At 36.2% G+C, this 123,435-nt stretch overlaps 5 protein-coding genes and 5 non-coding genes across 12 annotated transcripts; 5 read left to right on the top strand and 5 right to left on the bottom strand.

Moving 5' to 3' along the window:
• Positions 1-10,214: 10,214 nt before the first annotated feature.
• Positions 10,215-22,607, bottom strand: LOC115417476 (interferon regulatory factor 4-like). Of its 3 annotated transcripts, none has more exons than XM_030131416.1 (9): positions 22,544-22,607; positions 22,157-22,356; positions 21,073-21,259; positions 19,743-19,819; positions 18,527-18,662; positions 18,317-18,418; positions 16,878-17,255; positions 14,625-14,737; positions 10,215-11,018 (listed from the first exon to the last, which is right to left on the bottom strand). In XM_030131416.1, the coding sequence occupies exons 2-9, from the start codon at positions 22,352-22,354 to the stop codon at positions 10,860-10,862; spliced, it is 1,350 nt and encodes a 449-aa protein (XP_029987276.1). In that variant the 5' UTR covers positions 22,355-22,356; positions 22,544-22,607; the 3' UTR covers positions 10,215-10,859. The 3 variants fall into 3 exon arrangements, with proteins under 3 accessions (XP_029987276.1, XP_029987275.1, XP_029987274.1); XM_030131415.1 differs by having other exon boundaries at positions 22,157-22,382; positions 22,544-22,597; XM_030131414.1 differs by lacking the exon at positions 22,544-22,607 and having other exon boundaries at positions 22,157-22,513.
• Positions 22,608-26,261: 3,654 nt separating this feature from the next.
• LOC115418215 (dual specificity protein phosphatase 22-B-like) lies at positions 26,262-40,560 on the bottom strand. The gene is made up of 7 exons (XM_030132612.1): positions 40,129-40,560; positions 39,982-40,015; positions 37,311-37,393; positions 33,649-33,698; positions 28,954-29,028; positions 28,538-28,709; positions 26,262-27,024 (listed from the first exon to the last, which is right to left on the bottom strand). The coding sequence occupies exons 1-7, from the start codon at positions 40,147-40,149 to the stop codon at positions 26,878-26,880; spliced, it is 582 nt and encodes a 193-aa protein (XP_029988472.1). The 5' UTR covers positions 40,150-40,560; the 3' UTR covers positions 26,262-26,877.
• A 5,732-nt stretch (positions 40,561-46,292) lies between these two features.
• bphl (biphenyl hydrolase like) lies at positions 46,293-51,190 on the top strand. Its single transcript, XM_030132526.1, has 7 exons — positions 46,293-46,487; positions 48,088-48,191; positions 48,287-48,453; positions 49,663-49,816; positions 49,918-50,049; positions 50,140-50,263; positions 50,363-51,190. Exons 1-7 carry the CDS (start codon positions 46,417-46,419, stop codon positions 50,451-50,453), a joined length of 843 nt encoding a protein of 280 aa, XP_029988386.1. The 5' UTR covers positions 46,293-46,416; the 3' UTR covers positions 50,454-51,190.
• A 1,921-nt stretch (positions 51,191-53,111) lies between these two features.
• Positions 53,112-55,943, top strand: psmg4 (proteasome (prosome, macropain) assembly chaperone 4). The gene is made up of 3 exons (XM_030132484.1): positions 53,112-53,390; positions 54,708-54,783; positions 55,594-55,943. The coding sequence occupies exons 1-3, from the start codon at positions 53,214-53,216 to the stop codon at positions 55,713-55,715; spliced, it is 375 nt and encodes a 124-aa protein (XP_029988344.1). The 5' UTR covers positions 53,112-53,213; the 3' UTR covers positions 55,716-55,943.
• On the bottom strand, positions 55,825-100,103 carry slc22a23 (solute carrier family 22 member 23). Its single transcript, XM_030132483.1, has 10 exons — positions 99,678-100,103; positions 96,790-96,893; positions 94,377-94,531; positions 68,292-68,478; positions 65,972-66,099; positions 64,642-64,744; positions 64,215-64,441; positions 62,071-62,103; positions 60,754-60,877; positions 55,825-59,487 (listed from the first exon to the last, which is right to left on the bottom strand). The coding sequence occupies exons 1-10, from the start codon at positions 100,101-100,103 to the stop codon at positions 59,067-59,069; spliced, it is 1,908 nt and encodes a 635-aa protein (XP_029988343.1). The 3' UTR covers positions 55,825-59,066.
• A 7,716-nt stretch (positions 100,104-107,819) lies between these two features.
• trnah-gug (transfer RNA histidin (anticodon GUG)) lies at positions 107,820-107,891 on the top strand. The gene has a single exon. It is a non-coding gene; the product is annotated as a tRNA-His (tRNA).
• Positions 107,892-108,280: 389 nt separating this feature from the next.
• On the bottom strand, positions 108,281-108,352 carry trnah-gug (transfer RNA histidin (anticodon GUG)). The gene has a single exon. It is a non-coding gene; the product is annotated as a tRNA-His (tRNA).
• Positions 108,353-110,356: 2,004 nt separating this feature from the next.
• On the top strand, positions 110,357-110,428 carry trnah-gug (transfer RNA histidin (anticodon GUG)). Its single transcript has one exon. It is a non-coding gene; the product is annotated as a tRNA-His (tRNA).
• A 222-nt stretch (positions 110,429-110,650) lies between these two features.
• Positions 110,651-110,722, bottom strand: trnah-gug (transfer RNA histidin (anticodon GUG)). The gene has a single exon. It is a non-coding gene; the product is annotated as a tRNA-His (tRNA).
• A 374-nt stretch (positions 110,723-111,096) lies between these two features.
• On the top strand, positions 111,097-111,168 carry trnah-gug (transfer RNA histidin (anticodon GUG)). Its single transcript has one exon. It is a non-coding gene; the product is annotated as a tRNA-His (tRNA).
• Positions 111,169-123,435: the final 12,267 nt, after the last annotated feature.

Here is a 123,435-nt window from a genome sequence, read left to right on the forward strand (position 1 = left end):
ATAACTTGACCTTCATATATTTCAATTTAGAACATTTAAACTTACATCATCTTGATGCTGCATCTGCAAATATCTGTAACATTTGCACGTATCCTTTGCATATTGTTTATACAATATAAACAATATTTGTACTTTCAAATGTTTCACTACTGTGACAATATGTATTTTTGCCGAAATAATAGAATTTTTTATTTTATATTGTTGACTGCACACTACTTTTTGTACACAATACTCACTTTATTACCCTGCCGCCTGAAGGGGAGGCAAGGGGTGTTGTTTTTGGTTCAGTTTGTTTGTTTGTTTGTTTGTTTGTTAACACCCCAGCAGCAAAACTATTAATTGAAGTCATACCAGATTAGGTTTATAGATTACCAGTGGCCCAGAATAGATGTGGTTACATTTTGGGAAAAGTAGGTTAAAATTTTTTATGAATTTGTAAAATCTTTTTTTTTCTCCCATTTACTTATAATGGGCGATACTTCAAATGTTTATAAAAGCATACATTTTGATTCAATTTACTTCAAACTTGGCACATATATAGAGGCAATTGATATGCTGACATCAGTACACGCATAGACATGATGACGTCAGCTGGATCGATGCCAAAATACTTGTTTCATTTATCTTTCTCTGGTTAGAGTTTATTGCTTTATTTAGTCTAGTTTAGTTGTGAAGGGAAAATACGAAGTAAGAATTTCCTTTCTTAGTGTAACCACTAAATTGAAACTTCTTCAATATTGAGACTACTAACCATTAAATATGTGGGAAAAAAAATCTGCATGAAGATTTTAATGTCTAGTAATCTAGGTCACATCAAGAGGATGTTTTTCGTTTTTTTGCCTAAGGACCCTAAACCACAGCTCACTGTCTGAGCAAACAAGGGGAATTTTTTTTTTTTTTTTTTTTACAGCAAAGACCAAGTAGAATTTTTCAGAAAAAAGTTGCAGTGATCAGATAAATTTTGAAACACTTGAACACTGAACCTTTCCTATAAGGTTGTGTCAGGTCCATGCGTGGGTATCTGCAGACAGTTGGTCTGCGTACTAACAGCAGGTTTGGCGATTCATCTCTGAAGCTCCTGTCTTGCTGTCTGGGTTAACAGGAGGAAAGTGAGCGCAGGGCGTTTGCAGGGCGGGGACGGTGTGGGCCGTTATTCACAGCAGCAAACTCAACAGGCTTTAGTTGGATCCCAGAGGAAGACGACGACAACAGAAAGTGTGATTAAGGTTGTGGGTGCAGAGACTGACAGTGAGTGGTACGGTTGTGGTAGGTGTCGTCACAGAGGCTAGACTGAAACGCCCACTACTCACATGAGAAAGTCTTACAAGTACAAAAGAGTCATCTGAGGACAGCGTGGTCCTGTAGCAGGGATGGATCCTCAAAACTCATTGAGAACCAACAGAGGAGGAAGGACTCTGACCTTTGACTTGAGTAATTGTAGTAAGAAGAACTAGTCCTGCAGGCAAAACCTTAATGAGTAAAAGTCCAAAAGCATAAAATACAAACAATCAAAAGTAAAAGTGTAGAATGACTCTCAGTAAAATATACTGTATACTGGATGAAACCCTTAAAGCCCTAAACAACCACCAGTGACCAGAAGCATCTCCTGATCTCATATGTTTAATAACTTCCAAATCACTGAACTTCCCTGCAGTTGCTGATTGATCAGTTTCGTCATTTGTACTCACATATGAGGCTGATGCCCCGCGGAACTGGAATGAGCTAAACCTAGTTTACTCCTGAACGTATGAGCCTGAGTTTATGTGCGTAATGAGGCACCTGAAACACCGAGATGGACCATGTTATCTACACTGATGGACCTACAAAGGATCGTTTAATTGTATCCTTTAAAGTCGAGGTACTGTTTGTTTTGTTCTTTGTTGAAGTTGTTTAGTTTTGCTTTTATATATTGCTGTCATCTAGGTCACTGACTTTATATCTTTTCATATACAAAGGCATGTTACACTAGAAAAAAATCTAAATCTTACCAAGTGTATTTTTCTCATTTCTAGTCAAAATATCTCATCACACTTAAAACAAGACATAATCACCTAAAGAGTAACTTTTCAGTGAGATATAAGAACTTATTTTTAGACTATAGATCTTGCAAATCTTATTTCAAGTAATCTTACCAAGATAATTATCACTTGTTCCATTGGCAGATTTTTTTTTTTTTTTTTTTGCTAAATTCAATATTTTTTTGCTTAATTCAAACAAAAAAAAATCTGCCAAAGGAACAATTGACAATGATCTTGGAATAAGATTTTCAAAATCTATTGTCTAAAAATCAGTTCTTGTATCTCACTGAAAAGTTACTCTTTAGGTGATTATGTCTTTTTTTAAGTGTGATGAGATATTTTGACTAGAAATGAGAAAAATACACTTGATAAGATTTAGATTTTTTCCAGTGTGTATACATGTAACCCATGAATGACAAAAAACTCAATAAAAGAAGTTGTTAAAAAAGTACACTAAAAACTTCTGAATCACTAATTCCATTGATACATGTCAATGATTCTGGTAAAAAAAAAAAGCAGGTTTTCAGTTTTTCCATCATCATCAGATATGACCCATTTGGATGTTCAGAGGCTCAGTAGCAAACACAGAGACCAGATCATCTTCTGCAACATTGATTCACCAGTAAAATCTATGTAGTTTAATAACAGCGGTTGTAGATGCTTGTTTATATGTTCAGTTAATGACATATACCTATATAAAATATATCTATTTCACTGAAAAATGCACAATTTAGGGGATATTATTATAGTAAAAGGTAAATGTAGGGGAAAAAATAATTTGCAGGTCACCGCAAGAAATACTCTAGTTCTTTAAGGGTTAAAACGTTCACAAAACTTTCACAAAAACATAATATTTTAATTGGGTCATCAGAATATCCTCCATAAATGCTTCATTAAGATGTAATGCTATGTGTAATGCTATTACTGATGAGAACAAAGATGTGATTCATAACTAATGTCTCTTCACAATGGACGATTTATCTCTGAAAGAAAATGTAAAGGTGACACAGAAATGTTGGTAAAATGATCAAGAATGTCCATTTAACACACATTTCCTCCTTTTGTTAACAGGATTATGATAGCTTGACCCCTGTATTAATACTGCATGTTCATATTAGAGTTGTAGCTGGTGACGATGCAGTGTATTTTAATTTCTGCACATAGATAGGCATGAAGAAACCTTTAATAAGACATCATATTCCATCCATTTATCTGGAATAAAATATTTGTACCTCTTTTCGTGATATGATTATGACAATGCGATTTATTATTGATAGATCAAATGTTACTTGTACTCAGTATGTAATCATTGTACCAGGTCAAAGGTCATCACCCATGTGTATAAATAGGAATAAAAAGACAAATCTGTCTAAAAATAAAATTATTCCAACATTATGGAGTACAGTGTATTAGAGATAGAGACTGTATTGATCCCACAATGAGGAAATTCGATGATCTTATCTTATTGACTCTTTAAGTGCCAAAGTTGAAATATTGCAACAAGCTGCATAATTGAATGAAACAGACAGCTTTTTGAAATCCTAATATCAAAATTCATTCTTTCATTCTTTCATTCATTCATTCATTCACTCATTTTCCGAACCCCCTTTACCCTCACTAGGGTCACAGGGGTTGCTGGAGTCTATCCCAGCTACTGATGGGCGAAGGTGGGGTACACCCTGGACATGTCTCCAGTTCATGACAGGGCTGACATATACAGGGTGTCCCATAAGTCTCCATACATAGGAAAAATAAACGTTTCTTGACATAAACCATTTTTATTTATATAATATGCTCTATATAACTGCCATTTTGTCGGGAACACATTTCAATGCATGTCCTCCACTGCTGAAGAACTATAAAGAAGAAATATAAAGAAATACATGTTAGAACCATATATGTATGGAATGTATTATGTCTCCTATGTATGGAAACTTATGGGACACCCTGTAGAGACAAACAATCACTCTCACATTCACACCTATGGACAATTTAGCTGAATCAATTAACCTATCAGTGCATGTCTTTAGATGGGGGGAGGAAGCCGGAGTACCCAGAGAGAACCCACGCAGACACAGGGAGAACATGCAAACTCCACACAGAAAGGTCCCACCCCCCCAATGTCAAAACTGAATATTAAAAAAAAAATTCTGGTACCTAAAGGGTTAATAAGATTCATCTTCAGTGCTACCAGACTTACTTGATTTGAAAGCAGTGGAGTAAAATGTACATGATTTGACTGAAAGTAGAGTAAAGCAGCAGAACATGGGAAATACTTCAAATATGGCCCTACTCTCAGTGCAGTACTCGAGTAAATGTTGTCCGTGCTGCGTCTCGTCTCGCTCACCTCAGTCTTCTGCTGTTGTCTACCTCTACCTTCAGTTTCCCATGTAGGGGAAAGCCACACAGGGCAGGCAGGAGTTGTTTTGATTCTCTGCGTTCTAAACTTAGCTCTCTGTCCTCCCACAGATTCATTCACAAAATAAGTTCAAAGCCTGAAGCCTTATCCGCTCACTGTTTACAGTAACAGAGGTGAGCAGGGGAGTTTTTATTTTTATTCACCAATAACTCTGTTCCATTCTAGAGCTGACAAAACAGCTATACCTTTTTTTTCCTAAAAAAACAACAACATATAAATGAGTGGGTTATTTAAAGGAATGGAGAAATCGATTCATCAGACAGAAGATGATTTCATCTACTTTGATAGTGGAGTTTCAGTGTTTTTGTAGCAGGTGAACTGAACACAACAGACTTTACTGTGGAAAATGATGGCATTTAACAGAGTTTGCATTAGAATTACTATTGAGGTCATGTTTCAGCAAAACAACGTCTAAAGCTCCACTATTTATGGAAATGAACCACAGAAACATGATGCACATTACTGAAACTTTAATACACAAACAGTACCTTCTAGCATCACATATTTAGTGTTGTAGCATCAATTCATTGATAGATTTGACCCATTGATTGAGTTTAACCCTTTATAGTTCACTCATAGAAATACTGTGAAATTCAAAATGTCAACTTTAGTGTGTTATTGGAGGACATAACAAGAGTTTCTTACTTTGGGGAAATTTTTCAAAATTTTTTATTGTCATGTAGAAAATCAAGGTCAATGAAATTCCCATATTTGGTTCCTTACTCGTAAATGGAAAAAAAAAAAAATGCGGTGCCAGGACAACAAACCTCGCCCCTCACACATATTGTATCTTATTTTGGCTTCAATCCAACTGATGTCATCATGTCTATGTGTGTGCTGATGTCAACATATCAGTTGCCTCTATATATGTGCCAAGTTTGACGTAAACTGAAACAAAATTGATGTTTTTATAGACATATGAAATTTCTCCCATTATAAGTAAATGGAAGGGGGGGGGTCAAAAAGTCATAAAAAAATTAAACTTTATTTGGCCACTGACAATATATAAACCAAATCTGGTATGAATTCAATCAATAGTTTTGCTGCTAGAGTGTTAACAAAGAAACAAAACAAACCAGAAACAATAGCCCTTGCCTCCCCTTTGGAGGGCGGGGTAAAAATCCAAAAAGTAAATATAAAAAATACAAGAAAAACACATGTAAGGTGAAAGGAACATGTATTTTAGAACATTAGAACATCACTTTCAGAACATTAGACCAATGGTTCTCAGTCTTTTTCTGTGGGGCCCCTCTTTGGAGGATGAAAAATCTTCACCCACCCCCCCACCCCCACCCCCCCCAACCCCAACAGTATTGTAACAGAGGTGCAATTATAACTTTTATCAAAAGAAACATCACTACCATAACAGTACCTTGAATAATTTGTTGTGCAAATGAAAAATAACTTACATTTTTGCTTGAACAATACAAATAAACTAAACAAAACTGCTCCCTCACACAATATTTTTACAAATAAAAATAGGAAATGCGCAATTGTCTTACAACTATGACAATAAAGTTACTTTTTTCTAGAACAACAAACATATGTTGGTAACAAAGATGAACATTTTAATGATATCAGTGGCTGTAATGAGCCCGTTTACATTGCACATCTCAGAACATTAAAGTGCAAACTGTGCAAAAACAGAAGCATTGCACATTTTTCCTTTCCAGTCCAATTCTTGTCCATTCTCCAAACCTAAACTCTTTGTCTGGTCTAGTGACAGATCACCATGGCAGTAGATTGGTTTGTTGTACGTCCCTAAAATGAGTCCGGGGTGCTCCAACGCTAAAACATTAGTTCCACCGGCTACATATTCTGACCTGAAGAAAAAAAAAACACCTAGGAGTGATCCCATATGCCCCCTGGCAAGCCTTGCCCGACCCACCAGTTTGAGAAACACTTCATTAGACCAACATAAGTGCTGATCCAGACCCCTGTCCACATCCACATTCTCCCTTTGAACATCATTCCTTACATTAGTACCATTACTTCATGGTACCTAACAAAGCAGGTACACTCACTTTTCATGCAGACCCTGTAGACCACATTGGACCTGAGACTGTTGACTCACTGTCCTCACTGGAACTGTCGCTGTCACTGTCTTGCAATATATGCAGAAGTTACTAAAAATAGTCACTTGCCCAATAAAGGGTTAATAGCAATAAGCAAACTGAATGAAAAATACAGCTAAACCTTATGGCTGTTGTATTTCACGCTATAAAACCAGAATATTTTGTTGTAACCTTCATCCTACCGACATATTTAATATATAAACAAAACCAGTATCTTAGCTTTATTCATTGTTAATCCATATTAGCTGAAAATATTGAAAGTTATTGTGTAATCTGAGGCAAAAAATAAGAAAATAAGCAGAGCTACAGCTGGTTTGCATATCCTGTTAGCTACTTTACTTAAACGCTACTCTCAGCTTTTATCCCAAATACAATCCATATGAGGACTTTAAAGCATATTATTTAAATCTGGTGTCATTTTATTTTCAGTCATTTCAAGTAAACATTTGTGTTAAAAGTTAATGTGATAAACCAATTGTCGTCATTTTGACTCCAACTTAATTTTGGCCAAAACTCAGAGTTCATTAGGCACAAATGGATTAACTGAAACTGGAATTATAGAAGAAAACACCTTTGAGGACAAGTACCAGCAGGAGCTCAGTTAATCAAATATTAGCAAGTCAAAGCGTCTATAATTGTCAGATTTTCTGTTAATCTGCCGGTTTTTAGAACTGCAGATTTAGGGCAACACAAGTTATTTGATCATCACCCTGCTGTGTGGTAAATTATGACAGTGTTTTTAATCTTCCTGCATTTTATAGCTCAATGGCTTGCAGATTAATGACATTTATTGAATTGTGTATTAATTCAATTCAATTAATTCATGTGCATTTTATAACACTTTTCATCATTTGTGATAATAAACAATCTTAATGTAAAAACATAAACAAATAAATGAATTAAAAAAAATACATTCCCTCCATGTAAAATAAACTATTACATACTGTGGTGGTTAGACCCAAATACAGAAGTTACACTTTCAGCATCTTGAGCAGCTGCAGTTGAACAGGATGAAGCTTTATGATCACCTTTTATGGCATCCCTGTAGTAATCAATGCTACTAGAAATAAAAAAAGTGGAAGTGTGAATGTTTTTTACCAGGTTGGCTTTTGATATGAAGTCCACGAACCTGCTGCATCTGCACAATCAATATCTTCAACAGCTGACCTTCGTACTGCTTTTAATGTTTTTTTTAGTCTATGCAATATTTGGTAAATTTAATTCAGTGTAATTTCTCATAAAATGGAGACGTCCATGTGGTTAACTATTACATACTGTATCATGTTATTACATTGTTATAAGAGCAAATCCTGCCTCATGTAATAAGTATTGCAATATGGAAAAAAATAAAAATAAAATGATCAGGTTCAATTATCAAACTATTTAACCCACGACACAAACATCCACCAACAACCAAAACCATCTACTTATCTAAACTATTTAATACCTGTTGATTCACTAATCTTATCAATACATGTAAATAATTGGTGTAAAATGCAGTTTGTTGTCTTTTCATGGTCATCAGATATGACCTATTTGGATGTTCGGAGGCTCTGTAGTTACCGTGGAAACACTGTCATCCTCTACAACATTGATTCACCAGTAAAACCCATGGAGTTGGATCAATGACAGTGGATGGAGACACTTGGTTTATGTTAAGTTAATGAGAGATTGGACTGAAAAAGTCACTTTTTTCTTAGTTTTCTGTATTTTTGATATAATAATCCTCAACTTTACTCTGAGCTTTTATGAACATCTACATGATTAGTGAATTAAATGCTGCAAAGTACCTAATTATCATTGAAAAAAACATAAAATACAGAGTATAATATCACAATAAAAGGTGATAAACCACTTAAAGATGGTTAATTATAGAGAAAAGTTCATTTGGGAACTGCCACAAATGTCACACTAGGTCCTTGTGGGTTAAGCTGACAATCAATGACAATTCAAACACCTCCATCCAAACCAAAATAATAATAAAAAAACAACAAAAAAACAAAAAAAAAACTGACCACCGAGACTTGGGTGAACCACAATTTTTTTCAACTTTTTCCAACTTTAACTTATGAAACACTCTGGCACAAACAGAACCATGAACATTCACATACTTCCATGTCTGTACAAAGTAAAACACACAAATAAAAATGAGTCGACTCTTGAAAAATGATGTCGACTGTGCTTCCTGTTGTAATTGACTAAAAGCTTACTTGTGCTCATCTCTAAAAATTACCCACAATTTGTATTAATTCCATATTGCTTTCGAGACAGGTGTTACTATATAATGATGTGAATATTTGAGTTATTATATGAAGTTGTTTCTTTATGTGACATGTTATCACAAGCCCTGTACGTGATTCAAAGCTGCAATATTTGCATGACTTTTTACGAGCAACCCTATCAAAAGCGGCATCTTCCTAGTTCTTGTAAATTGTTTCATGGCTGTGACAAATGTATTTGTGGGTTATTGTGATTGTTTTCCAGGGAAGTGGAAACTGTCTAATCTGTGAGTAGAAGCCAGGAAGACTCTCTCCAGTGCAACGCGGAAAGCGTGGCCGACCTCTTCCTCTTTCTCCTCCCCTTTTGATGTCATCACATTGTTTATGATACAGTATTTGATTAACCAGCCTCATCCTGCATCGGAACCACACTTCCTGTGCAGACACATAGTACTGACGTTACTTGAAGAGCTCACACACACACACACACACACACACACACACACGTTTCTACCTTTTACACTTCAGCAATTTATTGTTTTTTTACAACAGAAATGTACATGTTGTCAGTGTACAAAATTAAAACTTTCTCAGATTTTGGAGTATGACACATGTAAAAAAAAAAAAAAAAGGATCAATGGCCCTGTAGCTCACAGGCATGTTCTATCAAGAATTAAGAACTTGAATTTGTGATGTTGTCAGGTTCTGCCGCTATGTTAGGGTCCTGTGGTCTTGATGCAGATCAATCTCCCAATAGAAGTGGGTGGTACTTTCACTGGAGGAGAACTCACTAATTTCATGAAAGTCCACATATGACTTCCTATCAGTGCTCAATAGTAACTATATTGATATCTGTAACCATTTCCATTTTCTTTTCCATCACTAACCATTTCCATTTTATATCAAAATATGGTCCATTATGAGTAAAGTCAAATTTTTAATACATAAAAAATTTGTCAAAAATTCAAAAAATTCCATCCATCCATCCATTATCTTCTGCTTTATCCAGGGCTGGGTCGCGGGGGTAACAGTCTAAGCAGGGATGCCCAGACTTCCCTCTCCCCAGACACCTTCTACAGCTCTTCCGGGGGGACCCCGGTCAAAAAATTAAATTTCTGAAAACTGTGAACAAGGTTTATAGACATTGTCCCAAGAAAGCTACATATAAAATTTGAAATGAATCCGACCAGTACTTTCAGAGAAGACTGTTGAAATCTAGACATTGGTAACCTTGAGTTTGACCTTTCAAGGTCACTCAAGGTCAAAGGTCACAGTACCAAATGAAAGTACATATATGACTTCCTATCAGTGCTCAATAGTAATTATATTGATATTTCTAACCATTTCCATTGTACAAGCCATCAAAATATGGCCCCTTAGAAGTAAAGACAAATTTTTAATAGTTCAAAAATTTGTCAAAAATTTAAAAATCCAAATTTCTCTAAACTGTGAACAAACTTTGTAGACATTGTTCAAAGGAAGCTACATATAAAATCTAAAACGAATCAGACTGGTAGTTTTGTCAGAGAAGATATTTGAAGAAATTGCTAATGAAGACAATGACGAAGACAGTGATGTCGACAATGACGAAGACAACGACGGACAGAGCGCCTTCACAGTGGCTCGTGGCTTATCGGCCGGTGAGCTAAAAACACTTCCTGTAGCTGATCTAAGTTACAAATGGGGTTCAAAAAGCTTATCTAGGACCAGATCCCTGAGTGAGTTTCTGTGACACACACACAGCCAGGCACAGACAATGGTTCATTCATAATTTACTAAATGCTGGTGATAGTGTCTCCTAGCACGAGAAATCTAAAATATGTACAAAAATACAGGAAGGAATTCTACTAAAGGCACAAAAACTATATTTTCAAGTACAATCACCTAAGCTGTCAGTTTTGTTCATGCATAATCAGAATGGAGAATATTCACAGTGCCCTGAAAATAAGGAAATAACACTGCAACTCTGGTCTGAGCCACACATCAGCACAGTAACAAACCCGGTAACAGTCATAGAGGTCCATAGGGATTCAATGTTCAACAGTGTCCACGTTCTGTCTCCTTGTTTCCCTTGTGAAGCGTCGTCACTTGAAGGCCCAGGCGTTTTATTAACATTCGCCTGCTGATTTCACTCCTGCAGGCTGCTGCTGTGGTGTGTGACAGCCCTCTGGTAGTCCTCAGGGGGGTTTATGTGGTCTGTGACCCCCGGGTGCTCGTAGCCACGGAAGTAATGGCCGCTGGTCTGTTGGGCGTAGTACAGGAGCTGCCGGGCGATCAGCGGCTCCACCTGCAACACCAGGAGGTTGGTGAAAAGCTGCAACATGGTTTCCTTCTGCAGATATGTTAGCAAGAACAAAAGGCCAAAATACAGAAAAGGAAAAAAGTTTTTGGAAACCCTATGCATTTGTGATGTATTGCATGAACGCTTTATAGGACAACTCAGAAATACTCTAAAGCTCAACATTTCAACCCTAGTGTGTTATTGGAGGACCAAGACTTTATTACTTTTTATGTAGAAAATTCAGGTTAATGAATGTGGCAAAAAACGAAGAAGTTTATATTATAAAAAATGCAAGAAAAATACAGGTAAGGTGAAAGGACCATATATTTTAGAACATTAGACCAACATAAGTGCTGATCCAGACCCCTGTCCACATCCACATTCTCCCTTTGAACATCATTCCTTACATTAGTACCATTCCTTCATGGTACCTAACAAAGCAGGTCCACTCACTGTTCATGCAGAGGTGGACCTTACAGACCCTGTAGACCACATTGGACCTGAAATTGTTGCCTCACTGTAACTGTTGCTGTCACTGTCTTGTAATATATGCAGAAATTACCAAAAGTAGTCACTTGTCCGATATAGGGTTCAGAATGGTATTATAGTATTGTATTGTTCCCTATTGCAAACCCACATGCTCCCTTCTGCACGTGCTCGGTTCCGTCGAGGTCAAAACTGGATGTTTCAATAACTTAATGACACACATCCAGGGCGTGTTTTTTTTTTCTTGTTAACAAAACACACACAAAAATATATTTAGCATTTGTTTGTGTCTGTTGCAGCCACACCTACTACACAAATATTTCAAAATAGTTGAGATTATGTAAAATTTTAAGGGTGTCCAAAAACACTTTTTACTCGAATGCATTTTGTACTCCTTTTATTAGAAACATTTCTAGTAAGGGATGGACCAATAACAAGCATTTGGAGTCATTACATATATTTGGATTAAAATTAATATTTCTGTGTCAATTTTTAGAATGACACAAAGCTACCACAAAACTCAAATGTTTAATTAAAAGCTCAATATGTAACATTTGTACTGGCTTGTTTTTTTTATATTTGTGTTGGGAGCCAGTCGTTTAACTTCAGTGTGTCTCTTCTGCTCCTCTACAGTCGCAACAATTTACAACACACACAACAGTTAGCTTCAGAATTGGCTAATGCTAACTAATGACCAGCTTCCAGCGCAGCACAGACTAGCAAAAAATGTTATGTATTACACCCGTAAAAGAGAACTTTTCAACTTAACCTCAAAGTACAGAGTGACCAGTAGCATTTCTTAAAGGTAACATCTAAATTAAATGAGAGTAACGGCTGCATCAGACACAGTACTTCCTTTTTATTTAATTGATTTTGTCATATATTGATTGTAAAATAAGTAAACTGATAACTGGAAAAATGATCAGGCTGGAGGATGAGTTTTTCATCCTCCATTCTTATACTAAGATAGTTATGAGGTACAAGACTTTTTATGAAATCACTACATGACGCTGAATATAACTATTGTTATATAATAACATTTTATGGTTACAAAGGCCTAAAGTAATGAATAAATTTAGTGGTAATTAAAAGTGCTTTGGTCTGATTTCTAGCTTTTTTTTCAATGTTTATAACCAAATACAAATTCTTTTCATATTGCATGAAAAATACACTGATTTCCAGTTGATGTTCCATTTGTTTACTATTATTAATTACAGTAGATGATGTTGAACATGATTTACTTCAATGGTTAAGGCCAGTTGTATTCAGAAAATTACCAAATGACAGGTTATAGCCAATAAAAACTCAATGAAACTTCAGATTTATAGATGTAAATTGCTGTTTCTCCACTAACAGCATCAGCTTATCCTGCTTCCACTTTACTCGACTTGGTTTTGGTACCTGCATGTTATATTTCCACTGCAGTTACAGAATTGGACTCCCTTATCATAGTGATGCAGTGATATTCATATTGTGATGTCATCTTCAATGACAGTAAAACTGACATTTACTGTCGAATTATCAAGATAGAACCTAGTTGAAAATTTGCTCTGACATTTTTGGAGATTTCCCCCTAGTTTGATGTGACATAATAACACACAGATGTAATAACGATAACTCTGGATTGACCAGTCTGTGATCTCCATGACTGTACATCACTCTTAGTGGAATTTTTCTTTGACCCTCAGTGAAGCTAACACTAGAAAAATATCTGATGGCACAAAAAAAACTGTACAGTGTCGAGGCAAGTTGAGCTGATACCATCAGTGGAGACGTAGCATATATGCACAATCTGTCCTTGAGCACCTTCAATGGCAGCTCACTGCTTCTACAGTCCTAATGCTAATGCTAATACTAATGCTAACACTAGACTGTATTAGTATGGGTAAAATACAAAGACCGAATTTTCCCTACAGGGATAGTAAAGTGAGTTAAACTTTAACCTTGACAAACTGGGTACAACTTTGAATACTTTGTTAAAATTGTATTCATTAGGATCTGCTGCTGGGAATTTTTGTAGAGTTCTTGTGTTGAGACATTTCACTTATTCAGCAACATTTTATTTGATCCCACTTCTGATAATTGAGTTTTTTGGGATGACGTCTCACTTTCAGCATTCACAGAAGTGGGAGCCATTATGCAGACATATACGTATGAACAACTGCGGTTGTTTTAAAGTGCTTTACAAATAAAGTTGGATTGGATTGGATATACGACAGATGCATTTTGTGCCAGTTTGTGTCTTCATGTAACAAACACTGACCCCACTGCAGACCCATCAGCTTCATGTTAAAGGTTGAACCAATGTCAGCATGAACTCAAGTATTAGCCAAGAAAACCTAATGTATATGTAGGGAATCAGCCCATAGAGGGTATTGTTAACCCTTTATCGGGCAAGTGACTGTTTTTGGTAATGTTCGCAAACATTAAATATGGGGCCAATCCTGTGCCTCTGTGAGGTCAAGAAGCATGTTGTTTTTTTATGAACACTATTCAGTGATTTAGAGAGATTTTATAGAAATTTTGAAACTGTAAATAGTGAATGTGAGCGATTTTTGTCAGTTTATGACCTTATAACAGTTGTTTTATTGCATGTGTTTATTATTTAGCAAGTGCTGCTTGGATGTTTTATGGCAAAAGGAGGGAGCCTGTTGTCACGGCAACCGACAAGGAGGTAAATGACAATGTCCAATAGCACACTAAGGTTGAAATTTTGAATTTCAGAGTATTTCAGTGATTGCCCTATAAAGAGTTAATGAATGTTTTAATTCATGTCTTAATATCTCTGCTGTTAGCTTTGATGTGTGTTGCTGAATTCTGAATCTTCCTATGTTAAAATTGTTTCATATTACCATATTTCCATTTCTCTGAAGTGCCTCTGCTGTATCAGCCAGACAAGTTTTCATTCAGAATAATTAAAGTTAAAGTTTTGAAACACAGTTTGAGTGACATGAGTCCAGAGATTTTCCTAAAGACCGTCCATCTCACAGATTTTAGTTTAGATTTTCCGGATTGTGATACTGACAAAAATAAAAGTAATAAGTTAAGTGTTTGAGTTGTTTGTAGAGATGTTATCGGGAACTATTTTAACAGTATAAAGCAGTATATTATAGAATAAGGCGTCACCTGGACTGTCAGGGTCCTTCTTTGTCTTTGTGGGTCCAAACATTCGTCTCCAAAGTTGAGCAGAACCTGGAAACGAGGCAGGGGCCGACCGTGGAGCCCATAACTCTGGATCTCTGATGGAAAAAGATGAGAACAATCAAACTGTTAAATGACTTTGAACCACAAACTACACCTGAACTGGTTGATTCACATCAGCTCAGAAGAATTTCATCTGAAATGGTGTGACCTTTTGGGGTGATCTGACTGGAAAGTCCTGGTCACACTGTGTATGCAAATACAATTAGGTGTCAGAGTCACACAGCTGGGGCTGTCATGGCATGTGGGTGGGATGATCACGTGACTGTCACTTTATCATGAAATACAACTTTAAAAAGTGAGTCTGCCACAGGTTTATGTGGTGCTGACTTTCCTGGGGGCTTTTGTTTCTCCTTGGTTTTGTTCTTATTCAATCTGACTTACAGTAAATGAGCGGTTTGAGTTTTTATGTCAGTTTAACTGGTGAAAACACCCACTGAGGATGTTTGCTGTGGTGGAATTATTAGTTTAATTATCAATTAGTCAGTTTCTGGGCTCACTGTTATATCTAGCACCGGATATCGAAAGTGCACATCAGAGTTCGCTCAGGTTGACCGTTTACGCTTTGAAATGAAATGATCCGTTGATTAACTGAACTAAATATGCAACTGATAGGTAGTGCATTAATCTGATGGTTAATTTGATGAAAAACCTGCCACAGCCAACAGTTTGTTAAACCTGAAATCCACATTTACCCAATTTCCATTTATGCAGAACGGGGAAAAAAAGCATGAAAATTAAAATTTAGGAACTGCAACCGCAATCCCAAAAGCGGGCAATTTCTGTTCTATTTCTGTTTATCTTTTTTTATTATTATGACAAAACACTGCACATTCATTAGACTATATTAAAATAATTTTCAACAGGGTTTCGATCCAGCATTTCTATGAAACATGTTGCATCATGTCTATAATACTAAAAAGGAAAGACAGAACTTGAATATTTTTTACTTGATTGTGTTGTCAGCTTCAATCAAACTTGTAATGATGCACAACCAAGTGCACAGAATTCTCAACTTCACACTTTTTTTTTTTTTTTAAGAAGTTTTGCATCAGAAACAGCAAAATTTGGAGAAAAAAACACTTCCAAATTTCCCCAAAGAAGTCCTTATTCTCACTTGTGGTGGTTTTTATAAAGGTTAATGGAAAATGGGAACACCTTTAAATCATAAGACTGAGTTAAATTCAGTTGACTATTTCCATAATGATGACTGATAGTACAACAGCTAGTGGGGTCGTCTGGACAAAGACACCAAACTATTCCTTTGGTTCATGCATGGAAAAAATATCACAGAAAGTCATTTTGTAGAAATGCACATAATTCACATTTCCTCTTTTAGTTTCAAATTCACTTGTCTGTTTTATGGAAACACAGCTACTGACTTTAACTTCCAACTCCTCCATGTTTCTACTGAAATCCTGTTATCGGTTACCAGTATCATACATATCCTCCTGAGACGTAGAAAAGTAAACATTTTGGCTTTTTTTACATTAAATAATTGCCTTAATTGGAAACAGCATTATGCAACAGTTTTTTCAGATATTTTTTTCATATATATTTTTTCATGGAATGCCATTTGCAGCTGACTGTGTTTTTTTTTTTTTTTTTTTTTTTAATAAAGCTGTGAAACTCTTGTTGCTGGATCTCAGGAGGATAAACTACAAATCAAACAATATGACTTATTCTTTTATTAATGTTTTGTCCTTTTCTTGGTTCTGCAGGATTTAACCATTTAAAGGTGTCATTACAATACAAGACCCAGTTGTGAGTGCAGAGACAGACTGGTTTAAACGCCGTGTGTTAATACAGTCCAGTATTTGGTCAGGGAAGGTGTTTTATGTTACTCTGTTTTATTGCCTTCCATTTGATTATAATGCCCTTAAACCCAAATTTCCTAATTTGAAAACGGTTTCCATTGTCTTGTGTGATGGGTGAACCCTTTGATATTCAGGATTTTAGACACTCGGGCACATAAGTTGATATTTTTAGATCTAACGATTAAGAATAAAAGTAAGCAGTTGAATTAGTAATGGAAATACTCAACTTCAGTCCTAGTCTTGTTGACATTTCAGAACATTTTCATTGGATGAAACTTAAATTTTACAAACTCTGGGGAACATTGATGTGCATGTTTTTCATGGAAAAACTGTAACTTCATGATGCTGTTGAGCGTCTCACCTGTGAGGTAGTCCTGTGTGTGCAGGAGTTTACATGGGACATCCCTCTCCAGCTTGTTGAACTTGTCTCCGTACGGTGACAGCCCTCCCTGCCAGTACACTCTGCTCTGACACAGCCTTTGGGCGTACAGTCCGTCCGAGGCCATCCACACCAACACCCCTCTCTCCAGGGCAGACGGAGGACTGGGTGGACACTCGTCTGACCTCCGCTGGCCTGAGAGGGTCTCCACGGGTAAGGGGACCAGTTCGGGACCCCCTGGGGGCTGGTAGTGCTTCTCCTCTTGGGAGCACGGTTTCATGTGACACCCTTCTGGGCTGGTGGTGGTCACCTCCCTGACCAGAGTGTCTCGGAAATATACGGACACATGGAGGCGGGGGTCTGGGTGAAGCAGAGGGGACACATGGGATTATTACTAAAACCCTCCAGAGTCCAGTTACACTAAGAATAAATGTTGCTGAAATGGCTTTGAATTATAGCTTTGTTTGTTTTAATTTGAGTCGATGTCACACAGTACAGATGTTGACACAATGAAAATGCTAAATTGATCAATTGATAAATAAATGGATTAATGTGTAACCAAATTATAATGCAACCTAAAGATAATGATCACCTTAAATCATAATTGACCCCTAGACTAAAGGAACATGATTATTCCTCCACACACGTCTTGACTTAATCATGAATTGGTTTTTAGCGCCCATGATTTCCATGAAAATACTCAAATAGCAAAAAAATAAATAAATACATCTCAGTCGTCTAATGGTACAGATACCACTGATCCGGTGGAAGTCCAGAGGTTAAATACAGACTGTCTGTGTAGGTTCTTATTTGTCCAGGTCATTGTTCTTCTTGGTAGTTCTTCTCAGTTCAGCTGGTCTGGTTTTAGCTCTTTTTTGAAGACAAAAAAAGCTAAACCAGTCCAGTTGAACCAAGAGGAACTACCAAGATTAAATACAGACTGTTTTATACTAATAATTTTTGATTCTTGACTGTATAATTGATGTGTGTATTAACCTGAGCATCTTACAAAATGAATAAAACCAAATTTCATTGTACTGTGCAATAGTATTTGCAATAGCAATAAAGTTTATTCTTATTTCTTATTCTTCTAAATTAAAAAGCCTACAGTGGGCGGAAGTTGCAATTTAATGTTTGACATTCAATACAATGCATGTATTATTGTATGGTTTGGGCATGATTGTGTATGACAGATCCAAGACATTTGATTTCATTACAATAACTGTTGAACTGAGCATGTTAATTAAAGCTATAAATACCTAAATAAATAAAACTGAATCAACATCAAACATCAAACTGAACATCAAACAGAGTTATTAGATAGTGGAAGTGCAAGTTTGGAATAATTTGTCAATAATCTGGCTCTTTTAAAGCCTGTATAGCCCCCCCCCCCCCCCCCCCCCTTATAAAAGTGTGTGTACCTGACAGTGCTTCCGCCGACCTCATACCGGCGTCCAAACTGAAAGGTGATGGTTGACCGTCAGCTGGACCGTACGAGTAAATGGAGGCTCTGATTTGATATCCTGCACACACACACACACACACACACACACACACACACACAGATTAGAGCTCATAACATACAGACGGAATGACTCAAGCTTTGGCGACGGTGATGTTCAGGACTGTACCGTTCTCCATGGGCGGGGCCGGCCATGGCAGGCTGCGGGGAGGACAAGGGCACTGAGCGAAGGGCAGCTCCGGCAGAGAGGCCTGGTCCTGGCAGTAGTCTCTCCATCCACATTCAGAGGGGATGTACTGCTGCATCTAAAGACACACATGCTGTTTACATCTGCTCCTACGACTGATGATAGAATACAATGAAAAAAGACCTGTAATGAAAGCACTGGTTTGGACATTTGTTAGACTGAGACTGAAACGTTACTGTTCTTGTGGCATTTTTTGAGGCTGTTTTCTCTTCAACCCTCTAGCTCTATTGTAGCTAACATTTAATATGAAATAGCATGTTTTTTGTTTTTTTTTTTGTTTTTATAATTTCAGTGTATGATATTTAGTCATGTGTGATGGTAAAGTTGCATTGCAGCAAAATAAATATCCACCCATTACAGCCAGTGTTTGTTTTGTCCAGTCTTGAGGAGATTAACTTTTGTCCATAGTAGTAAGTAGCATGTACAGAAAACCACATATCTACAAAGGTATTGACTTTGAATGTTTGTGACAAAGTTTAAAATTATCTTAAAATTCTGTTTTTCTTAAACTAAATAAATTCTTCAGCTCCTCTTGGAATTGCTGGAAAATGCAATTGTCATAAAGCTGAAAACAGGCCTGTTTTTGTAAACTCATGACAAGTTTATGTTTACGCATTTGGCAGACGCTTTAGTTGTCTTCTAACAGAGTGTAACAAGTTGACGTCTAACAGAGTGACATACAAAAAGATGATTGAATATTACATGCTGCTGTGGATTAAATTACCCAAAGTACATAAAATAATTAGAATGACCTCAGTGTTAAGCATATAGAGCAGTAAAATGTCACATACTAATGCAGCGGTAATATCCAAAAACATCACTACTTTGACGTTCAGGATTTTAACTACATAACATTGACATATTTTTACTTAAATAAGGTTTTGAAAGCAGAAGTTTTGGCATGAAGTATATGATATTAGTACAATTACTGTTATTTCCTGCTCTTATGTCAGGATTTTCTCTTATTTTGATCTTTTTTTGGTACTTCAGGATGTAGTTCATTCAAATGTAGCCTTCAGTTGTTGTCCTGTGTTTCTGCAGTCATTCATGCATGCACAGTAAGTTTACTCATGCAGTGTTTCTGTCTCTATCTCTCTCTAAAGCCAGCCTTACCCATGTGTGTGTTTATGTAAATTACCTGAGGTTGCAGAGCGGGGTAGGAGGAGTGCACTGGGTAGCTCATAGGACTCAGAGGGCTGTCCTCCTGTCTGGGTCCTGAACGCAACACAGAGACGTTCACTGAACAGATAGAGATGAACACCACTTTGCACCTCTGCACCATGCTGCTGCAACATGAACCATGACCCCAACTGGTGGTTTGGTTTCTTCTGCTGATCAGTCACTGACATTTTTCAGTCACACAACAGTGCATTTATCTTATGATAAAAGCCATTTACTGTCATGAACAAAACACCCACTTTGGATGAAAACTGTGATTATGACACTGCAGTGACATTTTACTCATGCTATGTGTCATATATCACATGTTTGATGTGGGGGATTAATTTTACCCAGGGATGATGGTGACACTTTTTTTTAATAGTACATGGCACAGACACAGAAAAAAATTATTAGACCATCAAAAGTCATCAAAAACAATGGTTATGTAATCAAGTACTAACTCCTGTGTGTATCATGTGACTAAAACAGACAGAAAAGAAAACATGGAATGCCTAAAAGCACTGTTTTTGGCAGTACAATGCCATAGATATTGATGTAAGAACTGAAGTGATTATGGTTATTATCAAGAAAACATGGAAAATGGGTAGATATCAGCTCTGAAATTAAACTGTTAAGAGCTATTTTTGTTGTTATCATTATATTTGTCCAAACCAATGTACCTTTAGTTGTACCAGGGAATAAAATTAACAAGAAATTGAAGAAAACAAGGGATGGTCTAATAATTTTTCTGAGACTGTACTGTATGACACATGATTATTTGATGCACAAATGCACATTTACATATTTAAGCATAGCCCAGTGGTTGGAAAAAGTGCTGCAGATCTAATTAATACATCCAAAAAGTGTAACTAATACAGATGATGTTTTTGTTTAGAAAAAGTTTTAGTTTTTTTTTCTTTGCAATATTAGAATTGCATGGGTCCCCTATCTATCAGCACTTTTGCTTCTTTGGGGTTCCCTTTCATGTACATGTGTTGTAAACTGCTCATGTGTAACATATTTTTCTTTCGTGCATGAATAAAAAACATCTGAACATCTGAAGAATAAGTGTCATTACTACAGAAAAGCTGACTTTGCCACATAGCTAGATAGACTGATGTCAAATCTCTATGTAAGTAACTGTGAACTCACTTTATTTAATTGCTCAAACTGTCTACTTTACATAAAGCCACAGGGAACAACATACAGTCATATCACATCCTGTATTTTTTCATGCATTTAGCACTGTGAGCACTGCTGAGTATGTGAGCCCTCAATAGCAAATGTACTTTGTGTCTGACACTTACTTTTCTTGGCCCCCTCAGGGATGATACGATAGACTTTGTACGGGTCTGAGATGTCCAGCTGGCTTCTCTCCACCAGTTCCTCAAAGTCATTGCTCTTGTTTAAGGCACAGCGGAGGCGCGTCTTCCAGGTCGGTGGGTCTGGTTTGTCAATACCTTCACGAAACTTGCCTTTAAACAACGCCCAGGCCTGTGGACAGACGAGGGGCATGACTTTACCAGAAACTAGCATTAAAAAGGTACATGTAATATCAGCTACACAGACATTCAGTCAATAAATAAGCTTATATTGTACACAATCCTTTACATAATGCATTAAAACATTAAGAAATATAGAAACTAAATCTCAATGACCAAGTGTCTTATGCCTTCAGCACATCATGGCTTTCTGAAATTACAAAAATGATACAAATAGATAAAAATTACATGTATTTCTTTCTTACTTTTCTGTTTTTAAGTTGCAGGCTTTCATTTTAGCTCTCTAAGCATTGAAATGTAATACTACCTTTAATTAAGTAAGCTTTAATACACTATTTACTTTTGATATAACTTTATATTTCTACTCCCCTGCATCCTCACAGGTATATATTGTACTTTTCAACTGCATCATATTTATGTTTATGCATTTGCATTTGGCAGATGCTTTTTTCCAAAGCGACTTACAGGGGAAAACCAATCAAATCACTCAATCAATCAAATTTTATTTATATGGCGCCAGATCACAACAAAAAAGTTACCTCATGACACTTTATATAGAGAGTTGCTCAAAACCAGACTCTAAGCAGAAACCCAACAGAATATATATTTTATATATATATATTTATACACGCACCTTTAAGTAGTTAAAAGATTCTAATATTTTACCAGCTGCAACACTGAAGATGAGCATCATAAATATAAGAAAACTTTCTATTCTGCATCTTAGTTCTTCAGTTCTGCTATATTTTGATGTTTTTGTTCCTAAACTATAATAAGGTTTTTAATGCATGATGATGGTCTGATCAGGTTTTTCAGATGCTAAAACTTTCTTCATGTGTTTATTCTCGGTCCCGTTATGTTCACAGGTCAGAACATGAGGGTGTCTTACCTTGAAAAGCGCGGCATCCTCATCCCGGTTGTAGTCCTGTTTCCCGGCGTGTTTCCACGGTATCCTAAAGATGGTTTTGTCGTCGTTCTCCCACACCAGACCGGGATATTTCCCACAGTCCACCTGCTCGATCAGCCACTGGCGCAGCTTTCCATTGCCGCTGCTCCCCGAGCCTGAGTAATCCACATCTGGGTTCATGTCTGCGCAGAAAGTCCACACTTGGCTCCTGTAATAATCAAGTTTCATGTGCTGATGTTTGACAGAAAGTTAAGCACGAAACGATACCCAGGACTGACTGTGGGTTAACCCCCCACCACCACCCAGTCTCCCACGCACGGACCAAACCGGAGCAACGTGCGCCTGGGAAGCCGGTCTAAGTGGTCTTACCTGTGAAACTCGAAACACGTCAAGTTTTGGAATCAGTCAGTGTCAGAAAGCCCTCATCTTTACGACGGGCCCGCTTAAATGTGACTCCGGAGGGCGGAGACTGAGCCGAGGATGCTGAGGAGGAGGACGCACACGCACCTGCCGCTGCGCTGCGCTCCTCAGAAGCTTATCTGCGCACACAGCGGCCGATCACCAGTAACACACCCGGGGAAACCCTGTCACACACACCGTGTCACACACCCGCACACGTGGGAAACCGACGGATGGAGACAAAAACAATTCTGTGAAATGATAAAGCCTTACGAAAAGTCAGTCCAGAGTGGTCCTGATGCAGAAATGATGAGCAGAACATCCACAGAAGTGCCTTTTCTATGGAAGAAAACACAACAGATGAAAACAGGAACATGAGATAACGATAAACTGTGGCTCATAAAGCACAAAGAGAGACAATTAGACACAAACCTAAAAATATGTACAGTTCCGATAAGGAGTTTATGAAGAAAATTAACAAAAATTACATCAAATGATATAGTTTCTATTACTTTTTCTACTCAAGCTCATTTTAGTTCAGTGGCCACATACAATTTAATCTCAAGTAAACCAGTAAAACAAGAACATTATAATCTTTAACCCTTTCATGCACAGTGGTCACTACAGTGGACAGCTGTTTTACAGCTGTTCTATTCATGGATTTTGTTATTTTAGTTCCATATCTGCTAACACAGTGGACGCTCATGCATCATCCTGTATCATATAATTACTGTAACTTTGCTGTTCTTCATAAACTTGATCTGCACTAACATGTTTGAGTGTAAATCAGTTGCTTGTTGTTATTAGACTGTAATTAACTTTTTTTTTTTTTTTTTTAAACAAAATGATGACAAAAGTAGCACTGGGTTTTTATGGGTTAGACAAAAAGCATATTATCTCCATGGAGTGAGTAATGACCAGTTTTAGAGTTTGTTAAAATGTGAGAAAACATCAGATTAGCTTCATAGTTTTCATACAGAATATCAATAAATATGTTTCTTCATTTCGAAAATTAAATACATGGTGTCCAGCTGAAAGGACATTTTTGCAGCTCCATGAAAAATAGGTTAAAAAAAAAGTCAATCGCATTGTTTTTTCAATGCCTAGAGGAATAATAACACTTAGGAAAAAAAAAATTAAGGCTCTCATAAGGCTATTTAAGGCACTCATGATTCATGCATGAAAGGGTTAAATAATGATAACTCCAAAGTTTTCCTCTTTGTTTTAGTGCAAAAAAACAAATTTAATCATAAAAACCAACTATTCTTTCACAAAAAAATGTAAATAACCTTAACAACCTGAAATGTTTTAAGAAAAATAAGTGCAATTTTAACAATATTATGCCTCAATTTATCATTTACACATGTAGATTACACTTTACAGATCACTGTAGATACAAAGACTCAAAGCATTCAGTAACAGGCAGAATATTCTTAAAATTTTGGAGATTGGAGTTTGGGACTAACATGAGTTTGACACCAGTGATTGTTAATATCCTAGATAGTTTGCCCTTTTTTTTTTTCAAATTCATCCAAGTGTTTGACCCCACTAGTGCAGATGCATGTCTTTTTTCCTCTGTGTTTTATATTATGTGTGTTTGTGTTGCATCTTCTCATAGTACACGTCTAAATAGTACACAATATGGCAAAGGGACACTATCAATAATGTTTTAATTACATCAATATGTATTTATTATTTCCTATGCATGCTTATAAAAGATTAACATAATTGTAACTTAAATATTTTAGTCTTGTTTTTAGGAGGACACAAAACAATCAGTCCATCAACTCTGTCAGATTTACAGCAATGTTGATTAATGTGCACTGTCTCTGTTAAATAAAGCAATAAAATAAGTAAACAAATAAATCATAAATCAGAGGGAGACATAATACATTTCTCTTATAAATACTAACAATATGAACTTACATACATGCCACCTTTAATATGAATAATCTTTATTTAGAGCACTTTTCTAAACTTGTATTACAAACTATATCACACCGGCATAAAAATAAGTAAAAGCAAAATGAACACAAATGAAGTAACTGCAGTATATAATATATATCAGGCAAAGAGCAATTAAAAAATTAAAGCAGAAGAATAACATAAAGATTTACAAGTTTACAAAGTGGTTTGACAAAGTAAAAGCAGGAAACTCGTAAGGTAAGGTAAGGTGTGAGGTAGGGAAAGGTAAGGTATAAGGAAAGGTGTAAGGCAAGGTAAGATAAGGTAAGGTAAGGTATAAGGTAAGGTGAGGTAAGGTAAGGTATGATATAAGGTAAGGTAAGGTAAGGTAAAAAAATAGCCAGCAGACAAAATTGAGGTGAAAAAGTTAAAACAGGAAGCACAAATCAAATAGTTCAAGCAAAATAAAAATAGAGAACAGTTTAATATTGAATTAAACATTTTTTTTTTAATCTTTTTTTTTTTTTTTTTTACTTAGCATCTTAGCATTTAGGTTCTGGTTTTGCACTAGTGAATTGTTTATTCCAGTGGTTTGAGATGCATGACAATATTCAGACGCTATTTGATGGACTCGTACGAAAGTTAATGTTAAAATATCCACAAAGTCAGAATACAATGCTGTTTATTGTTACACCACAAGTCAATATTAAAACTTTTCATGTCGATGAAACTTGATTTAACCCGTGTATTTCTATTTCTTGCATTTTTTTTTTTTACTTTGATGAAGTAAGTCTGATTAATCTGTTTTTCATTTAATACGATTGTTGATATTTATAAAGAGAATGTTTCTTCATAATCCTGTTTTTGACCTCTGATCTCTTCTGTATCCTGCACCTTTTTTCATACATAGCACAAAACAGAACCAGAGACTGATCATATTAACAGTGTCTTATTGTCAGCAGGTGGAGGACTATCTATACAGTTTGTTACAGTTATACTTCATACATTCATCTGGTGTTTCTTCCCCTTACGTTTAGATTTTTCATTCCTCTTGAAACCATGTATCTTTATTTATTGATTTAGAATATATATATGATAAACTGATCAATGAAGTGTTCATTTATGGCTTGAATTTCAGTAATTGTTCCCTCTTAACTCTTAAAGACCTAAACATCAACCTACAGCTGAAGGCCTCTTCTAATCTAAAATGTGTAATAAGTCTTCAAGCACGAATCCTGTCAATACCTTAAAATAATTAAGCTAAAATGCAGTTTCTCAGCTTTTCAGAGGCACCAGATATGACCTATCTGGACGTTCAGAGGCTCCGTAATAAACATGGAAACACTGTCATCTTATGCAACACTGATTCACCAGTAAAACGATATAGGCTGACAAATGATAGTGGTTGCAGGCATTTGTTTTTACTTTTATTTAATGATGTATGTATGTTACTGAAAAAGTCAAAAACACAAAAACCCTCTTAGATTAGCATGAAAATGCATTAACCTGCCTTTAAAACACACCTGGGATGCAAAACTGAAGAAATTGTTTAGACCATTGAACACTGATTCACCAGTAAAACCAATATAGGCTGACAAATGATAGTGGTTGTAGGCATTTGTTTTTACTTTCATTTAATGATGTATGTTACTGAAAAAGTCATTTTTTTCTTGTTTTGATGTAATAACCTTTGAACTGACACTGAATGTCTACACGGTCAGTAAATTAAACAGAGGAAAATACCTGATTTTCACAAAAAAATGCAAAATGCAGGTGATAATACTCTAATAAATGGTGATAAGTCACTTAGGAAAGGTGAAATGTAGAGGGAAAATACATAAAAACCCTCTTAGATTAGCTGGAAAACGCATTAACCTGCCTTTAAAACACACAAGGGATGCAAAACTGAAGAAATTCTTTAGACCATTCACATTTTATTTATTAGAAATACTACAACAATAAATAAAAATACAGCTAATGTACTCTTTCACTACCAGGTAATGTAATCTTGAGCTTTCGCAGTGTAAATTTATGAAGTAATACTCATAATATAAGTATAAAACACAGCATAACGTAACTCAGTGGTGAGATGCTGTGTGAATGTGGCTTCACAGTGCTTAGTGCAACTACATATTTCCTTGATCTTATGCTTGACTGCCCTTGCATGTTGTTTTGACAGTTACAAATAGGGACATGATGTTCGAAGGGGACTCGCGATATTGACATGTTGAAAATCCCCGTTCACATGACCTCCTAACTTATTCAACTTGCATCACTCCTGAATTTTTGATGAGATAAATGCAGGATTGATGACGTTTTTAAACAGCTCGTGGGTTTAATGGTCCGTGAAGAAACCCCAAACTGAGTCCTCTGCAGCCCGTGTTAGATATGAAGAAATCTCAGGTGGCCAGCCGTGGAGTGATGCTGGTTGCCATGGCATCGCTGCTGCCACCGCTGCTGTGAAATTTTTGAGTCAAAAGAGCCTCGACCTCCTCGTTGTCATTGAAGGAGTTCTTCCCGTAGCGGTCCTGCCACCAGACCCGATACTGAGGGAGAGGAAAGTGAGTCAGATGGAAAAATGAGACAACGACGTAAAGAGACAGAGGCAGTTAAAGTCACAGTTAGAGTCACTGGCAGTTAACAGCAGGTGTATTTTAAGGGGTCAGTGGATTTACAACTAGAGCAGGTTGTCAAACAATGTGTGAAACAGTATTTTGACGCCAATACCAGGAGAGAATTTTGGCAATATTGTGAAAATGACATTTTGTTATTAAACAAAACCTGTCAAAAAAAGTCACTGTTTTTGAGCGACATGTGCTTGTTCCTTTATTTATATTCAAAAAAGTTGGAAATTTAACATTTGAAGGGCTTACTTTGACCAAACAAATGTATAAATGTACAGATATTCAAGCAAAAAACTAGCAACAGTAGATTATAGGTGAAATAAATTAAGCTACGTTATGCTCCACTTCATAACATACGAACATACAATTTGTACATAGAACTGGACAGAGTGCAATGAATCAGGAAAAACAATGAAAAACAGTCCACAAGGTCAGAAAGAAATATCTAAATAGCAAGTTTTATAAGATACACGGCAAAGTATTCAATTGAAGGTTTGGAGAAACTAACTCTTCAGATGTCAGTTAAAGTGTGTAAAACTGTTAAACTGGACTAAAATTTCATTTTTCTGAGCACATAGTGTAGCTTTATAGCCTACTTGACCACTGAGGGGGTGCTGACATCCCCCTAAGAAGTTGTTTCAAACACCCTTAAATACATCACAAATCACTAATTGACCCCTTTTGGGTTATTTAGAACTGTTTTAATGTAAATTATGAAATCTGACCAAATGTTCTTTTTTCAACTACCATGGGTGAGTGATAACCCCCTGACAAATGGTTTGAAACATCCTGAAATACCTCATAAAACCTTTACTGATCCATTTGGGATTATTTAGAACTGGTTTTAAGTAAATTTTAAAAATCATAAAAAGTACTGGTACTGAAGTAGTACCTGAACTGATACTTAAAAATTGTTAACAAGTAATATCAAAAACTAAGTTTTACTTTTATGGGGAATGAATAGGAGCAGATTCTGCCACAGTGTAGCACCTGGTACCACCTCCAGATATAAGCCAGTACCTGAGTAAGGGCACTGACAGGAGAATAAACCTAGCATACATGTTTTTGATGGTAGGGGAAACCCACATGAACTAAGGACATCATCCAAATCCTACACTGTGGTGGTTAGTGCTGGCCTCAGAGTAACTGAGCCATTATACTGTACTGGTTAAAGTACAATTAAACACTGTATGGACATACATTACATATAAAACACTCAATAAATTTGGAATTCACATAATCAAGGACTAGCCTATTCCAGCTATTGTTTTGTTGTCTATGATCTAGTCTTATCAAAGTTTCATAATACGTGGTACATAACTCTATTGGCAGAATGATGACGAAAAACAAAAAACAGATGCAGATGTGGATGATCTGTGTGAATGAAGCAGTGATGTGTTTGGAACAATGAGAACCGTAAGTGTTATACTCTTACTTCTGTCAGCTCAGTGTTTTCAAACTCCTCCAGCTGCCTCAGGAAGCCCAGGTTTGGTCCTGCACACGGCCTGGCTGCTCTCACCGCCGCCAGAGACTCCACCCAGCCTCGACCTGTCACAGTCATGATGTAGGCCACCACCAGCGTCACGCTACGAGACACCCCAGCCACACTGAGAACACAACACCCCACAGCGTCAGCAGATCTAATAAAGTCATCACACACTAGGATTATTTGTTCTTTTGTTGTTGTTGTTCTTCTGTACAGAAACAGTGAGACAAATGCTGTTACAGTCAATAAGGTGTTTTAAACTCACAAAGTTACTTATTGTCACCTCATATGATTTTAGCATGATTAAAATCATCTCAGTTATTTTTAGACAGTTTTAGCCATTTTCAGGATTCATCTCCACTCACCAGTGGACGAGGCAGCCTTCTCCTTTCATTCGAGATTCATGGATGAACATGATGCTGTCTCTGAAGTATTGAACTCTGCCACAGTTTAAAAAAAAAAAAAAAAAAAATTAAAACAGAATATGAAATCTGATAAAGACTACAACAGTATAAATATTTGCATCTGTTTAAAATCTAAACTTTGATCATTTGATTCAACCCTTAATATTTTACATAATCTGATATAGATTAAATAAAATAATAGTCAGCAGTCTTTATACCATCAGATTTATGAACCTGTCATTTGACTAGAAAACTTTCACAATCATTCTAGTGTTTTTGTATAAATTTGGTGCAGTTTGTGTTACTGAAAGTTCAAATCTAATCTGAATTTAGTGTTTTTTATGTGATATGTTTGTAGCCTAAATGCTGGTATGTATGACCAAAAAGTCATTTTACAGTTGGTATTTCAGTGTTTTTCGTTTCCTTACTAAGCCTATACTAACTTTTCATCCAATGACACACTTCTTAAGTCTTCCCATCCCTCCCCATGACTATAAATTCTGGGAGTTACCTACTGGTGAAGAGGCCACATTAACCCTTTACTGGACACTCATAGAAATACTCTGATATTCAAAATTTCAACCTAAGTGTGTTATTGGAGGACATAACAAGACTTTATTACTTTTGCGAAAGTTTTCAAAAAATTTTTATTGTCATGTAGAGAATCAAGGTTAATGAAGTTACCATATTTGGTTCCTTACTCGTAAATGAAAAAAAAAAATTAAAAAGTAAATATAAAAAAATACAAGAAAAACACATGTAAGGTGAAAGATGCATGTATTTTAGAACATCAGAACATCACTTTTAGAACATTAGACCAGTGGTTCTTAGTCTTTTTCTGTCGGGCCCACCTTTGGAGGATGAAAAATCACCAGACCCCCTCAACCCCAACAGCACTGTAACAGTAGTGCGATTATAACTTTTATTTGGTTCTTTGCTCATAAGTGGCAAAAAAACAAAACAAAAATCCAAGAAGTATATAAAAAAAAATTCAAGAACAATGCTTGGAGAAAGGTGAACGAACATCACTTTTAGAACATTAGACCAACATACGTGCTGATCCAGACCCCTGCCCACATCCACGTTATCCCTTTGAACATCATTCCTTACATTAGTACCATTACTTCATGGTACCTAACAAAGCAGGTACACTCACTTTTCATGCAGAGGTGGACCTTACAGACCCTGTAGACCACATTGGACCTGAGATTGTTCACTCACTGTCCTCACTGGAACTGTCTTGTAATGTATGCAAAAATTGCCAAAAATAGTCACTTGCTCGATAAAGGGTTAACATGCATTAGGAAACAGCCATCCACTTGTTGCAGAGGTTGTTAATATATGATAGGTACACATGAGGTGATGCTCTGTGTATCTGGAGGAGGGGGACATAAAAGGACACCTCAGCCCCACCCCTGGCTTTGCTGTAGCAGTTTGGAAAATTAATTTTTTTTTTTTTTTGCAAGCACAATAAACCAAGAGATCTAATTGTAATAATTTTCCAGTAATGAGGAATTCAAGTTCATAATTTCATTTAATTTTCTCATAATATTAGTACAATATATTTCATTATGTTAAGAACTCAGGTTTTGTTATCATATACAGTACCCAGCCAAATGCATTAGTTTTTGATTATTGATGATGGAGAATCGAACCGCTGCATCAAGTCTTCAACCAAATTAGAGTCTGGACTTTATGGAGGCTAATCTGCAGTCGCGGAAAAGATTATTAGACCACATCTTGTGTCATTTTAATGCCTGGTACAACTAAAGGTACATTTGTTTGGACAAATATAATGATAACAACAAAAACAGCTCTTAAGAGTTTAATTTCCGAGCTGATATCTAGAAATTTTCCATGTTTTCCTGATAATAACCATAATCACTTCAGTTCTTACATCAATATCTATGACATTGTACTGCCAAAAACAGTGCTTTTAGGCATTCCATGTTTTCTTTTCTGTCTGTTTTAGTCACATGATACACACAGGAGTTAGTACTTGATTGAATAACCATTGTTTGTGATGACTTTTGATGGTCTAATAATTTTTTTTTTCTGTGTCTGTGCCATGTACTATTGAAAAAAGCGTTACCGTTATCCCTGGGTAAAATTAATCCCCCATATCAAACATGTGATATATGACACATAGCATGAGTAAAATGTCACTGCGGTGTCATAATCACAGTTTTCATCCAAAGTGGGTGTTTTGTGGGTGTCCTGTCACAAGCCTGATGATCCTGATCAATTGTCAATTGTCCCATCTTTTTGACATTAGAGACATGAGAGGACACTTACTGCGTCTTAAATAACACTTAAATAACCTGTTAGAGCTGAAACATCATTAACCACTGCAGTACTTACCAGTGGAAGGATCTAAACTATTTGCTCAGTTAAATCCAGGCAGTTACTTTTTTTTTTTTTTTGTCCAGGCTGTTTATTTAACTCTAACTCCACTAAGTAGCCTCTCATTTGTTCAAAAAGACTGGACAGGATCATCAGGCTTGTGACAGAATGGTTCAGGGAGAATGAGACATTATTGTCACACATGGATTAGCCTCCATAAAGTCCAGACTCTAATATGGGATGTGATTCAGACTTGATGCAGCGATCTGATTCTCCATCATCAATAATCAAAAATTAATGCAACTATGGATGGGAAAAATATTATGAACCTTACTGTGACACTACAGAAGAATTATGTGGCAAAAAGATGTCACAGTGACTATCTCTTGTTATCAAAACCAAAGGTGGTGCAGTGAATTATTGCATGTGTGACTTTCTTTTTTTGGCTGGGCAGTGTATAATAAACCTATGATTGGCAGAAAACAAAAGCTACTTTCAACAAATATCTGTTTTCTTGATATTACAAAAAATCCATCTATTATTATAAGAAAGCATGGTTTGTTATCTGACTACAATTATATTCGGTGTCTTGTTATCATTAGATACGAGCATTAAAAAGTAATTGCAAGCATGGCTACTCCCATCTTCAGTAGGCATTTCCTGAACCTATCATAATCTAAATGTATTTTATCTGGGTTTTAACAGTGCACTGCATCAAAATAGCTATATTTCTGACTTATGCTAACTTACATTTACACTAAAAGTGCATTTAGGATTTTAGGACATTTTACATCATTTTGTTTTTTGTGCTGATCATACAGTTGCGGAAAAAATTATCAGACCATCAGAAGTCCTCACCACCTCTCTGTGGTGCTGGTTGGCCATGCCTTGGGGCCCTCCTTGTTGGCCCCTGGTCCTTGGAGGGGGTGCGGTTGTGGTTGCATGGCTGTGTTCACCACTGAGTGCACCTCAGTCTCTTTGCCTTCTTCTCTTTACTTTACTCTGATGCAGTCACTCTGTCACAGTAGATTAATGTGAACAACTGATGTTGTGTGGATTTGTTACTGGTATTATTTGGGCGGACGTTGTTTATGACATTCTGTTCATGCTTTCTTTTCTTATATTCATCATTTAATAGGTCTTACGAGGGCTGTTCAATAAGTTCATGGCCTCACCCAGAAATACTGGTTGTTATAATACAGGATGTTACATTCTTTCGTGATGGGATAGTGATGCTTGAACATCGATGGACCAAGTGCATTGCTGTAAATGGAGATTATGTTGAAAAATAAAATATAAATTATCAGTCTGTGTTGTTCTGTTCTGGGTGAGGCCATGAACTTATTGAACAGCCCTCGTATGTATGTTATTTTATTTTATTGTATTTTTGTTTGTTTGTTTGATTTGTTTCTTTTCTCTCTCTTCTGCCCAGTTTACTCAGTTCTGGCTGTAGTTATTTTTACCATTATAATCATCACCATGGGTGTTATTATTTTTTTTTTTTATAGTTGATATTTTCTTGTGAGGGTCTTTGCCACCTTCTCCTTTCTTGTCCCACCCCCTTCACCCCCCTTTCCCACCCCACAATGTCAGGTCTGGCATCAAAATGTGGTTCAACAAAACATAATAAAGACAGTAGAATATCAAGGGGAACCTCATACACTTTATGAAGTTTCCCTTGGCAAAGCAAATTTGTTCAGCACCAAAAGGCAGCCAGACTACCATTCTGCTGTTAGGATGCTGGACAAGACAAATTCAAAGAAAACAAAAAAAAAAAGAACAAGAAAATGAAGAAAACAAAGGTGGTCTAATATTTTTTTCCCTGACTGTATTTTTTCATCATTATAGGAACAATGTGGTTGCATGGGCACATTATGAAGCTGCACTGCAAAAATCAAAATCTTACCAAGTGTATTTTTCTCATTTCTAGTCAAAATATCTCCTCACACTTAAAATAAGACATAATCACCTAAAGACTAACTTTTCAGTGAGATATAAGAACTTATTTTTAGACAATAGATCTTGAAAATCTTATTTCAAAAAATCTTACCAAGACCATTTTCACTCATTCCATTGGCAGATTTTTTGCTTAATTCAAGCAAAAGATTTTGATTTTTTCCAGTGTGTTCTGCTGTTTGCACTTGGGCTGCAGGAACAGTGCATTTTTCCTTAGAGATTCATAAAGTGTCCATCTGTCAGTGTAAATGAGAAATCCTTGCATGATCTAAAAATGTATTGTTTCTGGAGTCTTTGCATTTAAACTTGCAATGTGAATATTATTTGTAAATGAGTTACTGCGTATAAAGTACTCACAGGTTTTGCTTAGAGCTGTCAGCAGCAGATATACAAAGGTATGTCATCTCCTATAAGGGAAAGAAATGCAATCATTTAGACTAAAGAAACTGGAAAAAAATATTAATGTGCAGTATGTGTTGAAAAGATGCAAAAGTTAAAAAAAAATCATTATCCTGTCCACCTGTTTGAACACTAGGTCTAACACACTTCCTGTCTCTCGGAGTATGGGACTGCCCCTGAAACCAGACCCCTCTGACCCTGCAGCTCAGCAGGAGTCAGTGTGAGTTCATGACACAGCGTTGTGTTGTGCATGCGTGTTCAGCACTGTGCACCTGGCAGCTGACAGTACATGCATGGCCCCAGTGGACATAAACCACCTTGTCCTGCTATGACTGAACCGCTGCAAAAACCCCTGAGCCCTTTGGGACACACCACCTACTGGATGTGCTCCAGACAGGTCAGCATGCACACAAACCTCTGACACAGCATACATTTAAATAATCAGCAGTTTTAACAAGCATTTAGAGACTAATGATACTATGAAGTAGACATGAGGGTGTTTAAGGGTTGATTCATTAGAGCTTCTCCTGTGACAACATATTTATAGTTGATAGAGTGAAAAATAAGATGCAACTAATAATTTCAAGCAAGAAATGTTCACTGGGTGCAGGTTTTTAAATATGAAGCTCTTCATTTTGCATATCTGAATGTACACTGCAAATTAAAAAAAAAAAAACTTGTGTTAGTGTTAGATCATTTATCTTGTTTTAAGAGTTAATTTCTTATTGTAAGTGTTCATACATCTGTAGACATGCTTATCTCTAGATTTAACAATCTTAATTCAGAAATATTGTCAAGTGAAATTATCTTGCTGTATGGACAGATGTTTCACTTGTTTTGAGTACCTTTTTCCTCAGATTTAGTGTTTTATCCTGTTTTTGGACACCCTTTTTTTGTAGTGTAAACGGAATATGTTTAGATTAATATCAAAAAGAGGTGTTTTTTTTTTTTTGTTTTGTTTTGTAATTTTTTTTAATTCTAAAAAAATAGGTGTTTTCTTTTTTTTCAGGATAAACAAACCATTTTATCTTACTTCAATACTGTATGTCGTTCAGCTTTCTCTATTGCTGGGTAGTCAAATAAGGAGTGGAATTAAATATCGATTATCCAAATGTACTTATAAAACAGTATATTTTAATGTTTTATAAGTCACTACAATTACTTTATACATACATGGATACATAAACAGTACCATGCAAAAGTGTCAGGCCACCTTTAATTTTGTTGTTTTTGCAGAGTTGAAATGTGTGTACATGTTTATTTCTCATTCTCTTTTCTTCAGGCACACCAAGAAAATACAGGAAATACGTGTACAGCCTTAAAATACACACAAAAAAAGTTTTAAAGTGGTTCTAAAGGTTGAAGTCAGTAGTGTGACCCCCTGACCCTATAATAAGAAACAGCACAAACAGTTAGAAACATCTGACGTGTTGAATGAAACCTGGTATAAAACATCAAAAAATGAATGCAATAAATATAATATCTTCTGAACAAAAGGGATAAATACATGTTACGTGCAAAAGGAGGTCACACTGAATACTACTTTGGTTTATAGAGGATGCTTTTTCCCTGAAACTTTTGTTTTTAATGCTGTACATACTTCCAATGTGTCCAGATTGTGTATGTACTAGACGTTGAAATGTCGTTTGTGGTAGTTGACAAGTAAGTAGTGTTATCAGTGTGAGTCAAGTTATGCAAACAAATACTGCTTATTTATCTCTGCACAATCACTCTCATAACTCAGCATAACCATGACATGATTAAGTGCATTTTTGAGTCTGTCAGATAAACATGTTTTATTGAGACATCAGCATTCAGAGCTGGATGTTATCAAGTCAGATGTCATGTTCTAAACTGCACGTTGGAGTATAGAGATTTTGTGGTTGCAAATTACATCTTCCTCTGTCAGGAACTATCAAGTTGTCTTCCAAGAAATCAATCTGCCACAAGTTTGACTGTTATGGTATGCAAATAAACCATCCCATCTGGCCATTTGGGCATTACTGGTAAAGTAGACCTGAGTCATCATTATGGTAGCGAATGTAAAATGCTGTGTCACGCCTAAAACGTCTGATCTGACATTAAAGAGCAAAGATCAGTTGTTGAAATGTACAAGATGATGACGTTCAGGGTCTACGACATCATTTCAGGCCCAAAACCTTTTAAAAGTTTTGGTGGTTGACCAGTTTGGGTAGTGATACTGTAATAGAAGTTGCTATTTCTCTTCAGTGCAATGAAACACACAAGCATGGATGGAGAAAGTGTACAGAAATCTCTGAGCACTTTTCATGCTTGCTTTCAGCAAGAAAAGATGAAAGTTGTGAAAGCGGACACTGAAGATCTCAGATGAGTTACAGATTTTCAAAAACAAGGCGAACATGGGCGGATCAAGGACAATTTCTTGATGCTGTGTGTTTGACAAAGCAATTAAAGCGAAAATCAGATTCGGGTTCATTAAAACCAACAGATGTAATGACTGCTCTGTCTATTGTGAGTGTGACATTTTCAACAAACAAGATACACCGATTCAAATTTTCTCCAAATATGGTGAAATTGTAAGTCAACTACATTCCTTCATCTACAATTTATTAAAATCTATATTTTACCCACAATCCACAGCTCTTTTTTTTTTTTTATACCTCACACTCATTCACTCACAGACCCATCAGAAAATCACCTGTCCAACACTTTCACACACAAATTTTTGTGTCTAAAAGGAACAACAAAACACCAGAAACTGCTTTTTTTTTTTCGTTTTAACACAGTTGCACTTTCAAAACATTATGGACTTCAAGCAAAATGCATGAGAAAAATATTTTTGGCTTCCATCTGCAATCACAGCTGCATCGGACATATCAACTGAAAACAACATACAAATTGCCAGATATTCACTGGAATGCTAAATAATCAATGAGAAAAGATGTGTTTGGTGAAACATGGTAAATTCCACATCTTGTGACTTGATGCAAGAGAAAGCGAGGACTTTCCCTGCAAAATTAAAAAGAAGAACATCTGACTTTCACACTGAGTGAAGACATCCATTTCACCTATGTCTGATAAATCTTGCATGTTTTTACCTTATCTCACATCCTATTTTGATGGAAAAATGCAAATCAATCCATAATATACAGATCGTCATCATTAGGAAAATTAGTTTGTAAAAAAGTTAGTTAACATTAGGAGGATTAATTGATAGAAAGCATTAAAAAGATCAGCTGATTGGTCAAGGATATCCTCTGGACATTTTTATTTTACTAATTATATAAGATAACAAGCTAAATATTTATGTCTTGTGAAATGTTGGAGCTTTTAGATGAGCCTCTCTGCTATGTTTCAGGTAAAACTATTCGTGATTTAGAAGGGAATAAACTGGCAAATCAATGCAAATCAGTGGTCCACAACTTACTTACAAAATGTGTGTCACTGTCTAAATACTTATGGCCCTGATCATCTTTGCAGCCCTGATGAGAAATATTCAATGTGGTGAAGTGCGATGCTGCACACTTTCACAATGAGTTTTAATCATCAGGGACACTGGGGAGGAAAACAACACCACCGGGTTCACTGGTGAGGCTGAACTGGTCGCGGAGGTCAAACAGGCCAAAGATCAAACACCTCACCTGCAGGACGGGTGCAGCTGTGTCATGGATGGACAGGATGTGGGTGATGTTGTGCGTTGCCAACAGCTCCCTGTCTCGTGCATCTGTGTGTGACAAACACAAGCAGGACATCAATCAGATTTCTTTAATCCAATCAAAAAAACATGACATCTGAGGGTTCACACTAAATAAAGAGTTTTCTACCCAACAACTAGCCCCCCTCCCTTCATGGTTCCCAAACAAATTTTGGCTTCTGGCTTAAAAGTTTTAGTCTTGTTTTGAACTGAAAGAAAAACCGGAAAACCAATGTTTCTAAAACAGTCCAACAGCTTGGCCCAAAAGCAAGAAACAGTAATTGTTTTAATCAAATTTTGTTCTTTAAAAGGAAGCCAAGTGTTTTCTACGTTGGACAGATGTGCTACAAGTGCTTTTTCTCATGCTTTGCAAATTGACAGGATGCTGATGCCACCATCAAGATGAGAGTACAGTGGACCCTGCTGCAGGCCAGAGAAACCACTGTAAAATTATCTCACATGTGATGAATATTCAACTTCTAACATCCATGAGGAAATGCACTTACATCCAAGTATTTAACCTCAGTCTATTTATGAACTACAGTCACCATGACGTAATCACAAACTGACACTGGTGTCAAAGTGTTGGGCAGTAAAATATGTTTATGAGGTGTCAAGTGGGCTGATACCAGGTTAAAGCTGGGAACAGTTCGAGACATGACCCAGCACAGACCTCTGACACTACACTGTAAAAGGTAAAAAAGGTTCCTCTATGGTTAAAACTGAGTTAAAGGAGACATTTAATATACATTTTAGGGTTTATTCTTGTACTCTGCAGACTGTTCTTACTGCATCTACCAGTACCCTGCATCCAATTTAATTTGAAACACTTCAATATTTACAAAAAATACAAAAATCCAAGGTACTCTCTTATAATTTTAAAATGCCTTTATTAATTATGGCATGTCTCAGTGGACCTCACTGAGCCCCAATGCATCAATATTTAGTTTACATCTATTTTTTCCATGTAAATAAAGTAATATATACAATGTGTTGACTAAACTTCTCAATACACCTCATGCTGTTAAATAAACATAATGCAAAACCCAGACTGTTAGCCATTAACACAGGTGTGCTAACTAGCATTGCATCATATGAAAGCTTAGATGAAGATCATATTAAACATACTGTGCATCGTGATTTTTCCCAATAGTTGTTACTGTGTTTATCTGAAAATGAGTCAATTAAGATGAACTAAAACCTTGGACACTAATGTATTTTTAAATTTCAAAAAGCCACACAATAAAGGGAAAAGTAGCTAAATGTAATCATGAATAGTTTAGCTTAGCATTATTACATTATAAAGGTAGCTCCCTCAGCTAGCATTGCTAAATGACTTCTTGGTTTTTATCCAGAGCAGTTACATGTTTGGAAATATTTATTCTATAAACTAATAATTTGGCCTAATTCAGTTACAGTATACAGACTGTTTCTAAATCTCATCATGATGTGACTATCTTAGCGTCAGACAACCTGCTATCTGGGGACTTGGCTGAAATGTTAGCATGTAAAATTATACATTATTTTCATTAATAGACGCTGAGCAAAAACCTTTTTACAAAGATCAGATTATATTTTATCTAATGAAATGAGATCTACTTTTCCATGTTTGGTGTTAAAGCCTGAAAAAGCATGTTTTTGTATTTTACACTTTATTAGCCAAACATTTACCATAAAGCTCACACATCCACAGATATCAGGGTGAAAATAAAGACCTATCCATTCTCAGAGTTTCTCAGACTGGAGGGCACAGACTAAACAGGAAATGGAGGTTTTAATGCACAACTGACGTGGATATATATATATATATATATTTTTTTTATATTATCAAAAAAATGAATTGTATCTATGGCACAGTTAATTCTGTGTCAGTGTCCATGGCATAACCACACTCTATTAAATCTAATATAAAATTGACAAAACAGTAAATGACAAAAGTGTATTTTGAATCTGAATTAAATCCAACTTCTAATTCTTTTATGTTCACAATGACTACTTACCCCCAAAATTATATAGTAGTTTCAAGTTAATTGCTTTTGGTGCTTTCTGCTTCTGTTTAGAATACAATTCTATATAGAAACTTTGATGTTCTGCTAAAGTTGCCACATAAAACAGAAGAAAACCAGTGGTATAACATGAAACACGCCCAATTTAGATGTTTCCTATTTGACAGAAAAATCTTAACGTCCTGTTTACCAAAGAAAAAAAAAAAACTAATTACCTCAACAGTATTCTAATTTTAGAGAGTTTTTTAGAAGAACTAATGGAAATACAGTTCACAATAGGGACACCCCCACATTACGGGACACCCCCTCCCACAACAACCCTCATGTACTCACGTCAACCCACAAATCTTTTTTCCTCCAGCTGCTCACAGAGCTACACCCTCACATACAAAGTCACAAATGCACAAGTGCACTGCAATATTTAGTTTTACTTGAAAATATTCTCTTTCAGTCGCTCTCCTCTACACTGTGATGTCTCCACTCTATAGAAACCGAGCTCAGTGTAGCATCTCACCACATGCCCCTTTATAATGAGGAACTGAAACACACAAGACTATTATCCTGAAAATAAATCAATTATTTAGTGAAATGACAAGTGGCAAGAGAGCTTACCTTTGATATTTCCCAGGTACAGATCAGGCAGGACCTAAAAGAAGTGCAAAAGGAGTTAAAGAAGAACACAAATGGAAAACAGGACTACACAACAATAAAGCAGGTAATCCAGATTTTAATGTTTGGAACAAAGATTCAATCCTCTACCTTGTTTATTCCATTACCCATGTTTCTGAAATCACTCTGGAAATGTTTAGAAGATGTGTAGGACCACTGTTTGCTTTCTCCGCCAGCTTAAATCCTGTATCGTCCACCTCTCAAGCAGAGTTCTACTCCAGCCAAGGCCCCTCCGCCAACAACTCACTTTTACTGATCATTCCCAACCCAGCACTGACAGCTTTTTTGTTTGAACCATAAAGCTCTTGACGCGTTCCCGAGGGCTTCATGATTGAGAATAGTTCAGCTTGGATGACGTAATGTGACCTTAGTGATGGAACACCCTGCCTGGTTATTTATATTTAGACCAGGAGTGGTCATGGGACTGTGGATGGGCACATACCAAGCAGACAAAGATGGTTGAGGGCCAGAGGGCATGGAGAAGACATCCAAGAGTGGATCAAAGTACGGCTATCACCATCTGCTGAGGTGCTTTACCATATAAGGACTTGAGAATGAAGCTTAAAATACATGATGTTTAGTTTTTAATCTAAGCATAAATGCATATAACGTGAATAGAGTTGTAAGTACAATATTAAATGTTAAACTATAAAAACAGTATAGAGCAAAAATATTCATTTTACAAACTGGATCCATTGAAAATTCTATATTATTGTATTATTGTTGCTTTACTGATAAATACAGTTAACCACATTTATCATTCATTCATTCTACTTTGAGTTGTACAGTCTTAATTAGAAACAATTTATTAAGTCTTCTTTGTATTAAATAATCTATTATTTCCCTTTCTAAATATTTGTGTTATTCATACACTAATCATATGCATATATTACATATATCATTACCTTCCTAAAAAAACTGCCAAAGTCTTTTTTTTTTTTTTTTGACAAAATGACTTTTTAGCCTAAATCATCAAACACTCAATCTCTAGTTAATTTTTTTTGTTTACTGAAAAATCTGAAAATATGACTTGGGCATTTATTTTAGGAAGGTGATGATATTATGTCCGAAAGTTGTTAAAAATACCAAGAACAATGTCCCACATTGCTTTTATTATCCAACCGAAACTCTAATATATAGTTTCCTGTCATATCTGACTGAGTGAAGCAGTAAATTTTCACAGATGATTGAATCATGGAGAATTTATCATTTTACTACAAATGTTAAAGACTTGAACTATAAAAAGCTTTCCCTGAAATACTATTGTACTTTCTAATATTGTACAAACGTCAAACGACTTTTTCAAAACACAGACATTTTCCTTTTTATAAAACATGGTGATTCACTGTGGACATCCACTGTAATTTACCTTTTGTCACTGCATTTCCAGTAAACTCTGCTGCACCTTCAACATGTTGCTCTGAGGCGATTGAGGTATTTTTAGCGCAGCTTTGCGTTGTTTTGTGTTCCTGTGTGTGGTTCAATGTGTGGCACAGCTCAGACACAGTGACAGGCAGTGGAGAGTGGAGGCGTTTACAAAAACCCGCCTGCAGAGAACTAGGACTGAGCGCTCACTGTAATGGGTCGAACCTATGATTAGCGTTAGAAATAGGGCCTTTTTTGAAGAGATGATGAATAATAAACTCCTCTCTCAGATCATGTGTGTAGATGTGTGTCTGTGTGTGTGGGAGGATGTGGTATCTTTGTTATGAGGGGTGAGAAAACTTGATGATTTGATGCATCAAAGACAAAAAAATTGCTTCAGGGATTACTTTGATATGTTTTTTTTTTTTTTTTTTTTTTTTTTTTACTTCTTGTGCTATGGCTGCACAAATAACACAACAACACTGTAAAGTCCCTATATTACTAGATTACTAGGTTCCATAGCTGCAACTGCGACAATCATGATTAATATCTCAATTAAATATTGGATGAAACCCTCTAATTCTTACTTCTTCCTTATTTTGCTAGTTTGACAAATACTTATTACATTTAATTTATCAGTTTATGCTCAAACTGTGTTATCCAAGTGGTGATTTTACATGCAACTAAAAAAACATATATAATTTTTTTTTTGTTTGTGTGCATTAATCTTCCTGCATTTCTGAAGAAACAGGCCAACACTAGGACTGATGAGCAAAACTACACAGGTACCAAGGTTTAAGGACATCATTAAGGACACTTCTCACCTTGGACACTCCCTGTTTGAACTATTAACATCAGGCAGGTTTAGGACAATCACACCAAGGACAAAAAGACTCAAGAAGAGCTTCTATGCCACAGAAAAAAATCTTTTATTTTATTTAACCTGATATCTATCTATCTATTTATTATTATTATTATTATTATTATTATTATTATTATTATTATTATTATTATTATTATTTACTTCTTGTGCTATGGCTGCACCAATAACACAACAACACTGTAAAGTCCCTATGTTTCTAGATTCCATAGCTGCAACTGTGACAATCATGATTGATATCTCAATTAAATAATGGATGAAACCCTTTGATCAGGGGTGTTAAACTCATTTTAGTTCAGGGGCCACATTCAGCTTAATTTGATCTGCAGTGGGCCGGACCAGTAAAATAATAACATAATAATATATAAATAATGTCAACTCCAAACTTTTCTCTATATTTTACAGTGAAAAACGTAAAATTAAACAATGAAAATGTTCACATCTACAAACTGTCCTTTCAAACAATGTGAATAACATGAACAAACTGAAAGAATATGTGTAATTTTAACAATATTCTGCCTCAGTTTATCATTTCCACATGTTCATTATAACATACAGATCACAGTGGATCTACAAATACACATAACATTTAGTAACAGGCAGAATATTGTTAAAATTGCACTTATGTTTCTTAAAACATTTCAAATTGTTCATATTTGTTCAGATTATTCATATTTTTTGTGAAATTATACTTTGTTTTAGTGGAAATGCATGAAAATATTTCCATTTACAAAGAGAAAAATGTGGAGTTGTGAGTATTTATAGATTATTATGATATAATTTTACTGGTCTGACCTACTGGAGATTGAATTGGTCTGAATGTGGAACCTGAACTAAAATGACTGTTAATTTCTTAATATCTATTTTTGCATTTCATAAATTCATCCCAAGGGACAGACTGGACCCTTTGGCGGGCTGGATTTGGCCCCTGGGCCACATGTTTGACACCTGTGCCTTAGATGAACTCTAGACATAAGTACAAAAAAAAACTAAAAAAAAAAAACTAAAACGTAAATAGCCCAAATTCTAAATTCTCAAGACACAGTAAAAAGCGGCAAAACATCACAATTAGACATTGTTTGATGTTTTCCTTGAAATTGACTTGAATCCTCTGTATCTGCCCAACTATAAGTATACTTGTCATTTATCTCCTTGTCCTGAGATACATAAAAAGATCAATCCAACTGACATGTTTTTATACTTAAATATTCTGGAAACAGGCGGAAATTGCAAGACTCACTCTGAAGTCTCTTGTTTTCCACGATTTCACTATTGTGTTTGAAGTATCAGAAAAAACAGCTCACAAAGCATTTGAAAACACTATTTATTTTCACTTTCCTCAAGCTGATCGGTGTTGATGTACGCAACGATAAACCACGGAAACACAAAACTGGATTTCTTTTAAATAACCGGTTTCATAATAGTACTGTATGTGGTCTATCTGAGTAAACCCTGAAGTGACCTCTGTGACCTACAGACAGGTGACAAATGAAAGGGAAAAACTAAATGAAGTGTCTCAGCAAGGTGCTTTTCCCACACGTGTCTCCAGAGCAGCTTCAGTGCTACTCGGTATTCGTTCTACGGTCGATCTTCTGCTGGGAGGATCTCCTTTTTCCCAGAACTTACTGTTTTATTTAGTGTATTAATGAATGTGTATCAATTTTAATGTGTAATACTGATGATGCCGGAGACTGCTATCTAATAGTCTTAGTTGGGTTGAGATCTGATGTATGTATCTGAAGAGATGATAGAGTCCATTCCCATCACATTCTTCCTTTGATTCCTCTCCTCTCTGTTTTGTCAAATAAATATAAATGAGCAATTCTTCATGCGTAGAAACAGAGACACAAATGGATCCATTCATTCATCTTCTGAACTGTTGAAAGATAAGATAAGATAAGATAAGATAAGATAAGATAAGATAAGATAAGATAAGATAAGATAAGATAAGACTTGACTGATCCCATCGGGGCGAAATTTCCCAGTTGACAGCAGCAACATACAACACACAAGTGCAAAGAAAAAGACAGGTAGAAAGAAACCACAAGTGAGAAATGAAATATTAAAAAAAATAGAAATTTGGTATTTATATAAATATTTATATAGAGAATTAGAATTAAACATGTACATCCTTGAGAGGGTGCCAATCAACATATTAAATGGAAATGGATCCAGATAAATTCAATTTATCCCTATAGTAAATAATCTTGTGGGGTGATAAGAAAATAAAAGCACTTGTCTCTACGAGAATAAAGTCATAAAATATCAAGATATAACCCGTAATTTTTTGAGAATAAAGTCAAATACAAAAAGAGTCATAACTTTAGGAGAATAATGAAGTCGTAATTATGAGACTAATGTTGGCATATTTCGAGAATAAAGCCATAATATTACAAGAACAACATCGTAATTTTGAAAAATAAGGTGGAAAAATCTGTTATGGTCAAACTAGCTCCACTATGACCTGTCAAAACTACTTTTTTCCCACTCAAAAAACCCCTCAGGAATCAATAGGAGAATTGATAAGGAATTGGATTGGTAAGCAGAATTGACAATGGCATTGATATTGATAAAATTCTATCAATTCCCACCCCTAATCAGCATTTTGTTTTTGTACATTTTGTATATGTTGTCAGTTCACTTATTTTATCAAACCTGTTTGCTAACATTGCTAAAAATGCTAAAATTAGGAAAATTGTATTGTTTGATTCTTGTATTAAGTTAGTGATAAAGGTGTAAAAGCACTGAGGGGTAGGATTAAATAAGTTTATACTTCTTCCTACTCCTTTTCAACCATGCAAAATTCAGACTTGTATGCACTTGAAGATAGATTCTGTTCTCTTAAATGTTATTTTGTTTTTGTCTTAATTTGCTTCGTTTTGTTTTATTTTGTTTCTTTGCATGCTTGAAATGAATAAATCAATACAATCAATGTTTTGATAAATAAATGCCGATTTAAAAGGTGTATATAATGTCATCTAAATCTCATATATTATTACTGTTAAAAAGACTCAGAGGACTTGAAATTCAAAGTTTAGGACTTGGGACTCGTCATGGGGCTTGACAGTCTTGACTCTGGACTTGAGGACAAAGACCAGAGACTTACTTGTGACTTGCAAAACAGACTTGGTTCCACCTCTGGCGTATAATCGTAAAGGGGAATATCTTGCACAGTGAAGAAGTCATTTATGCCAAAAAATGTCTGCTAATTGAGGTTACACTGAAAATGAATCTAAACCCTGCAGGCCTGCGAGTGATGAGTTTTCAATGTCGAAACAATGCAAATGCAATTGTTGGAAGAAGCATCAATATTTAATGTGTGTATGCTACTGATTTTGATTTTAAAGGTGTTTCTGTTGAAAAGAATGTCTTCATTGCTGTGTTCCGCATTTGCACCAAGAAACACATTCTTCCACCTGCTGCCACTGTTTGAGATATCTGTAGATTTTATTATAATAATAAAAGTCCTGAACCAATAATGTAATAACTTTTGGCCAATAACATTATAACTTAATATGTTATTTGCCTGGTAAAAAAAATTCTTTGCAAATGTAATAACTGAGCTATCATATTCTTGTATTTTATATGATCCTTAGAAGTTTTTTTTTGTGTCTTCTTCTGGATGGCACTTTAATTTTGTTGTACATCTTACAATGACAATAAAGAACATTCTCTTCTCTTCTGACAGTAACTTGCAAGAATAACCAATTAGTTACCTTTGAGGAATTAAGTATCAGCATCTTAGTGCAATGCAGGTATTTACACAACTCCAAACTGACAATGAATTCAATCCAAAGTCTGTAATATCAGTCGTCACAAAGAATTTATCCATTGTTTTTATTTATTTTATTTTATTTATTTATTTATTTTTAAGAATGTCTCCGTAGTAAATAGGGACCTACCTGGGGATCTCAGCAGCATACTGTACATTCTATGCAAGTATATGTAGACTTTTATTCATATCGGCACTTTCGCTTTAAATTTTTTTGGCAATAAACGTGACGTGGAAAATACCACAATGGTCGCAGCTTCCTGGGTCTCCTTAAAAAACTTTCCGTGCAGGATTGGACTCTGTTAATCTGTAAACTGCTTTAGGAAAACCCGTGGTGTCTGTCTGTGCGCACCTCTGAAGTATGGCGCTGTTTTTAGTGCGAACACGTCTGTTTGCGTGCAGAACCATGACAGCTTCGACCCAGACGTACTGGTAAGACTGTTCAACATGATCAAACTACATTTATAAGCTTAAGAACCTAAAAACGGACTTTGAACACAAAAAGCTGCAGTATAACATTAGGAATGTCTTCTTCTGGTTACATGCTCTCCTTTTCTTGCAGGATTTTTTTTTTCCTTCTTAAGTCTTATTGTATTTTTCTCCACTAGATGGCGTGGTATGACTGTAGAAGTTCTTTATTTAATGCTACAAAAATACACAAAAAATACAGGGACTATACTAAGGCTAAAGGTTAGTCAGTTTCTGTGGAAATGACACTCAAACAAAAATGAAAACAACCATTATACTGAAAACTCATATAGAATATAATTTATTAAAATATAACCACAAAAAAGAAATAATCATGTCAAATGATGAAAATCACAAAAGGACAAAGTGAGACATCAAAAAAGAACAGCATATTTATTTCAGCCCTTATTATTTTTTTCCACTAGTATTATTCTATTGTATGTTTCAGACTGTAGATAAGGTGCCAAAGGAGAAGTAAAACTGTTCTTGATGCATATCCACCACCTTATTAATACACTTTAACTCATAAAGACCCAGCGCTACTTTTATATCAGTTCCTAAATGAAATTTTCTCTATATCCAACCTTTCTTAAGTGATTTACCATCATTTATGTATAATATTATCCTCTGTATTTTGTATTTTATCAGTCTAAATCAGGTATTTTCCTGTATTTAATTTACTGATCATGAAGATGTTCATAAAAACTCTAAAGTTGAGGTTTATTATAGCAAAAGCAGAGAAAACTGAGGAAAAAGTGACTTTTTCAGTCAAATATATCATTAATTGAACCTAAACCAAGTGTGTCCATCCACTTTGATTGATCCAACTCCATGGGTTTTGCTGGTGAATTAATGTTATAGAAGATGATGGTGTTTCCACGTTCACTACGGAGCCTCTGAACGTCCAAATGGGTCATATCTGATGATCATGAAAAGATGACAAACTGCATTTACACCAGTTATTTACCCATTTATAACCCTAACCCTAAATGAATTTTTCTCTATTTCTACCTTTCTTAACTGATTTATCACCCATTCTTTTTTTTAATATTATCCTCTGTATTTTGCTTTTTTTTGGTGTAAATCATGTATTTTCCTATATCTAATTCACAGATCATGTAGATGTTTATGAAAACTCAGAGTAAATTCAAAGTTAAGTATATCAAAACTGAGAAAAGTTGAGAAAAATATTTACTTTTTCAGCAAAGATATTGTTAACTGAATGTAAAAACAAGTGTCTCCATCCACTGTCATTGATCCAACTCCATGGGTTTTACTGGTGAATCAATGTTGTAGAAGATGATTGTGTTTCCATGTTCATTACAGAGCCTCTGAATGTCCAAATGGGTCATATCTGATGACCATGAAAAAATGACAAACTGCATTTTACACCAATTATTTACATGTATTGATAGGATTAATGTATCATCAGGTGTTAAACAGTTTAGATCAGTAGATGGTTTTGGTTGGTGATGGATGTTTGGGTCTTTAAAGGTTAATTTGTCACCTGTCTGTATGTATGTAGGTATGTGTATTTTCACTATTGTTCTCTGTTTTCCTGCAGCTCCTCTGTGACTTCAGGCAGGCAGCATGTAAATGGAGTGGATATGTACTATGAGCAGACCGGCAGAGGTAAACATGCTGTGCTCTTGCTTCCTGGTGCTTTGGGTAAGTAACAGAAAAAGGTCACACAACATGTTACACAGTCCATCTGTCACATGGTTTCCTCCAAGATCCTGAACAGGCTTTTGGTTTTAATGCAGGAAGCACTCGGACTGACTTTGGACCACAGCTGAAGTCTCTGAATAAAGAATGCTTCACTGTGATTGGATGGGACCCTCGAGGTTATGGACAGTCCCGTCCACCTGAGAGAGACTTCCCTCTGGACTTCTTTGAAAGAGACGCAAAGGACGCAGTGGATCTAATGACGGTGTGTGTGCGTCAGTGAAGGGGCAGTAATAGTAGTAATCCTACATGAGAGTTACTCAGTAAGTTTTACAGAGTGATGCTCAGGTAAATATTGAGATATTGATAAGAGAAACTCTATGAACTGCACAAAATAGAATAGAATAGAATAGAATAGAATAGAATAGAATAGAATAGAATAGAATAGACTTTATCGGCATTGTGTGTTCAATGAAATTAGGAGACACACTGAACACCCTGAAATTATAATTATTTTAAAAACAGTTATAGGTGATTCAGTACCACCAATAACATGAGCTGATAACCTGTGTCAGCTGATAACTGAAGAGCAAATTCTCAAAATACCTGTCGTATAAATAATACATTAGATCAGTGGTTCTCAAACTTTTTACAGTGGAGTACCTCTTGAAATATACTTCTTTAGCCAAGGACCCCCAACTCTCGCTTCAGCATTTTTGACTGAAAAAAATTAGGCAAAATTTGTTTCCTTGCCAAAGGTGTCTGTTTGTATTTTCAAAACTATATAAACAAACAACACACATTTAACTGTAATATTTAAAAAATAGCAAATTTCATAAGTAAATTTTCAGCGCAAAATATAAACTGAATAGTGCCGTCTTTCATTGATAAGAAACATAAATAAATTGGTCATTAATTAATAAATGAACCTTTCATCAACAAAAAATAATTACTTAATTACTCAAATAAACTCATTTTGAATAATATAAAATAGAAATGTTCTAAAATGTTACCAAAGCTTAAACAAGATGATTGACAATAAAACTATTATATGATTGTATTTATTGTGTTTTAGTATTCACCATTAATTCTCATTGGTTATTTTGTATTCGGTATATGATGACTTATTTAATGTATTTTTCCCCAAAAATTTCAAGTACCCCCTGAGCTTCTTCCAAGTACCCTTAGGGGCACGTGTACCCCACTTTGGGAACCCCGGCATTAGATGATGGAAGTTAATGGATGCTGACTCAGTATCATATTGATGATCTCATAAACCAGTCAACCCCTCAGGGATTTCTTTAAAACTATAGTCTTATGCCTATCAAGAGTATACTCTTCATGCTGCAGTATTTTTGAGACTTTTTGACAGGATAGAAGATACATTAATACCAATCATGGATTTATTTTTAAATCAGTGAACTCTATGTGAAGACTTAAGGATGAGTTTTTATTGTTTTTATTTCATTTGCAGGCTTTAGGCTTTAGTAAATTCTCTATGCTTGGGTGGAGCGATGGAGGAATCACTGCTCTGATTGCAGCCGCCAGGAACCCCAGTTTAATCAACAAAATGGTGGTTTGGGGATCCAATGCATTTGTCTCTCAGCAGGATCTCGATATTTGCAATGGTATGACCACTTTGACTGCTTTTTTCTTTGTCATGGATAACTGTGAAATTCACCCTAAACATTCTCATATCTGTGTTTGTGTGTTCGTTGGTTTTACCCAGCGGTCCGTGATGTCACCAAGTGGAGTGCGAGGATGAGGCAGCCAATGGAGGAGGTGTATGGGGCAGAACTTTTTGCCAAAACCTGGGAGGCCTGGGTGGACGGGTATGCACAGTTGGCAAAGAAGCCAGAAGGTGATGAGTTCATGTTGCTGCAGAGACAAAACAAAGGTTAGGGTTAGTGATGTTCAACTAATAATGACTTTAAATCTCCTCTGGTTATAGGGAGTATCTGTATTGAGCTTCTGCCTTTAATCAACTGTCCAACGCTCATCATCCATGGAGAGAAAGACCCCATGGTCGCCAACTTCCACCCACATTTTCTCCACAAACACGTCAAAGGATCACGGTAAGACTTCACACATCACACTAACAATAGCAGAAATAACATCATACATTTTAACACCAGAGACATGTGATAATATGAGCTTTTCTGTCCCAAACCTAGCTTACATCTGATGCCAGAGGGAAAACACAATCTTCACCTGAGATTTGCTGCTGAATTCAACAAACTGGTGGAGGAATTTCTTGAAAATTGACACACTAGCACAAAAATCACTAAATATTGCATCACTACTACTCTGTTAATATTTACTTTGACTTCACTTATTATTCCTTTCTTCCAAGTCTCTGACAGCAGAGCATGTGAATAATTTACTTTTCTGTTCAAATGTGAATCTTTTTTTTTTCCTTTTATATAGCTATCATCGTCATTTTTTAAAAGAATCCACCAAATGAGGGGAAAATACTATTTTTATTCATATCCCACGTTCACAGTTAGTTACAGGTAATTTTTCTTTATTAAATTGCTAAGTTTTCAATTCATTCAGGCAATTTTCTATTAATCTTTTTTTAAATTCAATTTATTTTGTCTTTTCTTTTTTGTTTTAATTAGTTTTCCATATTTTCTTACTTTTTTATGAAATCCTTTGCAGATGATCATATTCAGATTTTTTTTTTATTTTTTTTTTATAAAATTGTGTATTTTGATCAGTCCGGTTTTCTGAATGCGATTTTATGAATATCTACACCTTTTTTCATCTATTCTAAAGTGTATGTTTGGATTACTTGGACTTTTGGATGGTGAAAACAAATACTTAAAATATGTAGGAATGAACTGTTATCCTTACGTTATCTTTAATCAAAGAAGTTAGACGATAATTGTTAGTTTGTTTGCAACTAATATAAGAAAACTAGAAGCACTCGGAGAGCGCAGACCTCCGCCAAGGCTGATCAGTGCCCCCCCCCCCCCCCGTGGGCCCCCCCACCCCCGATCACCACCAAAATTTAATCATTTCTTCCTTATCCCATTTCCAACAAACCCTGAAAATTTCATCCAAATCTGTCCATAACTTTTTGAGTTATGTTGCACACTAACGGACAGACAAACAAACAGACAGACAGACAGACAAACAAACCCTGGGAAAAACATAACCTCCTTGGCAGAGGTAATAAGATGAAGTTGCACAGTTTTACTTAACGTAATTACATGGATTAGGACAAAATAGCACATACTTTTAAATACTAAATGCTAAATTATTCAGTAGGATCATTTGTCCATCAATAGCTTGAATCAACATATTGATAAATAAATACATACATACATACACTTTTAGCTGTACTAATGCTGACCCCAGGTCCACTCACAGCCAAGTTGGTGATGAAAAATAATCTGACAAATAACAAGATTTAGAGGAATTCTGAAAACATTCTCAGAATCCTGAAAGACTCTGTTTATTCCTTCTGGTGACTCTCCTGTCTTTCTGTCTCTGAATGAAACCAAAGAGGCTCTGGTTCTGATTCATTCACACATTTGTGAATTAAATTCAGGAAGCAGAGATCAGTGAAGCTTTGAAAACTCAAAAAGTTACATTTTTACTGGATGTGACGGTGATGAAAGTGAACTGGCTTTTAATCCAAAATTTTCAGATTTTTAATGTATAATAAACTGATACATTTTATTGTTGTGGGAGCTGCTTGGGCTTTGTTTGACAGTATCATAATATGGGAGATCATATCATGCACATAGGGCTGCCTGCCTGGTTTGGTATACAACTTATAACTAATAAAACTTCTAAACATCTGGGTAAAATAATCTAATTTAAAGCTCAGAATATATTGGTATACAATTTATGATAAATTCAACCTCTAAAAATCTGTGCAACATAATCCCATTTAGAGCTCAAAATACAAACTTTCTAATCAGTTTTGATCAAGACTTGTATCGCCTACAATACAATGGCATAGTTTCTTGTACTTGGGAACAAGTGGTACTAAACTAGTAAGGCACAGGTGTCAAACATGGGGGCCAAAACCGGCCCACCAAAGGGTCCAATGGGGGATGAATTTGTGAAATGCTAAATTTACACTGAAGTTATTAACGATCAATGATATTAAAATCATTTTAGGTCAATTCAATCTAAAGTGGGTCAGACCAGTAAAATACTATCATAATAACCTATAAATAAAAAAACCCACAAATTTCTTTCTTTGTTTTAGTGTAAAAAAGGTAAAATTACACAAATATTTATATTTACAGACTAACCTATTACAAAAAAATGTGAACAACCTGAAATGTCTTAAGAGAAGTACATGAAATTTTACCAACATTTTGCCTTTTACTAAATGTTTTGTGTATTTGTAGACCCACTGTGATCTGTAAGCCGCCGTAGTAAATGATAAACTACGGCGTAATAGTCTTAAAATTGCACTTATTTTTCTTAAGAATTTTCAGGTTGTTCATATTTGTTCGTGTTGTGTTTGAGTACAGTTCTTAATGTAAACATTTTCATTACGGAATTTGACTTTTTTCACTCAAAAATATAAGAAAAAACTTTGGAGCTGATATTATTTATAAGTTCTTATCCTATTATTTATAATATTTTACTGGTCCGGCCCACTTTATATCATATTAGTCTGTACGTGGCCCCTGAACTAAAATGAGTTTGACACCCCTGTAGTAAGGGATTTAACTCTGCTAGTCTCGCGATATTACTCTTAAAACCGGAAGATTAGACGAATCTTTGAGAATTCCAAAAACATTAACATAATCAAGATAAATCTTATCAATCATCCAAATTAATGTTTTAAAACGTCTTTCAGTGTTTACTTCTCTGCTCACCTGCACCTTGACTCCATGTCAACTAATCGAGTGTTGATAAGAACCAGATTTACCACATCGATCGATTGCTTTGGGCTGCGAGATTTCGTTTGAACCCGGAAGTAGGGGTGTTGTTTACAGCTAACGCACGAGCTCAGACGCAAGTCATAACCGAAGTCAACAATAAAAGCTAATCAAAATGAACGAAACACAAAATGGAGCGGCGTTTGACCCTATTTCTGTGCATAATTTCTCGGACAAGATTCTTGAGCAGGTTATTCACTTTCACGTTATGAAACTCAGTGGCGGGTTTTTCCTGTGGATCGGTTCGAGTCCAGTCATGTCCAACCTGGCTGTTTCAATGAGCAGCAAATATGTAAGTAAAACAGATGAAATAATAAAAATACACGAACACTATGAATGTCGTTTAAAGCAGCAGCAAACATGAAAAGTCCTGCAAGAAAAATCCAACTTTAATTATAGTACATGTAGTTATAGCTTTGGTCCTTCTGCCTGACATATGATCTATTATGGCATCAGCATTAGATCATAGTAAAGCATCTGTGCTGTTGGAACATGTTATGGTGCTGGAGCTAGTTTGAACTACTTTATGACCAGTTTATGCACAGGAACCGGATATAAACCTGAGGAAAGAAGAGTAAATCTACCTCAAATCACCAGATTTTTAGAAAAAAGTCCTCTAATGACCATTACCAATTTGCTTCTTACTACTAATAAAACAATATCACTAGTCTTAGTAAATAACATACATAAAACAATTTCATTAGTTTTTGAGATATTGGTCTTTGAAAACCGGGCATGGTGCTCATTTTCAAGATGGTAAATTCAATAATTCACTACTTTCGAACTATTCATGATGATGCAATAGCTACATTTTTCAGGAGTTATTCTCAGGTACAGTTTGTCTTAAACTTTTGTAAAAGAAGATCCACAGTTGCACATTTGCCAAATTATAGCTTGCTAAAAACTGTTAAATTGTCTCTGTATATCTTATATTATTATATTTTTATCTTATATATCCTCATCAGTTCTTCCGCAGGTATTTATTTCTCATATTTTGGTACTATTGTGGTGATTAGGTATTTTCATTAAGAAAATTAAGTTGTCTGATTAATGAGATATTAAAAATGAATAAAAGAAAAACAAATCACATCTAAATTTCAAACGCACATTACTCATTTATGACAATGTTTGCCATAAGAACAATTACTGGAAAGAGCATGTCTGCATTAATACATACACAAAATATGACTTTAGTGTCTTTAATAAAACCACATTCTTGAAGGTATCAAATACATTGTGTTTGCTATCCATGAAATTGTAAAATCTTTTTGCACTGTACTGAAGATCCACCATACATTTGTATTAGACAACTAATATTTATATTTTATGTCTAAATTTTCACCCTACCTTTATTCTGGCAGATTTTACAAGCATTCTTCACTGTTTTTGATTATATATCATACAGTCCACTGCAGTGGAATCTGTTTTACGTTTCCCTTTTGAAATTTAGTTTTGTTTTGTTTTTTTACCAACATACTCCATGAAGATATTATTTGGGAAAACATGATCTCATAGTCCACATTAAGAAAGTAAAAATTATTTATGTCAAAATGTATTATTGAATCTGCTATTTGTCCTTCACTAACAAATGCTGCTTTTCTATTTGCAGGATTCAATGCCATTATCAACATTAGTCATGGGGGATCCGTCAAATACTGCTCCCAATTCATTGGCACAGAGATTAGGTAATGAAATATGACCTTATTTCCTTGACTATTTCTATTATTTAGAACATAGTTATTTATGAAATCCTTTAAGCTGCCATGATTTGGACATGACTGATAGTATTTTTTTTTGTTTGTTTTTAATTTCCTGTCAGATTATCACTAATGCACTATAACCATGATGAGAGTCATAGTACATTACCTACAGCAGATGGTGGTCAACACAATCACAGTTTGTTGAGGCAGACATGAGACCATGGAAAGAAAATAAGCATCTACTGCTGCTGAACACAGGGGCAGTAGAACATATTTTAGACACCTACCAAAATAATCTCATTTTAATTGTATCTTTGGGCAAGACACTTCACCCTCCTAGTCTCCAGAGTCACTCACATTGGTGTATGAATGTTTGGTGGTGGTTGGAGGGGCTGTTTGGCATGGGTTGGTAGCCCCAGGGCAGCTGTGGTTACAGATGTAGTTTACCACCACCAGTGAGAGACTGTGAGAGTGAATGAATAATGGATCCAAAATGTAAAGTGCCTTGAAAAGTGCTATGGAAATCTAATCCATTACTACTCCTGTCTGCCTCTCTGACAGCCATCTACTATACTCACTCTGCAGATATATACCTCATATAAACTCACTGTAAAAAAAAAAAAAAAAAAAAAAAAAAAAAAATTATATATATATATATATATATATATATATATATATATATATATAAAAACTCTTTAATTCCATGAAAAATGTCACAGCCTATCATACCTGTGAGATTAGAATAATATTCCATGAGAAACGTGTTAAATTGTTTTCTGTTTGTTGCGTTTCTAGCAAAGAAGACCAAAAAGCAAGTGTTTGTGAGCTACAGTCTTCCTGTGACAGACCCCAACCTCAGTCTCCTTGTGGAAAACAGAATCAAAAAGGAGCTGGAGCTTCACCCGGAACGTTTTTAACCGCATTACTGTTTGTTGCATAGAACTGATGAACACGGCAGCTTATCCTCATTCTCATCATCGTCAGACGTACATCCTGGTGTCGTAATCATATTCCAACACAGTTCAGTCCCATCAAGTGTTCTTTTATTGACATAATAAATTAAGTGGTTTATTATCAAAACATGTAGGCCTATGGCTTTTTGTACAAATGCATCATATTAAAAAAATAACACTTAGAAAACAGTATTAGTGGCTGAGTTTTTTTTTCCTTAAGAGTGTTGAAACGTACAAACTAGCAAACCACACAGGGTGTTCAAAATACATGTTGTGTACTAAATATGAGTTTAAACATGGAAAATGTTGGAAATCTGCAGATGTAGGAATATGGTTTATGGGATGGTGCATCTATCTTATGTGCTTCATACTCCTAAAAAAGTAAGGTTGATGGCCTATATGTTATGAGAGAATGGCACATGAATACAGACCTTACATTACAGCCCTAAAGGATACTTAGATAGTAAAGTGTATAAGTGTGCACTAATCACAACTAGGCCATGTCTACACTGCTCTATTCTAATCGTCACAAACGTTTATGTCAAAAACTGTAAAATATTGTGCTTTCTGGCTAGAGATACACATCCTAGGAGCAGGATTACACCATTACCACAGTACAGAAACAAGGAGTGAGAGCCGGAGTGGGATATTTGCTAATTAAGGAGGTATTTCAAGCGACAAAATTGCCCTTGGCAGCATGACAAAATAAATACTGGTTTTCTTAAATTACATTGTACTTTCTCTGTTTTGTTAAAAGAACAGAGCCTCATGATAAAGCCATTTTAAAAATGCTGAGAAGCATCATAAGACATAACGTAATACACTGGCCAGTCACACTCATGTCCATTCAACTCTCAGGTTTGTTGAGCACAGTCTCTATAAGCTACAGTCTGTAAAGGTCTCCGGCTGTTCTTCATATCAGACAACCATCATACACCCACATCAGTGATTAAAAACACCAGTGTCTACACTGAGCTCATCTCTGAGGATAAAGTGCCACATTGGACTTCTTGTAGAGGGACCACAAAAAAGAAGAAAAGCGTGTGCCCTTTCATGCAAAAGAGTGGTAGTGGTATAGCCAATCCCTGCTGCTCCAGTGTGTTGGCTCAAAAACACAAACACTTGATTGTGTCTCTGACATTTAGTGCAAAAAATAACATGTAAAGAACTATAGGATGCAGTGAAATCCTCTTTACACTACAAACGGAAAACTCACAGAGCACACATTGTTGAAAGATACTCAGCTCTACTTTGCCTCTTTACTTGTCTGCATCTGCTTCTTTACCTTTAAGTCCTGACAGAGCAGACAAGAAAATCACCAACACCACTGAAGACTTTCATATTATTTAAAACACACTGACTTCAGATAGACTTAGTCCAGTACAATATTTTTGGCAACTCCTGAATGAATCATAGTCACTACAAACTACACAAATGTACAGTTCATCTAGTTCATTTGAACAATTCTTTTTTTCCCTTAAAAGATACAGATGGGTGACAATTAAAGGAAAAACCAACATATAAATGTCTTTTAAACTGCATGGCCTGGTGCTCATTTTCCCTCTAAAGGTTTTTCTTTCTTGGGGGAAGGAGGACTTAGAGTCTTGTATTTTGTACAGACTGTAAAGACTTTAGAGGCAAATCTCTGGTTTGTGATACTGGGTTATATAAATACAATTTAAAATGAGTTTTGTATTTATAGTTTAGTTGTGTTCTATGTTTGGTTGTCTGGGTTATTTTTATAATCTGACCAATATCAGATTCTAGTGTGAACTGATCTGCATGTGCAAAAGAATAACAAAAGTGTCAAGCAGAAGTAAAAACGCAGGTCACTGAAGATATCGTTTACGGTTTCATACACAGACCAGTGAAGATGCATCCTCTCACATGTCCCATCAGTGACTCCTGCTGGTGCAGAATTGTGAAAGATCTCAATCTAGAGTGACTTAAAAGTCTCATGAATTCCTGTTTGACAGTTCAGACAGAGGTTGCACAGCAAAAACAAAAAAAAGCAAAACTTTGTCTGATTTAGGATCATATGTGGAAACGCGCTCGCTTGGCATCACCTCAACAAATATCAAAAGACAGTCTGGGATCCTTCTGGACACAACTAAAGAGACCTGCAACCAATCAGAGCGAGGAAACATGGGCTGTCGTGCCAGCTGGTAATAATAGTGACCTTGTGAGATCTTGGTTCTTTACAAAGTGCCTCGTCTGGCAGTTATTGCATTGAACCCGCCCTGTATCAGATAAATGGTTATGGTTGGCCTTGCCACAGGGTTGGTAGAGGATAGGATGAGCTGCCAGAGAGTGAAATATGATCTCTAAGGCTACGTTCAGACAGCAGGTCTTATTGCACAATTCAGATTTTTTTGGTGAAATCTGACTTTTCCGTGTGCTCGTTCATATTACATATTAAATCCGACTTCTATCAGTTTTGAGTATGAACTGAATGTGACCCTGAAGTGACCCACATGTGCAAGAGAGGTCCTGATGTAATAAGTGACCACATAGGCACACACTGTTACGGAAGAAAATTTATATTTCCTGACGCTCCTCCTGGGATGCAGAATAGTGACATTTGTCGCATTTCAATGACGTAAAGGTCGGATGAATATGGCCTGGCCGTTCAGATTGAAGTCACATTGCAAAATATTAGATACATATTGGATTTAGGACCACATGAAAGTGCCCTTGGTCGAATTTGAAAAAATTGTATTTGTGCTGTTCAAACTGTCTTTAACAGATCGGATACAGATCACATATGGGAAAAAAAAAAAACGCATTTGGGCCACATTTGCCTGCAGTGTGAACGTAGCCTTAGACAGATGCATCTGGTTCCCAAATCAGAAATGAAAAGATCAGATGCTAAAAAAAGATCCAAAAGATCAGATTCCATGTCATTTAAGCTCTTCATATCGTTATGAAAAAGCAGATCTGAAGAAAAAAAAAAAAAAAAAGATTAGAGCCACTTTTGCCTGCGGGCTGAACAGCTTCAATGCTGGTGTTTTGCTGATGGTGATGGAGAACGCTCTTCAACACATCAGTCCAATATCTCCCACATGTGTTCAGTCTGGTTGAGATCAGGTAGCTGTGACTGCCATCACACAAGACATATCATTGTCATATTCACGAAACCAATCACTGAGTCCTCACGCTCTATGGATAGGGATACTGTCACCTTTAAAGAGACCTCTCCCATCCAATTTTTACTTTACTTTGTCACCTATCTGTACATTTGTCCAAAAGTTCATGATTCAGAACCATTCAGTCAGGTTATTCTATTAAAACATACACAGACAAATGCTTTGATGCTCACACCCCATTGGCTATAGCACAGTTGCCAATCACCTCTCCACCAGTCGCCAGGGCATATGAGGCAGGTACCGCTGCCAGAGCGGTGGCTACTGCCACTGTAGCGCCCCCAGTGGCTGAGAGGTGTAGCGGTGTGTCGTGGACTCTGGAGTAGTCCTTGTCACTCTTGGCGAGGAGGAGGTGCTGCTCTCCAGGATGGAGCAGCGTCTGACGGGTGAATGTCTCCCCGTCGGCCAGGCTCTCCGGCAGCGGCTGGCCCCGTGGCTCCGGCAGCAGCAGGAGGCAGATGATGCACAGCAGGGTGCAGCAGGCGAAGATCACATGATGCAAGAAGTAGCCCTTCTGGTTGTGGAGCTCCATGATTGGTGCAGTGAGCATACCAAAACCGGCACTGGCCAAGACCAATCCCAGACCTCCACCTCTGCACAGGGACGAACAAGAAGAGTTTCATGTTAAAGCTCCATGTGACACTGCTGCTGTCTCTGGAACCATCATCCTCCACCTCTAACCACCACAGCTTTTACCTAACACATGTGATTATCATATTTATTAACCCTTAACCCATAAAGACCCAGTGTTACTTTTGTGGCAGTTGTCCTAAAAGAATTTTTCTCCATTTCTACCTTTCTTAACTGATTTATCACCCATTCTTTTTCAAATATTATCCACTGTATTTTGCATTTTTTGGTGTAAATCATGTATTGTCCTATATTTATTTCACAGATCATGTATATCTTTATGAAAACTCAGAGTAAATTCAAAGTAAATTATATCAAAACACACTGTTTCGTCAGTACAGTGCCATAGCTATTGATGTAAGAACTTAAGTGATTTTGGTTATTATCAAGAAAACCATGGAAAATGTCTAGATATCAACTCTGAAATTAAACTCTTATGAGCTATTTTTGTTGTTATTATTATATTTGTCCAAACAAATGTACCTTTAGTTGTGCCAGGCATTAAAATGAACAACAAATTGAAGAAAACAAGGGTGGTCTTACAATTTTTTCCATGACTGTTTATGAAACTAACAGCATCTACAGATACAGTCCTGTTAGTTAAAACTTCACCACTAGATGGAGCCAATATGCAACAGCAGAATGAGTGCTTTGTCCTCACTGCAGCATACTGTACACTTGATCATGTTCTATAATGTGATTTGTCATAGTAGACTAAGTTTACAGTTATTATAGAAAAAATGAAATGACTGAGACAATACTACTAATAGAGATAAACTATAACACATCATCAGTTGAACATGTTACTTTAGTTCTTAATGCAGGATGATTCTCTTATTTTCTCTTGAGAATTGTTGAAAAATACTGTAGTGGGCCTCAGTATTTTAACCAAATGTTTTGCGTAAATGACTTCATTGAGACTTTTTATTTGGGTCACACAGAATTAGCATGAAAATCCAAAATTACTTCGTCATTTGCAGTTATTTTATAATAAATTAAAACATTTTTGTTCTATTTTGATAATGAAAATTGATGGTATGTAGAGTCAGTTTTATGTTCTAATAAAACAAAGGAAAGTAAACGCCAGCTGTAGGATTTATAGCGATACATAAATGTGAAAAAATATGGAATAATGTCAGATGGAGGTAACAGCCTGCCTCCTGTGCCTCCTCAGTGGATAATGAAAATAAAGGCAGAAAACTCCCCAATGTGTTGTAATATCTGCTCACCTGATGACAGTAGGAGTGATTTCAGCGCAGAAAAATATGCTGAGGGTGCTGACAGCATGAGACGAGAACATGCCGATGATGGAAAAGGCCACAGAGAACTTCCTGTTTAGAGTGTCTCGCAGAACTGTGAAAAAAAAAAAAAAGGACAAATACGGGTAAGAAGCACCGATAACCAACATTCAGCATTACCTTTAACCCATAAAGACTGTTGATCCACTAATCCTATCAATCCATGTAAGTAACTGGTGTAAAAAACAGTTTGTCATCTTTTCATGGTCATCAGACATGACCCATTTGGACAAACAGAGGCTCCGTAGTTACCATGGAAACACCATCATCTTCTGCAACATTGATTTACCAGTAAAACCCATGGAGTTGGATCAATAACAGTGGATGGAGACAATTGGTTTAAGTGCAGTTATTGATATACAGGGTGGGGAAGCAAAATTTACAATATTTTGAGGCAGGGATTGAAAGACAGTGTATGACCAATTAGTTTATTGAAAGTCATGAGAATTTATTTGCCACAAGAAAATTTACATAATAGAAAATGTTTTTATTCTATGTGTCCTCCTTCTTTCTCAATAACTGCCTTCACATGCTTCCTGAAACGTGCGCAAGTGTTCCTCAAATATTGGGGTGACAACTTCTCTCATTCTTCTTTAATAGTATCTTCCAGACTTTCTGGTAATAGTTTTGCTCATAGTCATTCTCTTCTTTACATTATAAACAGTCTTTATGGACACTCCAACTATTTTTGAAATCTCCTTTGGTGTGACGAGTGCATTCAGCAAATCACACGTTTGTTGACGTTTGCTTTCCTGATTACTCATATGGGCAAAAGTTTCTGAAAAGGTATGGATAATAGTGTTAGGTATGATTATGACATCAATATATGTTTGGTTTCAAAACAATTGACGTAGTGCCTGCTGAGAAAAAACAACTACATGTTCATTGTAAATTTTGCTTCCCCACCCTGTATTTGCTGAAAAAGTCACTTTTTCTTCAGTTTTCTTTGTTTCTGATGTGATAACCCTTAACTTTAATCAGAGCTTTTATGAACATCTACATGATCAGTGAATTAAAAATAGGAAAACATCTGATTTTCACTGAAAAACCCAAAAAATATAGAGAATAATATAATGATAAATGGTGATAAATCACTTAAAAATGGTTAAATAAAGGGAAAATTCTACTGGAAACTGCTACAAAAGTAGCACTGGGGCTTTATGGGTTAAAGGTAGTTTTTAATTTTATATCCAATTTATCCATGTCTTTATTGATAAGATCATAGTAACTAAACAGAGTCCCTCTTACCTGTGTCGTGACGGAGGCTGTACTTTCCAATCACTGGTGAACGACAAAACAGAACATGACATTAAAAAGTGCTCTGGGAAACTCACTGCAGCACAACCAAGCAGAAAATCTGAAATAATGACCACATACTGTACTGCACATATAGGTCATATGCACTCCTATCAATTTGAGAGTTGAAGTTTAACTTCCGAGTTTGCAAAAGTGGTTTTTCAGAACTACAGTATATATACATAAATATTGATTTTCTCTGACCTGACACTGTTTACTTTTTCCCTTGTACAGAAAATCCTTAACCCTTTCATGCATAGTGGTCACTACAGTGTACAGTTATTCTACAGCTGTTCTCTTGTATATTCATGGGTTTTGTTGTTTTAGTTCCATATCAGCCAACACAGTATATGCTTATACATCATCCCATACCCTGACATTCATACCATTACTGTAACTTTACTGTTCTTGATTAACCTGATCTGCAGTAACATGTTTAAGTATAAATCAATTGTTATTTGTTAGACCATTTTTTTTTGCATATTATCTCCATGAAGTGAATAATAACTAGCATTAGAATATGTTAAAATGTGACAAAATGATTTGGCAGCAGTAAAAATGTTTTTATTTCATTGTTTTCATATCACTTTCTGATATTGGGCTTTAGGCACACGTTTCTTTACTTCAAAAATTAAATGCATGGACATTTTTGTAACTCCATGAAAAAAACAAAAACTCAATCACATTGTTTTTTTGCATGCCTAAGGAGGAATAAAAACACTCAAGAAAAAAATCTTGACTAAAGTTCTCATAATTCATGCATGAAAGGGTTAAATGTATTTTCTACAAAACAAAACTCTCAAGAGAAAAAGCACAGTTCTGGACTTGTACCAGTGCATATGTGTGTATAACATTAGCCACATTTATCAGAAATTAATTAGTTCAAGATATTTAATTATTTGTCATCTTTGAAATCTTTTCTCCTGCATATTTTTCTGCTTCACAGTGAGAGGCTGGCACAGATGTGTCCTGTCCAGATGTGTATTAGTCATCACTACTGTGCTACTGTGAGTGATCTTGGGATTGTACTCAAACAGTTTAGAAGGACATGTACATTACCTGCAAAAAAAATTTTTTTAATTGATTTATTTATTTTTAAAATAGGAAAGTTCGTATTAATGAACATTTACACGTATATACGAGAGATTACAGTCTAATTTCTAGTTAAGCTAATTTCCAACTCGAGTCCCATTGGCAGGTAAAAAAAAGACATATACTTGAATATTTCCTGCTACTTTATACTTATACTCCCCAACATCTATGAGGCAAATATTGAACTTTTCCTTCCACTAAAATTAGATACTTTGCAGATTCATGTTACAATTTAAGATAAAGATAAACTAATAAATAATGACATATTGTCAGAGATTATCCAACAGTAATTACACTGAGTTACATCATTCTCATTACCAATGTAGCATTAAAGATGCAGACATTTTACTTTCATATACTTACTTTGGTACTCAGGTATATTTTGATGGTGATACTTTTGTACATTTACTTAATTAAGGTTTTAAAAATAAAATGATATTATTACATTTTCAACTAATAGGCTGCTGTACATGAAACTGATCTACATTAGTTCAACCTAAGAAAAGAAAAAAATATCATAATTATTTGCATTTATTATACACATATCTTATGTATTTTGTGTGTTTTTTTATGTGAAATTGTTTTTGATGTGAAATGTGTCGTTGTTCCCAGACTCCCTGGAATAAAACATCTTGTATCCATGGATAAATTTAAAAAAATAAATGAAAATCCTCTTCTCATTTCAGCCTTTTTTTGACAATGTACAAGTTATTTATTTAGTTATTGATGCTCTGTAAAATAATTAATAATCAATGCTTTCTGTTAGTACTAAATAAATGTTTACTTCTGCAGCGTGTAATTTCTGAGACAATCAACCAGCCAATCAAACGCATTGAGTTCAGTTTTCATGTCAGCCAGGTTGACTACAGAAAATGAGCACTTTTGTCTGCTTTTACTGATATCAGGACATCTCATGCTGGGCATATCTGTGTATTTGGACAAAACCTGGGGGGGTGCAGTTTAACAGGCTGCTCATCTTCTCATCTTCCGCCAAAGTTACTTACAGTTGAGCAAACCGAGCTGCAGCAGAGACGCCAGAGCTGTAATGATCATGAACGTAAGCAGCCCTCCACGACGACCCATCAACCCCACCGCAGGACAAAGTGCCAGACAGGTTGCCACGGCGATGCCAGCCATGGTGTAATAGTCAGCGTGGCACAGAGCAGTGGGCCGAGCCTCGGGGTCCATCATACTGCGGGCGAAGCAGTGGTGGATCCCATAACCTGTGAGTCTGTACAGAGACACAGAGGCAGACATGAGCAGGAGGACAGGGAGGTGGAACCCGAGACATGCGTTTGCCACGGGGCATGTGAGGTTCATGTCTCTCTGGGGACGAAGTCATGTGAAATTCATGCTCTCTCAACACAACGGATGTTGGCTTTGATTAGCAAAGGAACAGTGCAAGCCCAGCCACAAACGCAACACACTTACGAGTTGACACACAGCACCACTATGTTTTTCCACAGGTTCCTGGTGCTCATCATCTTGACAATGCAGGTCCTCTGGGGTTTCTTGTGCAGCTCCTGCTCCAGCTCTGGTAGGAAACATGAAATGCACACCTTGAGACCTTTCCTCTCAGAAGGAAATTAGAAACCAGCCTCTGAGGGGCCTTCAGCCAAAGAAGCTAAAGTGCTTTGGGACCGTCAGATACGAATGGACATCCCTTTATATTTATCTGCCCTCTTGAGCTCTGCAAGAGGCAGCAACAATGAATCAAACACCACCACGGGAGAGCACGACGTGAAGCACAGACCACGAGAGAGGACTGTGAAACAAATCAGCTGCATAGAAACAGCCAAACCCAGAGTTTCAAAATTATCAGCAGTTTTAACAACTCATTCATTCTCTAAAGACTGTCACAAAAATGCAAAAATAAACAAATAAATCACCGGTTTGACCTTTAATGTAACTATTTGTTGTTAGGACAGAGTTAGTTGGACAAAACAAGCCAGGTTGTTGTTTCTGTGGTTTTCTTGTAAGGTTTTGCGAGTATTCTTATAAATGAAATGACAACATAATTAACACATTTATTGCTTATGATAAACTGATTTATTGCATGTAAAACAGTGGGAACAGTGCTAGAGGGCAGACCTTTATACACAGCAAACCCTCATTTCTACCATTATGTCTCTGCATTTCTGTTGGGTAATACGGACATAAAAAGGCTCATCTATTGAACTGGTGCATTTGAATTGTTTCTCTGTCTTTTTCTTTATTTGGATTTTCAACAGTTAAAGTTTGGGACAGCCTCCGCCCAACTGAACCCACAAATACATAAATGATTCTGTATACATGAAGCTTACCGCTTATTTTTAGGTTGAGAATAGATAATAGATAATAAAAGGAGCTTGAACACTTAATTGCTTCTTATGCAGCATTTTGCAATAATTTAAGAAATGTATGAATGTACCCAAGAAACTACATTAAAAAAAACCCTCACATAATAATTGCTTTTCCAATGAGCTATTACCTGGGCTTTCTACAGTAATGTGTGTTTTTCCAATTGCATTTGCATTTCATCATATGAAGATGAGGAACGTTGCTCACTGTAACATGTGACACACATGAAGGGCATCTCTGTGTCTTTGTGTCAGTGTTCATTGCATGTCCATTTCATCATACGCCAAGAAGCAGCTGCAGCATAACAGTGATGAGGATATAAAATAATTTGTGTAATGAAGTGAGTCAGGCAAAAGAAAGAATAAACTCTGGAGCTATATGAATTTTCCTCATTCTGCAGTTCTACTAAAATTTGCCTCACCTGTGAGAACTCCATTTGGCTCGGTTGTCATGTCAACCTGGTTCCTCCTGGCAATGCGTAGCATCATGGCTTTAGACCGCCTGTAGTGCTGGGTGGCCAGCAACCAGCGCAGGGACTCAGGAAAAATCCTGAACAGACAGAGACAGAAGACAAAGGAAAGAAAAGAAGGATTAGAACAGAAGACGTTGAGAAAGACAAGGTTATCATTGTTCTGAAAAATGAGGTGTGAGAAAAAATGTTCAGTAACTGAAATAAAAGCAAAATTTACAAACAAAGAATAAGGAACTGCAGCATCTGTATGTGTACAAAACTCACTAAAATACGCTTTATACTTTCCTGAGATGCAGGAGAAAAAAAAGTTTTTTTTCCTTTTTTTACATGAAATATATGTTTTGATTGAAAACAGCATAATGCAACAGCTTTTCCAGATACATTTCCTTTTTTTTTGTCGAATGTCCTTTGCAGTGGACCATGTTTTTAGTTTTTTCTTTTCTTTTCAAAGATTCAAAATTCAAAGTGTTTTATTGTCACGTGAACCATAAAGAAACAGGTTTCCCTGTACAATGGAAATCTTACTTTGCCATCCACACTGAGTACCAAGAGATTTTAAGATGTATAAAAGTTGAAATAGAATAATCTAACTAGAGAATTAAAGCAAACAAAACAATTTAAGAATGGCACGCAAAAGAAAATTAGCATAAAAATATAAAAAATATGAACTACTATTGCTAAGAGAAAAACATATATTTACATAAATGACATAAACTGTCAGCGATAAAAGTTATATAACATGTGCAAAACTGCCTGAGATAAATAAGATGTTAAATGTGCAAGACTGTCAGAGATGAATGATATGATATGATATATATATATATATATATATATACGCATATGTGTGTGTGTGTGTGTGTGTGTGTGTGAGTGTGTGTGTGTGTGTAAAGGTACATAAACAGTATCATAATTGAAGGTGTAAACACTGTAAACAGTCAGTATGTCTAATGTTGTAGACTCCTGTCAGCTGTTAAGGAGGGAAGGAAAGAGTTCTTAGTAAAGCTTTTAAAGTAAAGTAAAGAGTTTGAAGTAAAGCTGTGAAACCTTTGTCCTCTGCAGTGGACAAAAATGCACTGTTGGATCTAGAGAGGATATATAGATAAAGTGTCTATAGTTTTAGTCTTTGTAAGTGTTGTTTATTTCATGTAGGCCCAGTATTTTGTGTGGATATTAACTGTTCCAGTTTTACACCAGCAGAGGGAGGCACATCACACACTTGGGGTCTTGACACCAAAATCCAAAGAAAGTGCCTGAATCGATTTTCAGATTACTTTGAGCCACTGCCTTTCAGTGGGAGGCACAGTTTACAAGATCTGGCTCAATCCACTATGCTCCACATTGTAGAGTATGGAAAATAAACTGCTAGGATGTTTGGCTGTTTTGTATTACTTTAAACAAATCATCATGGATGCTGTTGAGTCCAGGCTGCAGTGAAGTGCTGAAGTTGAGAGAATTTATGTTTGCACATGCACAGGCATGTATTGTTATTAAAATGACTAAATCCCCTAAAAGAAAATGAGTTGCATTTTCAGTGTGTAGTTGCAGCACGGTGGTCCTCATTTTCCAAATAGCAATAGGATCTTAAAATGGTAAAACACAGATTGCACTAGGGAGGACAATGTCGATAGAAACAATTGCCAAATGGCATCATTATTTCAATATCACAGCCAGACTAGTGGATGGTGATAAAATATGTGGAGAGGAAAAATCTCATGAATCGAACTCCAAATGAAAAGCTTACATTTATGGGCTATTATAGACAGTAATTAAATAAGAAAAGCAAACACACTGACACATCTGATACACATCTGTTACAGCTGCCTTATGTGGATGGTTGTTGACTTGTCCTTAGAGCATGTTTTAATTATAGGGTTTTGTTGAGTTACTTCATCTGACCTTATTGAATTCTGCTTTTCACAAATACCCATTGCAAAAAACACAAACTAAAATTCAACATTTAAGCAGCAAACTTCTATTAAAACCTCTTTCAAATGAAACTGAAATGTCACAATAGAAATAAGATTTAAAAACTAGAGAAAATGCAAAACTACCACAGCCTTGGTGAAGAAACAAGCATGAACAGAAACGGCAAGAATAAAGACAATAGGAGAAAGACAGTATTGTTTGTGAGTCAATGCAGAGTGTGCCCAGTATTGTGTAGTGCAGTGTGTACTGTACAAGCCATCGCCTGGCTCAGCAAGTGAAGAATCCGCCCCCCACCTACCCACCCACCCACTCACTGTGGATTTCCTCAGAGGGTGGGACTCACCAGACGTAGGGCAGCATCAGAACGAAAGGGCTGATTATGACGATCTGGAGGACCTGCCAGTCATCCCGGTGCGGCCAATGGCGGCAGAGCGCGGCCACCCCTGGCATCAGGAGCTGCCCGCCCACCATTAGAAAACTGGCCACCATCGTCATGGAGAAACGCCAGCCTGGCAAGCACAGCTCAATCCCTAAAATAAAGACGACAGGAGAAAGAGGAAGGGTTAGACTCTTATATTCACGTTGTACTTGGAAAGAGATATAAATAATGCAGAATGTGTATGACCGCGATGTGTTTGTGGATGTGATTACAATCACAAACTAAGCTGCAGCATTAATGGCCTATATGTGATGTTTGTTTAATGGTGGGGCCAGTATTGGATTTCCTCTCTGAATTATTGAGGACTCTTATTAGTGATCCTCCCCCTGAGAATGTACCAGCTTAACACCACAGAGCTCATTTAGATTTAAAAAAATATATATATTTAATAGTGACAGTACATGTGGGAAAAGTGTTTCAGTTTAATAAAATGCAAATGATGCAGTGCATGTGGGACTTTTAGCATCGCATAGTCACTGAGATAAAAAGTACAACCAAGAGAAACCATTAACACACATAAACACTCGGGTTGGTGATGGACTTTATCACCCACAGCACATGTAATTTAGATTTAATTTGACATTTTTACATTGAATAAGTTGTTCTAATCATGAATGTTGTGTTGTGTTTACTATTATTCCTATGTGCAATAATAATAATAATAATAATAATAATAATACTGTGAAATAGCTTATTTTTACAGTTTATTACTGTTTTTTTCTTATTATTTTTACTTCTAAAATTGTTCAGGCTGTTTACTACTTTAACACTGTAGTAGTACATTCCCTTTTTTGTTTGTTCTTCAAGATTTTTTAAAGAAAATTACTTGACCCTTTGACTGTTTTTGTTGTATCAAGTTAGACATTTATGTTTCAGACACATGAAAGTGTAATATGTCAGAAAATATACTTAACTTTCACAATAGGGTAATCTTATTGTTGCTTACAATGCAAAAGTTAGCATAAAGACGACATAGCTTTGTTTTCTGTACCTCTACTCAAGCATGGCGTTTTACATATTTATCAAACCAAAGTGACTAAAAATGTAGTCAAATATCTTTGTTTACAACTACTGTTTTACCATTGCACTGATGGATTTAAAGCAGTTAATAGTTTCATTTGTGATATTTTATGCAAAGTACTCCTAAAGTGTTTCAGTTAAATAAAATACAACTACATACAACACACTAACCTCCTTTTATATTTGGTCATTTGTTGTTATTTCATAAAATCTCCAAAATAATCTCAGTATCTCATAGACAAAACTATTCACACACTTTAAAAATGACCCATTTATGAAATTCTCAAAGCTCAACACATTGTACCTTTTCTGAATTCAGCAGTGGGGCCACTTTATTGGCTCTTTATCCATTTTTTTTCAAAGCTTGAAACCACAACACATGGTTCCGCTGCTCTGTTAATGCTCTTTTTTTTTTTTTTCGCTGTAACTGTGCCTTAATTTCCCCCCTGACTGAGCTCCCATCCCCTCCCCTACTGACTGTAACATGGTACAGTCCAGATGGCCTGGCCCATATGGCAAGGTCTTTGTGAAGGTGACCATTGTGGGTGAGAGGATGGTGGCGGTGGGGTGGGGGGGCTCACAGACCTGGGCTCATGTACTGTCACTTCCCATTGTAGGGGAGAGAGAAGGGGAGAAGGAGGGGGGAGCAGGAAGAGACGGGCAGAATACAAATTACTTTTCTGTGAGAAGGACAGGAAAAGTCCCTGCATTTAGCTGCAGAGTCACCGGAGGAATGATAATACAGACGAGCAAGAGAGAAGGAGAAGAAGGAAAACAATGGAAAATGATTCAGTTACAGCTAAAGTCAATGTCAAGAGGGGGGAAATTATACGCATTAAAGGAAATCCCACTTTATCTCTTTTCTAATGTCTCCAAAATCCTAAAACACATGAAGGAAATTACACCGTCTCCTCCCAGGAAGAAGTGGAAGAAATATTCAGATGCTGAGAAATAACAGTGTTAACATGTAAAAACCCTGCAAATAATATGTAGAGACTAAAGATGGAAGATCTTGCGTATTTGGTACATATTGTGTTTATTAATATGCACTGCTTCAACTTCAAACTTCAAACATCACACAGGAATTCATATGCTATTTAACCCTTTCATGCATAAGTCACTCCAGTGGACAGTTCTTCTCCAGCTGTTCTCTTGTATATTAATGGGTTTAGTTTGTTTAAGTTCGATATCAGCCAACACAGTGGACACTTACGCATCATCTCATATCCTGACATTCATACATTACCGTAACTTTGCTGTTCTTGATAAACCTGATCTGCACTAACATGTTTGAGTCTAAATCAATTGTTATTTGTTAGACAAGAAGGTTTTTTTTGCACATTATCTCCATCAAGTGAGGAATTACTAGCATTAGAATATGTTAAAATGTGAGAAGACATCAGATTAGCAGCATTAAACATGTTTTTATTTCATTGTTTTCATATCCCTCTCTGATATTGGGTTTTAAACACGTTTCTTTACTTCAAAAATTAAATGCACAGATATTTTTGTAACTCCACAGAAAAAAAAAAACCTTGATGGCATTGTTTTTTTTTCATGCTTAAGGAGGAATAAAAGCACTGAAGAAAAATATCTTGACTAAGGTTCTCACAATTAATGCATGAAAGGGTTAAATCTGATCGGATGTGTTGTGTTGTACTGGAATAGTCAATGACAGTGATTGTCAACGGTGTGAAACAATGATTCCATGTTCATCAATCATCTTCTGTCATTGTTGTTTCAACTGTCAAAAACATCTGTTAAAATAAAAGTCCAACATCACATAACTGAACTTTTTATTCTTTAACCCATAAAGACCCAAACATCCATCACTGATCAAAAGCCAGATCTAATATCTGTTGATTGACTAATCCTATCAATACATGCAAATAATTGGCGTAAATTGCAGTTTGTCATCTTTTTATGGTCATCAGATATGACCCATTTGGACGTCCAGAGGCACTGTAGTGAACATGGAAACACCATCATCTTCTACAGCATTGATTCACCAGTAAAACCCATGGAGTTTGATCAGTGACAGTGGATGGAAATGTTTGGTTTATGTTCAGATTTTACTCAAAAAGTGACTTATCTGCAGTTTTCTCTGTTTTTGATATAGGGTCAAAACACAGTAACGTCCCGTCAGAGAGCGAACTTTAATTGATTGCCATTCCAACATTTATTTCAATATAAAGTAGTTCCTTGTTTTAGATAATCCCTCATGGTCCAACTAAAGCAAAAATGAATTTAAAAGTAAAAATGTGGGTCATTTAGCAACCCTAATCTGTCAAATTGTCTCTAAAATGTCCGGTTAGAGAGATATCGAACATTGTGTTTTGACCCTTTAATAACCCTCGACTTTAATCTGAGCTTTTATGAACATCTACAAGATCAGTGAATTAACCCTTTCATGCACAGTGGTCACTCCAGTGAACAGTTCTTCTCCAGCTGTTCTCTTGTATGTTCATGGGTTTTGTTGTTTTAGTTCCATATCAGCCAACACATGCACCATCCCATAATAATACACTGACATTCAGACCAGTACTGTAACTTTACTGTTCTAGATAAACCTGATCTGCATTAACATGTTTGAGTGTAAATCAATTGCTTGTTATTGTTAATAGACTGTAATTAACCATTTTTCTTAAACAAAAAGTTTTGTTTGTTTTTTTTGCATATTATCTTCATAAAGTGAATAATAACTAATATTAGAGTATGTTAAAATGTGACAAAACATCAGATTAGCAGCATTTAAAAATTTATTTCATAGTTTTCACACATTGTATCAGTAAATACATGTTTCTTTGTTTCAAAAATTAAATGCATGGTGTCCAGCTGAGTGGATATTTTTGCAACTCCATGAAAAATAGGTTCATAAAAACATTTTCAATCGCATTGTTTTTTTTTCAGGCCTAAAGAGGAATAAAAACACTCAGGAAAAATAACTTGATTAGGGTCAAAACACGGTATTACAAATCTCTCTGACGGGTCATTTTAGAGAAAATTTGACCCTCATTTTTAGTTTTAAATTCGTTTTTGCTTTAGTTGGACCATAAGGAGGAGTCTGGGTCTGCTCGAGGTTTCTGCCCGTTAAAGGGAAGTTTTTCCTCGCCACTGTCACCAATCACAAGTGTTTGCCCCTGAAGGATTCTGTTGGGTCTCTGTAAACTTAATTTGATTCTGATTTGAATTGATAAAGCACTTTGTGACTCTGTCTGTGAAAAGTGCTCTATAAATAAAATTTACTTTACTTTACTTTACTTTATAAGGGATTATCCAAAACAAGGAGCTACTTTATATTGAAATAAATGTTGGAATGGCGATCGATTAAAGTTCGCTCTCTGACGGAACATCACGGTGTTTGGACCCATTAAGGTTCTCATAATTCATGCATGAAAGGGTTAAATATAGGAAAACACCTGATGTTTGCTGAAAAACACAAAAAAAACAGAGGATAATATAATAATTAATGATGATAAATCACTTAAGAAAGGTTAGATACAGAGAAAATTCAAATTCAAAAATCACTGATGATGACAAGATGAAATGGTTGTTTAGTTCTAATGTATATAAATTAGCATTACTTGTTTGTAAAGCCTGGAAAAAGCGGCAGATGTGTTTCTTTAAATAGGTCAGTATTTTGTTTTCTTCATATCTATTGTGCCTATTGTCTGGTGTTTGATTTTTGGTTTGTAATTTTGGTGCCCATGGAAAAGAAGGGCAGGGCATGTTTTTTTATGCAAGACACAATAATAAAAACATTCATTCATTCATTCATTCAATCATTTGGGAACTGACACAAAAGTAGCACTGGGTCTTTATGGGTTAATAATATACATCATAATCCACACAGAACAAGTCAAGACCTAGTTTTGGGGCAGAACTAGTTGAGATAGCCAGTTCTGTAGCAGCTCGATGGTTCCATATGGTGTTTTAAAACCAATATTTATTAGAGATGCAGCCATTAACTGGTTTGACTCATTGATCCACACCGACAGGACGTTTTACAAACATAAGAGCAGATCTTTGTTCTGCCTGTGGCCAGTGGCTAATATTAGACCTTTCAACTGGAACGACCGACTTTGAGAGAAAGTATTAGCTAGAAAAACACAATTATGTTGATGTTCACGTCCAGATTTATGGATTAATTACTTGTTCAGTGATCCACAAATACTGCTACTGTAAAATTCAACAGAGCGGGCAAATGATCAGGCTGTTTATCCGGATGAGTTCATTCTTTTTGTTTGAATAAAACCTGAAATGTCAGTAATAATGAAATGGCAGAAGTAATCCTTAATTTCACAAACTATGTGTGTGTGCTGCTTGGTATGGAAGTACGAAAGGACAAAGTTAAGCCATTAAGCTCACCAAAGACATAGATTATCTTTCATTACCAAATACCTTCTTTTTAATTATTTTTACTACATTCCCATGATGCTCCAACAATAATCCAACCGCTGCTACATGCACCATCACTTCAAACTCTACTGTTGATGCATACTGTGAGATTTTGTACAAATTAAGAAGTTATTTTATTATTTTTATTTTGTTTGCACATTTTATGGTAGATTTATTCTACCCTATTTACCTTTTATATATTTTATTTTATATTTTATCTTCTATGCTAAAAAACCCAGACCTGGGTAACTACACTGTAACAAAATGACCATAGAATTAACGACAAAAAGTTGTAAAATTGCAACATAAAAAACTGGAAGTGAAAATACAATGCAAAGTTGTTTTTTTGAAAGATTTTTGTGTTAATGATTAAATCAAATATATCTATAATTTTTACAGGAAGAGTATGTTAACAAAACCAGATGAAATTATGTATTTCTATTTCTTTGAGAAAATAAAAAAGTAAATTGAAAAACAATGTGGTGCCATTTAAATTGCAAGACCATAATGTTGAAATAAAAGCCTATTCTCATCCTTTTTTTTTAAATTTAAAAGTAATAAAAAAGTAAATTTAACATTTTAAACATGTAAATATCACTGAAATCCAATGTGAAATCTACATGTTTAAAATACTAAATCTACATGTTACTTCGTAAATATATTTATGGTTTGTTGTGTTTTTTACAGTATTGTTCTGGTAACCACAGCTGCTAGTTTTTGTGTTTTTTTTCCGTAAAAAAAACAGGATTTTTTTTTACAGTGTGTATTTTGTTCTATCATGTACTATTGATCAAATAACAATAAAGCTGAGTCTGAGTCCGACTCTTAAAAGCTGGATTGATGACTGCATATTCACCTATAAGCAGATGTCTTTAAGTATCTTTTTCATAATCTTATTTTGTTTTTTTGCATAGTTTATTTTTTTTTGTTTTTTAGAAATCTTTATTTAATACTGTTTATCAATCAACAAACACGTTTATATTATTATAGCTTATGTAATTTTTGCTTAAGGTTAACCTAAGCCAATGTACCAGAGCAGAGAAGAGCCCACAGCTATTTAATCAGTCGAGAAAAAAAATCATTTAATTTTTCATTTGCGATTAAACTACTGTAGAGCATACAGCTTTAAAGTTAATATAGAAAAATGTAATCGATAAAATATGGTGAAATTAAGTGTTAGTGAAATGTACAAAGCAGAAAACTGCAGTAGGAAAAATCCTGGCGTGCTGTCACCCCGTTTGCCTGTTCTGATAAACAAACAAGTCAGTATCTCTGCGGTACCTCAGTCCTCAACAGTCAATAAGCATGGATCAGACCGAGCCAGACAAACACCCACACACAGAGAAATCAACTCTACCTTGGCAGCGGAAATACATCCTCAAGCAACCTCACGAAACAAACAAACAAAAAAAATCCCAACTCTGTGGGGTGTTGTCTGACCTTACCAAGTCTGCACATTAACGCGCAAACACACTGTCATTTCAATATCGAACAAGGGAGAACACATTTAGATCTTTTATTTATGCGAAAGTACCAGTACAGTGATGGAGAAACACAAGCATTCGCACAAATATGTAAAATACTCAAAAAGTGGATCCCTCTGATCTAATACATTCACTTATATGACAACATTGGACGTTAATACTAATACAACAGTGTTGTCGCAGCACATTACTATTGGAGGTACTTTTAGTTTTATAAATAAAAAAAACAACAACATATAAACATTAAGTGAATTTCCAGCAGGTGATCAATAAAGTTAATCTCTATCTGTATCTGTATTAATGGGAAAAAGAGGGAAAAAGAAACCTACAAGTTCTGATACACACACCAGTTTTTGGTTTTTGAAGAGTGAAAAATCAGGGTTATCTGAAGCTGAGAACAAGTCCAACAAGCTTTTTTTCTGAGATTTTAAAGGCTTAACCCTTTATTTATTGGGCAAGTGACTATTTTTGGTCATTTCCGCATACATTACAAGACAGGGACAGCAGTGAGGACAGTGAGTCAACAATCTCAGGTCCACCTCTGCATGAACAGTGAGTGTAGCTGCGTTGTAATATTTTAAAAAAAAATGTTCTCATGTTCTAGGATACATATTCCTTTCACCTTACATGTGTTTTTCTTGTATTCTTTATATTTACCTCCACCAAGTAAAATGGCGAAAGTTATGTTTTCATCGGGGTTTGTCTGTCTGTTTGTTTGTTTGTTTGACTGTTAGCAAGATAACGCAAAAAGTTATGGATGGATTTTCATGAAATGTTCAGGAAATGTTGATAATGGCACAATGAACAAATGATTAAATTTTGGTGGTGATCAGGGGGGCAGGGAGGGATTTTTGTTTGTTCGTCTGACTATTAGCAAGATAACTCAAAAAGTTATGGACAAATTTAGATGAAATTTTCAGGAAATGTTGATACTGGCACAAGGAACAAATTATTAAATCCTGATGGTGATGGGGGGGCTGATCTGCCTTGGATGAGGTCTGCGCTCTCTGAGTGCTTTTCTAGTTTTTATTTTTACCTCCGCCAGGGAACAGCAGAGGTTATGTTTTCATTGGGGTTTGTCTGTTTGTCTGTTAGCAAGATAACTCCAAAAGTTATGGAAGGATTTTGTTGAAATTTTCAGGAAATGTTGATACTGGCACAAGAAACAAATAATTAAATTTTGGTGGTGTTTGGGGGGGGTCTTTTTTTACCACTTAGAGGTAAGGAACCAAATATCGTAACTTCATCAACCTTGATTTACATAGCAAAGGATTTTGAAAAATTTCACAAACGTAATAAAGTCTTGTTAGGTCCTCAAATAACACACTAAGGTTGAAAAGAGCTCTATAAAGGATTAATATGAAAGGGTCGCGTGATAACATGAAGTTTGTGTTGAAGTCTGTTTCCCAGCCTTGGACTGTCTTCTTGTTTACATCCATTACAACTGCCTGTACATGTGGTTTCTGTGGGTTTTTTCAGTGAAATTCCTTAGTTGTCTACCTGGATCTTCTGTTCTTCTCCCGTTCCTCTTTTATTCTGGATCACTGGGCTTACTCTGTCAGGATAAGGGCAAATACTTCTGTTGTGCAGCAGCAAGATTGTCATTCTCCTTCCTCCTGTTATCTGTGTGTTACCGTTGTGAATGTTCCCTTCACTACATGAAAGAACAACAACCTCCGACCTGCTACCTATACAACCTGAAAATAACAAGTTTTGACAGAAACTCTCTCTCTCTTTATGTGGCATTTTCTCTCATAGGAATCAAGTCATTTCATTACAATGCCATGCTTCCTAATGTGCATATGACTTTCATCCCATCACTCTTTTGCAAAGGTACTTTCACTATGTCCTGCACTCAGTGCCGCCCAGCATAAGTGTATTTTTTTTAAAGGTCTGGTCAAACAAAATCCAGAGAGCTTTTACTTCTACTCCACTATAATGACAATGGTGCCTGACCTCCAGCAATGACAGAGCTGTAACAATGTGTGTAGATGCAGTAGATCCAACCATGTGAGGGGTGCAGCACTGCTATTTGGTTAGAAATGTCCTTCAGTGAAATACTTTAATACTTTGAGTACTCTGGCTTGTGTGAATATTTCTGTTAGAGTGGCAGAAATGTCATTCTCCTTCTTTCCATTATCTGTGCATTACTGCTTTCCCTCTACATTAAAGTGCAACTACTGCCTGAATTATATGTCATTTTTTTGTAGCCCATAAAGACCTAAACATCCATCACCAACCATTTGAAAAGCACTTGGAGAGCACAGACCTCCACCAAGGCAGACCAGTGGGCTCCCATGGCCCCCCACCCCCGATCACCACCAAAATTTAATCATGTGTTCCTTGTGCCAGTATCAACATTTCCTGAAATTGTCATCCAAATCCGTCCATAACTTTTTGAGTTATCTTGCACACGGACAGACAAACAAACAGACAGACAGACAGACAAACCAACGCTGGCAAAAACATAACCTCCTTGGCAGAGGTAAAAAGTATCTACTGATCTAAACTGTTTAACACCTGTTGATCCACTAATCATATCAATACATGTAAATAACTGGTGTAAAATGTAGTTTGTCATCTTCTCATGGTCATCAGATATGACCCATTTGGATGTTCAGAAGCTCCATAGTGAGCGTGGAAACACTGTCATCTTCTACAACCTTGATACACCAGTAAAACCCATGGAGTTTGACAAATGACAGTTGATGGAGACACTGGGTGTATGTTCAGTTAATGATAGATTTAACTGAAAACTTACTTTTTCTGCAATTTCCTCTGTTTTAGATACAACTAGAAAAGCACTCAGGGAGCGCAGACCTCCACCAAGGCAGATCAGCCCGATTCACCAACAAAATTAAATCATTTGTTCCTTGTGCCAGTATCAGTATTTCCTGAAAATTTCATTCCCCCCCTCCCACACACACACACACACACACATTTTTTGTGTGATCTTGTTAACACAGACAGACAAACCCCGATGAAATCATAACCTCCACTGTTCCTTGGCAGAGGTAATAACCCTCAACTTTAATCTGAGCTTTAATGAACATCTTCATTATCAGTGAATTAAATACAGGAACTTCATTTATACAGATAAAATACAAAATGCAGAGCATAATATAAATAAATGGTGATAAATTGCTTATGTTAAGGTTAGATATAACCCCCTTTTACACAGCACTTCTGTTATGGGAATATTTCGTCTTTATTCTGGAATGACGTCTGTGTAAATGAAATGGTGGGATCATTCGGTCCCACCTTTATTGCGGCTTTGTAACACCTCTGGAGGTAGTAACAGAGCCGTGATAAAGGTGGAATTAGGATTCCAGAACGCTACGTAAAAGGAACATCTCTTGTTCCGCAACCAAGGTGTGATGTTTTGATGACTTATTGCATGTGCGACCCCCGCACTGGGGGGATTTAAAAATGAGCATGGGCCATGTACAGTAAACAAACATATCAACACAACCAGAAACATGTCGAACTGGGGAGATGCTGAGTTCTGTGAGCTGTTGTTACTTCAGGCGGAGGACTCTATCTATGCTAACATTCGTGGAACGGTGAAAGATGGGCCAACTCTGGAGAGGTTAGCAACACTGCTATACTCGGGGTATTTCCAATGCGCAAGGTATGCGTCACACTATACGCTGTGCTGCATCACCGTCCCTTTGATTCCGGAAAGCAGGTCCACTGTGTAAAAGTCCAGCCTGTCTCACCTCTGTTACTCTTTCGGCTTGGTTGTGGAAATCGGTCAATGGTTTCAAAAAGGTGGGATCAGCATCTCACCTTTTTTTCCGGATCTCTGTGTAAAAGTGGTTATAGAGAAAATATCCTTTGGGAATTGACATAAAACTAGCGCTGGGTCTTTATGGGTTAATACCACAAGGCGTTTCCTCGTGCACTCATGTTACACAAAAATAACCTCACTCCCAACATGATATTATACAAATGCACCATTGCAGCATCCTTTACTCAGTGCCGCCACAAAAACAAATCAGACAACAAAGATAACTTTTACTCAGGCCTGGGGCTATATATCAGTTTTGCTTTCTGAAAATTGTGAAAAATCACATAAAAATCAGTCAAATCAACAAAAATTCATACTGCAGCCTCTTTGCGTCTTGTAATATATGAATTGTGAATGTGTTTCTCATGTCATATATGGAACAATTTTAGTAAAGAAAGAGTATTTCTGAGTCATGTTTTGGCTTCAGTTCATGCAGCCAGAAAACAATCAATTAGAATGTTGTGAAACATTCAAACCATTGAAAAAAAGATGGAGATTTACTTTTAGGCGATTATCATCCAAGTCTACTTTTATCCCTATTCCAGAACAATAGTGTTGTCAGACTAATATACTGCAATAACAAGTATGGACGTAGGTCTGACTATGTGAAACTGCAGTCAGAATACATCTCACAGCCTGTACTTCTTTATTTTTAATGCTGTAAAAAAGTTGAATCCATGCTTCTACTTTTTGCACAAGCATTTATACTTTGTTTTGGGTGAAGTATACTTGTATTTAGTCCATTTCTGATCAAAGTGAACCCAAAGACAAAGATCTAAAGTTTTATGGATCAACTAAAATTTTGATCCAAGTACACTACACAGACATGAAAATGTGTTCATGCACTACACAAAGACACACACTGGTGAGGGCCTTTTGTTCCAGCTGAGTGGGAGAATGGGTCTTCTTGTGCTGATTATCTCATTGCCCCCCCTTGTGTACTGATCCCCCCCCCCCCCCCCGCTCTGCACGCCCACTCTTCCCTCTCGCTCATCAGGGCTGAAGTGGCTTTCTCGCCCTCTGTAAAGCCACCATCCCCCATCTGTACTCACCCTCTTTACCCCTTCCTCCTCCTCCCTTTCCACTGTCTTTACATCTGAAAGTGAACAGTAGCAGGGGAAAACAAAAAGTCTAATGGAAGAAAGGCAGACTAAAACAAAGAGGGGTAAAAAAAAAAAAAAAACAGCTGATCTAATGACCTAGCCGATCTTTGATGACAAATGGCTGACAACACTGTCACACACACTGTGCTGTCTGCTGCTCCTTTGCTAACCTTGCCTGAGGCATGAGAACTGAGCACAGAGACAATTGGCTTTCAACCAGCATGAGTTCAGAGTGAGAGCACAGCCTGTGTGCCTGTCTCTGTCATACAGATGAATGGGACGTGGCAGGAGGTGATAAAAGGTAATATACGCTTTATTCTTTCCTTTCCTGTCAGTACAGACAGGGTGGTAGCACTGAAAAAGAACTTCCATTAATTCTCAGAAGGAATGTGTTGGAGAATTTCCCCATAACAGGTAAATAAGTAAAGTTTATTTACAGGAAACACAACATTAGCTGACCCATGTTCTGTAAAAGGCACTAAAATATGAGTAAAAACTGAACAGTAAAACACTAAAAAAACATACAAAGTTAACGCAACAATCAACAACGGATGTATAGACAGCTATAGGCAAGATCATGGGTGTCAAAATAATATTACTTCAGGGGCAACTTAAGCCCAATAAGACCTCAAACAGGCCTGACCAGTAAAATAATAATAACAGAATCAGAATCAGCTTTATTGGCCAAATATGTGCACACATACATGGAATTTGGTTTTTCTTAGCTCACAAAGTACAATTTCAACATAAGCACGAACACACTTAAACATAAACCTAATATAAGCAAACATTTGACTAGAAACAAGGACAACAGTGTGTTTAAGAATAGTATAAAATAAATATAAATAAATGAGTAGATGTGTACAGAGATCCGTTTATTATTTACAGTGAGGCTATATGTTGTCAATAAGTACAGAGTGCAAATTTAAGTTTGTGAGTGGATGAATTAGAGTCGGGAGGGGCGGGGGGGGACTGACACTGTATGGCTCATAATGTCCTATAAAAAATGTCAACTCCAAACTTTTCTCTATGTTTTAGAGTAAAAAAAAGTAAATTTACATTAAAATTATGGAAATGTTTAAATCTACAAAACTATCCTTTGAAAAATGTGAATAACTTGAAAATCCTGGAATTTCTTAAGAAAAATAAAATTAATGTTAACAACATTTTCCTTCAGTTTATCATTTGCACATGTGCTATACAACTTACAGATCACAGTGGATCTACAAAAGCACAAAACATTTAATAACAGGCAGAATATTGTTAACATTCTGCTTATTCTTCTTAAGAAATTTCAGGTTATTCACATTTTCCATGAAAGGATAGTTTGTAAAGAAAAATATTTTCATGTACTTTTACACTAAAAGTAAGAGAAGAATTTGGAGTTGACATTATTATGATAGTATTTCACTGGTCCGACCCACTTAAGATGGAATTCAGCTGTATGTGGCCCCTGAACGAAAATGAATTTGACACCCTTGACAATTAATATCTGAGGGAAACATTATATATTTACATTTTAGAAATTCATCCCACGGGCCGGATTGGACCCTTTGGTGAGCTGGTTTTGGCCCATGGGCTGTATGTTTGACACCCCTGGTCTTTAACCTTGCCTTAAAAAATCAAGATAGAAGGAGCAGATCTAAGCAACTGGTTCTGCGACTGTGGAGCAGCTCCTACAAAAACTCAATCACTTTTCCTTTTTTGTTTGTGGGACATCAGCTGAATTCAGATAATTACAGTCGGTTAATCTATAAACTGGGGCTTGTCACAAGATCATGTGTTGAAATCTCAACAGAAGACATTAAAAAAGCCTAAAAAGATTCATATATTGGAAAAATTCTTCTTTATTGGTGCTATTTTGTGAATCTAGTAACAGCCTAACATAAACTGAATATTACATAAACTGATTGAAAACTTAACATACGAAGTTGCCTATTTGACAGTCTTACCCTCATTATAATTTCATCATCATCTTTTTATTTAGACCAGCATATGTAGTTAATGCACACTAAACTATTTTGTCATTTTTTGTAAAGTATGTTTGGTTTATTCCACTGCAAGCCGAGTGAAGAAGTGTATTGTTTACACTGTGTTTATGCGAGTCCAGCATAAGTCAGAGATAAATCAACCGTATATAACCTGGTATACAGTCATGGAAACATTAGACCACTTTTGTTTTCTTCAGTTTCTTATTCATTTTAATGACTGGTACAACTAAAGTTACATTTGTTTGGACAAACATAACAATAACAAGAAAAATAGCTCATAAGAGTTTAATTCAAGAGCTGATATCTAGCCATTTTCCATGGTTTTCATGATAATAACCAAAATCACTTAAGCTCTTACATCAATAACTATGGCATTGTACTGACAAAAACAGTGCTTTTAGGCATTCCATGTTTTCATTTCTGTCTGATTTAGTCACATGATACACACAGGAGTTAGTACTTAAATGCATAACCATTATTTTTGATGACTTTTGATGGTCTGATAATTTTTTACACAACTGTATTTCTTGCGTAAATATTGACAATTGGTTTGATTTTGGTGCATCTAACTTGAGAATTAAGGAAATCCTTTGTAGAAAAATACAGTTTCACCAATTATAAAATATGTTTTGCATTGATTATTAGTTTATACATGATCTGAACACCTTACCTGGAGCTCTTGTGTTGGACATTTGTTTCCATTTTGTTCCATGTTCACTATTTTCTTTCAGTTTACAGTCTAAGGCATTTATAAATTATTAAGAGATGATTCAAAGATAAAAAAAAACAACAACATGGCCCCATTTATAGTCCCATGTTGATGACTTCAGAGAAAAGCAGTGATGGGAAACAGAAACGCCTGACAAGGTCACAGCATGACAGTACTTCACTCCAGCTGAGTCAGCAGTACTCATCGTCCCAGCTCATAACACACTGTAACATTATATACTGCCTGTCTTTGTCATTGCCTCAAGTCTCTGAGGAGCAAAGAGAGACAGGATACAATGCCCTTTTTCACTGTTAATACAGAAACTTCATCTCACTGGAAAGTTTATTGAACATATTTCTCCAAAAATCTTTTTCTAGGACTAAAATTGGATTCCTTGTGGTTTAGAAATGCTTTTAGGGTGTTGACCCAATTTTAATGGGCAAAAATGAAAGAAGAAGCAGGAGCTTCTCAAATGACTTCTACAGCTAAATCTGTTTTTATTTTTGGTGTTGATCTCTGCGTTTGATATGTCCCTGCCTGGTAGGAGTTAAAATTACAAGCTTTTAGGATCAAGTGAGTTAGAGGTCCTGCTGGAGGCACTTTCACATTTTTTTGGGACTGTACTGGTCATCAGTGATAAAGGAAATCAACGATATAATAGGAATGGACTTACCATTTGATTTTATCATGAATTACTTGGGTAACGTACCACACGAGATGAGGAAATCTCACCGATATCTTTTGTTAATATAATTAGCAGGGACAAAAAAAGCCATAATTCAAAAAGGGTTATGCCAAGATCCCCCAACACTTCTGGACTGGACAACTGTTGTGAATAAAATTTATGACATAGAAAGATTGACCTTCTCATTAAGACTCACTGCTGATAAATGTAAAAAAAAAAAAAAAAAATCTTGGGAAAAATGGAATGTTTATGTTTATCAAAGAAATCCTTCAACCTGTATAATCTGATTCTAATTTGTCCTGAACCTGTCTGTATTTTGTTTGTCTGGAGATTGAACCTGGATGCTCTAATTGTTGTGGTCTGTCTTTTGTTTTGTGTTTTTGTTTCTTTTGTCTGTCGTAAAATATGGAGATAAAAATGAAGTATTAAAAAAAGTGAGTTGTAAGTCTTATGAAAATGATCAGTACTTTTAATAAACATAGACATTTAAGGCAAGCAGTGATTCAGTTACTGTGCATGGTGAAAACCAGGCTCCTACTGTTGAGTCAAGTCTTGAAGCATTCAAGACCCCGACACTGTTTATTTCAGGCGTTACCATGCATGCTCGGTGATCAGATCACATGAGGACAGGTGTGAATGAGGAGGCATTGGGATCTTATCACTCGGAGAACAGTTGGAAGTGGTCTGGGCCACATATGGCCACATTCTTTTAGCAGAGGCTGAGCAAATGGTCCTGCGTCACATGGAGGGAGTCTTCAGAGTAAACCACAGCACATACATATGTATTTACTGGCAACAACAAACATTTTACTGTTTGACTTTTTGACATTTAAATAAATCCATTTATTGTTTTTCAAAATAAGGTTAAAGTTTTGTTCCATTTACTTGAAAACTGTTGTGGTTTCATGTTTGGATCTCCAGTTGTCAGGCTTTTTCCCAAATACAGAATAAATATTTGTGAGGAAAACAGTATTTTCTAATAAACCATGGCTCTTTGTGATGTGTTGTCATTGGTAACTACAGCGTTTGTTTGTTTTTTGTTTGTTTGTTTTGTTTTTAGAAATCCTGTTCATTATTTCCGCTTGGACAATACACAAACAAAACTGTCATCACTGCTAGATAAACAAAAGAAGCCATGGCACATAAAATCTGGATGGTACCTCCTCCACCTCATTTTACACCAGAAAAAACCCAGAGTTGGTTCTTAGATCGCATCATCTGACTCTGTCCATAATGTATGACAAAACTCAAAAAGCCTGCAGCGATACAAGAGTGTATCAAACATCATGGAAGATTTAGTTTATTGTTTTCATTTCCACCTCCTTTAGGCACTGGTAAAAGAGTTACTACCAACCTATCTGGTATTTACAAATGCAAATGATGCACATGTTTATTTGCATATAGGTACGTCAACAGCATAAAGATAAACTGGAGACACATAACAGGTGTGAGCAAGACACTCTGAAATACAATGGATTTCATTTGCATAGCACTCATCTACCTTATTGGCTTATTCACCCATTCACATTCACAAACACACACTCCACACAACTCACACTCAACAGCAGCTCATGACCTGTATCAAAACTCAAGTGCTTCATTCATTTGTGTTATTAATTCGTTTGAATTCTTTCTCAAACACCTATTAATAGAAAAAAACTGTGTCCTCTGTTTGTCTCTGTAAATAAAAACTGACAGCTGTCATTCTCAGTGACAGATAATCTTTTAAGTATGCTGGCCGTCAAAGCGTCTCATCCTCAAAAGCTGGATGTCAGCTTTGCTCTAATGCAACATTAGTAATAGCAATATTTGTTGAAATTAGAAGAAAAACAAGGAAAAAGCAGCAGAAAAAAGGAGCCAATAACTAACAGTCCCCAGAATATGTCCCTGAGGCACCATAGGTACCCAATTACAAACTAATAAACCCATGCAGAATTGGTGCAACAAGCAAATATGCACACCTCAGACACATAAACACATTTACATTAGCAGTGCAAACTAAAGCGTGAGCGGGCAGCTCCAGTGTGGAGTTTATTATGCGCTGTGTGCTGCAGCGAGATAACCGAACGATGAGAGATTTTAAATGAGCCTCGAGAAAAATGAGCAAGTGAGGGTGTAAGTGGTGGTAATAAAATGGCAGGAGAAACAGAGAGAGACAGACAGAAGGTATGAATGAGGAAGAGGAGATGTGAGGGAAGCACAGAGAGAAAGGGGAAAAGGATGGAGAGCTGCTGCGTTTAGAAACAGAAAATTGAGCGCTGCATTAACAGTGTCAAAGGGTGAAAGGCGGGAAAGAAAAGCTAGGCAAAAACAACGTTTATGTGACGCATACAGAGCGACAGACAGATGTGAGCACGTACACATGCATGACTGCTGCAGAATCATTCATTATACAGTACTGTATGTGTGAGCTATGTTTATTTCTGTGGTTCTCCTTTTGATCTGCTTCCTGCTGCAGCCTATTAGGCAGGTTAGTGCGATGGCGTCTATTCTAGTCTCTAGAAAGCACATTGGATTTTAATTGAAACACTGTCACTGTGAGGTTTATGAGTTTTAATTTAAGGAGGTCATATTAAATACTGTCAACACTGCAAAACCAACCATACTACAGAGAAGACACATGCTCTTAAATATAACTTAGTGTCTTATTTTCTTTTATCTACAAAAAAATAAATAAATCTTTCAATGGGGTGACCATATTTTGCATGGGTAGATTTCAAACAAGTAGTCGAGACTGAAATATGATAATAGGCTTCAGAACATGAATAAAACACTTCAAATCTTCAATGTAGTAAGTTCTGTTTATATTTATAAGCCGCTGCATGCACAGAGAAGCTGCACAACAGGTTTCATTCTTAAAATAAGAAAAGGACTTATTAAGACAAAGTTACATATTGTACATCTTAAACTGACTTTTATGATTTATTGTTCTTTACATGCTATTTTTTTAGCGTGAAAGATTATTCAATTCAAGATGCAATTTCAGACAGATTGTATTTTTCATTTGTTGTGGAACACATTTATTAAAAAAACACCTGCAAATAAACCAAGATGACCACATTACTCCTTATAAAACCACATTATTTGGAAGTAAAGGCAAAAACTGGAGACTCTAAATTTCATCAATACTCCTTCACTACTCAAGAAAACAGTAAGTCTGAGGTTTTAAGGTGGGTTTAAAACCTGTCAGATTCTGTGCCTGCGTGGGCGTTTCACAAGTTAAATGTGTTTTGACAAATGGTGGTGCATCCCGAGGGGTCCGAATTTCCCAGAGTGAGTCCAGCTGCTGACAGAAAAGATGGCAATCCATTTAAAACCCAAAAACCCAAAGAATTCTACTGTAAATTTTGTCTAACTTTTCTCATTACACTTGGTCCTTTGTAATGCTTATGTATCTAAAAGAAACGCACCAGTTCTTACATAATTCATCTGATCTGGATGCAATTCATTCATTCATTCATCATTGTTTAATTCCTAATCTACTGTGCAGAACAAGAGCCAAAACCGGCAGTGGAATTAAAGTAGGTACGTTTCTCTGCACTTCAGTACAATTTTAACTATTTGTGCTATTTGTATTTGAGTATTTCCATTTTGTGCAACTTTACACATCTACTCCACCACAACTCAGACATATATAGAACTTTTTCTCCACTACATTTGACTAACAATTTTAGTTATTGTCAGATTAGAGTTTTTCCATCTCCTTCCTCCCCTTTGAAAACTGTCATTGTGCGTGTTTTCAAGATATATTGGCCAGACATCAGTATTGGTGAATATTTGCGGAAATCAGATGATATCTGAATCGGCATACAAGATGCATTTTCACCAGCGGTATATTGATATAGGTTTATAGGTATATAGGTTTTTCCATGAATTTATATGCTTGAATCTGTGTTCATTCAATGTTTTTACATTAACAGTACAGTGCAGAAGTCTTAGGCCACCAAACTATGAAAAACAAGTGCAAGTCAGTGAGTTAGTCTGTAGCACTTGGAGTTTGGATTTAAAAGCATTCAATGAGATCAATTCAGTCAGTTTCCAGTCTTTTAGCAACATATTCCATGTGCAAGGAGCAGAGTAGACAAATGCCCTTTCACCCAGCTCTGTACGGGCGAATGGCACAAAGAGGAACAAATATGATCGTTTTACATATATATGTATACCTTGAAAACATCAGCAAACCTAGCATTGTTGTCATTTGTTTTCTAATTAATCTAAGTAAAATATGTACCATTTAGCACATTTAATCTCTGAAGCAGATAATTTCTAAAAAAGTGTAGACCACTGTAATATTTGAAGCACATTTTGCATCATACTTGCATATATTATAGTAACTATAGTTTTTCATACATAACAGTTACTTTACTCGAGTATTTTCACATGATCATTATTACTTCTACTTAAGTAAGAGAATCCAAATATCACCACTGGTCACCAACACAACAAAAATGTGTCGCATCCTCCACAGTGTTTTAGGACATGATATGTACAAAAGCAAATGATAAAAGCTGAAACATTATAATAAACTGTCTCATATAGTATTCACCGTCCTCTGCATCTGAGCAGTTTTGATGTAGAGGAACAGAAAACTAAAAACAAACTGGGCTGTGGTTTTCACTGTGAATTCAGCCTTTATAACACAACGCGCTGCTATCCTGCATATTTCTTCCAGTTAATGGGATGACAGCGTCTATTACCTGCCGTCACGTGCGAGTTCACTTCAAAGAATGCCTCCTCTATGCATCGACACCTCACACAAACTGCTTTTTAGTTGCATTTTTGAAGCACATCATGCATAGACCGCTCCCTCATGCATACACCGAATACACACAACACACTTAGTTCTCATTATACCAAACTGTCAACAGTGAACACACAACCAGGTGAAATACGGGAAATTGCTGCAGCTGTTAGAGGTTTTGTTTGACAAATAGACGGTAACAGCAACGGGAGGAGAGAAAATGAGTTGGATGAGAATAAACCTGTGTGCACAGACTATCAGTGAGGAGGGAATGTCCGCGGTTTTAATGTGTTACAATGAGAAACATCAAAGTGTAATATTTACATTCAGATTAGGTCTGTGTATATGGATATTTGTATGCCAAAGATTTACATGCCCTATGCATTGATGAGAATACAATATCTGACAAATGAAAATGCAAATATTAACTTGTAGCCCTGCAGTATCTAACAGAAAGGTGCGTACAATAACAAAAAAGAGGCTTAAGTACATAATGCAAATGAAAACAGAATGGTGTTCGGAAAACGTATTTGACATGAAATGGAAATGTCACCGACAAAACAGAACATTGTCCTATCACTTATGCTCTCCACTGTTTTAACTAATACACTTAACTGTAAAACTGTAACAAGTGTATTTAAGTTAGCTTTATTAAAACATTGTAGCTGTGTCTGGAGACTCTGTTATTATAGTGAGTCAGTTTCTCTCATCATCTATGGCGACTGTAATTTCTGTTTCATTCATAAATTAAAGACGTCACTAAAGAGATGTTGTAAACTAGTTTTTTTATCATCTTGACTTTATTTCCTCAGTGACAGAAAAACATGTTACATTAACTCCTTCAGTCCCTTAAAGTGCACTAAATTTAACTCTACTTTTGCAGCCATTCCTAATTGATTTTTTCTCTGTATTGAACCTTTCTTAACTGATTTATCACCATTTATTGTAATATTGTCCTTTGTATTTTTTTTTTCAGTAAAAATCTGTTTTTTTCCTATTTTTAATTCACTGATCATGTAAATGTTCATTAACGCTCAGACTAAAATTGAAGGTTATTACATTAGAAACAGACAAAATTGAAGAAAAAGTGACTTTTTCTGTAAAAAAAAAAAAATCATTAACTGAACATAAAGCAAGTGTCTGCATCCACTATCACTGATCCAACTCCATGGGTTTTACTGCTGAATCAATGTTGTAGAAGATGATGACATTTCCACGTTCACTATGGAGCCTCTGAACATCCAGATGGGTCATATCTGATGACCATGAACAGATGCTAAACTGTATTTTACACCAATTATTTACATGTATTGATAGGATTAGTGGATCAACAGGTATTAAACAGTTTAAATGACTAGATAGTTTTGATCACCAGTAGATGTTTATGATCTTTATTTGTTAAGAAATGCTATACAGTGACACCTCTGCACACAATAAGTGCATGTATATTGGTCTTGTTAGTGTATGTGTGTATTCGGGCATTAAGTGAAAAAATGGAATTTCCCCCTTGAGGGATTAATAAAGGCATTTCTTCTCCTTCTTAACCCTTAAAGATCTAGAACTACTTATGTGGCAAGTTCAAACTGAATTTTCCCTTACATTTAATCTTTACTAAGTGATTTATCACTGTTTGTTTTACTGTAATATTATCCTCTGCATTGTGTATATGTTAGTGAAAAGCAGGCATTTTCATATGTTAAACTTACTTAGATGTAGATGTTCATAAAAGCTAAGAGAAAATTAGATGTTAAAACATCAGAACATAGAAACCTCAATAAAAAGTGACTTTCAGCAAAATAAATCATTAATGCAATGAAAAAGCAAGTGTCTACAACTACAGTCATTTGTCAAACCACATGGGTTTTACTGGTGAAAATGACAGTGTTTTTGATGCTGTTTGAAATCTACTTTTTACCTATTATTTACATGTATTGATAATATTAGTGGCTTTAAATGTATCAAACATTTTAGATCAGTAAATGGTTTTGGTGACTGGCAGCTGTTTAGGCCTTTTGAGGGTTAAATACACTCACTAGCCGATCCCATGATGCAACACTGTTTTTACATCATCTACATTTACTTTATTTATGGGTCTATGAGATGAAGCAAGAGACAACCTCCACTTATTATACAGCTTCTCACTTAAGAAATCCATAATATGACAAAAGATGATTGATTTATTTATTGATTTATGAGTGAGTTTGTTGCTTTGGCTAAATAAAATAGTCAGAGGTTCGAAGGTTGGAACCTTATAAACCACAACTGTTTGTTATTCATAGTCACTGACCAATACAAATCAATTATTCAAGAATCAAACCCAAAGGAAGTAGAAACTGGTTAGATTCAGCAAAGTCTATATTGGATCCCAGCAAACATACATGTCAGACACCATTAAAAACTACATCCCTACCTAGTACACAACTGAATCTTTTTAATTAACCAATATCTCTGTGGAAATCAATAAAATCATCCTCAAAAACACCCTCATCACTCCCACCACCCTACTGTCCTCATGTTATAACCACGCACACACGCCACCTGGCTGAATCTAATTCCACTTGGATTTAAAGGACAAACGTTTACACCCATTTCTATACTGTACATCACAGATCTCAGCAGAGGCGTCCATTTTGCTTGTTTGTTTTTAGAAGCGTAGATTTATTGGAAACCCTGCTGAGAGGGACAAAGCCCGCCCCCTCCGTCTGAGCTCAAAGTCTACCCTCGCTTCACGCTTAATGTATGACTAATCTGTCCCTGGCCTGGAAGAGAGAAGAGGCCTGAAGAGGGTGAGAAGAAGCAGAAGGGGGACGGCGAGGAGGGCGGGAGGTGAAGGCATTCTCCAGGGAAATAAAGACGCCATCAGCCTGTTAGGTGTCATTGTAAACAACGTGGCTAAGAGCTTCTACAAAACAACCTGAGAGGGAATCATTTGGATGGAATGGACAACAAATAAACCCACCTCTTTATGCCACACCTCAAGAAAACAGCAGATATGTTGAATATTTCACTCTATTATTGGTTTATTTAAAAAGAACCTATAGCTTTTATAGCAAAAGAAGTAACGACAAGTCATGTAAACTAACCAGAAACTAGTTTTAGTCATCGTAAGCTGTACAGTCACCTAAGGTTACAAACAATAAGAACACTTACAACCATGTGGTTTTCACAGTTTTGAATTGTTAAAGTCAACTGTGCAGTTCATTGAAATACCATCAAATGAAATGCATATCAGCACAGTAGTTGTTTAATCCCCCCCAAAAAAACAAGTGGTGCCAGGCACAACAAACCCCACCCCTCACATGTATTGTAGCTTATTTTGGCATCAATCCAGCTGATGTCATCATGTCTATGTGTGTGCTGATGTCAGCATAGACATAGACAACATAGACAAATTTCTGCCATTAGAAGTAAATCGGAAAAAAAAAAAAAGATTTTAAAAATTTATCAAAAAGTTGAACTTTGACCTACTTTTCCCCACATGTAATCACATCTATTCCGGGCCACTGGCAATCTATAAATCCAATTTGGTATGAATTCAACCTTGGGTAAAAATACAAAGGAAAAAAAAGAAATGCGCTCAAACATCAGAATGGCTGCGACTACTTTAACGTCAGCTGTAACAATAGGATAGGAAACACCAATGACACATTTTCGTTACATTGAACGATAAACTGTATTTTCATTATCACTGCAATATGAACATTATAAAGATGCTTCATTTTTACATCATCCTTCTTATCTATCATATAATATTAACTATGTTGTACTGACCAGATGTACGTAAATATTTAAGTACAATCATAGAATAGAATAGAATAGAATAGAATAGAATAGAATAGAATAGAATAGAATAGAATGTACTCTATTCTCAATATGATGAATTGCAAAGATCATTTTTCATGGACCATGCATTCCCACCGTTTGCCATCAGATAACTCAGATTAACCCTATGCAGAGGTACTTGATTTTATTTCTTGATACTTTGATTACTTGACATTTTTGTGTTTCCTGTGAAGTTGGGGAGGCCTGAAGAAGGAAAGAGGAGTGAAATGAGCAACAAAATTAGATGTAACCAGGTGAAAATGAACAACACCTCAACTCTGTGGGATTATTTTGGACGCAAGAGAGATGGCACAGCTACTGTGTGAAAGACAAAACGTAAAGGAAATTTATTTTTAATTTTTTCTTAGAATTTGAATGTGTTATTTGAATGTTTGTCTTGTTTAACTGGTTGAGTACTTATGCCCAATTTGTTAAATTAAAGCATGTTTCTTTATTTAGTGACCTTTAGCTATTCTGTATTTGGGTTTTATGTTGTCAGTATATATAGTGAAGCAGAGAGAGACCCATATAGTTCATATGCACACTTCAATATTTGTTCAGTTTTGACCATCATATGAAATAATACACATCACGGGTTTTCCTCATGTTGTACAGGTGTAGAAGCTAAGAGGGGCGTTATGGGTAACATGAATAAAAGAGAAAGCAGCCATTAACACTGTGATGACGAATTGTGCATTTAATGACTAACTCTTCATGGGAGCTGAAATTAAATTTGCATGATGATAAACTAATTACTGCTCATTGTTTTAACTCATAAAGACCCAAACATCCACCGACAACCAAAATCGTCTTCTGACACAAAATGTTTAATAACTACTGATCCACTAATCCTATCAATCCATGTAAATAATTGGTATAAAATGCAGTTTGTCATCTTTTCATGGTCATCAGATATGACCCATTTGGACGTTCAGACGCTCTATAGTGAACGTGGAAACACCGTCATCTTCTACAATAGTAATTCACCAGTAAAACCCATGGAGTTTGATTAATGACAGTGGATGGTGACACTTCTTTTACTTTCAGTTAATGATATATTTGCTGAGAAAATCACTTTTTCTTCTGTTTTCTCTGTTTCTGATTTAATAACACTCAACTTAATTCAGAGCTTTAATGAACATCTACACAATCAGTAAATTAAATATATGGAAATACATGATTTTCACTGAAAAAACACAAAATACAGATGATAATAATATAATAAATGGTGATAAATCCCTTATTAAAAAAGGTGAAATCTCACATTTTTTGGTCCTGTATGAAAATTCTAACTTTTTGGAAAGATGTTGGAATAAAAACAGAACAGATTTTGGGTTTTAAATTACAGCAACCTCCTTTACCACTTTTGTTACGAGATCTTCCTGATGATTTGACAATAAGTAATAAATACCTTCTAAAAATCTTTGGTGCTGCAGCAAAAAAACAAACAAAAAACAATCGCTCAAAAATGGCTTCAACTTGATCCATCGGTGCTGGAGGACTGGTTGAAAATTGTTGATGAATTTCACAAAATGGAGAGATTTATAGTAGATTTTAGTATTAAAACTCTACTAATGACTAATTCTAACAACTAATACTAATGACTAGTTCTGTGTAAATCTAAGTATTTATTATTATTTTAGTAGATTTGTAGATTTATTAACATTTATGCTGAGGCTGCAAGCTGAACTTTACATGATAAGGTGGGGCAAATGGATTAGTTACTTTAAAAACAATTCAGGTGTGGTTTGTCTCATAGTCCTGTGGAAGTGTTGTGTGAACTGCTGCTCTAAAAATTTGATTGTGTAACTTGATTGCTATTTCATAACTGTAGCGTGAATTATCTTTACCATTGGATTATGACTATTGTCTATTGTCGACAATTGTTTATTATGTTCTGTATGACAAAATGATACATAACTAATAAAAACTAAGTGTTGAAAAAAAAGATGAAATCTAGAGAGAACTTTATTTGGGAATTACTACAAAAGTAGCACTGGGTCTTTATGGGTTAAGGTCATTAATGCTGCAACTGCTCAGTATTTGCCTAATAAACATTCTTCTGTGAGAAAAGCTGATGAAAGTAACCTTTACAGTGTAACCTGTGCAGTCATTGTATAAGCATATTTCCTGCATGTCCTTGTACTATTCAGGTCTTACTAATTACATGAAATAAGAATAATGGCAGCGTGAAAATGTGAAAACCCAGAGCAGGAAAGAGCAGACAGGCAGTAGGATGTACTTACTGAGCACGTAGAGGGAGAGAGCGAGGCCCGCCAAGCAGAAACCCTCAAAGAAGCGCAAGGTGCTGAACATGGTGACGTTTACAGAGAAGGCAACACTCAGACCAAACACCAGCATGAAAAGCACCGAGAGAATCAACACTGGGTGTCGACCAAACCTTAGAGACACAGAGAAAGGACATAGAGAGAGGAAGAAAAAGAGGCAGCAGAGTGTCACAAACTGAGAGCTGATGCTTTTGGTGAGTAGTCAGGTGAAAGAGACATCAGCCGCATTGTTTGGTGCAGACCCCACAGTTTATGGGGGGTCAGTAGGTCAGTGGGTCAGGTCAGAGCTGAGGCCTCGCTGGGCAGCACATTTCTTTACATTGTTTCCATAGTTACTGATCCCTAAATACAATGCAGAGACTGTTTTCCCATGAGGCAGCTCAGGTGGCGATCAGGATGTAGACCACAATGAATGCAAACAACAATGTGATTTAAAGGGTTGGTGCGCACAATTACACATTTTCACACCAATGTGTGATGGTGTAGAGACATCCAGATACATTTAGGTTGATGTATTTAAGAAACTAAAGGTGTGTGATCAGGATATGACCAAAGCATATCCAAATATAGCTTGTTTCATATCCAAATTATGATGCATATCACAATATATGTCCAATAAATTCAATAGAGCAATATATTTATATGACAAAAGCCAAAAGAAGAACAGATTTCTTGTCACAATTTCAGTGATTCACTCAACAAAGATGCGTATTTCTTTTTTATTTTTCTCCTTTTATTTAGAACCCTCTTTATGTAATTTTTCTATTTTCACATAATATACATTATCATATAACACAGCTTTATTTGGAGCTACTTGTTTATCTGACTTTCACTGGAAACACTACTGCTATGAATGTTAATAGATTTTTTTTAATTGTATTTTCATGTATTTTAATTGTAATGGACACTTTGGTGATGTTACCAGCTATGAGGTATGTCTGGGAATAACAATGCTGAAAAGACAGAAAGTAGCAGAGTGGTCGTTTGGTCCTACAAGTCAAAAAAGTGGGTATAAAACCCTTTTTTCATTGAATGCCCTTAAAACATCTGCAATATTCCTCCACTTTATACAGACAAACCAGGCGGGTGATTGCTGTGAGCGATAACACAGATTCTGAAATATTTATTGTCTTTGTCTGAAATCTCCTTCTATACTGTAGCTGATGTTAGAATTAGACTGGATGCATCATATCGCTAATTTGCTAACTAAACCATCTAGACAACCTGACATTCACACCTAGTCCTCACAACTTATTAGAGGATCTGGAAGCAAGTTCTTCTTCCAAAAGTGTAAGTATTTATCCTTGTCCTAAAGATTATGTAGCTGCTCTGACCAACAATAAATGCAGATAATAGATTACATTAACTAAGCCTTATGCGTACTGAAAATCAGTTCCAAACTCCGATGTCTTACATTTACTGTTTTGCAGTCTGCATGCATATACTTCTACTTGATAGTCTGAAATCACACATGTGATTCACACCAGCATGGAATAAGTGATGTTCCAGTTCCCAGATGTCATTTTGGCTGAAAATAAATTTAGAACCCAGGCAGATGGTTCCCAGATGCAACCAAAATGAATAAGTTTTTCCTTAACCCAAAGGGTGAACCATAATGAGATCTGTGGGCATGTCATATTCACTGATAACACACCTTCGATCCCAGTGGTTCTGTGCAAACACTGTTGAGAACATGGCCACATTTGAAATCCAAGTTAAAGAAACAGAGCTAATTTTGTATAAATGTGAATTCTGGCAAAATGCAGCGCACTATCAACACAATGACCAAAAAGTTGAGTATGGATCACTGGGCTCTTCAAGCTTTTGAAGGTCTCCATCTTGGCTACATAGCAAAAAAAGGAGGACCTACTAAACTTACATAGAGGAAGCTGCTGCAACTGAGCTACTTTAGGAAAGATACTGTACAACACAGATGGCAGTGTAACTAACACTTGCCAAGAAAAGCTAAAACATGGTTATTTTATTCATTGAACTGAGGTCAACTGTGCAAACAAGCCAGCAGATACTTAGGTGTATGAGAGTTGTAGCCTTGGTGATAACACTCTGCCTCTTTACAATTCAGTGCTAGAAAGAATGAATGAATGTTGTGATGATTATTTCTTATGGGTACAATTTGGGACAACTGAGGAAATAAACTGAAAGGAGTATCCAAAATGGGACACAGTGTTTGTTTTAGTGACCACACTACGTTTCCAGATCTCAGCAGGTCTCTTGGAGCCTCATAATGCAAAGAAAACATGGCCAAAATTACAAAACAGGATCTTAGTTAAAATACACCAGACTAATCCCTTAAGACAGAGTAAAACCTGCTGCATGGAGGCATAAAATAGAAACAGAGGAGGCAGCGTACCAGTCAGCCATGACACCCATCACTAGGTAGCCAAATATGGAGCCCACCAGCAAAGAGAACTTGGCAATGTGTACCTTCCAGGCCGAGTCGCACACCAGGTTCCACTGAAACAGAGAACAAGGCAGAGACGGGAGAGTTAGTGAGCTTCTCAACAAGAAAAACCAGCAAAAGCAAGATAAAAGAGAATTATGCATCAGCAACAAAGACATTTTAATCTGAAACCTACAACAACAATAAGGAATGTGGGCATTACTCATCAACAATGTGGTTCTTTTCACGGAGGCTAGTGCATTCACATGTGCATCTACACTTAAAATACACAGGATGCATTCGTGTGTGTGTGTGTGTGTGTACAGAGAGAGGAGCATGCATGTGAATGTGGACACGAGTCTGTAATATAAGAAATCAATAGTTTTCCACTCTTTCCTCTGAGGCCATGGGTCAGTGCACATGCCGCTGCAGCTCTCAGCATCTGAAACTAAGCCAAGGACACATGTGGAAGCACCATGTGTACTGTTTTGTGCACAAGCCTGAAAATATATATCCGGCAGACTGATGTAGCCCTGTGTGAAAACAATGCTGGTATTTTACAGTGATTTAAACAACACCCTGCAGAGCCTCGATGCTGATATCTGAAGGAGATGATTACAGGTTGTAACTGATGATAGTCGGGGGGTAAAATGACCGGTGTTGATGAAGGGATGATGAGGGGACACAGTCACTATGGGTGCATTGTCTGAGTGATTACAGCCACCATTAACTGAGAAAACAGATATCACACTCACAGACATGTCCCCTTTAACTCCTAATTTTGTGCATTGTTCCTCTGTCCTAACTGGCCTCAGATCCTCTGTGCTGTATTTCATTACAGATATTTTTAGAGAGCCAAAAAGAGAAATTGTTAAGATTTTACATTCCACTGTGATCATCTTCAAACCAGAGTCTTCAGATTACGGGTCGAACACTTTGCTTTTCAAGGCCAACAGTGATCATTAGTAATCAAAGAGACTGATAACTGATATTAGAGATCAATGAATGAAAATTTACAGTCATTTTTACCACAAAGTCAAACATAAAACTTTGTCAAAACACGCCGTTGCCCATAAAGTTGGAATAATTGTGTTTTCAGACACATTCTTCTTTTTATTCCTATTTATACACATCAGTAATCACCTTTGAGCAGGTGCAATGATCACATACCCAGTCCCATGAACACTTTATCTATCAAAAATAAATTAGATCATCACAATCATTTCATGGGAAGAGGTAAAAATATTTTACTCCAGCTTTAAGGGCAACAGTGTACCTTTACAGCATAAACACATATTTCTTAATAGGGCTCAAATCTTGGAGAGTAGAGCTTCTTTGCCAGCGAAATAAATAAAAAGACAGTAAAAAGGTAGGAAAGAACTAAAGTTACCAGTGACTGTCAGGTATTCACTCTTGTTGGGGTATAGTTAACCAATGAATGAATATAGTAAGACTTACAGCTGACATGATAACTGGAAGAGGAAGTATTTCATTAACCTTTTCACACTCGCGCAATGTTGACATTTTGTTTCTGTTTTTATATTTTAACTTGTTTTATTTATGTATTTTTATTTGATTTCAATGTTTTTTAGTGCTTTTATTAATTTTTATTGTGCTTTTAGTCTTCTAGCACTTTGGTCCACTGAGGTTGTTTTAAAGTGCTTTATAAATAAAGTTGGATTGGATTAACAACAGTATCTTTAAGCAAAATGTGAAGCAGCAGTATTCCTTGACAGTATAAATGGTAGCTCACAATCCAGCAGCATCAGATTACATTAGCCTATGTGATGACTACAGATATATAGAGAGATGTGGCTGCATCCCATCCAAAGCAGTGCACTTTCAATTAACATATTTCATTGGATAATAGATTGAATAATAAGAATGCTGAGGACCACATCCTATACTCGACTGGGCCAATAATCGGTTGACCCCTGCTCCGAGTCAGTCAAAAAAGCACCTCAAGCATTAGCTACCCTGACAGTTCAATAGAATTAGCACAAAAAGGTCATCTGTAATAATCCTGTTTTGCCTCAGGATAGTTCACTACTTTTCCAAGCAAACACACAGATGTGTAATGTTTACCATGTCCTGTTTCAATCTGAATATTACCTACAGCTCTGGAAAAGGTCCCAGGAAAAAAAAAAAATCTAAATGTCCAGAGCAGCACCCTATTGAAAACCTCTGGAATGTGATCAAGAGAAAGATGGATGGTTGTAGTCATCAAACAAAGCTTTTATTTTTGCTCCAATAATCACATAAAGCACCCATGAGAGCATCAAAGCCACATGAGATAATTAGGGTTATTCTAGTAAATACTGAACTGTAAGGTCAAACATTTTAATTCATTCTATGTGGTTATAAAATGAAAATACTTAAACATCATGCAAAGACTGAAAACTACATGTTATTTTGTGATTTTTCTGCACATAGATGCTATAAATGGCACTATACTTTGGGAATTTGTATGAAATGTTAATCTTATAAAAAGCACAAACAGTGGCCTCTTCATTTTCCAGAGCTGTAGGTATTTTGCATTTATCTACAGTAGTATTTTCTATATTATATACTGTATGTTTTTAGATCTTCATTGTGGTGTGATATACATTCAATCCTAACATCCAAATCGCACACTCAGGCTGCAGCATCGCTCTACTCTTCAGATGTTTCCTCCTGAGCTTCAAACACTCTCATCCTCGCATATTTAGGTCAGTGGGTAAACTGTCAATCATCTGTGTTTGCGCTGAACTGAACTGAAGAGGACATATAATGGTGAGCATGAGGATGAAGATGATGATGATGATGAGTAGAGAGCCTTCATTTCTGTCAAGACATCCAGTGTGGTTCTATCTCGTTACCTTGGTAACCACATTCTGACTAAGTCCCGTCTGCAGCTCCAGCCTCCACTCCTTGCAGGCGCACAGCATACCGCCGCTATCTCCGTACCCATCCCCGGTGCCGTTGATGCCTTTGAGCAGGGACGCGGCACCGGTGACGGTCACCGGTGGGGAAGCCACGGTCCAGTTACTCTCGTTAGCGAGGGGTTGCACACACGTGCCATTGGGTTGCGCCAGGAGGAAATAATCCGAAAACTGGCTAAAGCCGATAAACAATGCCGGTATCCAGGTCAGGACCACTAGCTGCTTCTGATGTTTCCCGAACCCCCCAAGAGCCGGTAGAACCGAGCTATCAATGTGCGGCAGCAGCCGGGGCGCTTGGTGCTCCAGCGGGGTGAAGCCGTTCTCAGGCGGGTGGTCCTGCGCCTCAGTCCGGCCGGCTGCCATCACGGCCCGGCCACAAAGAGAACTGCTGGGCGCAACAGCGGGTGAAGCAAAGCCCCCGCTCCGCCGCCGTCCGTGCACTCTGCGTTAAGCCCTTTGACACAAAGGAAGCCCACTGCGCACTAAAGCCCGTGCGTCGCCAACAAAAGCCGAGCCAAAAACGGGTCTCCGGTACGCGCAGACGTCCGAGTGAACGCACCCAATCACCGCCAATAAGTCACCCTCATGGCGAAGGGGATCCAAGCGACCAGGGGAGATCCGTGTGGAGAGGCTGTGTCAGGATGAGAGGGCGGTGGGGAAGCTCCCGGACAGGAGTGGACGTGGACAGGCAGGCATGCTCACCAGCGTGGGCTTTGTATTCCATGAGTCCAGCGGCTTCCACGGCGGCGCACATCCATGTGGAGCTGTACCGGACCAGGCCTGCAGGGCTGAATGGGAAGTATGGGAATATGGATCTACATCAAGACGATCACACAAACATCTGCTGGTCCTTCATCCATGAGCGCCACAGGTCTCATACCTGTCCAGACTAAGACCTGGTGCAGGTGCGCATGCCTCAGCTCCTCAGGTCCACAATGTCCGAAGTCCCACTCATCTTCGGTCCACTTGGAGGCTCAGTATGCGTGGAGTTCAGAGCCGCTGGTTTGTCGCCGTCTAGTCAATGGGACACGGTGCCAGAGTGGGGCTCGGTGGAGAGCAGGGTGGTGGGGGAGAACCAAACCCCGCCCTCTCTCGGTCGCGTTATGCGCTGCGATTGGAGAGTGTTCAAAGGGCGATTGCACCACTGACGGGCATCTGCAGGCAACAATGATCCCCTTTGTGCAGCCTCTGCCTCCAACTCTTCATATAGAGCTGGTTAGAGTTACTCAATAATTCACACTTTCTATCGATTCCTGGTGATTTTCTGATAAAAGGGGGATGTGGCTCCAGCTTTTGGGTACGGCTTGTACTGATGCGTCCCACAGAGGCTGTTTTGCGTCACATGTTTTTTTCATGTACATATGCAGCATCAGTGACTGTTTGAGGAGACAATAGGAGGATGTCAGGGTTTGGGGTGATGTGTCAACTGTGAACCGCGAGAGGGCGTCAAATGACTGTCAAAACACGTCCTTGGCTTTAATTAGATTTTAGCAGCACCAAAATCCAACTGCACACTGATAAATGTCATAATAAACACAGATTTCATTTAATATATTTAAAGTCTATGGAATCACATTAAGAGATGCTGTGGATGTGACTGCATGGATGGTTGTGTTTCTGTGAATGACCTTGAGACTCATGTGAGTGGTAGATTCCGCCTCGGTATTTGAAACCAGCAGAGATGATGTGTGAAAATGTGCATGTGTGTTTTAATGGCAAACAGTCGATGATGCCCTTGGCGGTCACCTGTTTTCAGAATGACATGGAGCTGGTGTTCATGCAGGGCGCGGCTGACAGTGTAGCACAGAGGTGGCAACTTGTGCTCATCCCTCACTCATCTCTCACCTTCACACTGCTCCTGCTCCTCCTCCTCCTCCTTCTCCTCCTCTCTTAAACCTTAATAATACTCGCAGGAGGAGGAGGACGCTGTGTGTGTCATCTGTTACAGTCTGCCAACACACCACACCCATGTTATAGCACATACCACAGCTTAACAGACTGTGCAGCCCCTCCACACAAACAGTTACATAAAAACGAAACTAAAACAACACATTAAAACCTGTATTAATTTGTTATTTTCATTTAAATCATTGGTACACAATATTATGTTTCTTTATACTATGAGTCTTAAAAACACTATTGATTTTTAATAAATATTTGACAGTGGCTCCTTTTCAACCCCATTCATCAAAATATAATGTTATTATAGTACGCTTAACTGTAGATTATGAACAGTGTTTCATGTCTGACTGGTTACAGATTACTATAGTAGATGCCTTGCTAGTATTATAATTATTTCATCAAAATAATGCATGTTATTGCATCTGATTTCTGGATAAAATCATGTGAACTCTACTGTGCAAACCTCACATCAGTAACCATCACTGATACTGTCAAACTTTTATTGAACGTTTATGGCTGTAATTTGATTTAAGAATAGGATATTTTTATTTTAAGGCATTATCACCAATTTAAAACACAAACATATTGACTTGAGACAATAAACTCTGATGTCAATAATGGAAAATCATAATTTGCATATAAGCTTTGTCTGAAATGAATATGTAACATTAACTGTGATTTAAGTACACATTTTTTGTTACAATGATATTTATTTTATTATTTTGTTATCTAACAGTTACATATGACTGGTTACTCCCAGACACTGACTATGCATATATGTGTAACATCAATAACTTTTCATGAATTCATCTGCTGTTTTTTCCCCTTTCTTCAACAGGTAGGTGGTGGTTGGGATGAATGGTGGAGTTACAAAATTGAGTATTCAGTATGGATGTTACATCCTAACTCCTGATGTTTTAGGCAATAAAAAAAAACTTTGGTTAAGGTTTGGAATAAATATGAATAAAAACATTGTGAGACCTTTTTTTCCTCATGTCTTTTTTGATATTTTCGGTGTTAACCTCCTAAGACCCAGCTAAGGGTTTTCTGTCCACATTTGTGGACAAGAGTTTCACAACTTTATACAAAAAAAAAAGAAAATTGTCCACCACAAGGGACATTCCATAAAAATTTTAAAAACTGCACCTGAAAAAACTGTTGCATCATGATGTTTCCAATACAGGCACTTATTTAATAAAAAACAAAAAAGCTTGTACTTTGCTGACAATTCCTGGGTCTTAGGTGGTTAAACCATTTCAGTTCTTAATCTCAATGGACGGACGGACGGGCAGATAGATAGATAGATAGATAGATAGATAGATAGATAGATAGATAGATAGATAGATAGATAGATAGATAGATAGATAGATAGATAGATAGATAGATAGATAGATAGATAGATAGATAGATAGATAGATAGATAGATAGATAGATAGATAGATAGCATGGGACAGCATAGCATAGATAGATGGCATAAATACACAATAAATACACAATTTAAAAGCAGCATTAAAAAGATATAAGTTTATGAATTTAATGAAGGGAAGACAATATGGAGAATAGCTGAGGATGAGGGTGGATGAAGGGTCACCTGATCAGGCTGGTCATTCTGAGTCGTGGAGGATGTGATGAAGAAATATCACGTTTGGGATGTTGTCTCAGATGAGGGAAGATACCGCCGCAAAAAGGAGTAAGTGGGTGAGGAGAGGGATGGTTAACATGAGGGATGAAGAAGGAGGATGAATGGATGAGTGTGTGAGTCCAGATAACAGAGACAGGCAGTGTTGGTTAACAGTGTGAACAGGCTGACAGCGGTGGTTAGAGGAGTGGCTGAGGTGTGGCCCTCATCCTTCAGTTAATTAACTTCATAACATTCCTGAAAGGCAGTTATTATGAGAACCTGATTGAACTCCATCAACAAAAAATGCCATGACTACTTTAAACACAACAGCATGTATTTGAAAATGCTGATATGAAATGTATTTTTGGATGAGACACACAGCTGTATTGGTGCCATTTTTACTGTTTTGTTGTGTTTTAAACCCCTGAGTATTAGACAGTAATGTTGCGATGTACCTTTAGGCTATGAGTCTTTTAGAATCAGCTTTATTGGCCAAGTTTGTGAACACATATAAGGACTTTGGCTTCGGGTTTTCTTTGCTCACGACGTACAATTTCAACATGAACCCAAACACAACATAGACCCAAACACACTTAAACCTAGACCTAATATAAACAAACATTCAACTAGAGACAAAGACAACAATGGGATGAGATTTACAGAGGATTTGTAATATGTGCAGAGTGCAAATTGGGGTTTTTATACAGTGAGTGGATATGTACAGGGATCTGGTCTATTAAAAATATATGTTTATGTATATATTATTATAGTCAGAGTTTAATATACAGGGTGGGGAAGCAAAATTTACAGTGAACATTTAGTTGTTTTTTTGTCAGCAGGCACTACGTCAATTGTTTTGAAACCAAACATATATTGATGTCATAATCATACCTAACACTATTATCCATACCTTTTCGAAACTTTTGCCCAAAGTAGTAATCAGGAAAGCAAATGTCAAAGAGTGTGGGATTTGCTGAATGCACTCGTCACACCAAAGGAGATTTCAAAAATAGCTGGAGTGTCCATAAAGACTGTTTATAATGGAAAGAAGAGAATGACTATGAGCAAAACTATTACGAGAAAGTCTGGAAGATACTATTAAAGAAGAATGTCACCCAAATATTTGAGGAACACTTGCGCAAGTTTCAGGAAGCGTGTGAAGGCAGTTATTGAGAAAGAAGGAGGACACGTAGAATAAAAACATTTTCTATGATGTAAATTTTCTTGTGGCAAATAAATTCTCATGACTTTCAATAAACTAATTGGTCATATACTGTCTTTCAGTCCCTGCCTCAAAATATTGTAAATTTTGCTTCCCCACCCTGTATAGTGCCAATTAGTCAGTTTTATACAGAGTGCAAATATGAATGTGTGAGTGGGTGGTTTTAATCCAGCATTATAGCCTCTTTAAATTACATGCAAATCTCAATTTGAAATACTTTTATTTTCTATAAATTTGACCTTATTAATGACTCTTTTATGTAGTATTTTTTTAAAATCACTTTTCCATTTTGAATATTGTGATCATAACTGCAGGATATTTACTCAAAAATACTATTGTTTCAAAAATACTATTGTTTCATTGGGATGATGAAGAGATTCTTTGCCAAATTAAGTCTTTGTCAATTTTATGTTTTTGCCATTAATGTGTAGATTTAGCGTGACAAAGTAGCCATTCTCTTTTAGGTCATCAGGGGGTGTTTATATTTCATCATGCAATGTGCTGTGATCGTATAGTGGTTAGTACTCTGCGTTGTGGCCGCAGCAACCCCGGTTCGAATCTGGGTCATGGCAAGTTTTGACCTCAGTTGACTGAACACAGGCTGAATGCTGAGACCAATTTCATGTGACTATATTTCTTAAAAATCACAGTACTCACCCTACTTAGAATATTTATTTGAATATATAACAATATTTTTTTTTATCATATGCTAACTATATCATATTTCACAAATACACAGAACATCATGCACATTAAAATGGCTGTTTTGCTTTTGCATAGTGGTTTAATTTTTGGTTTATTTGTCATAAAACTACCTCTTCTTTTCAATAAATGATCACTATTGTTTTATAATCTCTGTGGTCTCTACACATAGAATACAAATAAAAATGAACATATTGCTGTATCAGGTATGTACAATAACCTTGCTAAATGAACAATAAAATAAAATATTACTTTAGTACTCCTTTCAGCTCTGCAATCTAATTTTTTATGATACACAATCAGATCAAAATTTACATGGTAATGACTTACTGATGCTAAACCTCAAATAGAGTCTGATCAGCCTGCCCACGGGCCGAAAAAATTATATTAATATTCATCTACTATAAAAACATAATAAATCAGGACAATGGATGTTTTTTTCAACTTTTGCTCAAAGTTTAGACCCTAATGTTAATAAAAGTACATCAAAAGTGTATTTTAGTGCAAAATTTAATGTTCAAACATGATTTTTAATCTTTGTGGGGTGAAATATATGCTATTAAAAATCTCCGACACGAACAATTAATTTATGCATATCATCGTCAATCCAGCCAGAAAAAAACAGGCGAGGATAAAAAATTCTAATTTCTCTTTTAGTTTGTTACAGTTTACTCAGGCATAGTAATAGATACAATATTTTAGACAATGGGAATAGATTCTGTGAGGTCTCTAAATGTCCACAGACACCAAGAACATCCATATGAACCTTATTATTGTGGAGTAATTCTTCATTTACTTTGGGTATGTCTTTTTAGACGTTTTTCCCCTGAAAATATGGGCAGGGTTAAACAGGTTAAGACTTCAAATGCATCTACTGATCTAAAATGTTTAATAATTTTAGATCCTATAATCCCATTCGGATGTTCAGAGTCTCTGTAGTGAACATGGAAACACTGTCATTTCCTGCAACATTGATTCACCAGTAAAAGTCACTGACACATGACAATGGTTACAGATGCTTGTTTTTATGTTCAGTTTATGAGATATTTTGTCGACATCTCTTTTTTTCTTCAGTTTTCTCTGTTTTGATTTGATAACCTTCTGAATTTACTCTGAGGATTCATGAGCATCTACACAATCAGCGAAGTAAATATAGGAAAATAACGGATTTTCACTGAAAAAATGCCAAATGCAGAGGATGATATTCAACTAAATTGTGATAAATCATTTGAAAGTTGCCATAAATATAGTTTTTGGTCTTTAAGGGTTAATGCAGTGGCTGAGTGTGTTGACAGATGTGTTCACAGTCTCTACTAAGTGTCAGTGAAAGGATCGATATATTATCATCACACATCTCTGGACCATGATAAGGTTGTAGAATGGATTTTGGAGTAGTGAACCAGAGTGTGGAGGAGTTTTCTTCTCATATTGGTCAAATTGAACCTGACAGGTTGCAAGGTCATCCGTTCACCTCTGGTTTCTGTTCCTGTTCCCATGTGTTCTATATGCTTCATTATACTGTATATTGCAGTGTTACTTTGGCTGTTTTAACCTTCAAATGATATTATGCTGTCTGTTGTTTAATTAATAGTAACTTGGCAGCAATAATCTAATAAAAGAATAAAATGACTGTAAAAGTGTTTTTGTTTTTGTTTTGTTTTAGAGTAAATGCAGTCTTATTGTCTGAGAAATCAATACATGTTATTCTTTCACCACTCTAAAACTATGGCTCATAAAAATAAAAAAAATAAAAAAACTCTGAACATTAACTGCCCCTGTCGTCTGCTTTACTGCTGTAAACATTGTGTACGTTTATTTACTGTTATTTTCTGGAATTCTTATATACAACGCATGGTAAGGACTGGTGCAAGCTACACTGTACTAAAATACATTTAAATTTTTCTTCATTCTTTTACTAATGTTTCACCTTATGTGTGACATTTTCTTTTCTCCCTTGTAATTTCTTGTAGCTTTTTTTTCTAGGTAGTCTTTTAAAGGTCAGAGGATGAATGTTTGCCCTGTTAGTTAACTCGAGTTCATTCACACTCCCTTATCTCAGCATGTGTTATCCTTCTGAGAACCCCTGCTATACAAACCAATCAGTGAAATCAAAATGAAATATTGTTGATTTATTTTGTTGTGGTGTATAAAGAAACTCAATGTTGTTATGTTATGTTATGTTATGTTATGTTATGTTATGTTATGTTATGTTATGTTATGATAGCCAATGTTTTGCTATGATAGCCTTTGTTATGTTATTTTATGTTATTTTATGATAGCCTATGTTATGTGATGTTATGTTATGTTTTTATTTAGCCTGTTACAGTGTTAAGAATTACATTGATACTTTCCAAAAACACACATTCAGACTTTATCTACAGCTTGATGCCAACACAAATAAATAAGTTAATAAATGAATAAATAAATAAATAAATAAATGATTGACCAAATGAGAACATCCATCATTTACAGTGCATCACTGATGATTTTCAGTGGTGGATGAAGTGTTTAGTCAGAGTGCAAAAGCTATAAGTCACTAGTTCAGTCACATCTAAACATGGCAAACATGTATTTATGTTTTCATGAATGGTCTCAAATCCCCAGCCCCAGTTATTTGTCCAATGAACAGCTTGCCGTGATCGTATAGTGGTTAGTACTCTGTGTTGTGGCCGCAGCAACCCCGGTTCGAATCCGGGTCACGGCAGGTTTCAATTATGATGCACCAGAGCTTATATTGATTTGTTGAAAACTGACAAAGAAACTGTGGGTCAGGAAACAAAACAAGCGCACAGATTATGAGAATCAGTGGTGGAGGACATGTTTATATGGTATTAACTACAATCCATAAGAAACTGCTGCAAGTAGTAGGGCAGTGAGTTGCACATACATAGGGAAACAGAGAACAATAAGGACACATTTATAGAAATGAGTTTCTTAATATAAATACCACATCAGCTTTATTATATAACATTTTGGCTCTCAATACTGTGTTATCTGTACCCTGCCCTATCTTTAAGACAGAAGATTTGCAGTGACCCACAGTTTCTTTGTCAATTTTCAACAAATCAATATAAATTCTGGTGCATCATAATCTGCCGTGACCCGGATTCAAACCGGGGTTGCTGCAGCCACAATGCAGAGTACTAACCACTATACGATCACGGCACAGTACTGAAGAGAAAACAGTGCATTCTGTTTACTCCAAACCATCCATTAAATAGGATTAGACCTTTATTGTGATATCCCGTTTACTGATGTGTTGTTCAATTGACTATTTTTACTCTATAAGGCCTCTATAATGTCTATTTATCTACTTTCTTTTCAAATCATTTTATTGTAAAAAAAAATAAAAAATAAATAAATTAATAAATTAATAATAATAATAATAATAATAATAATAATAATAATAATAATAATAATAATACAGAAAAAGATTTAAGTTTTTCATTAACAGGACGCCAAATTGAGTCCTTTTCAAACTGATGCTTTTGTCATGCGTAAGTCCGTATAACTCAAAGCAATCACAGCAAATGTCTTTTCTTCTTTTATGCATAGTCCTGGTGTTCAGCAGTTCATGTATTTAACCCTTTGATGCATGAATTATAAAAACCTCAGTCAAGATTTTTTTTTTTTTCCCTAAGTGTTTTTATCCCTCTTTAGGCATGTAAAAAACAATGAGATTGAATTTTCTTTTTTTTTTTTTTTTTTTTTTTTAAATTAAACAATTTTTCATGGAGTTACAAAAATGTTCACTCATTTGGACACCATGTGTTTAATTTTTGAAGCAAAGAAACCTTTATTTAAAAGGCAATATCAGAAAGTGTGAAAACTATGAAACAAAAGCATCTTTAATGTAGGTAATCTGATATTTTCTCACCTTTTATCATATTCTAACACTAGTTCTTACTCACTTCATGGAGATAATATTAACCCTTTCATGCATGAATTATGAGAACCTTAATCAAGAATTTTTTCCAGAGGGTTTTTATTCCTCTTTAGGCATGAAAACAAAAAAAACATTGCGATTGAAATTTTTTTATGAACCTATTTTTCATAGACCTGCAAAAATGTCCACTTAGCTGGACATCATGTGTTCAATTTTTGAAGCAAAGAAACATGTATTTACTGATATACTGTGTGAAAACTCTGAAATTCAACCATGTTTAATGCTGGTAATCTGATGTTTTCTCACATTTTAACATACTCTAATACTAGTTACTACTTACTTCATGGAGATAATATGCAAAAAAAAAAAAAAAAGTAAAACAAACAAACAAACAAACAAAAAACAGTCTAATAGCAATCAGCAATTGATTTACAGTCAAACATGTTATTGCAGATCAGGTTTATCAAGAACAGCAAAGTTGCAGTAATGGTATCAGTTACAGTGTACAAGATGACGCATAAGCTGATATGGAACTAAAATAACAAAATCCATGAAAATACACTACCAGGCAAAAGTTTGGACTCACCTTCTTATTTAAATGACATGAGATGGACCACAGATGGCCAACAAGTGCTCAGCATCATTTGGAACTCCTTCCAGACTTTTGGAAAACATTTCAGGTGATTACCTCATGAAGCTCATCGAGAGAATGCCAAGAGTGCACAAAGCAGTAATAAAAGCAAAATGTGGCTATTTTGAAGAATCTAAAATATAAAACATGCTTTGAGTTTTGTCACACTTCTTTAAACTACATAATTCCATATGTGTTTATTCATAGTTTTGATGCCTTCAGTGAGACTCTACAATGGAAATAGTCATAAAAATAAAGAAAAAACAGGTGAGTCCAAACTTTTGCCTGGTAGTGTGCAAGAGAACAGCTGTTGAATAGCTGTCCACTGTAGTGACCACTATGCATGAAAGGGTTAAAAGAAAAAAAAAAACAAAAAACTTTTTGTTTAAGAAAACTTAATAACAGTCGAAAAACAACTAGCCATTGATTTACACTCAGTCATGTTACTGTAGATCAGGTTTATCAAGAACATAAAGTTACAGAAATGGTATGAATGTCAGTGTATTATGGGATGGTGCATAAGTGTCCACTGTGTTGGCTGATATGGAACTACAACATCCAAACCCATGGATATATATACGAAAACGGCTGTAGAGTACCTGTCCACTGTACTGACCAGTATGAATGACAGGGTTAATGCTTTATTTCACGCGCCGTGATCGTATAGTGGTTAGTACTCTGCGTTGTGGCCGCAGCAACCCCGGTTCGAATCCGGGTCACGGCAGGTTCTAATCTTATAGTTGTGGCAGGCCTATGAAGCTGACCATTACTGAATACTTTCTAAAAGCTGTCTTCAGTGATAGACTATAATAACAGTGGTCTTTTAAATGTTTTTATTATATCTGCAGGAAAAAACTCTCCTTAACAAATCTTTCCTTTCGCCTTATATATATATATAAACAGTTTAATAAGTCGAAGTGCTTACTGACGTATCATACTTAAAACCTGCCGTGACCCGGATTCGAACCGGGGTTGCTGCGGCCACAACGCAGAGTACTGACCACTATACGATCACGGCGCCCGGTATGAAAGAAGATGCACATCAGTATGGATAGAAAAAAAAAAAAAAAAAAAAATTAAAAAACAAAACGTTAGGTGCTGTGAATACTTTGAGTTATACAACTGAGTTCAAAGCATCACTTTGAAAACAACTCAATTTGGTAATGAGTCTATGCATCCTGTTCAAGAGAAATTTAAATATTTTTTCTGTATTTTTCCTAAAAAAAAATATACAATAGATATACAGGTATTATAGTGGTTTGATTTTATAGACAAATTTGTAGGAAGTGAAGGTCAACTATTAAAAACATATCACTAAATCTAAATCACTACAATAAAAAAAATCATCCCATTTTACACATGATTTTGAATTTTCGAACTGAGATGAGACATGCCGTGATCGTATAGTGGTCAGTACTCTGCGTTGTGGCCGCAGCAACCCCGGTTCGAATCCGGGTCACGGCAGATTTTATACCTACATCTCTCCCTCTCTCCTATAACGCTTTGAAACCTAACTCAACAAACTGTCTTAAAAATCTTAGCTAAGCACTGGTGCTGAAGTGAAATTACTGTATCACAAACTCAAGTTCCTTTAGAGAAGCAATGTTTAGTTCCAGTATGAAAGTTAAAACAATCCAAACTGCAGTAAACTGGTGGAATTAACATATGAATGCTGATGCCTCACCATATAATTCATATATGAGGCTGTATTTCATACTCAGAAGCTCACATAAAACCCTGTACAAGTTTAATTAACTGTGATACATTAATGGGATTTATGGACTGACATTCATCCCACAGTTCAACATATCCATCCATAAGCGTTTGCCCCAGCCCATAGCCTCACTGCTGGACTAAACCTAGTGAAGATAGCAGGTTGTCTACCAATTACTTGAACTCTAGGTGGTGAAAAATCTCCTTATGTTACTTCTTTGAATTGTCTTGTACACGACATGTGCTATATAAATAAACCTGCCTTACCATGCCTTCTGTTTTTCAGTGGCGGCATGACAAAATGTCTTGGAATTACTGGTTACGGGATGTCACTCCATCCAGTCGCCTTAAAATGTGCTTCACTATCTGAAATATATATAAAAATGTTAATGAGTTCACACAAACAGCAATTCTGCACTTCGAAAAGATTAGCTGGAACATGTAGTTTCTACTCCTGTGTAAATCTACGCTCTTGATTCGATGTGATGTTTGAAGATTCATTGTTAATATTGCATGTATATGTATATTGTATTTTATTTCTGTGCGTGTTAGAAGATGAACTACTTTATACACTATTGGTGGTTTAATCTGTAGAAATGCATTGTATTCTGTAAGATCAATTAGTCTCTTTTGAGATCTATATGTCTCTAAAATGTCACCTCTCCATTAGCTCAGAAAAAACAGGCCTGTTTGCAGCTTTGTGATATTTTTCAGCAACTATGGCCACTTTATTAGGTACAGGAAGACAATGTCAAGATGATCTGCTGAAATTCAAATCAGGCATCAGCAGTGGCGGCACCAGGATTTTAAAAGTGGGGGGGCAACTGGAGGGCAAAGAAAATGGTGGGGGGGTGGACAAAAATTTTTTGCACATAGCGCGAAACTAGCGCTTATATATATATATATATATATATATATATATATATATATATATATATATATATATATATATATATATATATATATATACACACACATATACATACATACACACACACACACACATATATATATAAATATATAATATATATATATAAATATATAAATATATATATATATATATATATATATATATATATATATATATATATATATATATAAAATGTATAGCCTATCTGTTAAATTTTATATAGAAGGCAATTTTAAGTAAAATCAGGTAATATTTAATGCATTCAAGGTATTTGTTAAAAACCACAGCATGAACAACTCAGACTTTCTGTTATGATTATTTAATAGGTACAATCTACTTTCACATATTTCTCTAAACACATCAGAAAAACATGCAGCAAATAAACAGCAATGCCAATGTATGCAAGTTAATAAATGTTGAAAACAAAATAAACCTAATAGCCTAACCAACTAATCAAACAAAACATATGTATACAATGGCTTCCACTACATGCACATGTATATAATCACTGACAACATCTGTAGGCTTAGGTACACTTTTATACCGACTGGTATAATCTTCTAGCAGAAATTTAAATTGAGTGATAAAACAGACCTGAACAGTTAACAAAACTATTTGTAATTAATAGGTGTGTTCTAAACATAAAAAACTACTCCTTATGCTACTCGTGCAAATTCTTTGCTTTACATTTCTTATGTAGAAGAAAGATGAATGCAATACAAGCGGATGTATTAATCCATTCCAGAACTGAAGGCACACATATCATTATGAACCTATAACTATATTATTCATAAGAAACAACCTCTGCACGTCAGACCTACTCTTCAGTCTCTTCTTGAAGAGAATATAGTTATAATATGCAGTGTATTTAAAAGGCACTGACAGATTTTTCATATTTCTTTGTTGCCCAAATTTTCCCAAAGATTTGCCCAAATCTGGGTGGGGGGGCAACTGGGGAGGCAAAGGCTATGATCCTGATACCCAGTGGTGCCTCCACTGGGTATCAGGATGAGGAGTAAAGGGTTTTTAAGTGAATCTGAATGTGACTGGGTTGGTCTGAGAATTTCAGGAACAGCTGATCTGCCAAGGTTTACAGAGAATTGTCCAAAAAAAAGTAAAATATCCAGTGAGCCGCAGGTGTCTGGTTGAAAATTACTTGTCAGTGCAAGAAGTCCAAAGAGAATGTCTGGACTGGTTTGAAAGGTAACAGTAACTCAAATAACCATTCATAACAAGCAAGGTATTCAGTAGAGTATCTCTGAACACACAACTCATTACACTGAAGCTGAGCTACAGCAGCATGTACACGTACTGGCCACTTTATTAGGTACACCTAATACAAGCAAGGTGTTCCTATTAAAGTGGCCAGTAAGAATTTGGGAGTGGGTTTTCACTGGACAGAAAAGAGATGGAAAACTGTAATCTGACAAATAAGTAAAGCTGTCAGACAAATGTAATGGAGTAAAAAGAACAATATTGGTCTCAGAGAAGTAGCAGAGAAATCTTGAGGATAAAGTTTAGGGATAAAGTTGCTTACGTAAAGTTCCCTAAGTTTTTAGTTAAGGTACAGAACTTGAGTAATGCATGCAGTTGTATTCCACTACTGCTCACAACAATGAAAGAAGATGAGATGTTTTACTGTGAGTAAAATATTCCAGTTTATTCATCAGATCAGAGACCGTTTCCATTGATAGCTGCAGTGAAAGAGTTCCTCTGTATACAAGGAGTTGGAGCGACATCCTTTGTCTCCATGAGAACAGTGACCCAGATTGGTTCAGGTGTCATGTGACAGTTCTTTGACGGCCCCTCCTTCCCATTCACCCCCGCCCCCCTCCCTCATTGGTTCTGTTTCGAAACCCCCATGAGGCATATCCATGTCACTGTGCTGCACAGGTACACCACTGTCACAGGATCAGCCGGCTGAAACTGCCTGCAGCCCACCTCCGACGACAAAGCAGGATTTACAGCAGACAGAGGAGATGGAATTCACAGACTGCGATGTTTAGATATGCTAGTTGCTCACACGTCGAGCAGTAAATCACATGTTCGTAATGACATGGCATGGGAGATTTGAGTTTGTTTGAACAGTTCTCATGTTTCTCTGCACAGTCACGACATTCACTTTTGATGCAAAATCTCTCAGGCAAAGAATGAGTCTTGTCTTTGTCTAACCCCCTGAAGCTCAGTCATCATCACTCAGTCACAGACCTGCACAGGTGCAAAAACAGCACCTGAGAAAAAAAAACAAAACAAAACACTTCTTCTTTTCTCTTTGTCAGTATTCTGCATGACTTCAACCTCCGTACAGTTTATAAAGCATTTAAAGCTGTTAAAACCACAGAGTGTAAAGAGTTAGTCTCTGCTCTTCCCTTTCTATCTGTGTGGTTTCTTATTGCCTCATACTTGGCTCCAGCTGAACCTCAACTGCATAGTTGGTATTGGTACATTTAAAGTTCATGCAAATAATCTCAGTGTTTGCAAAACAAAGCCGAATCATATTGGCAAATTCAGAATTATCACATGCATCAGTGAAAAGAAAACAAATAAATGAGTCATATTCGTGCTGTTGCTTAGCAGTGTTTTGAGTTTTGAGGCGATCACATATATTTGGCTGCAAGGATCTTTTTTTTTAAATTAATTTCCTCTGTCATTTTCATGGCACACATTTGGCATTTGTGTCACGGTTTTAGAAGAGAGGGATGTTCTCATGAAAAGCATATATTTGTAGATATAATATGGCTCTTTCTGAGACTGTAGATTTCATTTTGTATGTCGGTTTCATTAAATGCTGTGTCAAAATCAGCTTTTTTTGGTCATGTTTTTCTGTAACAGTAGAAACACAACAAAAAGCATGGATGTAGTTCCTCTTAAAATTTTATTCTGTCTTTTTTCAGTAAGCTGTTAAAACATTTAGGCACAATTCAATGTCAGTTTTCTATATGAACATTATCTGTGACTATGAAAGTTTCAAGCCTTTTTTAAGACTGGAAGTATGTTATGCTACTGGATTGATTGCACCTCTAGATATCCATCCACGTTCAAGTAAAACACAGTATTTTTAGAAAGACATTAGTTCTTGATGACTTTAAAATATTTTGGTGATCTAAGGTCAAAGGTTGCAAAATATTTTGTTTTAACTTAATAAACTTATGCACCAGGTCTGATTTTTAATTTAAAAAAAATTTTTTAACCACAAATCTATAACAGGATAAAATAAGAAATCATGACATTTTATATCCAAAAGGTCAAAGGTCAGCTTCACTGTGACATCCTAATGTCATGCAAAGACATTTTTCTGTCCCTCATCCAACACTGTTAAAGAAGGCCGCATGTTATTGACCTCTATTTCACCAAAAAGAACACTCTGCACCTGTTAGTATATTCCTTCACTGACTTCTTCTCATATATTACAGTGGTGGCCAAAATTATAAGAACATCTGACAGATCTGAAAACATTGATCTTTTTCTTTGCCTCCCAAAGCATGATTTCATTTCATAAAGTTCATGAAACTAGCAGATCGTCGCTCTGAACACAACAAATATCAGATGAAGTCTTATTGTTTTTATCCACTTTAACTTCAACATTTACATAATGAGCAGGACATGCCTTGTACATGCAACAGAATAAAACCACTGAGTCCTAAAACTCTACATCACCATCAGTTTAAAAACAATCACACCTGACAATGATACACAAGGAATTTGGCTTCTTCTGTGAAGGAACATGACAGTGTGACATTGACAGGGAAAAAGGCCTAACCTGTTTTTATAAAGAAAATTATCTAAATCTCCTTATGATGGCTTTATTCTATAGTTTATAGAGCATATAGAGTTTGTTTTTGTTTTTGATACATGTATTATTGTTGAGAAATAGACAGTTTATTTTTGTTTTTTATATGGGTATTATTATTATTATGAAATGGACAGAGTTTATTTTAATGTGAAATGTTGTTGTGAAATGGACAGAGTCTACAGAGTTTACTATTGTGTTTTTACTATTGTGTTTTTACTATTGTTGTTTTTAAGTTTGTGATACTGCTGGAACCTGTAAATTTCTCTATGGGATGAATAAAGTACCTATCTATGTATCTATCTTGATACGTATAGCATTTTTGTGTTTGTGCTATGTCATAATTTAGTCTGATTTGTGTAGGATTTTTGGAATTACTTAAGGGATCTGACATGAGAATTTAGGGTAGGAAGAAGGATGGGGTAAGGGGAGCGGGACTATAGAAGTTAAACTTCATCCCACCCCTTTTCAAATGTTTTCTTTTCTTTTTATATAAATCTTTTTGTTGTTTGGTTCTAATGTTATATTCAAAACAAACAAACAAACAAACAATAATGATGACTTTGTAGATATTTAATTCATTTCAATGGTATATTAATGGATAATAAATAAAAACAAAAAAAAAACAGACAGGTGTTTTGCTGTATATGAGTCTAAACACGGAATGATGCAAACAGATACTTGACAGCCATCTGCAAGGTGGTGTTGCTAGATTTCATTTAAATTCAACTCTATGCAGTTATGAAAACCACAGTTACTGTTACATGATCAAGGTGATATCGTCACTGATCTGCTGCAACTTTATATTCACATGTCATATTTATGTTCTTTGATTTCACCCACATATTTACCATGTAACCACTAACTATATTCCTCATATTCTTTTTACTCATATGTAATGTATATAACAGTATTTAGAGCAGTTTTGTAAGAAGAGGAAATCAGCTGCTGATTTATATTTCTCATTTAGGACTTAATTACTTTGCTGTTTTCATAGCCTGCTCATACAGGTGCAGGCATGGAGTGTAACATGCCTTTAACCTGAGGGGTTTGGTAGAGAAGACACTGCAGGGCCACACCCTTCTGTAAGGGCATAACTGGCTCTGCTTTGTTCATTATGTGAACTTAGTGGTGTTGTAATAACGTTGACAGATAATTGACATTAATTCCAGCGTGTGAACTACAACTGCTAATGTGCCATCAATCTTTGTCTTTCTAACACTTGCAGAGCTGATTGGATGGGATGCTGGTCATTTGGAGGTGAAAATGTGTCTCTACAGCAGAACATGGTTGAAAAGTGGAGGTTATTCAGTTGCTAATATAACATGTCATCCTTGTTTTTACAGCATCAGCATAACTGTACCTCCTTGTATCTCCATACTCTTCTTGGTTTTACTCTTAGCTTTGAATCCTGAGAACAATGTTAGACAAGCAGCCCCACCCTGAACACCGCTAGTTATCATTATTACTCATCTCAGCTTTTAATCCTTCTGCCTAATGACTGAAAACTTTCCCTTGACTCACACACATTGTTGAAGACCTGCAGGCAGAACATGAAAAGGACCTGACAAGATGAGACTGCCCCTCAGACAGTGAAAAAAACAAAACAAAACTGTTATAGCGCCAAAGTGAACATAGATGATCTGTCTGTACATGCAGTGGAACAAGTCGGTTTCATGTGAGTATGTTAGAATAGTGGGTTTCATCTGACAGTACGTTTAATGAGGAGCATTCTTCGCTTGATTCCAGCCAATCATGGGTGTGTTCAAGGGTGTGGATCTTCCCTCACTTCACCTGTGGGACAGAGCCAAGGTGATTTGGCAGCGAGTACAGCACAGAGAGGCTGAGTAGAAGTCTACTCTGTTACATTTTGTTCTTTATAAGAGTCCCTTACTTTTTATATGATCATAACTTGTCTCCGTTTTTGGCCCTAGATGAAGGAAGTCAGTTCAGATATGTTAACTCCAAACACAATAACGCTTCAACACAATGCACAACTACACAGTATCTACTTTTACTCACTTATGAGACTGTATTAAAAATAAAAAATATGATGGTATGGCATTAGTCTTCTAGTACACACACATAAAAGTCAGACAGTATCCATAGGTGGAGAAGCATCCTCATGAAACAGCATTTCTATCCTGGCATCCGCAATCTAAATCATGAATGAGAACAATGTCTTAATCCTCTCAGGTCATTTTCACTGTCGAAGAACGAAATGCCTCTGGATGCAATTGCACAGCTGATCTCCAACCAATGAAATAGATAAAACAAAACCCTAAACCTTGACACAACTGTATACACGTCATCTTTATAAATGCAGACTTCACATGCACTTGTTGGTTGTATTTTAGAGAAACTCTACTGTCCAGTTTATAGGACTGTTAACAGCAGCAGCAGCAGCAGCAGCCATGTCGGGTGTTTCTAAAAGTGCCTTCGTGGTGCTGTTTTGTCAGCCACTGTAACACACCTGGCAAATATCAGATTTTTGGTCAGGTGCAAATCTGTTTCAGTGGGAAGGGAGCCAAATGCATCTGCCAAAGTAAATGAAACATGACTCCTGGTTCTCAGACTGGAGTATTTCTGCTTCCTGTGCACAAATGGACGATTAGGAAAAAGACACCACACAACACTGCTCATCAAGTTGACTGTTGAAACATTGGAGGAGTTGAAGAGGTGAAATGAGGAGAAGAATTCAACTTTCAGCTGCCTTCTGTTTCTCCACACAGATATAATAGCAGCTCTGCAGTTTTTCAAGCTCTTTCACTTAAGTTTTATGGTGCAATTGCCCTGTTGTTTAAGTTCTTACTGTCTGCAATGAAGAAAAAAATGAAAAGGGTCAAACAGTAGATCCCTTTCATCATCATTTTGTTTGGGTCAGGACAAAATCATCTTCATCGTTGTGCATTTCTGCTGTATGTGCACAAATGCAGTCCCACGAGCGCAGGGTTGTGATTAACACAACCTTGGCCTTCGTGATGCCCTTGTAAATGCTCAGCATCCTTGTTCATCAAGTTTACTTCTTCGATTTGAAGTGGGAACATTAAATGGTTGGCCTGCACTGTAAAAAAAAAACAATCCAGTTGTTTTTCCAGAAAAAAAAAAGCCGACTGTGGTTACCAGAACAGTACATTAAAAAAACACATCAAACCGTAAACATATTCATGGAGTAACATGTAGACTTAACATTTTAAACATGTATATTTAACAGTGGATTTTGGTGACATTTACATCATTGTTACATTAAAGTGAACAAGTTTGATGAGTAAATTTAACATTTCGAATATGTATATTTAACACTGGATTTTGTGATATTTACATGTTTAAAATGTTACGTGTACTTTTTTTTATTACTTTTTATTTTTAAAAAGTATGAGAATAGGCTGTTATTTCAACATTATTATTCAACACAGTGTTGTTCAATTTACAGTTTTATTCTCTCAAAACAATAGAAAAACTTAATTTCTACATACATATCTGGTTTTGTTAACATACTCTTCTTGTCCTCTTTTGATTGGCCTAAGTTGTTATTGACCTTAACTATGCACTGAATCTGTTATTTTCTAGCTGTTGTAAACTACATGGATCATCTGCCACTGTTTTGGACACAAACAGCTTCTGCTACACTTTGGTTCTGCACAGATTACTGGTATTAAGAGGAACTAACGCAAACAGATGACCAAAGATGTATGCATAGGAGAACATGCAACATTTTTTATATAGATATAGATGGACTTTATTGATCTCAAGGGGAAATTCAATGCTATTAATATATACATAACATTTTAAGTCTTGTTGCAGCATTAAAGGTGGCACAAAGACACCTGGGTGATACTGGAAACCATCCACATCTTGATTTAACTTGTTCATTGAAATGTTGAGCTAACTGAAACACTGTTAATGCTTTTATTCTCATTTCCCATTTGTGCGCCTTTGAAAAGAGTATACAAACATGATATGTCAGGCAACCTTGAAACCCATTAAAGGGTACAAGCCTTATCCTGTCTGGAATAATCAGGAGTGAAAGCAGATGGGAGAGGGTGGGAACAGCAGGACAGACGGACTACGCCTCAGATCCACACCCTTAAATTATTCATGCACAAGTCAAAAAAAATGAGAAAAAAAAAGGCTCTCTAGGATGTGTCAATTCAGTGGTCAGATTTACCTTTAAATTAGCTCAAATATGCAGAACAGAGGTAGAGTTTAAGTTCAGTACTCCATCATTATAAATAACACCAGGCCTCTAAAAGCTGCAAACTAGGACGCAAAGTGTAGCTTTTAAAAGAGACGACCAGCGCTGGAATGCTCTCTTGGCAAATGCTGCATATCTGCGACTCACGCTTTACAGGCAAAGGCGTGTTCTTGAATGTCATTTGCCACAGGGAATAACCTGATGTGAAGGTGGAACTTTTCTCCATGAGAAAGATCCTTTTGGGATAGTTTATTACCTTTATGAATCACAGAATGGCAGATGTATGTAAGGCTAAAACAGCTCCAGTCAAACTTAGAGAATCATGAAGTAAAAATTTCTTCTGCACCCTGTCACCCGCACCAAGCCTGCAATTATCTTTAAGCAAATGGAAAACAACTGCTTGCAATAATTCATAAACAGCAAATAAGCACTAGAGCCATTCCTGCCTCTCTCGTGCTCACTCATGCACACAACTCCACGTCCCACTCAGTTACAAACACATGCTACATTCCTCAGTTGCTGCAGAGTTTATTGGGTGAGAGGGTGTTGTATAACTGTCATGAACTGTTGAGTCTGGGTTTAACCTCCTTGCATAAATGTTTTATAATTATGCTAATTTAATTTTGGGTTGTGTAAGGTGACCTTGGCCAACAGATGAGCTGGTTTTCTGCAAAGTTTTGCTTGTGACATATAAGACATGATCAGTCCTGCAAAAACATTTAATGTGTATATCATTTTTATTGTGATATTTATGTGAGCTACTTGTTTTTTTTTTTTTTTTTAATGTAATTCATCTTCCATTAGCTCATGTTTTCTTTAAAGATATTACGTTAGAACATCCTATTTAAATGTAGGCCAAATAATATAAGGTGAAACATGTCTAGGATCATTCCAGCAGAATGTATTTACATAGTTTATGCTGCAGTGCTTGATAGCTTTGTCAGTCACTAGATTAGAAAAAAAACATAATTAATACTTAATCCATAAGTAATTTGAATGACCTGAGATGCAAGATTTCAGCATCTCCCTGTGTTTTTACATTGTGGAAAATCTACTTTTTTGTCTAATAACATCTAATCACAGACAGGCAGGAGGTTAAATATGATTGACAGCTGTAATTTCCAATGGCTGATCAGATTCTGCCAGATGCGACGTGAGTCAACTGATCTTCTCCAAGTCTCAACATGGAGGCTTGGAAAAGTGCTTTCAATATTCTCTGAAACAACAACAGACCATCTGTCTTTATATTTAGTTTTTGGGATTTAGATTCAAATTAGAGAGCTGGAGAAAGAAAGACAGAAAATTAGTAAATTCTGGCCCATTTTACCCCCATGATTTCAGCTCTGGCAGATTTAAAGTGTCAATATCTGTAATGATCATCTAGAATAAAATCCACAACCTCCTGAATTTACTCATTTTCAGGAAGATTTATTGTGAATTCTGCAGTTGGGCAGTGATATAGTTTCTGTAGACAGTAAAAAATGCGGTGTCAATTTTTCAGAGTCAACCTATTTTAACCTAGGTAGAGTATTTATAGCTCTGTGGAGAGTAAAACAGCTCTAACAGTAGAGTTAAAAGTCAGTGTAAAGTTCTGCACAGATGCAGTGTAAAATTCAACTATACAGAGTGATGATTAGTGACAGTCTGTCGCATTGCATTGTGGGTACTGGACATTTTACTCATTGTGTTCGATTTTATGTGCAGGGATTCAAGGGGGGTTTTGTGTTAATGTTTATTTAGGTTAATGTGTCTGTTTTACAATGTTTATTGGCCTTTTTTTTTTTTTCTAAATGTGACACCAGTAGTCAAACCTGTAGTCACAACAATGAACAACAATGTCCAAGATTAATCTAATCTCAGAGAGCAAATTTATACCTTTCATGAGCCCCCAATTTGGATACTCCTATAATCACGAATTGAATCAAAATTTGCATTGGGTGCAAACTGATGAAAAAACAACCTATGCAGAGAAATAAACATGAAAACATTAAGGAGTCATTTATAAACTACATTTGGAGTAAAAATAGCTTGATAAAGTGTGACTGAGTGTTAATTTGACACTGGCCATAGAGTAAATTTTACCTTAATTTTGAGTGGGACCGAAGGTTATCTGAAACAGAGTTAAATTCAACTCTCTAAGAGTTAAATTGACACTCTGTTTTTTACTGTGTACAAAGCTTTACCTTTTACCTTTTGAGTCCTCAGGCAAAACCCTTGAGTCATTAATGGATCCAAACCCTTATCCTCACCTGAACTCTGAGTAATGATGAAAAGGACAAGACTACCAGTCAGTCCTTCAGTTTCAGAATCAATTTTTGGTGTTTTTATCATAGCGATGGGGAGGAATATCTTATATATCAGTCTAAAATCTCCAATGGTCACTTAAGATCCGATGAGTGTGAGGGTCATGGTACGCTGTTGAACATTAATTTTGGAATAAAATATTTTTACCTCTTCTTGTGAAATGATTTTGACTTGGTTTATTCTTGATAAATAAAGTGTACCTGGGGCTCTGTATGTAATCACTGTACCTGGTCAAAGATGATTACTGATGCGTATAAATAGAATAAAAAGAGGAATATGTATGAAAACAAATTATTTCAACTTTATGTGCAATAGTGTATGATTCAGGGACAGACACCCTTTGTCTCAGGTTTTTGTATGTTTTTAGTCACAGTGTAACATACTTAGCAAAGTAAAACAAGGTGTAATCCAGTAATATAACTCTCCCTACATTCTCACTGCTGTCACTTTGCACAAACTGACATCTTAACTGAACCAGACCAGCAAGAACCAAAACGGTTAAGATGCAAGAAAGTTAAAATAAACTCTCCTTAAATCATCAAGTTTTTTTTTTTTTCTACTCTACCTTATGTGAACACACATCAGCCTTCAAACTGTCTGTATGTGATCTTCACAGAGAGAAATAAATTTCAACCACTTACTGTCATTTCAGCCGTCAAACCTGCTTTTCCTGCAAGTCCCGCCCACTGCCTGCAGGCGAGTGTTTAAGTAGTGTGTATGTGTGATAGTGTGTGTCTGTGTGAGTGTCTTCTTGGACGCAGAAAAGCAGATGGGAAGGGTGTGTGAAACATGGGTAACGATTGGAACATATCTGTGCAG

This window comes from Sphaeramia orbicularis, chromosome 4 (genome assembly GCF_902148855.1).
Source record: "Sphaeramia orbicularis chromosome 4, fSphaOr1.1, whole genome shotgun sequence".
Lineage (NCBI taxonomy): Eukaryota > Metazoa > Chordata > Actinopteri > Kurtiformes > Apogonidae > Sphaeramia > Sphaeramia orbicularis.

Coding starts and splice junctions, on each gene's coding strand:
- psmg4 (XM_030132484.1), top strand. CDS start 53,214: ATGAACGAAACACAAAATGGAGCGGCGTTTGACCCTATTTCTGTGCAT. Junction 53,391..54,707: donor TTTCAATGAGCAGCAAATAT/GTAAGTAAAACA, acceptor TTCTATTTGCAG/GATTCAATGCCATTATCAAC. Junction 54,784..55,593: donor TTCATTGGCACAGAGATTAG/GTAATGAAATAT, acceptor TTGCGTTTCTAG/CAAAGAAGACCAAAAAGCAA.
- slc22a23 (XM_030132483.1), bottom strand. CDS start 100,103: ATGGCAGCCGGCCGGACTGAGGCGCAGGACCACCCGCCTGAGAACGGC. Junction 66,100..68,291: donor CTGATGCTGCCCTACGTCTG/GTGAGTCCCACC, acceptor CTGTCTGTTCAG/GATTTTTCCTGAGTCCCTGC. Junction 64,442..64,641: donor GTGGTGCTGTGTGTCAACTC/GTAAGTGTGTTG, acceptor GTCTCTGTACAG/ACTCACAGGTTATGGGATCC.
- bphl (XM_030132526.1), top strand. CDS start 46,417: ATGGCGCTGTTTTTAGTGCGAACACGTCTGTTTGCGTGCAGAACCATG. Junction 48,454..49,662: donor ACGCAGTGGATCTAATGACG/GTGTGTGTGCGT, acceptor TTTCATTTGCAG/GCTTTAGGCTTTAGTAAATT. Junction 49,817..49,917: donor GGATCTCGATATTTGCAATG/GTATGACCACTT, acceptor GGTTTTACCCAG/CGGTCCGTGATGTCACCAAG.
- LOC115417476 (XM_030131414.1), bottom strand. CDS start 22,402: ATGAAACTTGATTATTACAGGAGCCAAGTGTGGACTTTCTGCGCAGAC. Junction 14,738..16,877: donor CACACAGGACTACCTCACAG/GTGAGACGCTCA, acceptor TTTTTCCATCAG/AGATCCAGAGTTATGGGCTC. Junction 11,019..14,624: donor GAAGGACCCTGACAGTCCAG/GTGACGCCTTAT, acceptor CTGGTGTTGCAG/GTGGAGCCGCTGATCGCCCG.
- LOC115418215 (XM_030132612.1), bottom strand. CDS start 40,149: ATGGGTAATGGAATAAACAAG. Junction 37,394..39,981: donor GTACCTGGGAAATATCAAAG/GTAAGCTCTCTT, acceptor TGTCACACACAG/ATGCACGAGACAGGGAGCTG. Junction 33,699..37,310: donor CAGCTGCACCCGTCCTGCAG/GTGAGGTGTTTG, acceptor TTTCCCTTATAG/GAGATGACATACCTTTGTAT.